This window comes from Danio aesculapii, chromosome 10 (assembly GCF_903798145.1).
Source record: "Danio aesculapii chromosome 10, fDanAes4.1, whole genome shotgun sequence".
In the NCBI taxonomy this organism is placed as follows: Eukaryota; Metazoa; Chordata; class Actinopteri; order Cypriniformes; family Danionidae; genus Danio; species Danio aesculapii.
In genome coordinates, this window is record NC_079444.1 from 6848612 (window position 1) to 6992790 (window position 144179).

The window sequence follows — 144179 nt, forward strand, 5'->3', positions numbered from 1 at the left end:
ATATGAGAAATTGGGAGTGAGAATGAGTTGATATTTTAGCTAGTTGTAATTTTTGGACAGACCGTTGTAAAGTTATGTGAGTTCCTTTGTATTGTACAGCAGGTGAATAAGTGAAGGATATAGTAAAGTGTCTGGTGAATCTGCACTAGAAAGAAAAAAAGAGTGCATGTGAGGGACCACTGGGAAATATTTTTGGTGATTTATGCAAAGTACTTGATTTTATTTTAAATCTTTTCTTTTAATTTTTTTTGCACTGCAGGTTCATCCCTATGATACCAAATATAATACCCTGAAAACATGTCTCTCAGCCAGTTACATAATTTAGGTGTCCAAAGGGCTTAGAATGTAGAAAAATGCTTGAATTTAAATTTCACACAACAAGTATCCTAAAGTATTTATGTGAAGCTGGGTAAACATATACCTCAGTAACTTGAAACAGCGTAATTTTTTCAATTCAACATTTTCATAACTAACACACACAAAGCATTTCTATCATTCCCAAAATAGCTGTGCCTTAACATTTTTGATAAAGTTAATAAAAGTTAATAATAAGTTCTAACAACTTAATGAAATATATTATGTTTTAACATATTCTGTACATTCTTATGAAATTAGATTAATAGTACAGAAATCTGACTGATTTATTGAAGTTATTCAACATACCTTGAGTCAAGGCAACAATCCAAATTAAATGTTGCCATGTTTTTTTTTTTTTTTTTTTTTTTTTAATTTCTTACGGTTCAATATAAATTATCGAAGCGCCTTTACTTCATAAACCAATGTATGTTTGTATATAATATATGTATATATTCATCTGTTAGTCAAAAAGGGATTGTTTATTCTTTAAAGTTAAACCATTTGAACTATGGTATAGCTATTTGTATTAGATTGTTTGTGTTTGTATGTTTAAACAAATTTATGGTGATCGAGAGAGTTTAACTTGCTACAATTTAAGAAAATACGTGCAATTGCAAAAAATACTAGCAAATTAAGAAAAGATCTTCATCCATTTGACCTCACACGTGTTGTAAATTGTCACAGCGCAAACGCATATTTTAAAAATGCACTGCATTTTCTCACAACGCATACAAATTAATAAAATGTGCTGCATTTTCTCACAACACAAATTATTTCAAAAAATTTTTTGAGGATTTGCAGCACATCTGCTGTCAAATGGATGTAGCAAATTGCAGCATGTTAATCTCGTTTGGCCACTGTACAACTTTTTTTGAAACCTAATTCAGTCACACATCATTTTTGAATAAACCCATAAGGACCAATGTTTTAGTAAATGAAGTGCTACATAAAACTGATGCCATGTTTCCACTATTGGATATAAACAAAAGAGAGAAAAGGTTAATTGCAACTTATTTTTCTTTCTAATAAATTTGGAATTTCAAGATTCTAAAACAAAGAGAATTTGTAAATACAAACAGTCAATTTCTGACTTTATTTCTTCACATTTTTCAGTTAAAATAACTTAAAAATTCTAAACAAATGAAAATATGCGGACCTTTAAACTGCATTTAACGATAAGTATTAGACTATTAGACATTATGTATGTAAAGTAATTATATATTAGATTTTACGTCCCTGTGACTTGTGTCCAAAAACATGTTGGTGCCACTGTAGAGTGTAATGTTTAACATAAACTAATGCTAACATCTGTGAAATGAACAGTTTTATATGATGTATTGTTCAAAAGAGGGAAGGCTTCTCAGGAAATAACCTCTGCTTTTAAAAAAAACTGATGTAAAATAAGTATTATAACAAAAGGATTTCCCTTTTGGACCCTAAAAATTTTTTTACCTGACAGTATTGCCTTGCTAATAGGGCTGAAATTGGAAGATTTGCACTCTTAGACAAATGGAGGATTTTTGGCTGAGATGCTACTTTAAACAAAAACAAACAAACAAAAAAAAACATATCAGTATTACCAGTTTTCATACCAAATGTACTAACATTCTCATAAGTTTTACATATGCGTTGATCCATTGTTGATATTTGAGTTTCTTGAGTGTTTTTCATGTTATTTGTCTCATCAAGAAAGTCTATAAAACCTTTAAAAAATTCAAATAAAAAAAAGTGTTAATCAAGCAGCAAATGTTCAAGGATTATTGCAAGACTTACTCTGTTGCGAAAGCACATTCGAAGCAGCTCAGTGCTCCAAATATGGTCCATCCAGAAAAGACAGCTGTGCTTCACGGGTCATGGGCCATAGGTTCACTCCAGGCTGAGAAACGACAGTGTGTTTCCTGTTCATTTCAGCAAATGTGACCATATTCAGCTTCCCTTAATGAATCATGTATGGTAACATTCACTTAACAGTGTCATTCAATTAGTGAACCTTATTAAAATAAATCTGTATATGGATCAAATCTTCTTCGCTTGCGTCATTTATATAGACAATTTGAATTATTTAATTTTTTTATTTCCAAGAGCATTATTTTGTATCTTTTGTAAGCACATTTACCTTGTTAAATATATCTGTGTTGATTTTTTTTTTAAACCAATTACTTCAATATATTAAAATACTAAACTGTTTATAATATGTTTATAATATGCACAATAAACTAACCCAGGCTCATACTGATTACTTACCCCATATACATTTCTGGAGAGTGCCAAATACGCCCCTGGAGAAACTTTTTTTTTTTGCAGTTTTTGTTTTCGTGAATCCGCCAGAGGCTGCTGTGTACGCTTTTTGAGATCTCAAATTTCTCTTGCGAGTGCCTCTTGCACCTGCACCCATCCCCTTTCACAAACCTAACCGATAGTGTTTTAAAAAGCACCAATTGAGCAGTGTCCACCCACTTCCCTAAACCCAACCAAAAGTATTTTGAAAAGCAATCCAGAAAAAGAAAATCTCTCACCTGATTTTTATCACGTCTTCGGTTTTACCACGTTCTCACCGTGTTATTTATTTGTTTATTTTATTTTTTGGCTTTGTTTTTGTCTTACCCACTTTCTGGAACCATTCTTCGTCAGATTCGAACTCAGTCATCACGGTCAACTCTGCCCTGCGTCTAAAATCCTTCGATGTATGCAGGACAAATTGGTAACAGCGGAAGAGCCGTCCACACGGAGGTAATCAGTCAACTGGTCAGCACGAAAAGGAATGGCATCATATCGCCCCCTAGTGTTGTTTTAAAGACAACAAGCAGCCTTACGAACCTCTGGCTACATAATTAGCGATCTCCAGAAATGTATACAGGGCTACGTTTTCAAAATTAGCCCATGTTGCAACCAACTGTAAAATTGTCTACACTGACAATTTTGACAAATTTATGATTATTGTTCTTGAAATTAAAGTACCGATTTCATGAAATGATGCTGATTAATAGACTACACATAATAGATATTAGAATAGATATTTTGGGGGCAAATAGCTGGTTATATACTTTAAAAAATGCTGGGTTCTACTCAGTTCATTCATGTTGGCCCAACACAAAACAAATATGTTAACGTAACAAATATAAGATCGAACGTAAACAAGTTGTCCCAAAAAATCAAAATACTTAGGTTGTTTCTGCTCATTTTATAGAATTAATTTGAACAAGCAGCAAAAATCATGTTTTGAGTGTAATTACTACTGTAGTGATGCAGAATAATAATTGTTTAAATGTCTAATTGGTCGATTCGATGCTGATTTTCGGTCTTATTTATTTATTCAGTGCATTCATAAATCCCAACAGAAATGTTTGTGATTTGTTATAATGCTCAGCACAAAAAAAAAAAAAAAAATCAGATGAATGTGTGCAGATCTAAATTCAATGCTGCAAAATGAAGCTGTTCTTTCCTTTTGTGACAGATTAAATGCACAGCTGCTTTTTTATGTTTTTTTTTTACCCACCGATGTTGAATTTGAAAGAATTGTTTTGTTATAGCATTTTTGTTACACGTCCCAAATTCATTTGCAATGATGTCTGAATGTAAATCTTAAACATTATATAGCATTAATTAACTCACTGATATATGCTCTGTTTACATAACAGATCTAGCGCTGCTAAATAAATGTGTTATTCACTGTTTGGTCATATTATCTAATTCATGAAAAAATGCGCTAGTGTAAATAAACATTTACTAATAGGCTGTTATTGTAAAAAGATACAACAGAATACGAGTCAAAAAACATTAACAAAGATTATGTAATGCTGAATAATAGTCATTGTTCAAAATTAGTTTTAATTTTTATTATAATTAGTTATAATAGTAATAGTTTATGATAAACTAATGTACTATATGTTCGGTTAACATTAACAAATATTATATAATGCTTAACATATGTGTAGTTCACTGTTAATTTATGATAACTAATGCATTAATGAATACAACCTTAATATAAATTGTTAACACAAATAAATAAATGAATTCAATGGAAGTCAATGGTTATAGGTTTGCACCTTTCTTCCAAATATCTTAACTTTTGTTTAACAGAAGTAGAAAACTCAAGGTTTTGAACTAGTGAAGGGTGACATAATTAAAATTTTTGGGGGGATCTATCCCTTGAATGTATTCACTTTTTTAAGCAAAGTCATCTAATCACTTTTTACACTTTACACACAGTAAAACCCAAAATGTTAAGGCAACTCAAAGGAAACCGATTGCAACAAACCATTTAAGTTCAAAAACTAATCCAAATGAGTACTGTGAACTTAATCCATTTGAGTAAATGAAGCAATATGAGCACAGTAAAACCCAGTAAATGAAGAGAACTCAAACCAACTGAGTTCTGTAAAACCCAGTAAGTTAAGGCAACTCAAACCATCTGAGCAAACCGATTGCTACAAACCATTTGAGTTAAAAAAAACTAATCTATATGTGTACTGTAAACTCACTCCATTTAAGTTGAAGTAATGACGTATTTAATTAACTCATTACCTTTAACCATACCTGTCATCCCTCCTGTTTTTCCTGGGATTCTCCCATATTTTACAGTTCTATCCGGCTGTCATCCCGCAAAGGTATCTTCCCGTATTTCTCCCGTATGTTTTATCTTTCTGTGAGGAGCCGATCCTCCCTATACGCAACCCAACCGCTGAACCACCAGGGGCCGCCCCTTGCTCTTAAATGTGAATCTGTACTGTGCTTTCATTTTATTTAGGCATGAAAACATTTTGAAATAAACATAAAAATGGTGCGATTCATTTCCTTTTTATTACAGGCGCCATTGCCCCTATGCAATCCTCAAAAGATTCAGTTTATGTAATGACTGATGTGCTCCATAGTAATAAATAAATCACTATCACTATTCCCCAAGTGGATTCTGTACGTATGCGATTTGATGCGGAGCTCAAGTGGACACTGGGTTTTGGGTGCGTGTTTGAACAGACATTTACACGTCATCATGATAATAATAATGATAATAATAATGGGGGTTCATTCCGCTTTGGTGACCCCAGATTAACAAAGCGACTAAGCTGAAAAGAAAATGAATGAACGGATAATAATAATAATAATAACAACAACAACAACATCTAGACATATCGATCTTGTTGGGTTTTCTCTTAAACACAACAAATTTTGTCTTAAATGAGCATAAACAGTTAGGAAAGCAATCAAATGCTTTCATTATAGATCTGTGCATTTTTAAAGTGACACCTGTTTTTTTAATGTATACAGAATGTTTAAATTATACAGTGAAGAAAAGATGAATGAGATTTGAAAACTTGATTCAATTTCTTTATAATAGCTAATAATTTTAATGAGCTGTACTGTTTGCTAATTTATTTGCAGCTTTTTCTAACGTATACTAATTATTATATCCTTTGTAAATAATAATAAAAATTACTGACAGTTTCAGCAGTTTATTTACAATAAAACAGCTCCAGATAAACATATTATGTTTTTTTTTTTTTTTTTTTTTTGGGGGGGGGGGGGGGGGGGGGGGGTCCGTTATTTTCACATCCCAATGTTGACAGGTATGCCTTTAACAATAAGTTCAAAACTATTTTCAAATGAGTATAATTAACTTTCAGTCAATTTTGAGTTAACTACACTCATTTCATTTGATAAAGTTGACTCTTAGCAGTAGACTGAACATTTCATTTTGACAGTGCAGAAAAGTCACCACTTGCATGTATTTTCCATGCGCTTGTACTAATTTTATATTGTTCACTACTTTGCATTTAAATGAAGAACTTGCTTGAGCATACAGCTGACATTTTATTGTTGATTTTGTTCTTTTGCAAAGGAAAAAATATGTCAATTATCCCCATAATGTCAGGGTTCATAGTTGAGAGATATTTTCCAGAATTACAACAAAATGGAGCTTTTCACGTTTCCTGCAAACTGGTAGGAAATCCTTGAGTTCAGAGCAGGCTGATGATAGATTGGGATATTACTTCGTCAATGCTGATGTCACTAATCTACAAGAACTGTTAAAAAAACAGCCTCACAGGCCTCATTTATTGGAAAATGTTAGGAAGGTGTCTTATATCTGTAAGACAATCACAAATATGCCTGGTATGTGAAATATACGGCCGGAGAGATTCCACGGGACAATCAGACTACAGTTTGTGCTTTTAGTTTGCCAAGTCTATAAACCAGAGCAGCTGGGGTCGAAATTCCTCTCTATTTGCGTTAAGCTTTAGTCATGTGTGACAGTAGACATGCAGTGTTTCAAACAGCTATGAAGAAACAGTGAAGGAAAACAGTGTTCCTGAGCAGCAGATGTAGTGCAGGAGAGTTTGTCAGATGTGAAGACAAGTAAAAAAAAAATAAAAAATAAATAATTTAATTTTTTTGTTGATGTCAATTTAAACTGTGCATTTTTATTGGATTATGATTAGCATTAAATTCAGCATCTGAAATATTTTTTATTAGTAGCAGTATCCCAGTAGACACACAACATCATAGGACATTAATATTAGGTTAGATTTAGGTTGCCAGCATCTAAGGACAATGTTATTTTGATGTCCAATAACAATGTCAAATGATGTTGATATTTGGTTGATTTTGGGTTATGCTGGAAAGTGACCAAAATCCAATGTCAAGACAAATTTTTAAGCCAACGTCATATTGACGTCAAATACTGACATTTATTCTTCAGGTATGGCAACCAAAATTCAACGTCTGATAGACGTCAAATTGGTAACGTCCACACATCATCAAGCTGCTTTCCTTGCTTTTAGGTTGCGTTGGAAATTAACCAAAGTGCAACATCTGTCCTAGAGCTTAATATCTTTGCCCGAACCCAAAGGAACCTGACGGGTTTGGGCTTAATTTCTAGCATTTTAGATGGCGTCGGGTCAGGATCGGGTTTGCGCCCTGGCTTGCACAGTAAATGAACGGATGTGATGCATTTCGGTTAGCATGAGAAAATAATCAAATCGTTTGTTGTAACATCAAAACCTTTGCAAAGGTGAAGCAAATAATGTAGTCAAAAAGAACGAATTTTGCGGAGTGTGAAAATTACGAGGTCACTCGCTACATTGAAACCGCTGTCATGGCAAATGAAATGGATGTCCTTGGCTGGTGGAAGATAAACAAAAAATCCTACCCAAAACTTGCCAGATCAGTAGTGCATCCTGGCCAGTATAGCAGCAGTGAAAGGGTGTTCAGTGCTGCTGGACACATTATAAGTGAGCGCAGGACCGCACTAAAGCCATCTACAGGGGATTCTATAATGTTCCTCCACAAAAACACGTAGCCTAATTTTAGTGGGTAAAGGATTTTCAATTTATAACTAAATATTAATTAAATCATAATTGCATAATGTACACAGAGTATATGTTGGCATTATTATTTTAATATTCAGCTTCAGTGTCGCCTTAAAGCCAGATTGTGAATAGAAGTGGCGAAACAAATCTCGCAGAGCCTCTATCTTAATTTCGTTATTGCCGAATACTGTACCCATCTTAATTTAGAATTAATTTTAATTTAATTTGTTAAGAAATACATATTTTACAGAGGACTTTTACAGAAGACAAGTTACAGAGGACTTATTTTATTTCTTTGTTCCATCTTCCAAGTGGCCTATAGCCTACGTTTGTTATTACTAAATTGTATTAAAACACGTATAAATGACTCATTCTTGAAAAAACGCAAAAGAGCAATATGCATTTGCACATTTGAAAAAGGTCTGGCTGTAAACGGGTTCTTTTAAAAGATGTCAATCAAAATGTACTTGTCGGGTTCGATTACAGCTCTAGTATGTCCGACATTGGACATTGATGTCAACCTGACGGTGGTTTCTGACACCAACCCGATTTTCATTTCCAAACTAAATGCAGTGTCCCATGATGTTGGGGTACAGCGTCAATCTGACATCATGTTGATGTCCTGTGTCTGCTGGGATGTTTAAGTGCACTTTTTTCCCCAAAAGGCTACATTTTATGTTCTGATATGATAAAAAAAAAAGCAATTACAAGGCCTTGGTTTTTTTCTGAAGCCACTACAATCCAAACGTGGTTTGAAATTGTATACAACATGTATGCTAACAAATTTCATGTTCCCTTCACCTCCAAATGAATGTACTCCAAATTATCTGGACCAAATGGACTGAATATGTAAGGTTACTCTATCAAGATTTTGTAGAAGCATAAAATAATTGCTACTTGGTTTTAATCAAGGTATGCCGTTTATAATAAGCTTGTCTCTTCAAACTAGGAACAACGATTAAGTATTATTCAATACAGAGTTTGACTATTAGGTGTATATTTGACCTTCCCTAAATTATGTAAATTTTGTTATTAATATTGTTTACATTATTATTTTATCGTTACTGGTATAATTTTCTTTGTTTATTTGTGTGTGTGTGTGTGTTTTGTTACATTCTATATTGTATAAAAAAGTGAAATGATTGGAAGTAAAAAATGTATCCCCAAAAAATGAGAAATGTTGTATTGGTTATGCTGCTACACTACATAACATTTGAAAAAAAAAAAAATAAAATAGTAAAATTAGTTAAAACCATTGACCTCACTTTCAGCTAAACCATTATAATCACAAATTAACTATGGGGTTGCTACAGTACATTAAAATTGTTTAACCATTCTATTTAAAGTATAAACCAGGGCTTCTCAAAGTCCAGACTCTGGTCCGTAAAGGGTTCAAATTGTGGATTTCCCTCGATGATATGCATAAACCATGTAAATCAACTGTTTCGTTGTTTGTATTTTTGTGAAAAGAAATATCGAAGGCAAATGAAAGCTCTGATGAAGTGAATCGACAGTTCAAAGTTCATGAAACAAAAGAAAATTTAAGCGGCAGTATCCACAAAATACAGTTATAAGAGACGCTTTTTAATGCTCTCACATAACCCCACCCCTAACAGTGACGTCACTAGCTCCATTGAGGTCATTGTGTCTGACATTACATCTCTGACATATGCAGTCTCAGCTTGCATAATCATGACTGCATCCAAGTACTATTGGGCCTACTTTTTTGTGTTTTGTACAAAAATGCACTTATATTAGTGGTTTCGCACACACATTTGAATGCAAATGCCACTTTATTTAAAGAAAAATAAATAGTGTTGACTTGTGATACATGTTATGGATGTTTATTAAAAACAAGTTATGTAAAATCATTTGTTACAGATCTTTGACCTTAATAAAAAAAAGATTTGGACCTTTTAATGTAGACATTAAGAACTTCTGGTATAAATAGTGTAATCAAATAAATGAATGAATGAATTTATATGTATGTATATATATTTATGTATTTATTGTATATGAATGTTTTACAGTTTTATTTACATTTTTAAATGTTTTTTTTTTCGTCTGTGTGAATCCATAATTATTATCTAGAGATTATTATACAATAGTGTATACATACCTAATTTTAACTCCATCCCAAGTTATTCAATAACCTTTTAATACTAGGTATCTAAGAACTACTATTCCAACAATTATAGGAGACCTCGACTACATTAAAATGTGAACTCAAGTCCAAAACAAACAAACCAATATGGAACAGTCAACCTACTGTCCACTTTCCAGGTTCATAATCCTCCACCCTCTCTCTCAAAGACCCTGTGTCAGACCCAGGGAAACACCAAATCTGGCTTTCGATGGTTTAGACAGAATCCACAAGATAAGGAACACAGCTTTAGTGATAGAAAAGAAACATCTCATCAGTACCTCTGTTATTATTTCAAGACAGCAGTGAGATTACATGGAGACTTGTAGGTCAGTGGAGTTTACTGGAGTCTCCTGAGAAAATGACTTTTTTGAATTTTTTTGTGAGCATTTAAAATAATTACAAAATATGAACTCAAAGACAGCTGTTCCAAGACCAACACTGCTCTTGAACTGCAGTGATTACATTTTATTTGAGATTGAATATCTACCTGGTATTCTTTCATATTCATCTGTCTTGATCACTTGTGTTTGGACTTCACCTTGGCCATTTTCTTACCACAAGAGGGATGCATAAGTCCTATTGAGCCCTTAACTACACAGGTCTTAACTACAAAGTCGCACAGGTATGTTTATGATGTTAAAGGAAAACACATTGCGAGTGAGCTTTAATGAAAATTATGTCGATGAAATTTGCAGCAAATACACTTTCCACAGTTCTAAAAGTTGTTAAAAGTGGTCAATCTCAGAATGTTTTAGACCCCGTTGGAATGTAGCACCATCCAAAAATCATAAAAACGCTCCGGTTACTAAAGTAACCCTTGTTCCCCGAGGGGAGGAACGGAAATGCTATGTGGAAACTTCCACTATGGGGATTTCATCTGAATCCTATCATCTGAAAGAGTATATAAACAGGCCAATGAAATGCCAATAAGTTGGCAGCTTCAGCATGCACAGCTAGCGCTACTAACAATCAATCTGGAATATAAGCGCAGCGCGTGCCAAGCTGAGGTATCCTTTTCTAGCTGAAGAGCCTTTCACGCCCAACAGCTAAGGGGCAATCATTGTGGCGAAGGAACATAGCATTTTCTTCGGTAGGGGAACTTCAATGGTATGTGTAAACTTCCAATATGGGGAAATCTATGGAAAACGCCACAAGATTGAACCTTACCTTTCCCCTAATGAGAGGTTATGCCAAGCCAAGAGCGTGAGCGCACCTGCATCACCAGGCCCTTACTTATCTCACTTCTACAGACGTTTTACAGATTTAGATGTATTGTTTGGGAGTCGTAATGCATCTAGTTAATGTCTAGTTAATTTCTAGGAATTTTGATACGGCAGTACGTTGGGAAAGCGTGCAGTGCTGCGGAGGCCACCTGCTGCCCAAGTGGGGAGACCTGGTGGCAAGAAGACATATGGACTAGCCCTGAGAAGGAGGAGTATTCATATGAAAAAGAGTGTGGAGGAAAGACATGAGCCCGCCTAGGAGGGGGGACTGCATCGTGGCTGAGTGAGCATATGGGATCGCCAGTGGGGATCGCACATAGCAGGCATCTATACCCAGAACACGGGCTGACTGGCGGGCATACCAACAACGTAAGGGGCCAACACCTGACTCTTCCGCTGAGTGAGATGCTCGGGGCCTCGGAGGAACTCAACTCAACTGACAAAGCAAGAAAGCACACCTCTGTGTTAGAGAGAAAGGCGCAGCAAGCGTTTTACAACACCTAACCGAATTTCCTCATTCACCAGGGTGTTTCCCAGCACATGTGAGGAAATCGGCTCCCCTCAAGATTAAAAAATCTTGCAATATATTAGGTGTCGTCCAGCCCGCAGCTTTATAATGTCGGTTAGAGAGGCACTGTGTTCTAACGCCCAAAAGGATGCGTGCTCCGAGTGGAGTGCACTCTCACTCCTGGGGGACACGGCTCGCCCTGGCTCTGACAAGCGAGGGAGAATGGCATCCACTGTTCAGTGGATTTGTTCCAACCTCTGTTTAGATATGGCACTTTCCTTCTGCCAATCACTGTAACAGATAAAAGGCTCTTAGGATGATCCATATAATATGCAAAGCGCAAACAGGACACAGCAATAAAGGGGCTGGGTCTGCCTCCTCCATGGGCAATGCTTACAGGTTCACTACGTAGTCTAAAAAGAACACTGTAGGAACCTAGACACCTAGGTGGGTTCCAAAACACTGGCACATTTCGCTGACCGAAAATGGCTCCAGATACACACCAATTTAACCAATGCCAACGCGACCAGCAGAGGTGTCTACCTTAACATAAATCTTAGGTTACTGAGTCGAGTGACCGAGCAGACCTCTCCTAAAAGAGATCTCTAAGTGGGTATGAGAGGAGGGTGAAGGTGGGTGGGGGTGGAGTCTCCATTTTCCCAGGCAAAACTGTCGTGAGTGCGCATTGGCTGCACAGTTGAGCTTGGAGGGGAAGAATGGGATGCAGCGATTCTGCCGCGTATAACTCCGGGGGAGCAGACGGTGAGCAAGCTGAGACATGCGGTGAAAGCAGATACCTCCTGTGTAGTTCATATATGCCAACGTCGCCGTGTACCTCCTGTGTAGTTGATAAAAGCCAACATTTACCGGTGCCAGAGGGGAAACACATGCTAGTCAGGATGGATCCTGACCAGCACGTGTTTCCCCTCTGGCACCGGTAAAAAAATGGCGCAGTGCGAGATACACTGCCAACAACTCCAGGCGGTTAAAATGTGAATGCAACCAGGTTCCTACCACAGACCCACAGCTGCATGCACAAACCACTCGGTGCCAAGCACAACTGGAAGCATCTGGCGAAACAATGACATGCCTGGACACTTGTTCTAGAGGCACACAGGCCTGTCCGTCCTGAGGCTGATTTGATTTGATTTGATTTGACAGTGGAGTGACAGTCACCCGGTGCGCGCTCGTATGCCATGCACGTCTTGGGACCCGACCGTGAAGCTAATGCTGAAGCGGTCTCATATAGAGCACCCGAGTGGTGAGACAACAGCTGCGGATTCCATATGCTCCAGGAGCCTCTGAAATAATATCAGTAGGACCACGGTTTCTCTGTCGAACTCTCTCAAACAGGTCAGCATCAGCTTGGTACACTCTCGGGGGAGGCACGCCGTCATGGTGATTGAGTCCAACTCCAACCCGAGAAGAGATGCTCTGAACGGCAGCTTGTGAAGACAGTGGTTCAAAATGCACAGATCTTGGATTGGCTGTAGCCCACTGCTCTTTTTTGAGTACGATGAAGTACAGGTTGTAAAACTGGCTCTTTTTTTGAGAGAAAGACTCACTCTCACCTCGCACCCAGGCTCCGGAGGAGGGGCTGGAAGTGTGAGAGAAGGTAGACCGTCCTTGGTCTGGCCGCGGGCTTGGGGGATGACCCATCTCCAGGCCCACGGCCAAAGCAGCCTGGGAAAGCACGGTTATCATGTCTGCTTCTTGATCCGACGCCGCGCTCGCTACCCCAGGGGTTTGAATGCTTCATCAGACAATGACAGCATGTCCTCCGATAGAGCAATGGACATCTGAGCCTCGGTATCATCAAGTAAGAGGGCGACCATCCTAGGATAGAACGCTTCTCTCTCTTGAAACTTGGATGGAGCGCGTAGAGGAGCTAGAGGTCTGCAAACCTGAGGGCAGCGGATTTACTGATACTTTAACACTCAGATCTGCCCGAGTGCCCACCGTGTTGCGGAACAAACCCAAAGAACGCCAGGCAAGGGAGAAACCCAGCTTGACCGTCTGCCGCCACGTATCACACACTCTGGACCGGGAGAAGCAGCCCACTTTCTCGTTCTCTCTCTCTCTCTCTCTCTCTCTCTAGTAACAATCTGAGAAACTCTCATCGACTCTCTCAGAAGCTTCTTGAAAGAATCTGAAGCGAAAAGGATACCTCAGCTTGGCACGCGCTGCGCTTATATTCCAAATTGATTGTAAGTAGCTGTGCATGCTGACGCTGCCAACTCATTGGCATTTATCTGGCCCGTTTACATACTCTTTCAGATGATTGGATTCTGACCAAATTCCCATAGTGGAAGTTTTCACATAGGATTGAAGTTCCCCTCCCGAAGGGGAACACTTGATCTTTGCATTCACATTTATCTTTCTTTCGCGATCTTCTTTGGAGTACATCTCAAGCTCTATCCAGTTGGATGTGGAGCATTGATGCACAGCCATTTTCAGATCTCTCAAAAGATGTTCAATTGGGTTCAGGTCTGAGCTCTGTCTTGGCCACACTCATGACATACAGAGAGTTGTCTTGTAGCTTTGTTGTGTGCTTATGGTTGTTGTTCTGTTGAAAGATGAGCAGTCTATTTTATTTCTCTATACACTGCTGCACTCATCTTCCAATGATCTTGACTAATATTAGTATAAAAAATAAATAAAAACATTCCTACAGCTGATGCAATACTTACATCATGCTGTATTGCATTTTAAGTTACTTTTACTATCTACAAAAGCAAAGCTTAAAGACAATATAAAAAGACATAAAAAAAGACTTGCATGACTACAACTCCCATAATTCTATACCAAATCACAGTGTCATTGAACCACACCTTTGTTTTTAACATGCACCCTCTAGCAGCAGAAACATAATATTCTGCCTTCAATAGCTTGTGGTCTTGTTGTATTTTTTTCTTTGAACAATTACATTTAGACAAAACATTGTGTTGTAATGCACACGCAGTGCACTAGGGACTCCTTCCAATACTGTGTTACAGAAAAAATAATTAGTTACTGTAATGCATTACTTTCTAATGTGTTACTCCCAACACTGTTCATGAGACCAGGGAGTTCTATTTCTTGTGGTCTCAGAGCCCTTCAGGTGCCCTTTGGAAACTTACGAAAACACCTGATCTTTGCATGCACATGCAACTTTCTTTCACAATCGTCTTTGCAGTACCTCTCAAGCTCCATCAGGTGGGATGTGGAGCATTGATGCACAGCCATTTTCAGATCTCTCAAAAGATGCTCAATTGGGTTCAGATCTGGGCTCCGGCTGGACCACTCAATGACATTCGCAAAGTTGTCTCGTAGCCACTTCTTTGTTGTGTGCTAACAGTTGTTTTTCTGTTTTCCAAAGATCTTGACTAGTATCAGTATAAAAATAAATAAATAAAAACATACCTATAGCTCATGCAATTTTACTATGCTTTACTGTTAGGATGATGTTTACCTGGTGATAAGAGACGCCAGTCTAAGGTTCAGAACACACTGGCGCAAGTTTCCATCAAGGATGTCTCTGTGCATTCCTCCACTCATCTTTCCCTAGATCAAAACATACCTACAGCTGATGCTATTCCAACATGCTTCAATTGTATCACATAACAGATACATATTACTGGTATTTAAAAGTAGTCTCTTAACTTAAAATATGTGCAATAAAAATAAATAAATAAATAAATACTCCCATGACTACAACTCTGATTCTACACCCAATCAAGGTGTCATTGAACTATGCCTTTGTTTTAATATGCACCCTCTAGCAGCAGGAACATAATACTCTGCCTTTAATAGCTTGTGGTCTTGCTGTCATTTTTCCTTTGAACATTTACATTTAGACAAAAATTGTGTTGTAATGCTTGTTACTAAAGATGTAAAGAGTAAATATTTCTCAAAATGTATCAGTAATTCATTACATTACTGCATTACAGCATAATTAGTTACTATAATGCATTACTTTTCTAATGTGTTATTCCCAACACTGTTCATCAGACCAGAGAGTTTTATTTCTTGTGGTCTCAGAGTCCTTCAGGTGACTTTTGGAAAACATTAAGCAGACTGTTTGGCCACTCTACCATACAGGCTTGTTTGACGAAGCACTTCAGAGATGGTTGTTCTTTTGGAAAGTTCTTCTCTCCTCATTCTGTGCGGCCGACCATAGAAAAAGTCCTGCTGGTTTCGAACTGCTTTTTATTTCGGATTATAGAGGCCACTGTGTTCATTTGGGACTTTAAACAGTTCATATAATTGTCTGTTACCTCCCCCATGTCACCTTGATATAATCCTGTCTCCAGTGGTGGACAGAGTACTGAAAAATCATACTCAAATAAAAGTACCATTACTTGCCCAAAAATGTAGTGCAAGTAGAGTAAAAGTATCTGTTGTAAATATTACTCAAAGTATCAGTAAAACGTAACCCTTTTAAAAGTACTCAAGAGTAGTGAGTATTACTCTGTGAAAAGCTGATGCATTTACATGCAACATCTCTGGGTCAATGTGTATAAAGTATCTTCTTGAACACTTTTAATGCTAGTTCAGTATGATGCGATTTACTTTCTATGTGCATTTTGATTGGACCGGAATCGCAGGATTGACTTTTCTAGTCCCCATAGACAGGAAATAATAAAGTATTGACCTCAGGTTGAAGGAAAGTAGTGGAGTAAAAGTACAGATACAGTACTAAAAATGTACTCAAGGGTGAGTAAATATACATATTTTTAAAACTGCTCAGTAAAGTACAACTTCTGAGAAAAAACTACTCAATTACAGTAATTTGATTATTTGTAATTTGTTACTTTGCACCACTGCATGTCTCTAAGGTCTACAAATAATTCATTGGACTTGGTTTGTGCTCCAACATGCACTATTAACTGTGGGACCTTATATAGACAGGGTTGTGTCATGCTTAGTCAACTGAATTTACCACAAGTGCACTCCAGTCAAGTTGTAGAAACATTTCAAAGATGACAAGGAAACAGTATCCATACATCTGAGCCCAATTTTGAGTTTCAGTAAAAAGTCTTTAACTACTTATGGACTTGTAATTTATTATTTTTTTTCTTAAATTTACAAACATATTTCAATGTAAATTCAGGAATAACCAGGAATGACCAAAATTACTACAACTCTGGACACTATTTGATATACAAAGGGTAAAATATCTGACCTATGTTACCAACACATTTATTTTATACCTCCATATTTGTGTATGCTATAGCATTTATATAATCATGTTGGGAATAAATATATTTGTGTATGCTATAGTTTTTATATATTCATGTTGGGAATAAAACCATTCCTAAAACCTAAAACATTCCTCAATTGTAATTCCTGAGAAGATTTTATTAACTTTATATTTATTATCAAAATAGGTTCTGTTTCCCCTTATGAAGTTCAATATTCAATATTCTTTTTTGTACTACAGTGAGAACAAGGTTGATTTTTAAGTTTCTATAGGAGTAATCAGGAATTTTATTTCATTTTATTTTTATTTTTTACTGAGTTACATCACAAGGTTCAGAGAGAGTGTACAGTTTGAACAGAAATCACTGAGGCCCAAATGCATTTTTTTCTCCGTCATCCAAATGTGCTGGCAGGAGCCATGGCTCGTGAATCCATTCGTCACTTGTTTTTCCTGGCCTGCTACTTGGACGTCTGTGGTTTTGCCTTTCTTTGCTCCTTGAGGTTTCTATAACAGTGAAAACTTATGGCAAAGACAATGTATTTCTAGGATTATCAGATAGGATCGGACATTCCTAGATGATAAATGAAAAGCTGGAATAAAAAAGAACAGTCCCACACACGTTGAAAGTAAATCCTTCATCTTTGTTCTTCATTAAATGCCAACGTGATTTAATACTGTCTCAGTAAGTTCCTGTTTTGAATGCTTTGAGCTAAGAACTGGCTCTAAGGCAGAGAAAAGGTATTGCTATATATCACAAGGTCGTTTTAGTACTTGTGGTGTAACACTGCCCTCTGTCTGTTACATGATATAAAACAAACAAAAAAGTCCCCTACACTCTCAGAAATAAAGGTACACGAGCTGTCACTGGGGTGGTAGCTTTTCAAAAGGTACACATTTGTACTTAAAGGGTCCATATTGGTACCTCGGAAGTATTTATTAGTATCTAAAAAATTTAAGAGGAACACTTTTGTACTTTTAAGGTGTTAATATGTACCCTTAAGGTATTAATATGGACCTTTTAGGTACAAATGTGTACCTTTTGAAAAGGTACCACCCCAGTGACGTACCTTAATTTCTGACAGTGTAGATCAGGGGTTCCCAAACTTTTCAGCCCCCAACCCCCAAAAAAACAATGCCAGTGACTCACCACCCCCATTTCTCTCGAAGGTGGTTATAAATATACAAACGTTGCACACAACAATAGACATATATAAACATGAGCATATTAACAACACAAAACTGCAACAGTCTAATAACTATATATTTTTATACTCATTTATTAATTTAATTTAATATTAATAATAAAAAAATGTAAAGGCTGATGGGTTTTAATTTGTAAGTTTTTGTTGCTTCTTTAACGTAACTATTAACTATCTTCAGTGGGTTATGAATAAAATATGGTAATTCTAAATTCTCTTTAATAAATCACATAGTTAAATTATCTCTTTAATAAAATTTATTTGAAATTTGGAAATTACCAAGCGACCCCTCGTCATTGTTCCGTGACCCCTCCCCCCGCCCCAAAGGGTCCTGAACCCCACTTTGGGAACCACTGCCGTAGACTATCAATTGCTTATAAATCTTATTAATATTATGACAGTTAACTGGATTATACAGTGACTGTATAGCACCGTGTTGCTTTTTAAATGGTAGATCTGTGTATTTATTCATGAAAATGTCTTCAAGACAGGAGAAATTGTTTTATTTTAAACAAACTTCATATGCAACATCTATTTATACATCTAATGTAACCACAACATTAAAATAGATTGTTTACATTATGAAATAATATATTATTATAACAATAAAAGTCATGCTATGCATGTGCATGTTTCCTAAGTATTTTTGTTTCTGAAATGCTGTAACAATATCTGCCGAAATATTGAAGATGCTGAACTGAAGTAAAATTATGTTGTTATCGAGTTTGTTATAATGTGTACGGTTATAGACCCATTTTAATATATTGAACTTTTGGTCAGTACATGATTTCATACTTCCATTCGATTTATCTCAGAGACATTGTTCATATTTGCTACAGAACCTGAAAACTAGTAAAAAACTATTTAAATTATACTCCAAACCTTTATATAGGATATTGTCAAAATAAAACTGATTGAACCATTATAGTCAGTGTTTGTTTTCATTTATTTGATAATAATGGTCTTTTTTATTTAGATTAATTCATGTAATCATTTTACAAATAAAGTATACTTCATATTTTGATATACTGTTTCACTTACTACTAACAAATAAAACAGAACAAAGATCTTATCTTGGAATATCAATTTTAAATAAAAAAACAAAACATAAAATAAAGTGATGATGTGCCACTTTGGAATACACTATTCTAATTAAATGTTTTAAATGAAATGCTAAGAACATATGTTATGTCTATATGTTAAAGCACTGAAACATGTTCTTGAATGGATATCTTTTTAAAAATGTTATTAAACTATATCTAGATGCATAGTACTTTCACTACTTAAAATATATCCAAAAGGAAGACAAAAGCAAAAAATACTAAACTATATGTCTCTGCATGCAGAGATTTCTGCCTCAAGCCTTCAGTACTGTATCTCTCATTTGAGCTCCACCATACATCTGTGCTATAAAAAAACTATTGAGCTTCAAAGAGTTTGAGGGATCAAGGTGTGTGAGCCTTTTCAATCATTTTAGGCTTTTTTTCCCATTCCCCAATGTTCTCTGGGTTCTTGGGTATTTGTGGGACCCTAAAGGGTCATCCGTCTTGTCCTCTTGAGGATACATTAAAGTGTTTTATCCTTCTTCAAGATCCCTTTGGGCTCCTTTGGATTGTAGTGAGTTCCTTAATGATTGGTGCTGTATTTTAGAGATCCTCAAGAAAGCCCAGATTTGAGCATCTGGTCATGCATTCTTTCCAGGATGCGGTGAATGCTGGCAAAGCTAGGCCGGTCAGTGGGGTGACCGCTCCAACACAAACGCATGAGGTTATACAGCTCCTGTGGACAGTTTTCTGGACAGGCAAGAACATTTCCATCCCTTACGTAGTAGATGACCTCTTCATGGGCCATGCCGTAGTAAGGCTGCATGCCATATGAGAAGATTTCCCATAATACCACACCATAAGCCCAAACATCTGACTCGCTGGTGTAACGATTGTAAAAGATAGATTCAGGTGGCATCCAGCGAATCGGGATGGCATCATTTTCACTGGCTTTGTAGTAATCGGCTGCATAGATATTGCGTGAAAGACCAAAATCTGCAATTTTCACAACCAAGTTTTCTGCTACCAAACAGTTTCGTGTAGCAAGGTCACGGTGAACAAATTTGCGCTCTGATAAGTATGCCATTCCTGCTGCCACCTGTTTGGAAATGGAGAGCTGCTCTTGGCAGCTGAGGGGTGGGTAACGCTCAGGTTCTGACACGAGACTGCTGGAAGTCAAGGTATCTCGACTTAGACTGGGCTGCTGGGTTGCACAGCGCCGTCGCAAGAATTCGTTCAGGTCTCCATAGGCCATGTATTCAAACATGAGACACATGGGCTTCCCCACTGCACAGACACCTACATGACAGATACACAAATGACAGGCTTAGTCACACTGTCAATACCAAACCAAAAATACACTTCTGATATTCTAACACTGGGTTGAGGCACTGAATCTGGTTCCGGAATACCAGAGAGGAGACTGATGCAGGGTTACACATTGGGTCAACACTGAAATGGATGACTCAAGCTATTTTAAGGCTTTTTCTTTTCGATTGCAGTACCCTTGAGGAAAGGACATACATGTAATAGGAAGCAGATGTGGTTCATTTTAGGAAAGTCCTCACGCAGATATATTCTTTGAAAGCAAACAGTTGTGATACATTACCCAGAAGACGGACAATGTTGGGGTGATCAAACTCAGACATGAGTGCAGCTTCTCGTTGAAAATCATTCTGCATATCAGTTGAAGCTTCCTCCTTCAACATCTTTACTGCCACCATGGTAAAAGGCTCTGTTGGCAAAAGACCTGGGGCTCTAAAGGAAAGCAAGCATATTGAAAACTAGTAGCAACAGATTACTTACTGCAGAACTGGGTAATCAGTATACACAATATTCACTTTAATGGTAAACACTTTGCTCTGTGCAGTGGTAGGCCACCTTCAATGATCTCAAACCAGATATCCCTAAACACATTGTAACAAATTGTCTTAAAGCCTTTTAAAATATTTTAAATAGTGATGCCAAGCTGTGGAAACAGAACCACAATGGCAGCAATTCAAGAACCAACTTAGAATTCCATTAAGATTGCACTTCCTGTACTAAAGGCTCCTGTGTGTTCCTGAAGAAGTAAACACTTTTCTGATGGGTGTCTATAAATAACCTCCACAGCAGTGCTCACATGATAGAGTCTACAGGGAAGTTTCATTTTGAAACACATCACATGTTTACTAAACCTCTCCAAGATCCTATTTCAGTTTGAAGCCATATGGAGTATAGCTTTTACCCACTGATGAATTTCTCTGGGGTCTCGATGTACCTGATATCATAATTACAGCATTTAGCTGTCTGGTCTATATATGTCAGACCTTTGCATGCTGATTCACCAAAGGATCAAGTTGTCTCAAATCTAACTGGTGAGTTAGTCAAAAGTTTCTAAGAGTCCAATCATTACTCACAAAACTGGACAGACTTTAATCATATTCTTTAAAAGTTCACATTGACAAAACTGTGCTAAAGAAGACATGCAATGAAGTGTTTGTATAAATATTGACAGTGCCAAACCAGGACAGACATTAGCACCATTTGCTTGTAATATTTGTAGCTCTCACCTTGCCTGAAACACCCTCCCGAAGGCCCCCTCTCCAATATCACGGACATATTCAATGTTGTTGCGTGGATATTCGAGACTGAGGAGCTTGGAGTTGAGCAGGAGAGGCAGTCGCTGGTACATGGGGTTGGGATGAAGTCTGTCCAACAAGAGCTCTGAGGGGAGGGTAGTCAATGTGGGTGTCTCCAGGACCCTACTGAATATGGAATAACAACTTTTTAGTTTTGAGGTACTCGGTTAAAAATGTAATGTAACTTCCAAAGCAACCTCAAGAACAAGTTTTGTTCCCAAGAGTAGGGGTGTTCTACTCTTGAGGGGGGCTTCTAGAGGGACCCTTTCCTGCAGAAAGGAGACAACCAAGATCTCCAGAATTACTTAGGAATTACAAGCAGGTGTGTTGGAGCAGAACTGAAGATGTATCTCCAAACCATGGCCAACCCTGCTCCTGCAGGGCTATTTTTTTCTGATTAGTTAATTTCCAACCCTGCTTAAACACACTATCCTCTCAGGTGATTCTGAACACCCTGATTAGCTGGTTCATGAATGTTTACTAAGGTTGGAACTGACTTCTTTAAAGCCCTGCTCACACTGTGCAACTGCAGCCATTAATTGTTTTCTGAGATAAATTTGGGGAATCCTAATGCTGCATTTACCCCAGACACAGATGAAGCAAGCACGGGTGATTTACATGTTAAGTCAATGCAAAGACGCGAATAAACATCCTGCAGTGCGATTTTGGCATGGCTCGAGTTGGAAAATCTGAACTTTATCGGACATTCAGCCACATTAACCAATCACGAGCTTGCTCCTTTAGGGGTGTGATTATGACTGTTGTGCCTGTTGTTGGTGTCCCGAGGGGAAATCTTCTTGCAGACACCAACAACAGCTTATCAAACTGGGCTTGGTTTAGTCAGAAGCACCAATAAAAGCCTCCATCATCCAGGTACAGTTTCTGGAGGAGTTGACTAACTCAGAGTTGGGTGCACCTCTGAAAGGATCTAGTGGACTCAGACATGGCGCCGAACCAATATATGCTGTTTTTCAGCATTCCTAAAGCACATAAACACAGCTATTCTCTCAATAAAATCCATGTTAGCCATTTAGCAATGAAGCTAGAGTCACCGGGCAGACAGAAACCTTGCCAATGACATGAATCTGTGTCTTCTCTGAAGTGAATTTGACAGGTGAATGAAGCTAGTAAACTCAAAATGTTTATGCGTCTATTTACGTGTGAATAGCGAAACATATTTGTTTGTGCCATGTCGGGTGTGAGCACAGCATAAGACTCCTGTTATCCTACGCTAAACTGTATGGTCTTTGATTGTTGGTTTATGATGTTCGCTGAAAATAATTTTATGGCCGTTTCAATAATTGAATGGCCAAAGTCAGACATGTTTCTGCAGTTTGACTTTAGCTTCAACAAGCATCAAAACAAGAACCAATAGGAGTGTCGAATCTGATGACATGGCATCAGAAGCATTATAACTTCAAACAAACTTTGGGGAGCTGGTTACTTTTTTTATTTTTTATTAAGGCATGTTGTGAGCAATTAACACTACAAATTGTTTATGTTTGCTGTGAGGTATTATTCCAGAACCTAGGTTATTAAATGTGTCATGGATGGATCTCGTCAAACTCTGCATAGGTTGTCTTGAGTGTCTATGTCTATGACACTATGACAACTGAGATCTTATAGTGTGACATGAGAATAATGTTTGTGCATTCTGACAAGCTGCAGTCATAAAGGATTATTGAAAATTGCACAGTTTGAGCAGAGTTTAAAAGCGTACTCTAACTAGGCACGGTTGCCCAAAACCATGCTGAAGCGCACCATGCCCCCTCCCATCTCCATCGTAGGCCTGCACTCACATTGCATCTGAGCCGGAGCACGCTTATGTCATCGATGATGCGACTATTAGGTTTAACAGGAAGAGAAGCGCACTCACTTCGTACAATGGAGATGTATTGTACTCCGTACAATTTAATTATTTTGATTTGTATTATTTTTAGTCGTTTGGGATGCAGTGACACATATTTAAATATTTTGCTGAACAGATCCACAACTTTTGATGCTCATAAATTATCATAAAAGTCCTTGTGCTCCACGTATTAAAAGGTTTACTAAAGGTGCAGCTGTCGTGCAGCGAGGGGTTTGTGTTTTAATAAACTATGACAGTTTGCTTTCATTGAAAAGTAAGAGTAATTATTAAATCCATATGAAACAGTCCCTTAAAATTGTCGTCGCATCTTCAGTTTCAGGCTCAGGTGCACTGTGCACTCACACTACAAGCGTACTGCACCTGAGTCCAACCGAACTGCACTCTGGCACACCTCTTCCAACCGGGCCAGGAGCAGCCAACTGAACCACACCTGAGCCTGATTCGGAGCACTCACACTTGTCAAACAAACTGGGAAACATGCCCGGGCACGGTTCAGATAACATAGTGTGAGACCTAAACCCAGAGAACTCGAAACACACCTATTTTTTTCTTTCTTATCCCTACTAACAAGCTGATGAGTTTAAATGGGTGTGTTTGGTTATGGAAACACAAAATATGCAAAGTTGGCAGCTCTTCAGCACCTGGATTGCAAACGCTATGCCCTAGGAGAATAGTTGGCTACCACTGGAGTGAGCAATACTTTTCAAACCTACTCATAGAGAGCTACTTACTTGCAGATTTCAGTTCCAACGCTGCTCCAGCACACCTTACTGTTAGTTCCTAAATCATCTCTTAACAACATGATTAGCAGGTTTTAATTTGGGTTTGTGTTGAAACTTTAAAAATGATATACAATGGTAGCCCAGAATGGTTGCTCCCCAGAAGTGGGCCTGGAAATCAATTGTCTAGACTAGAGTAAACGTAGATGGTCTGGTTGGATTTAGGGTTAGGATTTTGACTGAGAATGTCGGTTTAATGATAATGTTATTTCAACACCAACTAAAACCAGCAAAATATACAAACATCGTACAATATACACTTTTACAATTTACACAATTACACTGACCCTCTTGAATCTCCCCTCCTGGAATTTGAGCCTTAAAACTTTTACCATTTCAGGTCATTTTAGTGAGACTACAGTCCATTATTTACCTTTTTCTCTTTTTCCACATTTTCTTTCGTCTGTGACACATAAGGATGAGTATGGTGAAGAAGGCTGCCCCAGCAAAACCAGCAATAACAAAGATGATAACACTCATTGAGTAGGCCGTAGACACAGAAGGAGGAGGGTAGAAGTGGGCAGGTTTTGTAATTGAGGGTGCAGTCCTGATACTGATGACTAAAGAAAGGAACAATAATATTGACTCAGATTATTTGGAACAAGTTCTATATTGACATTTATCTGAATCTAGGATTACCATACATTGTTAACCGTTACTGTAGATTATGCAGTAAATAACTGTAAAATAGCCAGTGTTTTGCTGTAATAAAAGGAAACAGTATTTTACTGTAAAAGGAGTAGGATTTGTATGAAATTGTGTTGTGCAAAGAATAAATTACAGCAATTTACTTTATATACTTATTACAGGTAGTAACCATGACAATAAATGGTAAATTACTGTTCAACTATTACTTTCCCATCTACTCGGATGCTTTTGTTGCTATTTAAAGAGAAGTGCATTTATATTAAGGCAGTGAATAATGATTTAGGCATTAACACACTTATTTTATGTCTTATTTTAAACACAAAATTGTGAAAAATGTTGCCTTTTGAGGCAACCAGGTGTTTGATGTGTTTACTTTTGAGTGTGCTCCATTCTGTCTATCAATTAGGATGCAGGGTCTGATATGTTTTTAAGCCTTAAGTAAGAATCTACAATAAGTAAGTAAAATGTGTTCAAATGTCTTTGAGGGTTTCTAAAATAAGTCTGTGTATTTAGTTATATAGTTGTTATCTTGAAGTGTGTACTTGAAAGCTACATAGTTAGCTAGTTATCCTCTCCTCATATAACATCTTACATTACTTTCAATTAAATATTTTTATTAATAAGATATTGCATATTGCCATAATGTACAGATGCTAACAGTGTAATGTGTCTTTCCAACACAATCTCACAGCACTTCGTAACTTTTTGATTTAGTGGCTAATTCGTATGAATTCGTACAATCTAATTCGTACGATTTAGTACGATCTGCTCATCCCCCAGTGACAGTTGGGTTTAGGGGTGGAGTTAGGTGCCATGCCTCCTTTTAAAAATTGTACCATTTCGTACGACTGAACTCGTTCGAATTAGCCACTAAACTGACAAAACATAAAATACTTATGTTTACTCGTGAGATCAGGCTGGTCTTTCTGGCAACTAAGCGTATTTTACACATAAAAACCATTAAATGCCAATCTCCTCAGTTAAGTAACTTGTGCACAGGAATCATCACAGGGAATCACAAAAATATGATTCCAACAGTGAATTAATAGGGACAATAGAAACGTTTGTTTTCTTGAGTTTTTAAAGTAAATAACAATAAAAAAAAAGATCCTTGGATGCTTTGGATTCTCTGTTGCCGACTTTATTTTTGGTTTTTGTTTTTATATTTATTTTAAACTTTTTTTATTGAGAATTGATGTGTATGCCTGTTTTTTTTTTTTTTGTTTTGTTTTTTGACAAACATGTTTCTAACCATATCTAGAGTAAGTATGTGTGTATGTGTGTGTTCTTGTAATATGCTTTTTTAAAATAATTATTTGAAACTTGAAAAAACTTAAGTGTTTTTTTCTTTTGGTTTCTTTTATGTTTTTAACCTTATATTATTTTAACCTGGTATATCAGGAGTCAAGTAATGCTACATTAGAGCTTTTTCAAAGGTAAGTATTATATATAAACAACATACATTTAAAGGTGAAATTAAAAAAAAACTCTCCCTTAAACAGCTCTTCCATACATTTTTGCAGAGGCTCAATGAAGTTGACTGGAAAACTTCAAATGAAGTGGTATTTATAGTATAAAGGCTTTCTTAAATACATGCACAAATTATTAGTTTTATTTTGTATTATTACTTCAGGTTTGGAACAATATAAGGACTAGTGCTGAGCAATTTATTTATCTTTTTTGCTTTAGATGGAATTTATTTACAGTATTTATATTGTTTTTTTTATTGAATATGTGATTGTGATAAATATTGGCAGTTGCTTTGACAATATGCTGTATACCATGGGGGTCAAACTCAGTTCCTGGAGGGTTTTGTTCCCACTCTGCTTGAACATTACCTGTAGATTTCTAACAAGCCTCAATTACTTTTTTTGCCAAGGTGTGTTTAATTTGGGTTAACACAGTTGCCAGTTAGTCACTGTAATGGTTTGGTTACAGTGAGTATCTGGCAAGTGTTGCCAGTATTCTACTTTAAAAAAAACCCGGTAAGGTCTAACAGTGTAGATAATACATAAGACATAAATTATATACCTTCTCCACATTTGGGCACAAGACAATATTCCCAGCGTACATTAGGGTTTGTAGTGTAGCACCAGGGTCTGTCACTCTCGCCGCCTGGGTTACGACAGTAGTTTTCTGCATTTCGCAACTCAGGAATCACATCTACAGAGAGTCTATGTTGATGGGGATCCTGAATGGGATTAAATGAGAGTGGTCAACCAAGAAAACGAAACCAGTGGTCAAGCCACATATCCTCTGTGGCTTAATTCAGTATTCCCTTCATCCCTGATATTTCCAGCATTTTCAAGTTGAAACCAATTGCATTAAAACATTCCCGTCCAAATATTCTCTTTTCAAAACTTCATTTCTAAGGAAACCTCTGGATTTATGTATTTTGATCCTCTATTGTTTTTGCTGCAAAAACATTTGTTTCCTGTGTACATATCATTTGAAGGTCACTGAGCATATGCCAATCTGTAGCATTTGGATTGTTTGGGGTTGGGTTATTGTTTAAGGAAGAAAAGGAAAATAAACAGGCTGATATATTTGATTACAAGTGCAGGGGAAAATGATAACATGTTGAAATGTATGAAAAGAGAAAAAGGTCAAATTCTCCCAGAGAGCATCTCAACATATGCAAATAGCATTTCTTAGTCAAATCTATTTTCATTGGCTATTTTTGTTGTTTTAACCTTTACTTCATGGCTGATTTGAATGAAATATTAACAAAGCATTGTTAAAAATCCTGCATGTTTAAATAGCTGTTTGGCTAGCTGATAGCTACAATTACTTTACCTGCCCATGGAGCATAGGTGACATTAGTTTTAGCAAACAGGAGGCAGAACACAATGATTTACAATAGAACACTTTTATTGACATCCTTCTTTTAAATGACATGCACTAAATAAACATTTATGATAACATAATGGATAATTATTAGCAACATAAACTCTGACATAATTGTGTGATTGCATGCTGACTTCAATACAAACATACCTGCTGGTTCCATCGCTGACACGGAATGGAAGATGCTGTGACATTGTGAGTTCCTTGGTAAAATCTTCCTTTGTCATTGTAACAGGTTGCTGCAGACATATCAATTGTAAGTGATTAAATGTGTTGGGATGCTTGGACATTCAATATTACAGTCTGACCAAGAAGACAATTGAGTTATTTAATTAACATGCATTTTTGTTTTAGCAGTTGCACTAAGCAAATGTTGTTGATATGTGAAAGCAACATAACCATAACACTCCCTTTTAATATGTCCTTAGACACACCCCTTTCTGCTGATTGGCTGTTAGCGTATACCTTTAATTAATAATACACATTATTTTATCTGAACTCAGAGTATCTTTGCAAGAAGTAACATGCAAGTACAGACGAAAGCTGGAGAGTATATGATCATACTATGGCAGCATGAATTAGCATATTTATAGCATGGTTTATAGCAAGCTAAAAAAAATAGCATTCTGCTAGCATATTTCTAGTATGGTTTACTCACTGCTAACATAAATTAGCATGTTTCATGCTTTACAACTGGCTAACATATTCTAGAATGCTTCTAACATATTTCTATAATGTTTAACAATTTGCATGTACAAAATATAATGTTACTAGCATGTTTTTAAATTAGTTAACATGTTGTTACCATGCTCCTAACAAGATTTTGACAGTTTTTAGCACACAGTTAACAATTTAACTCATTGATAGAATTAATTAGGATATTACTGACACATTTCCAACATGTTTTGGAACTTGATAACATGTTTTAACTTGTTGCTAGCATTATTTATGATGTTGATGGAACATTTCGTTTTTGAACATGCTTACATATACTAATATCTTGCTTATTAAATTTTTTTCTAACATTTTACCGCTGTGCTAATATAAGTCTGAATGTTGATATCATCTCAGCATGTTCTTAACAAGTCTTCAGGATGGTTAATGTGTTGCTAACATGAATTAGCATATTTTTATTCATGTTTCTACCATGTTGGCCTAAGAATAAGTATAAAAAATCAATATTGAAGATTATATACAGTAGTAGATCAGTTTCTGAAGACAATAATAAATCTCAGATTGTATGTATTTTAGCTGGTTAGTAGACCCCACCCCATAGGCACCCCCCCCCCTAGACCCCACTATACTGTATGTGAAGCTATATAGTAATACTTACATGTCACTTTGTCTTTTTTGATATCTGAAACACACACAAATATATATTTTATTTGATTTATTAACTTTATCAATATCTCACAGGTTTCCAAAACTGCACACAACACAGTTAAACACTTTAACATTGTACTTAACTTCTGTTTTCTACAGATTTTTACAGCTCCACGAGTATAGCAGCTTGCAAACACGCCATGGAAACTTTTGGTTGGGAACATTTACTCAGCTGTCCTACTGATCCTTCCTCACACGCATGGCCATAAACCACCCTAATCTAGTCCATCTACAGGTCCGCTGTCATCACATTCCTCACAGAGCATTTCACATAAACAAAAAAATCCTACAGCATTGTCCTGGCAAGAAACATGCGTGGTGTTTTTCCGCTGACACCCATTGCTTTCAGGGGACGGATGCTTTATGAACATCAGCCCTAAAATATCACAACTAAACAAAGATGGAGCCAAACAGCAGCCCACAGGAAGATGCGTGTCACTCTTACCAACATAAGGAACCGCTGTACATGAGGATGGGTCTGCTTGTTGGCTGGGTAGAGAAGTGCATTCTGGGAGAGTGATGCTGTGTTGAAAGCCACGCTGAGATCTTTCTTCAGCTGAACGCCACTCTTTATAACAGTACAACTCTTTGACTGTGAGACAGTGCTCTCTGTGACACAACAGCACAATGGAGATATAAATACATATGTATATATAGCATGGTAGTGGTTACTGGTTAGACTTAAGGCAAAGGCTTGAAAAGCTGTCGGTTTCTAGGTTGACCACCATTGTTCTTGTAAGCACGATTTTTAGTCTCCATTACTATTAAGTTGCCTTGGATAAATGACAGCATCTTCAGAATGATAACTTAGGATAGGTCTTTTCTGTATGTGGTTGGTAAGTTATGTTTATTTAAATTAAGGCATGAATATCACTTTGATGTATATATACACCCTTCTTTTCCCAGCTAACAATTTTTTGTTTAATAGATATCTTATACACATCTAAATGTAGACAGCTTGGTTAAAACAAGGCTGTCAATGAAAATCTAATAAACATCTAAGAATAGCCCAAAATTAAACTAGACTATTCATCAAATAGACAGATTTTATATGTGTAGTCATTCTGTTTATTTGATGACCAGTCTAGTTTTGGCCTATTCCTAGACGTCTATTAGATTTTTATTGACAGCCCAAATTTAGCCTTGTTTTAGCCAAGACAACTATGTTTAGACGTCTATTAGACATCTTTTAAAAACAAAAAATACTTGCTGGGTTATCTTTGGATCCCAAATTAAGATACTTTGTATGAAATCCGAGAGCTCTCTGGCCTATTAAGGATGACAAAGCTTTCAAAATGAAATCCTTTCATCTTCGGAACACAAATTAAGACTTGTTAATTCATTATCTGAGGATGAACTGAGGGACTACTTAGGGAACAACCTACAATTTCCTAAATGTGGAGGCCACTAGTCCTAATTTAAGTTAACCAAACAGGAGTAAAAGAGCATTTTTAAGCATATTTCAGGTGCTGTATGCACTGTAGCACAAGATTAAAGTGTACACTACCGGTCAAAAGTTTGGGGTCAGTACAATTTTAAAATGTTTTAAAATAAGCTTATCCTGCTCCCCAAGGCTGCATTTGTTTCATCCAAAATACAGAACAAATTGTAAAATTGTGAAATGTTATTTTAGAATAAAATAACTGATAAAAAGTAGTTTATAATTTAATTTAATAATTTATTCCAGATGCATTTTCAGCTTTATTACCTCAGTCTTCAATTACATGATCCTTCAGAAATCACTCTAATATTAATTATTATTATTATTATTAATATTATTATTATTATTATTTTTTTTTTTTATTATTAATGGTAATAGTAATAAGAGCACAGTAATGACTGGTATAATAACTTCATTTGAAACTACATACAATAAGCAGTTATTTCAAATTTTAATACATATTTAACAATTTAACTTTTTGTTTTTTGATGAACCGAATAATTTTCTTTAAAAAGCTTTCAAAACCCAAACTTTTGACCAGTATATATATATATATATATATATATATATATATATATATATATATATATATATATATATATATATATATTTGAAAAAGAATACTGATCAAAATGAGACCATTTGTTTTTTTAGGCATCGGATCTCTTATCCAGGCTGAACGCCACTCTTTATAACAGTACAGCTCTTTGACTGTGAGACAGTGCTCTCTGTGACACAACAGCACAATGGAGATATAAATACATATGTATATATAGCATGGTAGTGGTTACTGGTTAAACTTAAGGCAAAGGCTTGAAAAGCTGTCGGTTTCTAGATTGACCTCCATTGTTCTTGTAAGCACGATTTTTAGTCTCCATTACTATTAAGTTGCCTTGGATAAATGACAGCATCTTCAGAATGATAACTTAGGATAGGTCTTTTCTGTATGTGGTTGGTAAGTTATGTTTATTTAAATTAAGGCATGAAACAATAAGCAGTTATTTCAAATTTTAATACATATTTAACAATTTAACTTTTTTTTTTTGATGAACCAAATAATTTTCTTTAAAAAACTTTCAAAACCCAAATATATATATATATTTGAAAAAGAATACTGATCAAAATGAGACCATTTGTTTTTTTAGGCATCGGATCTCTTATCCAGGCGACACGGTGGCGCTGTGGGTAGCTTGTTCACCTCACAGCAAGAAGGTCGCTGGTTCGAGCCTCGGCTGGGTCAGTTGGCTTTTCTGTGTGGAGTTTGCATGTTCTCCCCATGTTCGTGTGGGTTTCCTCCGGGTGCATGAATCTCTTATCCACATACATTTTAGAGTGAATGCAGATGTTTATTATTAGAAGCTCCTTCAGCAGGCCCGACCCCTTAATATTTTCACTGGTAAGTTTCATTGGTAAATCTGCCTAAATTGATTTCTTTTTTTAAGAAACTTTTTGACTGATACAATTGCCAATACTTATTTTAAATACTGGTATAATTGAGCAATTCAATTTTTTTTTAAGCGAAATACTTTCTGAATTTTTTTGTGTAAGCTTGTATTTTACAATACTGCAAAAATACTCAAAAATATTTGTCAATGTATTTAAAACATTTAAAACATATAAAACATTATACTAAAGTCATGCAAGTGCCAATTTCAACATAGCTCACATTCACAATGAAGCTTTTTCCTCATAAATGCAAAAATGTCAAATCAAATACTGTAAAATATAAATTTAATTCTACATTATAGAGAGCCAACTCTAATTCTGTTGATTAGTATTTATTTTAGGTTGTGCAGTTTGACTCACAAAAATATATAATAATGTTGCATACTGTAATCTCATGGACACGTTTAGTTCCTTCATTTAAAATATAAAACTGGTTTACAGATTATAATTCTTTAACTCTGTAGTTAGTTGTTTTGCAAAAAGAAAATAAGCAGATGTTTTAATATACTGTTTATATAACATTTTGAGGGATGTAAACAAAAACAATGGTCCCAATGTTTTAACTGTTTTACTTTTTTTTCTATATCTTACGAGAATCTAAAAGATGAATAATAATAAAGATAAATAATAAAGATAAATAATGTTATGACAGATGTTATAACATTAAGTTATGATCAAATTGCCTCTTTTTACAGTTATGAAATAATTTGATAACAAGCAGGAGATGTTCATGGGCCAATGACATGACCACATTGAAAATAAAAATATGTAAATATACATAGACCATCTCTGTGAATTTATGTTTCAAGTTTTTACTGCCATTTTACATCCATATTACTCGAATTGCCAAATTAGTGTAAAAGACTGTTCCAGAGCATAATTTAACCACAACTAAAACCATTTTTAAACATTTTGCATGATTACTAAATTTAAAATTACTGAAAAAATCTATGTTTTTCTCACTGTACATTCTGCATAGAATAGAGTATATAAATGCACTCCAAAAACAGAATCTAAGATGTCCATTACCTGCAGACAGGTTTAGGCGCTGGTCCGAGTCCTGAAGGATTGCAGTCTTGGAAGGTGCTGTGACAGAGCAGGGATCTGGCAGCGGGTCTGCAGAATGAACTGACCCCGTCCAGCTCGGGCCATGCACTCTGAGCCAGATACTCCTGCGCATCCTCAGGGTTCGGCAGAGAGTAGTTGAAGAAAACCAGAGCATCTCGCCGGAGCACATTATGACACACTTCACCTCTGTATGTGCTGCAGTAGCCAGCATGGCCTTTGTACAGTCTGAATAACACATCACAATGAAACTTTATTTGACGATAATTAATAGTATTCATGAAATTAAATATTACAGTGACAGTTTACACAGAAATGTATATTTGCTGTTAATTTATTCATCCTTGAGCTATTTAAGATACATTTGAATTTTTTGACTCTTTTTTACATTAAAGATTAAATTAAGGTCCTTGCTGATTAATACAGTATAATGCATGTCAACAACAGTTTGAGATTCTTATGATGTCTTTTGATGTCTTATGAATGTACTTAAGACTATTTCCAGAAGCTATGGATTAAAGGTAATAATGTTACAGTATTGCCATTATATTTTTCTTTTCTGTTTTTTTGTCTGTCAATGAAGCATTAAAAGCTTCCTTTTAATGAATCAACAAGAAACAGTTTCCACTAAAAATCTGCTTTAATGTTATACTGAAAAATGTTCTACATGTAGATGTTGGATGGCCTGAGGGACAGTAAAAGAATAGCAAGTTTTCATTTTTGAACTATCCCTTTAATCATGTTTGTTTCTGAACACACTTTGGAAAAAGTGCACTTTATTTTAGGTTTTAAGTATGATAAGTGCATGCTTTATAGACATAAACTTATTATACACATATTTTAATTTTATTGTGAGTGTTTACTACCATAATAAAAGCACATGGAAGTAATTTTAATAAACAATATTAAAATATTTCATTTTAATTATAATGTTTTCTTCAACATTATCAAAGGAGGAGGGGGTGGACATATAAAGATCCACTTTATATGTTTTGGGTCCCTCCTAATGCACTTTTTTTGCGATTTTATTTTATGCCAGACACACTGTAAAAAGTGATCAATTAATGTAATGTAAATGTATTTGTAATTTAATGTAATGTAAATTAACTAATAGTAACTTTTTTACACTGTCTGAATGCTTTAATACACATCTCACCTCTACTATTATTATTATTATTATTATTATTCATTAATTCATTAATTTTCTTTTCGGCTTAGTCCCTTTATTAATCTGGGGTCGCCACAGCGGCTTATCCAGCACATGTTTTTGCACAGCGGATGCCCTTCCAGCTGCAGCCCATCTCTGGGAAACATCCATACACTTTCGCTCACACTCATACACTACGGACAATTTAGCCTACCCAATTCATCAATACCACATGTCTTTGGACTGTGGGGGAAACTGGAGCACCCTGAGAAATCCGCACGAAAGCAGGGAGAACATGCAAACTCCACACAGAAACGCCAACTGACCTAGCTAAGGCTCGAACCAGTGACCTTCTTGCTGTGAGGCGACAGCACTACCTATTGCGCCACTGCGTAGCCATTATTATCATTATTATTATTGCACCGGTTCTGTTATCAAAATACCATCAAAAATGAGCAATTTGGGAATTTTTCCACTCCATTATTCTCTTAAAACAAAAAAATTGTTGGTGCAAATTAATTTAATTATGACACACATTTCCACACATTTGAATTACATTATTTCAACATATTTGAATAACTTTAACTCATTTTAAAAAAATAAAGCAATGAACAAAATTTATTTGAACAATTTATGTGTAATTAGTGTAAACATAGCTTACTCTTGTGAAGCCGATTAATTTAAATAGCTTAATTTGAACAACCACATTGTAATGTTTCTAGTACAAATATCTAAAAAGTCTTAAATGAAGAAGAATTTTCTAGGCAAGCAAAACATGTTGTCTTGTTTTCAGAAATAATACGCCAAAATGAAGTGAGTTTTTCCTTAAAACCAGCAAAATAATCTTCCAATGGGGTAAGAAAAATAATCTTATGTCAAAGGGAAAAGCAAGAATATTTTTCTTACCACTCTTGGCAGATTTTTTTGCTTGTTTTAAGGACAAACACACTTAATAAAAATAATATCTTAAATATTATTTCTGGAAACAAGACATCATGTTTTGCTTGCCTGGAAATGCTTCTTGATATACGAATTTCAAGATATTCGGACTGGAAACAAAACAAAAAATAAAATAATTTTTTTGCAGTATTGCAGTTTAAACTTCAACTTCAAGCAAGTCTTTCTCTTAACTTATAACACTTTATAGTACTTTTATTGTCAACATTTCCCTCTCTTAAAGCATATCTAGGAACTACATATCCTCTAGATAGACCAACTTAATTGTGTTGTCCCAACACAAAACTTAATGTTTTACAAATTTAGGTGTGATTAAACATAAAACAAATAAATTGTCAACTGCTGTAAGAAATTAAAACAATTGCTTGTTTCAGCTCATTTTAAACAAGTAGTTTGAACAAGAAGCAACAATATATATTTTGGTGTTTACTTCTACTAAACAAAATGGCTATTCTGGAAGTCATATAAAGATGTCCCTTCAAGTTTTCCAAGCATCTCCTGACTCATGTACACCTCCACGACAGACAGAAATAAAGCACATTTCTCACAATTAGTTCATTCTGCTTCATTCGGCTCTAACTACATCCAGATGCTAAATCTGAAGTGCAGGATAATGGCCCGGTTTATTTAAGTTCATGTGTAACTATGGCCATATGGTACGTCTGGCGTCAGCGGCAGGACTGTAGTGTGCTATTCAGCGCATGTGTGTATGTTTACATTTATCATTTCAATCAGCAGAAACATGTGGATTCAATCTGAGCGCCTCTTTCTAGTGAGAGAGATTTTTGAAAAACTTCCGACTGATTCTGTGAGTTGCTGACTTGAGTCGTGCGATACACTGTCAAGATCTGGCTTTCGTTTGTTTTATTGCACACAGGTTTCTTATCAGTTGTAGTTTGGCAGTTCTCAGTCCAAATACAATGTCTTATTAGATGTCAGCACTACGCTAGGTATGTTTCCATCCACCTATTTTGATGTGCATTTTGGATGCACATAAAACAAGATAATTATTTATCTGATAAGAAAGAATTTTCATAAATTTTTCCTTTGGCTTAGTCTCTTATTTATCAGAAATAGCCATACTGGAATAAACCACCAACTATTCCGGCATATGTTTTACGCAGTGGATGCCCTTCCAGCTGCAACGCAATACTGTGAAACACTCTTTAATTTACACAAACACTCATACACCATGTGCCAATTTAGTTCATCCAGTTCACCTATAGCGCATGTCTTTGGACTGTGGGGGAATTAGGAACACCCAGAGGAAACCCACGCAAACACGGGGAGAACATGCAAACTCCACAGAGAAATGCCAGTTGACCCAGCCTGGACTCGAACCAGCGATCTTCTTGCTGCGAGGTGACAATGCTAACCACTGAGCCACTGTGGCATCAAGAAAGAATCGGCATAAGCTATAATGGAAACAAATTTACCATGTGATTTGATTTACCACTTTCAGACACTGCAACCTTTCATTGGACATCAAATGTCAGGTTATGCTTCTTATTTATTTATTTTTTGTTCCGGGGCATTTCACCAAATCTAAAACCTGTTGTCCTGTCATCCAATCAAGCAGCAGTAAAGCTTTGGGTAACACTTTATTTTGATGGTCCATTTGAGTATTAGTAGACTGTCTGCTTAATATCTGCTGATATGCTCCATCAACAGACATTTAATTGACTATAAGAAACTTTGCAAGTACATGTCAACTTACACTAACCCTAACCCCAACCACAACCCTAACCCCAACCTAACAGTCTACTTATAATCTAATGATAATTAGTTGCAACGTACATTAACTCAACAGAGAGACATCAAAATAAAGTGTGACCAAGCTTTGTCTGTTGTAATGCCCACTATGGCAAAAATATGCATTGGCAGCACTTTAAAAACTGACACCTGTGTTTTTTACTAGTTACCATGTTACCATTCAAATTAATTATGCATAATTAAGACTGTAGTTTAAGTAAACTTTACTAGCATCATTCCTCATAGTTAGTGTTGCACGATAACAAAATTTTGACGTCGATACATTACCTATATTAAATATCACAATACCAATACTAAATCGATACCACACCACAATTTTTTTCTTTCAAAATATTATTTATTAATAAACACTCAGTGTTTCCTGTCAGCTGAAACAGATTAGAACCAGTTTTAAAAAGTAAAACAAGTATAGAATTAAAATCCGAGCTGTTTTAACATAAATAAAATAGTTGCAGTTTTGTAAAAAAAAAAAAAAAAAAAACTATACACAAAAGTCCACATAACTTTTTCGATCTGGTTCTCAAACAACCTGGAGATGTTGCTTGGTTCTCATTGTTCATGACATATACTGATCCTGTCATACTCATATATAATTACATATTTATATATCAATATTGGGATTAATGATGTGACATGCATTTTTAGTTGTCCATGAAGTCATCTACTAATAAAAATGGGTATCTGTAAAAAATATATACATTTATGTTGTTTCTTAATTTGACCTTGTGAACCAGCTCTGTCCACAAGCTGTGGGGGTTCACATACTGCTTTGTTTTGTCAATATGGAGAGAGTGTGTGAGCAGCCTGATCTCATGAGAAAACTTAAGTATTTTACATTTTGTAAGTTTAGTGGCTAATTTGTATGAAATTGTATGATTTTAAAAAGGAGACGTGGCACCTAACCCCACCCCTAAACCCAACCGTCATTGGGGGATGAGCAAATCGTACTAAATTGTACGAATTAGACTGTACAAATTCATACGAATTAGCCACTAAATCAAAAAGTTACAAATTGCCGTGAGATTGTTTTGGTGTGAGAGGACAACCCTCAGTTCAACAGCTTAACACATTCAATTTGCCGTAGGAGAAAGAAGTGCGCGGCCCACACACTGCCCCCTATTGATGAGCACTCACAACTATAGCTGCCACGCAAAAGTAGCGGTACTAAAAAAATGCATAATTGTATCATTTTGAGAGCCAGGGGATCGCAATCCTTTTTTTAAGTATCGGTATATTGTGCAACACTACTCAGAGTACAGTTTCAGGTGAGTTAACATAACTTTACTGAAGTGTGAATCAATATAAGCAAGAATTACTTTAGCTACGTTAGTGAATAATTTAAATTACATTAGTAAATTTATTTATCAGGGGTTGCTACAGCGGGATGAAACCCATGAGAACGCTGGGAGAACATGCAAACTCCACACAGAAATGCCAACTGACCCAGCCGAGGCTCGAACTTTCTTGCTGTGAGGCGATCGTGCTACCCACTGGGCCACTGTGATGCCCGCATTAGTAAATAATACTTGATATACAGTTAATGTGACTCAGTATGAGTTAGAATGACTTTTTCTACATTAGTAAATAGTACTTAATGTGACAAGTATGATTACCTAATTGAATTAAGGCAACAAGTTTGCATAATTCAACTAAGTAAACCTAACAAATTAATTTTTACAGTGCATGACTAAGCAACTTTTCTAATGATTTCATTCACATTTATTGATTTTTTGCCAATATTTATATAGAAAAAAGAAGGATCGCATTTACTAATAAAAGGTAAAAATCAATTGTAGAACTGGAAGCTTTAAATCAGCTTTTTTTTTTCTCTTTTTTAAATATATGTTTAAAATATGTGGGCTTAGACACTAAATGTGTCGGTTCATTATAATGTAAATGGGATAAGTCACCACCCTTTCAGACCATGCATCCATTCAATAAACATTAGATGTTAAGTCATGTTAAATAAAACAGTGGTTAGCACCATCACTTCGTGGCAAGAAGGTCACTTTTTCGAGTCCCAGGCCAGGAGGCATTTCTGTCTGGAGTTTGTATCCTCTCCCCATGTTCACATGAATTTTCTCTGGATGCTTAATATGATATTATTTTGCTTGTTTTAATAAAAAAAAAAACTCGTTTAATTTTGAAGTATTATTTCTGAAAACAAGACTATATTTTATGCTTGTCTAGAAAATGCTTCTTGATTTAAGAATTGTTAAATATTTGGACAAGAAATAAGGCAAATTGAGGCAAAAATAAGGCAAACCTTTTTTTTGCAGTGATTTTGTTCTTCTTTGACTTGTTGGATAGAACCTATGCTTTATTTACAATTTTTTTCATGCATTATTTCAGTTTTGCACGTAAGCCTAATTTTTCATTTTTTGGATGGAAACATGGCTACTGACTCTTCTCGATGTTAATCTCATAAAATATTTTATTGGAAAATTAGAAATGGCAGTAAGTGCACCCCACTCAATTTACACTACCGGTCAATAGTCTGAGATCAGTAAGATGTTTTAATGGTTTTAAATGATTTTATTCCACAGCATTTGCTGTATTACATCAATAATTACTGGGATTATTGCAATATAAATGAACTGTGTTTTTATTGGATGCAGATAAAAAAAATTATTCTGTGATGTATCACTTAATTTTCAACATGATTACTCCAGTCTTAAGTGTGATTTAAACAATTAATCAGTTTAAAATGATAGATAGATAGATAGATAGATAGATAGATAGATAGATAGATAGATAGATAGATAGATTAGATAGATAGATAGAATTATAATTTAGATACTAAGCTATAATGAGAACGTAAGAACTTACCTCCATTCTACAGGAAATGTACAGGATCCAGAAACAGTCACCAGGAGCAGAACCAAGAACAGAGAAGAGCAGAGAGAGGATCTGCTTAATGTCAGAGAGCCTGCAGGCCTGATCATGGTTGTGTGAAGTAAAGATCGGTGCAATGTGTGTGTCTGTGTGCATGTGACAGGCGCAGTATTTGGGGGGTCTGTCTGGAGATCCAGCAGGTGTGATATTTAACAGGACTCTTGATGCTTAAAGAATCTACTTCACAGAATAGACCAGTTTAAGGGAGTGTTCCAAAAGTTCAGATAGAAGTACAAAGTCCTCATTTTCAATTGACCCTTTTCACAAGCCTGTTATGATGCGTTTAATGCTCATCAGCATCTTAAATCCTTGAAAGTTTTTAATATTTAGATTTTTTTTTAAAGTATGTAGACTTATATGTACTAATATATGTCCTTTATCATCTTTGCTTCAAATGGCAAAAAACGAATTACCGCTTGTGTCGAGGTGTTTCTAATGCAGCATCTATGGAGCAGGACAGTAAATTTGACGTTATTCTCTCCTCTGGCTCCTCAGTCTCACACAATTATTTTCTTTTTTATGAAAGTCTTTATAACATCATCTTGGAGTTTTTCTTTTAATATTTGAGCAAATAAGATTGTAAAAAATATATTTGATGGTCTCTCCCATTCACTGTGTTCTAAGTTTTCTCAACTATGATGACTTCCGCTACTGAGAAACCCGGAAATATGAAAAGGGTCTATACTACTTGAGGGAAAGTATAAAAACGAATTTATTTTTGTTTTACTTAAGTAATAAATGTTAACGCACTCACTGATGACTCTTTTTCGCAAGATAATTGAATTGCCAAACTTTTCATACTTTGATATCTATACTGATAATTTATGATGATCCAAGTAAAAACATGTAAAACCACATTCACAAGCCAAACCCCATTCAGATCAGTTTGTAAAATTAGTAAATAGTTTACTGGAGACTCACTGACTCACACTGAATGGACCATTTGAATCATTGACTTGGTCACTTGTGAACAGTCATCAGTCCAATTCACAAATGAACAGTTCACTGCAATTTGTGATCCACATTCACAAGCCAAACCTCATTTAGATCAGTTTGTAAAATCAGAAAATTGCTCTGAACATATCTTTTGAATCGATAAATGATTTGCTGGAGACTCACTCTGAATGGATCACTTGAATCAGTGAAGCTTTTACTGAAGGCTCACCCTGAACATACAGTATCAATTGAATCAGTGAATAATTTACTGGAGACTCACTATGAATAGCAATTAAATCAGTGAAGTTCACTTTGAATTGACCATTTGAATCAGACTTGGTAACTTGAGACCCATCAGTTTAATTTAAAAACTAACTAGTGCAATTTGTGATCGGTTGAAAAGTTTAACCGATGAAATTCAGCCTGTTCACAAATTAAAAACCACTCTCTTATCTCTGAACAGGTGTCAGTTTTTCCCCATTCATAATACGGTTTTCACACAGCTATACTCTAATAAAGTACAAAAACTTGGTAACAATGTGTAATTAATATACTTTTACACTGAAAAAGTAAAGTAAGGGAGTACTTTTAATTTTTAAGGAACTTAATTACAGTTACTTATATTATTCTTGCTTAAATACTGTACATACATTCAACAGTTCTGTATACGTAAACGTATTCAGAGAAGCAGTAAAGTAACAATTTTTTGTTAGACAATATATTTTGGAGAATAGTTACATTTTTAACTACAATGGATTAGGAAATTAGTTCATGGCAATATACGGAATAATTTCAGACATTCATTCATTTTCTTTTCGGCTTAGTCTCTTTATTTATCAGGGTCGCCACAGCGGAATGAATTGCCAACTTATCTAGCATTTTTTTTTTCAGTTTTACGCAGTGGATGCCCTTCCAGCACTGGGAAACACCCATACACTCTTGGATTCACACACATACACTATAGCTTACCCAATTCGCCTATGCCGCATGTTTTTGGACTGTGGGGGAAACCGGAGCACTTGTAGGAAACCCACGTGAACACGGATATAACATGCAAACTCCACACAGAAATGCTAATTGACCCAGCCGATGCTCGAACCAGCTACCTTCTTGCTGTGAGGCGATCGTGCTACCCACTGCGCCACCGTGACGCCACAATTTCAGACAACCACAGAAATTGTTTATGTTGTTATTCAGATGTTTTGCATAAACTAAAGAAGAAGAGTTTTATCTGCCACTTGTGCATCTTTAACCCTTGAACTGCTCTACCAAATGGCTGACCATATTTTGAATAATGACTGTTAAAGTAATGGTTTACACATACAGCATTGTTGGTTTATTTATTATTATTATTTTATGGCATACCTTAAAAAATAAAAATTTGGTATTAAAAAAAAATTGGTATTAAAAATGTTTTATTTTAATTATTATTTTTAATAAATTGGTCTTACACTTCATGTTTTCAGATTTTTCATAGTATATGTATTAATTCTGGTACTTTTACCATAGACCGACATATCAAACTCTACCAAATGAGTAGTTAAAGGGTTAAGAAACAATGAAATGTTTTGAAATAAGTGTCAATTTATGTATGAAATGTGTTGTCATTACTTTTAAACACTATTGATACATATGTGTTGGTTTGTTTTAACTAAATTAAAAGGTCTTGTTTCACTAAAAAAGGAAGTGAGGAAGTAAGCATTTAATTTGTAGTTGTCTATACATTGGGATTTATGTGGATTTTTAGTAATGATTCAAGTAATTACATTACTTTTGAGTAATTAAAATACAATTCTAATGATGTAATTATTAATTGTGCAGTATGTAAGTTTCACACCCAGTGGTTGAACTAGGTATTGCATTCCTGGATCAAAACAAACCCAAGCGCAGGTTGCCAGATTGAGGACAAACAGGATCGAGTGTTCTATATAAAAGTACGGCACACGATAGAAGGAATATTTTCCATGTTAAAAGGAGTTTGTGTTCTAACCAACACGTCGAAGAGAAATATTAGAAACAGCTTCTATTTCTTTCTAAACAACAGAAAACTGACAATGATAACTGGTACACCTCATGTGCTTTATTCAGTGTTAAATGCTAATAATGTGAGTTTGAATGCCATTTTACATGACATTTATTGCCATTCTACTAAAACAGCAGCAGATAGTTCACCTCAGATCTTAAAAAATAAAATAAACAGTTTGAAATGGAACTTTAGAACTGCGTCTCAAAACCAACACATACTGTATCAGTGATTCAGCATTTACATTTAATAATGTTAAATAGGTGTAATATGTATTCATTAGATTATAAACCTTACCATTTCATGAGTAAGTGCACTATTCTGTGCAACTGAACAGCTGTATTTAAATTTCTGTCATGTTTTATCTGGTGCAAACAGCCAAACTGCTTATTATTGCAAATCTCCTCACATAGCAGGTTGTTATGACTTGGTTGCAATGTAACCTGCTCACTCAATGTTTACGCTCGTAGTATGTATATTATTTGCTAATTAATAACCTCATGTGGAACTCTGAATCTGCGTCTCATTTCGGAGTCTGCTACTGTCCACCAGAGGTCGCATTTCAGTCACAGGCGCATGCTTTGAGAGTCTTTTTAACTGACTGAATAAATGAATGAAATATGTGGTTTTTAAACAAGGCAACCTGGGGTGCTGTAATGTAATTGGCTAAACTTGCATTGGGCGGGTTAAAAGGACCAAATCTAAGACAGACGTTCTGGCATGAAATTCCCTTTTTCACAAAGCAAAATAACTGATTTCAGAATTGTTTTTCAGATAAACAAGAATGTTTAAATATGGCATTTTTCCTAAATATCTGCAAACATATTGTTGTATTTTTATGCTTTAGAAGAGTCAAAAACAAACATACAGCACCTTTAAGTAGTGATGAGTAACTTTTTTGAAGAATTACAAAACTTTCTAAATTAATCGTTAGTAAAAAATACAACTTCTAAAGCCATGTAATATGAAACAAATATGAAAAAAACATCAACACAAGCCAATATTTAATTTGTTCCTAATTAATTTAATACTTGTATTATATACATTCTCTTCATGGCCAAAGCATCACAGAATGGCATTCAGGGCATGTGTTTGCATGGTTTGAGGAGGCAGAAGAACAGCTATGCAAACACAGGAGAAGCTGAAGTACTGGCACCAGAATCACAGCTGCTGAAACTCACTTCATATTTATACAACACAGACTGAGGAGCATATGGAGAAACAGTGGCTCACAGCGGGGCGGCTGGGGTGGGGGGGGGGGGGGGTGATTGGGGTGTTTACAAAGTTCTGTTTTATGGGCCTTTATTAACAGAAGCATTTAAAATTGATTTTGCTACTGCATTATGACTGGTGACTTCATGGCCTCCTGATAATAGACTGTGGCTGTAACTTGGAGGAGTGACTGTATTATCCAGTACTGCAATATGTATTTGTAGGATTTTTCCTTTTTCTTTTACTTTGTTATGCACAGAAGTCTTAAGACAATTATACAATTGTTATTGGTAAAATTTAAAATTTTAGAGCAATAAAAACCATTAAATATAAGATATTTGATTAAATGTAACCTAAGATTGACACAAATATAATTAAATTAATTTAATAATCATATTGCATACTGTACACACACATACACAGAGACACACTGTGAACATAAAGTGCCAGTACTGTTTTTTTATGTGATTTTTATGTGATTTTATGTGATTAAAACCACATTGTCCATCACTCGGCACTTCAACTTTCCACAAGTTAAATAGCTTTTTATAATCTAAACCATGAAAACAGTTTGTTTTCATTGAAAAGAATGATTAAAGGGCACCTATGGTGAAAAATCTACTTTTCAAGTTGGACAGATATGTGTGTAGGTATAATGTATAAACCAGGGGTGTCAAACGTGTGGTTTAATCCAGCCCACGAGATGATTCTGTAAAATAAAAAAATTAGCTACAATTTTTCAATAGAAGAAGCTGCTGTTCCTATTGAGTCCACTGGATGGCGCAACCGCTAATGGTTAATTTTATCCGATAAAGCAGGGATTCTCAACCTTTGAGCCGCGACTCACTAGTGAGCCTCAGCGATGCTGCAGGTGGGCCATGAGCTTAAAATTAACTCTCAATATTATACTATAATTGTTGACAACAACACTTTTGCATGCTTTGTTTTAGACTGTCCCCACCTACATGAATCACTGTCTGTAAAATGTATAAAAACTTAGTGCTTGCTGTACAGTTAAGAGTTTCTTTCGATGACGCCACAGCCATGCTAAGTTCTTCTTATTAAAGGATTCTGCTTTGAAGACAACCAAAAGTTCTCCCTGGTTTTTTGGGCTCGTCTTAGAATTTCACAACAGTTTGGTGCCATGAGCCAGACTAGAGAAATTCACAACAGAAGTAATGCACTTTCTCCTGTTCTGTGATGGATTACTTCAAACTCAGCACAAAAACTGACTCATGATTGTGTCCGTGCGATCAATAGGCAATTCGTAAGTCTGTTCATTCACAAACTATGCATGAAGTGAAAGTGAAAGTCTCTTTTTGTGGATTTTTGTGTGAACTATTTAATATATCCACATAGTTGTCCAAATTATTGTCATGTGAGTGATTTATAAAGGACGCGCACCAATACAGGAGCATCTAGCGAGGCTCGACAGTGTTTCTGCCATACACTGTAATATAAACTTGCATATGAGCTTCGGACGCGCTCTGGCAGAGCTGTTCACTGTTCCTGTCCCAATAATATCCAGCTGCAAACTCAACCGCCATCAGATCGACGCATTTCAACAGATTAAGGGTGTTTTACTGTATATTACATTTGTCTATATATTTTTGAAGTAGATATTCACTTCAGATTAAAGCAGAAGCTGTTCTTTTACAATCTTTCTGTTGACCTGTGGTTCTCTTTGAATCCGTTTATGTAAAAAAAAAAAAATAATATATATATATATATATATATATATATATATATATATATATATATATATATATATATATATATATATATATACTGTATATATATATATATATATATATATATAGGTTGAGTGAGAACCCTTGCGATAAAGAATCCTGAATCAGTATCCGTTTTACAGCCTTCTCAGAATGATCACATCTATGCCCTGCCATACCACACTGAGGTGTTCTCACAAGGAATGTAACGATTTCACTTTTTCTCAGTTTTGTGGCAAGTTTCTGTTGTTGTTGCAAGTTATATATACTGTGCCCACTTGGGAATAGATTTTCCTCCATGTGCCCCCTGAGCTAAAATGAGTTTTTTACACCCCTGGTATAGATCATATTGGGGTGATATAAACACCAGTCCTTTTTTTTTTTTTTCAGTTTAACAACATAAAAATGGTGGACTAATTGGAGCGGTAATGAGATCGATCGCAACTTGATGTAGGAGTGCGGTCCCCCCACCCACCAATATTGATTGAAATGCGCGCATTACCATATCCTCAGTTTGTTGTTTCACATCCACCATTTTCAGCGTGTGAGTCAAATCGATGTCACCAAAGGAGCACCCTTGCTCTATTTTTAGATGTAAGGCTCATTAGGCTCATCACAAGATCAACGTTCACCACATGATCGCTCTCATCGCACCATTGTTTGTAACTTTAGGTGGGTTTGCAAACGTGTACTCTTCATTGGGTCTTCCTTAAACTTCAGCCGTTTGCATTTCCCGCGCTCACAGAATCTCCTTACCATCTTAACTAGGTGCAGCTGGAAAGTGCGAGCGCGTTGTCTCACATGCGAGTCCCTCCATTGGAAATAACAAACATGCCTTAAGCAGGTCGCACACCAGAAGTGCCACTCTGCACCACGCAGCGCCATGCATTTTAGAATTCAAAACATAGGTTTCTATCAGGGTACACACACCGGTGCCAGAAGTCGGCGGCTGTCCGCAGCACCCAGTCATGACTCAGGACACAGTTCATATTTCTGCAGTGCCACAGACTGCCATCTGAATAGTTTTATTTTAAATAACATGAAAATGTGCGTATCTGATGTGCTGTCTCGTGGCTCGGAGTGTCTTATTAGTCATAGTGTACAAGCTCGGAACTTTAAACTAGCACACAGTTTGCTACAAAACTATACAAAGACACAAATGATTTTGTAACTACCACTCTGACACATTCTGGCACATTAGAAATATTGATTCCTTATTAGTAATCTCTGCTTGGTCTGTGTCCGAGTTGTACATGTACGGCTGAATGCTGGTCCTCTCATTCATGTTGCTTCTCTCTGTCTGCCTGTCTGTTGCCAAACACAAAGTGGGAGAGCTCTTGACTCCACCCTTTGTTAAGTTGGGCGGGAAGTTGAAACAAATTTTCATGTGAACCAACACACCCCTAAAACGACCTGTGTACATGCCCCCAAAATGACACTTTTTAACACATTATAATAAAAAATTTCAGAAGAACCGTAATATTAATATTAAATCTTAAAAAGGGGGTAAACTAGGTGCCCTTCAATAAATCCATATGAAACAGATCCTTAAATGTGACGTCATGTCTTCAGTTTCACTCACACTTCAAGCGTACCATGCCCAAGCTCAATCTAATCCCGGTCTGGACCACCTCTTCCAACCGGGTCAGGGTCACCCAACCAAACCACGCCTGTGTGCAATATGGAGGGAAATGGGGGTAAAACACGTCTGGGAGTGGTTCGGATATCCTAGTGTAAGTACACCCTAAAGCTGAGACTGAAACTGGTCACTAGGTGTCACAATTACAATGTTATGTATGGTAAATGGTACATTTACCATGTAAGGTGCACTATTTAGGGGGAAACTATTCAAGCCGTGTAAATTCAATATGATTATATGAAGTATGTGTGAATAAGAGTATAGGGGTAATTTTTGAACATGGCAGTTTTTTATTATGTTCACCTGTGTCTTGTTTGGTTCTCCATATCACTCATATTAGGCTAACAATTGCCAAACCATTGAAATGACTTTAAACTCACCTGAAACGGTTATTTTTGCTGTAGATTTGACAGTGTTTTCTCCTCCACTGTGCCGGTTAGTAGCCTGACAGGTATAGAGCGCTGGTTTATGCACCACCACATGCAGAACTGACAGTATAACTTCACCCACCAGTGTCTCCACCACCGATGCTCCGGATATCTGCAGGTAACAAAACAAACATCAGAAACACCCTTTATTCACAGTAAAATTAAATTTTTTTTAAAATTATTATTATCCCTTCTAGTGCGACGCAGTGGCGCAGTAGGTAGTGCTGTCGCCTCACAGCAAGAAGGTTGTTGGTTTGAGCCTCGACTGGGTCAGTTGGCATTTCTGTGTGGAGTTTGCATGTTCTCCCTGCATTCGCGTGGGTTTTCTCCGGGTGCTCCGGTTTCCCCCACAGTCCAAAGACATGCGGTACAGGTGAATTGGGTAGGCTAAATTGTCCGTAGTGTATGTGTATGTGAATAAGTGTGTATGTGTTTCTCAGTGATGGGTTGCAGCTGGAAGGGCATCCGCTGCATAAAACAAATGCTGGATAAGTTGGCGGTTCATTCCGCTGTGGCGACCCCAGATTAATAAAGGGACTAAGCCAAAAAGAAAATTAATGAATGAATGATTATTACTGCTAAAGTCTGTTGTAAGGAAAATGCAGTTTTATTTTTTTAAATGCATATTTATTAATTTACAATGAAAAAGTCCGTAGTATTATCATTTTACTTTATTTTTATTAAATAATTGCAGCGTCGGTAAGATTTAAAAAACATTAAATATATTTACAAATTGAAAATCCTGTAGTACGCATAGGCTTAACAAATAAGGCTCAACCTCTTTTATAACTTAAACTTTTATAACATTATCTTTAATAGCACAGACATTCCAGTACATTCAATGTGTAATTGAAAGCTATATTTATTTGTAATGATGTCCATATAGTCAGTAATATTCTTTATCATACAAATAGAATATAATAGAATAAAGCAGAACAAAATAGAATAGAATAGAACAGAACAGAATAGAATTGAATATTGAAGGGAACTGGCAGGTCAAATCCAAGTCGCTTGATTATTCAGACAATTATAACAAATCCTTCTATTTATCGTTTGGATGTGTTAAGGCTGCTGCTATTTTGCTAATGTGATTTGTTGAGTTTATGAGAGCCTGCAGGAATGTCAATCTCATGCTGCGATCGCGCCTCTATATTTGACAAAGTGCTCATGCAGCTGATTTTAGAAGCACTTCATCTGGCTAAAGAAAACCAATGAGCCCAAGAGTCCTGCCAAAACCACACTCAGGCGCTCAGTTTAACTAACAGCTAATAACATCTCCAGAGATCCAGAGATGCTCTAAGGGTCAGGGGTCATCTGTTAATCATCATCATCAACTCAAACTGCACGAATGGGTATGTATATTTATAATAAACAATTCTGTTTAACATTATTAGAGATAAATGCAAAAGGTGAAAAAGGTGATGTTTTTATTGATTTTTGTCTTGCAACCTACTAAAAACATGTTAAATGACAAAGTAAAGTAATACTAAGTAGTTAATTATTGGATTTCATAATTATATTTCAGTCAGCAAAAGTTGAAATGTTACTTGTTTTCATTTTTGACTAATTTGTTATTTTTCTTGGCTGCTTTATTGTTTATTTTCTTTGGTGACTGTTTAAAGACGTGTTGCAGTACTGCTACCAATCACCAGTGGGTGCTATGTATAGGTAACCGTCTATATAAAGAGCAATTCAAAGAATGAGCCTCCTCCAATCGGTCTTTACTTTCACTTTCTCTTTCTCTCTTTCGTGAATAACAAAACAGTGTTGTACGCACTTCACGGAAGACATCTATTAGCTTACATAAATAATTTTGCTTGTTAAGCGCATCGATTTGTTTCAAAACTATTTCTAAATTAATTTCTAATTTCCAGCAAAAGAATAAATGAACAATTCTAACGATGTGTGGTCAAAAAGTTATATCCAAACACACGTCCTATGCCCCATATGGTTCAAAACCTGACAGGTGGACAAATTTAAGCTTGTTTTTATTAAAACAAATATAAATATGCATGGGCGGCACGGTGGTGCAGTGTGTAGGGGTGTCGCCTCATAGCAAGACAGTCACTAGTTCAAGCCTCGGCTGGGTCAGTTGGCATTTCTGTGTGGAGTTTGCATGTTCTCCCTGTGTTTGCGTGGGTTTCCTCCAGGTGCTCTGGTTTCCCCCACAGTCCAAAGACATGCGGTGTTGGTGAATTAGGTAAGCTAAATTGTCCGTAGTGAATGAGAGTGTATGTGTGTTTCCCAGTGATGGGTTGCGGCTGGAATGGCATCCGCAACCCATCACTAAAAATTTCAAAAGTTCCCAAGATGAAGGCATGGAGGCAGTGGTTTTTTATATTTATGTAGAAAGTAATATTTTTTGAAACATTTTAATTCTTTAATTCTTTTTCATGTGTAAAGATATTTGCATATTGTTACATCCTGTGTGTATTAAGCAATGTGTGCGCGTTTAAGGTGCACAACAAACGCATTCTGCACTGGAAATTTAGACCTGCTTTCAGCTGGTCTATTGCACAATCTGTTTTAGTTTCTCAAAATATCAACGCGCTAACAAAGCCTCTTTTCTAGACTGGAACACCCATGAATCTACAAAGTGGCGCAAATGGATTTGCTATTTTAACAACATGGCGCAAAACAGGAAAATTAAGGTTGCGTTGGTCTGAAAATAATTTGCTGCACCTACAACAAACACGCAAGATACACCACCAACACCACACACACTCACCTCTTTTTCCCAGCTCTCGGAGTCTGAGGTGTCCAATCTCATGCTATCTAGCCATGCAACCACCTGTCCGCTTGATCCCATTCCCTCTCATCTCCTGCAAGCCATTTCTCCTGCAGTCATACCAACACTGACTCACATAATTACCACATCTCTTGACTCTGGTCTATTCCCTACTTCATTTAAGCAGGCTAGGGTAACCCCACTGCTAAAGAAACCCAACCTGGATCAAACGCTACTTGAAAACTACCGACCCGGTATTCCTGCTTCTATTCATGGCCAAGATTTTGGAGAAAGTAGTGTTCAATCAAGTCCTGGACTTTCTTACTCAAAACAACCTCATGGACAACAAGCAATCTGGCTTTAAGAAAGGCCAATCAACTGAGACTGCCCTGCTCTCGGTCGTGGAGGATCTCAGACTGGCTAAAGCAGACTCTCAATCATCTGTCCTCATCTTGCTGGATTTATCAGCTGCTTTTGACATTGTAAACCACCAGATCCTGCTATCTACGCTTCACTGTCACTGGGCGTCGCAGGCACTGTTATTCAATGGTTCAGATCTTACCCCTCTGCCAGTTGCTGCTCGCATCAAATTCAAAGCTCTGATGTTTGCTTACAAAGCGACCTCTGGCTTTGCTTCTTCGTATCTGCTCTCACTTCTGCAGATTTATGTGCCCTCCAGAAACTTGCATTCTGTGAATGAACGTCGCCTCGTTGTTCCATCCCTAAGAGGGAAGAAATCACTTTCCCGAACTCTCGCATTCAATCTGCCCAGTTGGTGGAATGAACTCCCTAACTGCATCAGAACGGCAGAGTCACTTGCTGTCTTCAAGAAACAACTAAAAACTCAACTGTTTAGTCTCCACTTTCCTTCCTAATCTTAACTGCCTCTCTGGCTATATCACTAACTGTACTCTCTCTCAAAAAAAAAAAAAAAAATTGATAATGCTTTGCTTCTTAGACTTTACACACCTGAAACTTGTCTATAGCACTTGTTCACTGCTGCTCTTATAGTTGTGTAAATTGTTTCCTTTTCCTCATTTGTAAGTCGCTTTGGATAAAAGCGTCTGCTAAATGACTAAATGTAAATGTAAAAATAGCAACACGAATGGCAAACAAGTCTTGCATCTCATTGAGCCGGGTGTATGATAGGGTATGATACAATTTTATCCCGCTATCATCCTGTATAGGTATTTTCCCGTATTTTTTATCTTTCTGTGAAGGGTGGCAATTAACATTAAAGAGACAATTCTCCCTATGAGCAGTCTATACGGCCAAACCACCAGGAGATGCCCCTTGCTCTTAAATATGAATCTGTTCTATGCTTTCATTTATTTAGACATAAAAACACTTTGAAATAAATATAAAAATGATGGGATTTCCTTCCTTTCCATTACAGGTGCCCTTGCCCCTCCTATGCAATCCTCAAAATAATCAGTTCATGTAGCGGTGCATGACTGTTAGACGTGCTGTTTCCCAAATGGATTCTATACACATGATTTGAAGCAGAGTGAAAGTGGACACTCTGGGTTTTGGTTGCTTGTTTGAACAGACATATACTCAATAATAATAACAATAATAATAATAATAATAATAATAATAATAATAATAATAATAATAATAATAATAATAATAATATCTAAGCATGATGATCTTGATGGGGTTTCTATTAAACACAACAAATGTTGTCTCAAATTCCCCTTGTTTTCACATCCCAATGTTGACAGGTATGTTGACTCAGAGTGATACCAATTTTAAAAAGGAGGTGTTGCACTGATTGTTGGTGGTTTACCCTGTTGGGAAGAGGTAAAATTTGTAATTTTGCTGTTGATCATCAGTTGGCACCCTTAATTCTTTAGCTAAGCCTGTGCAAAAATGTTTCTGACTTTTATATAGAGTTCTATGGAGTAAAACATTTATATTGTGTGTGCATAAATACACATGTTCTGAGTGCTAAGCTGCTTATTGTAATTTTCTCAGACATGTAAAAAAAAAGTGCAAAGGTTTCACACACTCACACACGCACAATGACAGAAATAATTGAAAACAGTAGCGTGGACACGGATTCTTTTTTAAACAAAAACATTGCCTTCAATTTTATCTTTATTGGTGTAGACATAGCCTATGTTATGACTATCCTTGTTGAGGCACATTATTGTTAACTGATTGGTTATATACTGTAAGTAATTAGATGATCCTGTCTGTGGGATTTGTACATACTTGGAAGCACAGTAAATGCCAATCTGGTGCTATCAAATACATTCTGTAGCAAAAAATAATATAGAGCAACAAGCAATATCTGATGAATCATCAAATTTAAAGTGCTACATTATGATTCTTTAAACTATTTTAATTTAGTATTATACATTTCCTACAATAGGTTTACAAATCAGGCGACGCGGTGGCGCAATAGGTAGTGATGTCGCCTCACAGCAAGAGGGTCGCTGGTTTGAGCCTCGACTGGGTCAGTTGGCATTTCTGTGTGAAGTTTGCATGTTCTCCCCATGTTTGCATGGGTTTGCTCCGGGTGCTCCGGTTTCCCCCACAAGTCCAAAGACATGCAGTACAGGTAATTGGGTGAGCTATAATTATCTGTAGTGTATGTGTGTGAATGAAAGTGTATGGGTGTTTCTCAGTGATGGTTTGCAGCTGGAAGGGCATCCGCTGTGTAAAACATATGCTGGATAAATTGGTGGTTCCCCAGATTAATAAAGGGACTAAGCCGAAAAGAAAATGAATGAATGAATGAATGGTTTACAATTGTACCGTAAAAAAAAACACTTAAAAATTATTTGCAGCATCATTTATTCATTCATTCATTTTCTTTTCAGCTCAGTCCCTTTATTAATCTGGGGCTGCCACAGTGGAATGAACTGTCAACTTATCCAGCATATTTTTTACGCAGCGGATGCCCTTTCAGCCGCAACCCATCACTGGGAAACATCCACACACACATTGACACACACTTATACACTGTGGTCAATTTTTAGCATACCCAATTCACCTGTATCACATGTCTTTGGACTGTGGGGGAAACCGGAGCACCCTGAGGAAACCCAGGCCAACACCGGGGGGAACATGCAAACTCCACACAGAAATGCCAACTGACCAAGCCGAGGCTCGAACCAGCGACCTTCTTGCTGTGAGGCGAACGTTCTACTCACTCCGCCACCGCGTCGCCAGCATCATTTATCTGAAATAATAATAATAATAATAATTAATTCATTACATTTATATAGCACTTTTCTTGACACTTAAAGGGCTTTACACATTTTTAGGGGGGGATCTCCTCATCCACCACCAGTGTGTGGCATTCATCTGAATGATGTGACTGCAGCCATACTGCGCCAGACCACACACCACAGACCAACTGATTGGTGGAGAGGAGACAGAGTGAAGAAGCCAATTATAATATGGGGATGGTTAGGAGGCCATGATGGACAGAGACCAATGAGCAAATTCGGCCAGGGTGCCGGGGTTAAACCCCTACATCAAAAAGGATTTTTAATGACCAGACAGTGGGGACCTTGGTTTTCATCTGAAAAAAAGGTGCTCACTGAGCACTATAGAGTCCCCTTCACTGTACTGGGGCATTAAGACCCACACAGACCACAGGTTGAGTGCTCAATGCTAGTCTTACTAACACTGCTTCCGGCAGCAATCTTGCTTTCCTATGTGGTCTCCCATCCAGGTACTGACCAGGCACAGCCCTGCAGAGAGCTAGCTGCTGGCTAACTATAACTACATCACTTGAGGGTCAAAGTAGACATTAATTTGGGATCCATTGAAGATTATAGACTGGAATCATCAAATGTATTGTTAACAACAATCCATTTCAGACAGTTCAGAACCACTTCTTTCTTTTTCGTTTTATTCATAGAGGCCATTCTCCAATTTCACTACTCGCTGCCCACACTGATATTACTCTACTTTTCATGCCAGAAAATAGAAGTTCCAACCACAGCTGGTTATAGCCAAACCAATATTTATCCACGCATATCTCAAAAATGATTGCATTAAAATATGATTGCCTTTATCCAAATAAAAACAAAGGCAGCTCAGTTTGTTCAGATCGACTCTTTACACCCCTTGTCAGAAGCCTGAGAAATCTGGATGGTGGATTTAAAGACTTACACGCTTGTTTTCAGACAATATCTTCACGTAAGACTGCCGATCAGTTTTCAGTTCCCTTTGTTTCTGCCTACCAAAATCCACATCAAAAAAACAATCTCTGATGATGATAACAGTTCTGAGGTGTTTTGAATTCTTTTCTTGATCCCAATATGGCTTAAACTTTATTGCTGTGGCCCTGCTGTGGCCCGGAGGAATGACTGTAGTTTGAATCCTGTTAATAGTGGCACCGAGCAAAGCATTTACAGAACGCAGGCCCCCCGTTATTGTACTGGCAGGGAGTTTGAGATTCGCCGTCTGACATTTAACATGGATGTCCTGTGCTCTGCTCTCTGTTCCAGTAAGATGAGAAGAAAGAACGATTAATTTGCTCTGCAGAGCCAAAGCAAGCAAGAGGGGAAGAGAAAAGATGGGAATGAGAGAGAATGAGAAATGAGTGAAAGTAAGTAATGAAGTAGAGTATTACCGTATTGCCGTTTTCAAGCCATGTTATCGATGGGATAGGGTTGCCGGTTGCGTTGCACTCTAATGTGACCTCTGATCCAATCTGAACCCGCTTCTCTTTGGGAACATTCAGTATCTTGGCAGGAGCTTTAGGAAAGTCAATGACAAAGTATAAAGAAATAGAAATATATACACAGTCAAGCTGAATATAGCCACACCTTTGGCAAATTTTGACTTTTTATCAGAAACTTTAATAGTAACAGGTCTAGAGAAAGTGATTCCAAAAACAAGTGTTTGTTTTCAGCCACATAAATCGAAACCAGATCTGCAAACTGTTCCTTAATTACAAACCAAGGTAGCAAAGAATTCTTACCCAGATTGGGCATAAAGCTGGTACAGCAGGCATTATCCCGGCACTGGCATAGAGCATGTGGGCGAAACATGGCCTGGGTGGGTTGGTGGCAACGTCTTTAAGGTGGCGCACAAGATTTGGGCCAGATTTAAAATGTAGCATTTGGCCCAGAAGTTAAAAATTGATAAACTGGCCTGTCACATTCAAAATACATTAAAATGATTTTTGAGTAAATAAAAAAATCTACCAATGAGGTCGCTTTGAGAAAAAGCATCCCCATATAGTGTGCCTAAAAGCACAATGCTTCATGGGTTTATCAATTTCATTGCAATCGTGACACACCAACTTATCTGGCCCAGTTATGAGTTATTAACTTGGCTGAATCTTGACCCAGATATGGTCCATGTTTGGCCCTGGTCTGAAAGCCAGACTTGGTCCAGTAATGTACCGTAATTCACTGCGGCATGTGGGCCAAGCAAACCCTGATTGTGTGGGCCAGAGCTGGGCCAGAGAAATTTTGCTATGTGGCAATGCTTACCACTGAGTCAAAGTTATTAACTGGAGTTGCAAATATCTAGGTGAACTAATAATTCCATTCAACAAAAGCTAACCAAAATGCACAATACTTATGCTTAAGAAATAATTCCACCCGACTAATAAATTAAATGCTAAACACTTTTCCCTTAAGAAAAAACATATTCACTTAGATGACTGATTAAGTACTGTAAAAGTTGACTCAAAATAAAATTGTAAGGCAACTTGCTGCAGAGCTTTTTTAAGTTGACTCAACTTAAATCGAGTCAAGTGCAGTACTTGTGTCACGATCATCACCAATGTAGCCCTTTTAGATCGCTGGAGAACATTCACATTCACACGGAATACAATCCTGTCTCCATACAAACTACAAGTCCTGTCATGCACCAAACACACACACACACACACACACACACACACACACACACACACACACACACACACACACACACACACACACACACACACACACACACACACACACCTGTTCCAAATCTCCTTTGATTAGACTCACACAACAGAAGCTGCTCATGTACTGATTACACTACACATATATTCAGCTCACTTTGACACTCCATTACAAAGTGTTTTGACCCTTGCTTTGTTTTGTCATTTACCCTGTCTGCCGCCTGTACTGATCACCTGCCTGCTACCTGATGACGCTTCTCCATGTTTGTACCTGTTTGCACTTGTTTTTCATCATTGCCTGTCTGACTACAATTCTTGATAAAACCTGCATAAGGATGCTCACTCTGTGTCACTCGACTCCCTTGAGTTTACAACTTGGGTAGAAAGCTGACTCAACTCAAAGCTCTTCAACAAGTTGCCTTACAGTTTTGGGTTAATTCAACTTTATTTTTTACAGTGTAGTTCTCTGACAAGCAGAAATTAAACACGTGCTTAGTATAAAATAACACTTATGAGATGTATACCGCCATACTTCACTGAATGCTGAGGTCTCTCCAAGTGAGTCTACCAAGTAAACCTTATGAACAGCTACAAAGAATAGCAAGTAAAACATTGAATTTAACATGTATGTATAAGTACAAAAAAAAAAAAAACAGAAATAGTATTTTCTTGAATACGACCACACCATTGAATAATAAACCTAAAAATAAATTTGTCTCAAGAGCATTTGGACATTAATACTAAGTCACACTTGTCATGTATTTGCATTAGTTAAACTTGAAAAACAGGAGAATCAGGGTTCCTAGTGGCCCTTGAAATCCTTGAAAGTTTGTGAATCTGAACAAAATACCTTTTTTTCTAGAAAAGAAAAATCCATGTTATTCTCTTCTAGTCTGCTAATGTGTTACAGTACTTCGCCAACACTCTATGACCTATAAATTCCAGCTTGTTTGATTTTTGTCACTGTAATTACAGTACATGCATTTACACATTATAATAAGTGTTTCCAGATTAGTTACAGGATTCAAGATTTCTTCAAAATATTGGATAATATTGGATATTGGATAAACCAATAAAGACAGCATATTAGTTTTTGGGGTGTACTATACCTTTAATTGAGGAGTAAAGCTACAGTATGTCATGACATACCTTGTACTTTAATAGTAACGGGCCTGGAGAAAGCAATTCCAAAACTGTTTCTGGCCACACATCGATATTGTCCAGCATCCTCTTTCTTGATGTTGGTAATTTTTAGGGAACCAGATTCCAAAATCGATATACGATTATTAACCTATATTTAAAAACACACATGAATTGATAAGTAGTAATCCATATTACTGTCTCAACAAATAAATACTGGGAAGATATGTTAAATGGTAAGACAAGACCTTACATTTACCTTGATCAAATCATCTTCTTTAATCCAGGATATTTCAGGTTTGGGATACCCTAATGATAAACATGGCAGCACTGCTTTGGACTCCAGAATCAATGTCATGTTAGTAGGATGTCTCTTGATTTGGGGCTCTAAGAAAAAAAAAAAAAACGCAATAATTATTTACATTGAAATTTATACCAAACTCAAAGCAATGCATGAAAACAATTAACAAAATCTTAATATGGATAAATTATAATATTCAAATTCAACCATTTTTTAAATTGTTGGAATGCATTTTCCAAACAACAATATAAATAGTGGCTGAACTACCATATAGAACAATGGCTAACACTTTATAATAACTACACACTATGAATCATTTACTAAGCATTAGCATCTAGTGAATTCCCTATCTGTTAAGCATTAATTGTACATTAATAAACGTTAGTAAGCAGTTTATAACTGCAGCTACAAATGATCTATTCTTGACTTACAACCACATTCATAATGTGCTTAATAATTGTACTTTCATACTTTGTTAATGATTTACTTTTCATTACTAAATTAAGTATTGCATTATTTACTAACCAGTTGTATTTAAGAGTAGTTGATGGTTTTTAAGATCATTCAGAATGAGTTATTAAATGATTAATAAACTATTGAAATCAACGTTTATATATCTTATTATTCAGGCATATACTAATAGTTAATTTGTATATTAATAAATGCTTTATTAACCTATCTTCATTCAGTTTTGTGACCTAATCCTAAGTGAGGACTATTTATGCTTTATAAATCCCGTATAAATGACAACTAAAGGCTCAGTATTAATTGAACAATCATGATTGTAAACTTATCTAAAAAGTAAAATTACTGTAAAGTTTAAACATTGCTGAATAACAGGAGTGTCAAAATACGACATACAATTGGATAAAACAACAGCAATATAGTAATTTAACAATATAATAAGACGCAATGTTTAAACAGTACAGTAATTTTATTTTAGATAAGGTTGTAGAGATTTATTTTTTATTTGATACAGTTTCATTTGTGTGTCTTCAAATGAATAGGAATGAATAATGTTGTTTATGTTTGTTTTTCCTGTTTGGAATATAACTTAGCCTTTAATTGTCATTTATAAAGGATTTATAAAACATAAATAGTCCTCACTTTAGATTAGGTCACAAAACTGGATGAAATTGAGTTAATAAAGCATTTATTAACATATAAATTAACTATTAGAATATGCCTGAATAATCAGAATTATAAATGTAAATTTTAATAGTTTATTAATCATTTACTAACTCATTCTAAATGATCTTTAAAGTACAACAACTATTCTTAAATAAATGTTTTGTAAAAATTGCAATACTTAATTTAGTAATGAAAAATAAATCATTAACAAAGTAGGAAAGTACAAGTATTAAGCACATTATAAATGTGGTTGTAAGTCAAGAACACAGCATTTGTATCTGCAGTTATACACTGCTTACTAACGTTTATTAATGTAGAGTTAATGCTTAACACATAATGAATTCACTATTTGCTAATGCTTAATAAATGGTTCATAGTGTGTAGTTATTAAAAAGTGTTACCGAACAATGCGTTGTTTGGAAAATGAAAGATTTTGTGTGACAAGTGTTTTCCAACACCATATTTGCTTTGTCACAGATGAGTCATTTCATCCTCATTAGTTAAAATGTAAAATATCTGTAATGACACTCTAAATGGGATAACTTAGTGATTTTCTTGAGAATACTTAAAGATATTCTGTTACATGCTCTCTCAGACACTTTTTGTAATATGGGTTTTGGTACAACATGCATTGGTTTTTCTTAATTGAAACACTTGAGTAAACGTATGTATATATGTATATGTATATGTATATATAAAGTATACAAACTTTAAGTCACAAGCTTGTAAATCATACCAAGTCACCTATAGCTTTCGTCACGAGCCACGGCTGTATCCAAAATGGCATAAATGATTTTAAAGTGCACTGTAAAGGGAGCAATTGTCAATCTGAAGATCATTAAAAAAAATTAAAGGGGGTGTGGGGTAACTCTGAATAAATCATAGCCAGGAAATCTGTTTTAACTACGGGTCTAGAGATGTAGTTGCAACCACAGATTGCAACGTTGTTTGCGAATGTGTGTTGGATTGATGGATTTGAACTATGTTCTTGTAACCTTAGTTGGTTAACGATAATTTGGGATTTGCACAGAAGGTCGATAGATTTTTAAGCATAGTGGCCTTCCGAGAACAGGATTGGACACCCATAGGCTAGTGGTAATATGGCTTAAAGTTGTAACACGTGGAGTGACAGAGATAACTGAGGTTAGGATCCAAGTGCAGGTTTATTCGATAGTCAGGCAAGCAAAGGTCAACACAGGTGCAAACAGATGAATAAAGGCAAATCCAGAATCCTAGTCACTATAAAAGGCGAGAGGTCGGAAGGCAGGCAGTGAACAGGGACAAACAGACAAACTTGGCAAAGGTCAAAACACAGAGAAACAAGACTAAGGAAACCGCGTTGAATTGTCACTTTACAGGTAAACAAGACTCGGCAAGGAAGTGAGTGTGAGTGCTGTTAAAGTAGTGTGTGTAATCAGTCCAAAAGCTGCATCAGCTGTGGGAGTCTAATCAGTGGAGACTTGGAGCAGGTGTGTGTGTGTGTGTGTGTGTGTGTGCGTGTGTGTGTGTGTGTGTGTGTGTGTGTGTGGCATGACTGAATATGTAGTCCATAAGATGTAGTCCATGTGAACGTGAGTGTTTACCAGCGACCTCTGGTGGTTAGAGATCGCTGGTAATCATGACAAAAGTGGACCTTAAAAGGCACCTACATTATTATGCCCTTTTTATGAGGTGCAAAGTAAGTCTTTAATTTTCTTAGAGTGTATATGTGAAATTTTAGCTTAAAATCCTCTATAAATAATGTTTTTATTTGAAAACTTTGAAACTGCCCCTTTTAGGCTTTGATCCTTATTGTGCCATTTTGGTAACTGTTGCTTTAAATTCAAATGAGATTGTGCTCCCACTCCTCTTTCCAAAAGAGAGCGGATCTACAAATGCCTCTGTGTCAGCATAGTGGCAGATTAAAAAACAAGACTAACATACAATTGCCAATGAGGGAGAGACCATCTTTAATGGGCGGGGCTTTCCCCCTCTTATGACGTACAAAAGGGGAATGTCAATCAAAGTATTTCTATTGTCTTATAAAGAGTGATTAGGAAAAATTAAATTAATAAATTATTTTAGAACCTGGTTATAGTCACAGACTGTTGCCACACAACTGTGTTTATAATTATTATAAAACAGATTTTTGAATAATAGGTTGCCTTTAAAATGTGGATCACAACAAAAAAAATCAAGCATTGTTTTTTTGTTTGTTTGTTTGTTTTGTTTTGTTTTTTGTCACTAATATTCGATGAGTAAATCAAATGTCAAATTATTGTTAGGATCTACAAAAAATTATTTGACAAGTTGCATGAGCATGTGAAATCCGATTGCGTATTCAATGGTCTAATTATAGTCTGTGTTATCTGTCAGTAAGGTATGAGAGTACATATTTGAACATACTCATCTTCAGCTGTAGAGCTCCACAGCTCTTGGCTTCTCCAACCCCATTGTTAGCAATGCAGCAGTATTCTCCACTGTCTGAATCCTTTACATTGGGAATGATCAGCATTTGACCATTTTCTTGAATAACGTATCTGGAATCGTAATACCTGCATACAAAAAGCAGATGTTGGACTTACTTCACAGAACATTGATAACCTGAGAAGCACAATGACACAAATGAGAAGTGCTACAATGAATAATTTCTGGTTCCTTGTACCTGTTATTTCTTTGAAACTCTCTGAAGGGTAAGTAGGTGAGTGGTTGACAAATTTTATTTTTATGGAAAATTATATTAGGTTGTTTTTATTACCCTTAACATGAAATAACAAAGCATAAACAAAAGAGGCTAAGAAATATTTAAACTTTAAGAGAAGATTTCAGGCAAAGTTTTTTGCATCTGAACTTTCCATTTATTATTTACGTACTTATTCATTCATGGTTGCTTAATGAAGTAAAATTTTGAATGACAATGTAAACAGACACTTGAAATACTTTTTTTTAAAACTTTAAACTCTAAACCTGATAAAAACTTAATAGTAATTTAGGATAAGTATCAAATGCATGAAGAAAGTTCTAACCTTATTGGATAATTATTTCTTGTCCATATTATATCAGCTTGAGGGTATGAATCAACCTCACAGATGAAAGTAGCATTATGATCCAGAGAGGCGTCCACCGTCTCAAGCAATGTTGTGATTCTGGGTGCTGAAATAGAAAGCAGAAGATATATTTTGATCAACAAATCAGAATATCAAACTACTGTATTCAATGTTTTTTTTTACTCTTTGGTATTCACATCATGATAAATGACAGATTACCAAAATGCTATTTAACATTCAATTATAAATCAGATATGTGCGATTCTTGTGAAACAAACTTTTCACAACAAAATATTTCACATTTTGAATAGTTTTGGGAACACCGCAGACAGCCGATCCCAAACGGGGTCACAGAGGGAGAACATGTTTTCAGTGGAAATGACTGTGTGAATGCACTGCTGCCAGTGCAGGCCTGATGTTTTGCTACAAATAACTCTAGCTGATAAGAAACACATCCCTCCACTGACTGAGGTCAGAGTGCAATAAAACAATGCAATACCATGACTTTGAATGTGTGTCATAGCAAAACCTTGTTTTTTTGGGGGGTTTTTTTGTTAATGGTACATGGTAATTTCATGTTTGTTTGTTGTTGTTATTGTTGTTTGTTTGTTTTTGTATTATTATAATTTTTTATTTGTACCATAGAATATATCATGATTTTCAAAGATGTAACATGGCAATATGGTGTTTTTGAATCTCACGAGGAAATGTGACTATGTAATATGCAATCAGAAAAATTTAAACAATTTTTAAAAGGAGGCATCCAAACCCCACCCATTAACCCAACTTTCTTTGGGGAATGCAAAAATTGTTCTAAAATGTAGTGATGCGATAGTACTAATTCATATAAATAAGCTACTAAATCAAAATGTTATGAATTGCTGTAAGATTGTGTAGTTCCCCTTCGGATGGGGAACTCCAATGCTATGTGGAAACTTCCACTATGGGGATTTCGTCAGAAACCAATCATCTGAAAGAGTATAAAAACGGGCCAATGAAATGCCAATGAGTTGGTGGCGTCAGCGTGCACAGCTGGCATCAATGACAATCAGTCATGCTATAAAGACGCAGCCAGTGCCTTGCTCGATATCCTTTTACTTTCAGAGCCTTTCACGAAGCTTCTGAGAGAGTCTTTGAGGGTATCTCCAACCTGTGTCTACATAGAGAGAGTCCAGAGCGCGTATACACAGTGGCAGATGGTCGAGCTGGGTTTTTCTCCCTTGCCTGGCGTCCTTTGGGTCCGGTCCTCCAAGAGCAGTTTGTATATAGGAAAAAAGCTTTCCTAAAAGAGCAACACGGTCGTGCAGCGCGTCTTTTTCAAGACGTCACTCCGACCATGCGTTTCTGGATGCGGTGGTTTCCTATCCCCGGATGATGGGCACGAGCACAGCGTTTCATGTCTGGGGGTCCAGCATGTTAATGCGGTGCTCGCGGGCAGTACATGCTATCACTGTGATGTCATGTCTGTTGCGCAGTAAAGATCGCGACTCGCTCTTGCAAAAGAGCCCTCGGGCTGCGGACCTCTCACTCCTCCACGCGCTCCATCCAAGCTTCAGGTGAAGAGAAGCGATCCGTCCTTGGATGGTCGCTCTCTCACATGATGACACCGGGGTCAGATGTCCATCGCTGCATCGTAGGATGGGCTGTCATTGTCTGATGAGGATGCGAACCCTTTCGCTCCCTCCCTCCGAGGTGGAGAGCGCGGCGCTGGCATATAAAAAGCAGACTAGATGGCCGTGCTTTCTCGGGCTGCTTCGGCCATGGGTCTGGTGATGGTTTATCCCCCAGCCCCACGGCCGGACCGACTAGATGGGTGTTATGCGGAGGATATAAGGAAGCAAGACCATCAAAGCCTCCCGTCCCCTTCTTCCCGGAAGTGCACAGTAGGCTCACGCAGTGCGCTGCATGCACCTTCGCCCTCACCATGCATGCTATGGCCACCTACCAGCGCTACTGTAGCAAGGTTCGTTGTTGAGGGAAGAAGAAGACAGGGTCGGCGATTCAGGTAAGCAATAAAGTTTTTTTTTTTTTTTTTTTTTTTTTTTTTTTTTTTTCTGGTAAGTGCACAACACCCGTAGTTGCGTGTGTGTGTGTGTGTGTGTGTGTTCTCTCCCTCTCTCCCGGCTGCTCCTTCTGTTCTCCTTAAGAAGGGTGTCTCTCCGGCCCAATCACTAGAATAAACAGGTGTTATTTATTATTTCTGATTGGCCTGCTGATTAGCCGCCGGGCTCCAAGGCTGCTCTCCTCCCTCATTGGGTGTTCGATCATGCTTACCTCTCCACATACCCCCACCACCCGCCTCAGGCCGGGGAGCCAGAGAATTCACGTTGGAGGTGCCGGATGTCGAGGAGCTGGCTCACTGAGAGATGATCCTCTCCGGTGACCAGAGCGCCCGGTCGTTCCCGGCCGGGGCTCTCTGGCCCCAGGTCATCCTCGTTAGTAACAAGCGTAGCCAGCGCCACTTCGTCCGCCTCCCTCCACTGCTTCAGCAGATTAATGTGATAGATCTGACGTGAATCAGCCCTGTCCAAACGAATCACCTCGTAATCGAGATCACCGACTCGTCATGGGACCACAAACGGCCCTTGCCACTTGGCGAGTAATTTAGAGCTGGAAGTGGGTAGCAGTACAAGGACTTTATCTCCCTGTGCAAATTTACGAAGTTTAGTGCCCTTGTCATATCGCCGACGTTGGTCATCCTGAGCCTTGAGCAAATTCTCCATAGAGAGCCGCCCCAGTGTGTGGAGTTTTGCTCTAAGGTCCAGAATATACTGAATTTCATTTTTACTATTAGAAGGCTTGTCCTCCCAAGCCTCTCTAATGACATCCAAAACCCCTCTGGGCTGTCTGCCATAGAGAAGCTCGAAGGGGGAAAACCCTGTGGAGGCTTGGGGTACCTCCTGCACAGCAAATAACAAGGGTTCCAACCACTTATCCCAATTTTTCACGTCCTTGTGAACGAATTTACGGATCATTGATTTAAGCCTGCGATTAAACATTTCCACCAGCCCTTCTGTTTGTGGGTGATAGACGCTGGTGCGAATGGATTTAATGCCCAATAATTCGTAAAGGTCGTGGATGGTGCGTGACATGAACGCGGTGCCTTGATTAGTGAAAATCTCCTTGGGGATTCCCACTCGGGAGATTATACGAAACAGAGCTTCCGCAAAACTTTTTGCTGAGATGTTATGGAGCGCTACTGCTTCCGGGTAATGCAAACCGGTGCCCGCGTGCGGATCGCTCTAATGGCCCGATGAGATCCATACCAATTCTCTCGAAGGGCATCTTCATAATTGGTAAAGGGCGCAATGGCGCTTTTGGGGTGGCCGGTGGATTTACCAGCTGACATTCATGGCACGCAGCGCACCATCTGCTGACATTACCGCGAATGCCCGGCCAAAAGAATCGGGTCATGAGGCGATTTAATGCGGCCGCCTGACCTAAATGTCCGGCCATAGGATTAGCATGAGCCGCCTGGAAAAGCATTTCCCGACGGCTCTTTGGTACTAATAATTGGGTAGTATCTTCTTTTGTCTGAGCGTCTTGGGTCACTCGATACACCCTGTCATTAATGATTGCAAAATATGGATAGGAGAGGGGCCGGTCAGGCTTGAGGTTTTCCCCATCTATCTCCTGCACTCTTTCGAGTGCATGTCTTAGCGTGTCGTCACGCGACTGTTCCAGGGGAAAGTCTTTACACCGGGAAATTCCCAGCCCTTCCCCTGAGACAGCGCGTGACGTCACCGCTTGGGATTCCCCCAGCTGAGCGACACACCCCCTACCCGGCGATTTCTTCTTCCAAGACACACCCGCACATAAGACCCCGAATAATCTATTAAATCCAGGCCAATTGGTTCCCAGAATTAGCGGGTGTTTGAGGTGCGGGTTAACTGCTACCTCAACGCTATGCTTTTTACCCCGGAATTGAATGTCTCGCTGTTAGCGGGTAGTGAATTACATCACCGTGCACACACCTTACCCTTACCGTGCGGCTCGTATCCAATGCCGGGTCTTGAAGCAGGCTTTGGTGGATGGAGGTTTGGTTGCACCCCGAATCCACCAAAGCTTGATATGTACCCCCTTTTATACTCACTGGTATCCGGTATAGCCCATCGCGACCGGGGGCAACGATTGTGGCAGGGACCCGAATCAGCGCACTCACCTCCTTCATGGAGCAGACTTTTGGTGTGCTATTCTTGCCCCCGCGGCGCCAATGCATCGGCCCAGCCCTTCTCACAATACCCCCAGGGCCAGCAAGACCAACCGACTGAACCGGAGAGAGACCTGGCGCTGTCTGGGGAACCGCCAGGGGTCATGGCTCCACCCTGCCGTCCGGATATGGCCCCGCCCCTCTTGGGACATTTGGCAGATCCGCCTCTGTGCACCGCCGTCTGGGTGCTGGTGTGGGCGGTCCCCGCAGTTTGGGCCTGGGAACAGGAGGAGAGAGAGGGGGAGAAGAGAGAGGTTATTATCCAACCCTCAGACACTTGCTCAGATCTGTGGAACCTCCACGTGTGGTCCATAGATGCAACGAGGAAGACTTAGGTAACCTACCGTTGGCGGTACCATCACTCAGGCTAGTGCACCCTCTACGAGGCATGCCTATGCCCTGAAGTGGAGTCTATTCACTGAGTGGTGCGCTTCTCGCCGAGAAGACCCCAGATCTTGCCAGATCAGTGATGTGCTTTCTTTCCTTTAGGACAGGTTGGAGCGAAGGCTGTCGCCCTCCACACTGAAGGTTTATGTGGCCACCATCTCCGCTCATCATGATGCGATGGATGGCGGCACCGTGGGGAGGCATAACCTCATCATCCGGTTCCTCAGAAGTGCGAGACGGATGTTTCCACCCCGCCCCCCTCTCATGCCCTCTTGGGATCTCGCGGTAGTGCTACGAGCCTACGTGGGGATCCCTTCGAACCACTCGATTCAGTATCCTTGAGATTTCTGTCCTTGAAGACAGCTCTGCTGGTCGCGTTGGCATCGATTAAGAGGGTTTGGGACCTGGAGGTATTTTTCGGTCAGTGACACAAGCCTAGAATTGGGCTATGTGCCCAAGGTTCCTACCACGCCGTTTAAGGATCAGGTAGTGAGCCCTTTCATTGTTGTCCTGTTCGCGCTTTGCAAATATATTTGGACCACACTCAGAGCTTTAGATCCTCTGACCAGTTCTTTGTCTGTTACGGTGGTCGGCAGAAGGGAAGTGCCGTATCTAAACAGAGGTTGGCCCACTGGATAGTGGATGCCTATCTCCTTCACTTATCAGAGCCAGGGTGAGCCATGTCCCCCGGGGGTGAGAGCGCACTCCACTCTGAGCGTCGCATCCTCCTGGGCGTTAGCACGCAGCGCCTCTCTGACAGACATTTGTAGAGCTGCGGGTTGGGTGACACCCTATACATTTGCAGTGTTTACATTCTGTGAGTGGAGCCAGTTTCCTCAAGGGTATTAGGTAACCCTTGGTGATTGAGGAAACGATTCAGTTGATGTGTCGAAACATGCTTGCTGCGCCATTCTCTCTAACCCGGAGATACGTGCGCTTTGTCAGCTTTGTCAGTTTAGTTCCCCATTTGGCGATCCCTGCAGAGTGCCTCCGAGGCCCTCAGCATCTGACTCCGCAGAGGAGTCAGGTGTTGGCCCGTTACGTTGTTAGCATGCCCGCTGGTCAGCCCGCGTTCTAGGTATAGGTGCCTGCTATGCGTGATCCCCGCTGGCGATCCCATACGCTCACTCAGCCGCGGTTTAGTCCCCCCTTCTAGGCGGGCTCGTGTCTTCCCTCCCCGCTAACCATCCTTATTCACGGACTCCCCATCTCTGGGCTAGTCCATAGGTTGTCACCAGGTCTCCCCCCTGAGCAGCAGGTGAGCTCCGCAGCATCCTCCCTATCGGGACTGAACGCTTTCACAACGTACTGTTGTATTAAAACCTATTTTATTGGGTTATTGCGAAAAATATAACTGTTCCTGAACAGGTAAGTAAGGGCCAGGGGACACGTTGGAAGACTGTGTCTAGGGGCATTGTAGGTGCGCTCACACTACTGCGTGGCACACTCTTCGCCAGGTTCTTTCGTTGTGGCGTTTTCCATAGATTTCCCCATAGTGGAAGTTTCCACATAGCATTGGAGTTCCCCATCCGAAGGGGAACGTTACGGTTACTAAAGTAACCCTTCGTTCCCCGAGGGGGGGGGAACGGAAATGCTTTGTTCCTTCGCCACAACGATTGTCCCTTAGCTGTTGAGCGTGAAAGTCTCTTCAGCTAGAAAATGATGTCGAGCATGGCACTGGCTGCGTCTTCATAGCATGACTGATTGTCATTGATGCCAGTTGTGCACACTGACGCCGCCAACTCATAGGAATTTCATTGGCCCGTTTTTATACTCTTTCAGATGATTGGTTTCTGACGAAATCCCCATAGTGGAAGTTTCCACATAGCATTCTCACCACCCCCCCCCACCCCCCTTCCCACGGGGAATGAAGGGTTACTTTAGTAACCGTAATGATTTTTTGGCAGGAAACATTATAATATACCTTGTTCGACTTTTTGAGACATTCACCTTGATAAATATCATGTTGTTGTTACCATGGTATACCAGAAAAAAAAAAATATTTAAATGAGTGCAGTGTTTTTTTTCTGATTGATTGATTGATTGATTGGTTGGTTGATGTATTTAGCAATGTGATGTGTAGTATAGTTGTGATCACCAGCAGTGTGTTCTCTGCTGGAGATTACTTCCTGTAGTTTGTTGTAATCACCAGCGGTGTTTTCTTCATTTAAAAAATCACTTCCTACTTAACTACATATCTTTGCACCAATCACTCCTGCCACAGCGGACAGTCATTTGGACACACACACACACACACACACACACACACTAGAGATGCACGGATCAGCTGAAATGACACCCGAATCCGCGGCTTCATACTAATCATCCACCCGCCCGCACATATTTTTTTCTGATATATGTGTCCGCACCCGACCCGCACCCGACCGTCACTTTAATAATTTAATTCTTTGTTTCATGCATGATAGGTCACCGTCAGGGCCGGAGTAAACTGAACTGGAGCTCTAGGCAAAAGGTGAACATGCCGCCCTCATACCGAAAGCGAAAACGAGAGACAGGGGTGTGATTGCAGGTTCAGTGAGCTTTAATCTGCGCATCTCTGGTAGTAAAATAATATGTTGATCGTAAACGTTTTTAAATGAACATTTTTTTATAAAAACAAAAGTTTTTTTATTTTTAAATAGATACAGAAAGTAAAAATAAGACATTTTAGCATTTACAGATACAGGAACAAGATAACAAAAAGGGTGCTACTTCAGCCTAAACGAAAGCTATGTTATGTTTACTTGCCCTTTTTCTTCGCACTGTGCAAAAACAGAATAGCATCTACTGTACCTGGATTTGGGTGATCCACCTCGCCTCCAAAACGCGTCCAGCTGCACTGAATTGAGCGTTCACTCGCACGCTTGTAGGAATGATCAAGATTCTCCTCGCAAGGCACTGCAGTTGTGGAAACATGCGATCTTGTTTCTCCCAGAATGATAGCAGATTTTCCACTGATGACTCCTCTAACTGAAACTTTGAACAGTGGGCTACTCTTGCACCTCATCCTTTATTTTGGGGGCGTCTCATCTTCCCATTCTGCAAAGCCCACTCTCTGCTTTTTCGCTGTTCCACTGCCATGTCACGCAACATCCACCCGCAACTGACCCGCAACTAATCATAATGTATTTTTTTATTACCCGACCCACGGATTATCCGCAGCGGCCACGAATATAACTGCCATCCGCGCATCACTAACACACACACGCACGCGCACACACACACACACACACACACACACACACACAGCTGATACTCATGGTCAGTGATTACTGGGACTATTTAAACCCGTTTGTTTCACATACAAGTTGTTGAGTCTTGTTTTACAGTTTTGTGACATTACAAGGCGTTTCCCTTGCCTTGCATCGCCATGTTTTGACCATTGCTTTGTTTGTTTGTTTGTTCCTATCTGCTGCCTGCCTTTTGACCATCCTCCTGTTTTCTGACCACAGCTCTGGATTTCCTGTATACTTCTGTTTGTTCCTGTATTGACCATTGCTTGCTTGACCATTCTCATAATAAATCCTGTATTTGGATCCGCAATTCAATGTCAGCGTCATATCACATTACAATAGTAATCAACGTGTTTCTGGTGAATTGCAGGTTTTTGAGATCTTTAAAAGAGCTTTTTTTAATAAATTTTTTATTTGTCTTGTTTTCTTATCAATATATCTAATTCAATGGATATTTAACTAGAATAAATGAAGAGTTCAGATGCAAAAACCTGGAATTGACATCTGAAATTTTGAAATCTGTTAAAGGCCATGAAAATAGCTTATTCTTTTCCATATAAAAGTTTTTAAATAGAACATTTCAGATGATTTAGAGGTTTTTACATCTGAACTCTTCAAATGTTACATAAGATATTGCGTGTTTTTCTCTTCTCTGGCACATTTAAAAAAAAAAGAGAGAGGCGGGGGGCTGTAAATGGCGAAATAACATGTGTGTGCATGTGTGTGTGCTAGGGTAAAGAGGTAATTCAATCCTAAGTGTACTAATAGTAAATGTACTTAAATATTCATAAACAATTAAATGTTATCACACACGCTACGAATGTTATCACTCGACTGAATGGGCGTTATTAGTGGTTATCAGCTGATAGATATGGGGCAGTAGGTGCCTTCTGTTATCATTCATCCACATGGTTAATCGGCTATATTAATAGAGAAGACTCCAGATGCAGATCTGTTTTAACATTACTGTGATGGTTGGGTTTAGGGTTTAGGGTAGGGGTAGACGTCAATAAAATACAATTAATAGGAAATGAAGAAATAATATGAAGACTAGAAGGCTGATAACCAATCGGATGGTTATCAAAAACATGCCAAGTTTTTTTTGAGAGTGTTTTGTTTTTAGCTTAGCAATATGCTAACAACAAACTCTTATAATCAACCATGCCTTTGGATATTAACCATGGATTTTTTAAAAACGTAAAAATGTCATAATGTTTTGATGTATTTATTACCATTGTATAGCTACAGTTTTATTACAAAATAACCATGGATAAACTGTGGTTAAGTAATAAGTACAGCACTATTTATTTACTACATTGAGTTGTGCTCCCAGTTCAGGTTTTAAAACAGTTGCCTACAAGAATTACATTCATAATTACATTCATTTTAGTTGCACAAGTTAATATTTAGTCTATGTTTAACTGCAGCAAGAACAGTCCTTTATTAATCTAAGACATTTACTCTGTTAAAGCCATTTAGAGTAAACTTATATGGATATCACGGTTTCAGTTCTGAAATGTTTGCTCTTGATTTTACATGATGTTTGTTTTAAGATTCATTAAAACAGCATTAAACATCCCCTATAAAAATGTGAGGTCAATTTGTTGTACTTTTCTATCTGTCTTTCTGTAATACATGTTTTAACTGGAGTCGTGTTGTTTAGTCTGGCATTGTAACGTCAAGACACGTCACAAGTTCTGAAAGCTCTCTTTTGCAATCACACTTTATTATTTTTTAGATATTTAGTTTTTTAGATATTTTTTTAAAGATTAATTTCTTCATAAGGAAACAGTACAGAATAAATAGCACTTGCTGTACCCCCAAGAACATAAAAAAGCTGTATTCAATTTCCATAACACCTCTGTCAAGATCAGAAGCCTGACCATGTTCAGATTAATCTGGACCAAATTTGGATGCTCTATATTGTGCTCACTAATGTAATTACGGTATGTCACATGTCGCACATATGATGCATGTGCTATTTTCAGTTTTGTCTTATTATTAGCAAGACAACAAGAACAAAAATCTTGTTGTAGACCAGTGTTTTAGTAATTTGTCTTTTTTGCAGTTATATTATTATTAGTAGTAGTAGTAGTAGTAGTAATAGTAGTAGTAGTATGTATTCTTATTTAGTTTTAAGTTATCTTCAGCTTAGTTTAACCATTTTAGTAGCCTACTTTAGTTTCAGTTAGTTGCTAAGGCAGCACATGTGAACATAACACATAAAGACAACAATACACGTATATATACACTCATGAAAAAGATGGAATATGATTAGTGATTAAGACATTAGCATCACATAATTAAATTAACGTTTCATTGTTCCTAAAGGCATTACATTGTGTAAATAGCATTTAAAAAAGTAGAAAGCATTTCTTTTCATCTCAATTTTCACAAGACAACACTTTTTTTTTACCTAGATAAAACTTCTTAACCCTTATGTATTGTTGGGGATGTTTTCATCATCTCTTGGGCAATTTTGAGCGTTAATTTGGCCATAACTTTTACTGTGTTTCATCAAATGGAATGATTTTTGGTGACAAATCTTATTTTGATACACATTTTAAGTAAGTGCTTTTTTTTTTTTTTTAAAAGCTCAACAATTTACTAGCCTTTGTTATATTAGAAATGAAAACATCCTTTTTTTTTATAAATCTGTTAATCAATCTGTATCCTGATCAAAATGACTCAATTGTTTAGAAAATTACAGTATTTTAACTCTTAAATGCCAAATTCATAAATTATGTCACTGATTTAGTGAAAAAAACAAACAAAATGACCTATCACAAATATAAAAAGTACAATATAAAAAGTAATTGTGGACTGGACTTTTTTTTTTTTTTTTACCTTTTATCAAAGTCTTACTACCAATACTACCAATTAGAGCTGCACTTGTAATTGTAAAAATATTCCAATCTTGATTCAAACACCCATGTATATTTTGATTTTAAATTAACATGATTTCCATGTCAATATTTGTTTTGCGAATGAATGGCTTTGTATGAACATTTGTACTAACATATTTTTTTATCAAAAGAAGCTCCACCACTGACTCCACCCCTAATCCTAGTTGTGACTTGAACATATCTAGAGGACCACGGCATTGCAAAGTTTAGCTCCAACTCACACCTGCTTAATAGTGTCTAATAGTCTTGAACACCTTAATTATTTGGATCAGTTGTGTTTGACAGGGTTGGAGCAAAACTGTGAAGAGCTGCGGCTCTCCAGGAATCAAGTTTGAGACCTATGGTCTAAGTTCAGTCATACAAAATTGTATGAATTTTAAAAGGAGGAATGGCACCAAACCCTAACTGTCATTGGGGTATGAGCAAATCATACTAAATTCAACCCAGGCTCATTCTGAAAACGTAGTCTCAATGATGTTTCCAGGAGGTACGTATTTTTGCTGTTTTTGTTTTCGCGAATCCACCAGAGGCTGCTGTGTGCGCTTTTTTATATCTCAAATTTCTCTCGCAAGTGCCGTTCGTGCCCACTGTTCTCGCCTAAACCCACGAGAGGCCGCTGTCGACTGACCGTCTGTCTGACTGACTGGATAACTGACTGGCCGGCCACCCTCCTCCTTCCCTAACTCAACAAATTTTATCGATTGACCCGCCCACCCACTTACTTCCCTAAACCCAACCAACGATTTACAAAAGCTGTCCAGAAAAAGAAAAGCCCTTGTTTGATTTTTACCACGTTTTCGGATTTTACCACATTCCCACCCTGTTATTCACTTGTTCATTTTAGTTTTTGGATTCTGTTTTTGTCTTACCTGATTTCTGGAACTGCTCCTCCTCGGACTCAAACCCTGTCATTGTGGTCACCTCTCCTCTGCGTCTTAAGTCTGCCGACGCACATGACGAGCTAACTGGACAAACTGGTTGCAGCGGGAAAGCCCTCCACATGGAGGTAAGCGGTCAGCTGGTAAGCGCGAAAAGGAACTGCGTCATACCACCCTGTAGCGTTTATATAAATAAAAATTTTATGCAGCCATACATACCCATAATTTGTGGTCTCCAGAAATGTCCATGGGACTACATTTTCAGAATGAGCCTGTGTTGACTAAATTGTATGAATTCATAAGAATCATACCACTAAATCATACCACAGACTCTGCTTGCCTCTTTTGACCTCAAAAAAGCACCTACTTCTGCTACTCACAAATCAGGTAATCAGCTAGACCTTATTTACACTCGACATTGCTTCGCTGATCAAACACTAGTAACTCCACTACAAACATCGGATCATTTCCTTCTGTCTCTCAGCATCCACATTACTCCTGAGCCGCCACACACTCCAACTCTAGTTACCTTTCGCAGAAACCTACGCTCTCTCTCACCCAATAGACTATCCACCATTGTTACAGACTCTCTTCCTCCATCTTGCAAACTCGCTGCACTTGATACGAACAGTTCCACTGATACACTTTGCTCCACACTAGCATCATGTCTAGACAGACTATGTCCTCTTACATTCAAGCCAGCCCGTGCCAGTCCTCCTGCACCCTGGCTCTCTGATGTTCTCCGTGAGCATCACTCTAAACTTCGGGCTGCAGAGAGAATTTGGCGAAAAACGAAAAATCCCAAACAGCTCATAACATACCAAACTCTTCTGTCCTCTTTCTCGGCTGAGGTTACTTCTGCAAAGCAGACGTACTTTCGTCAGAAAGTCAACAGTGCCACCAGTCCTCGCTTGCTTTTTAAAACATTTTCCTCCCTCCTCTATCCTCCTCCTCCACCCGCATCCTCCACACTCACTACTGATGACTTTGCTACATTCTTTTGCACCAAAACTGCAAAAATCAGTGCTCAGTTTGCGGCACCTACAACAAACACTCACTCACCTCTTTTTCCCAGCTCTCTGAGTCTGAGGTGTCCAATCTCGTGCTATCTAGCCATGCAACCACCTGTCCGCTTGATCCCATTCCCTCTCATCTCTTGCAAGCCATTTCTCCTGCAGTCATACCAACACTGACTCACATAATTACCACATCTCTTGACTCTGGTTTATTCCCTACTTCATTTAAGCAGGCTAGGGTAACCCCACTGCTAAAGAAACCCAACCTGGATCAAACGCTACTTGAAAACCACCGACCGGTATCCCTGCTTCCATTCATGGCCAAAATTTTGGAGAAAATAGTGTTCAATCAAGTCCTGGACTTTCTTACTCAAAACAACCTCATGGACAACAAGCAATCCGGCTTTAAGAAAGGCCACTCAACTGAGACTGCCTTGCTCTCGGTCGTGGAGGATCTCAGACTGGCTAAAGCAGACTCTAAATCATCTGTCCTCTTCTTGCTGGATTTATCAGCCGCTTTTGACACTGTAAACCACCAGATCCTGATATCTACGCTTGAGTCACTGGGCGTTGCAGGCACTGTTATTCAATGGTTCAGATCTTACCTCTCTGACAGGTCATTCAGGGTGTCTTGGAGGGGAGAGGTGTCCAACCTACAGCATCTAAACACTGGGGTACCTCAAGGCTCTTTTCTTGGGCCACTTCTCTTCTCCATCTACATGACATCCTTAGGACCAGTCATCCAGAAACATGGATTTTCCTATCACTGCTATGCTGATGATACCCAGCTATACCTCTCTTTTCACCCTGATGATCCCTCGGTTCCAGCTCGCATCTCAGCCTGCCTGTCAGACATTTCACACTGGATGAAAGATCATCATCTTCAGCTTAACCTCGCGAAAACGGAAATGCTTGAAGTTTCTGCCAACCCGACTCTACACCATAACTTTTCAATCCAGATGGATGGGGCAACCATTACTGCATCCAAAATGGTAAAAAGCCTTGGAGTAACGATTGATGACCAACTAAAATTCTCTGACCACATTTCTAGAACTGCTCGATCTTGCAGATTCGCACTCTATAACATCAGAAAGGTCCGACCCTTCATATCTGAACATGCAGCTCAATTTATTGTTCAAGCTCTTGTTCTCTCCAAACTGGATTATTACAACTCTCTACTAGCCGGGCTTCCAGCTAATTCTATCAAACCTCTTCAGCTGCTTCAGAACGCAGCAGCACGAGTGGTCTTTGATGAACCCAAAAGAGCACATGTCACTCCGCTACTCACCCGTTTGCACTGGCTGCCAGTTGCTGCTCGCATCAAATTCATGATATTCATGATATAGCTCTGATATTTGCTTACAAAGCGACCTCTGGCTTTGCTCCTTCTTATCTGCTCTCACTTCTGCAGATTTATGTGCCCTCCAGAAACTTGCTTTCTGTAAATGAACGTTGCCTCGTGGTTCCATCCCCAAGAGGGAAGAAATCACTTTCCCGAACTCTCGCATTCAATCTGCCCAGTTGGTGGAATGAACTCCCTAACTACATCAGAACAGCTGAGTCACTTGCTGTCTTCAAGAAACGACTAAAAACTCAACTATTTAGTCTCCACTTTCCCTACTAATCTGTAACTGCCTCTCTGGCTATACCACTAACTGTACTCTCTCTCTCTCTCTCTCAAAAAAAAAAAAATTCTAATGCTTTGCTTCTTAGACTTTACACACCTGAAACTTGTCTATAGCACTTGTTCACTGCTGCTCTTATAGTTGTGTAAATTGCTTCCTTGTCCTCATTTGTAAGTCGCTTTGGATAAAAGCGTCTGCTAAATGACTAAATGTAAATGTAAATCAAAAAGTTACGAATTGCCATGAGATAGCATTGTAGATCATCAACAAGATGTACATTTTGACAAATATTTGTGTCTTTAACAGTTCAAGCTCAAGAAGAACAGATCGCACACTGTTTAAGGAAACTATCATGCCCAATCTCATGAGGAAATGTAGCTATTGTCATAAAAGTGTCTAATTCATTCAGGAATACATACTACTTAATTCGTGTGAAAAACGGGGCATGTCCCCACAAACCTTACCCTTAACCCTACCCCTCATTGGGAATTTCAAACGAAATTGAAAGAAAACTGAAAACTGAAGTGACCTAATTTTGAACCAAATCTGGCAACTTTTCTCTGGGTGTGTTTATACCAACAGCACGATTAGCAAACTATTAGTAAATCTGGCAAATAATCTGTTCTTATTGGCCTGCTAGTGTCCCAGTTTGTCCTTCTGATAACTGCAAAAGCCTTCTAAAATCATTCTCTTGTGACCAGTTGTTCACTTCAGTTTGGTACTAGATTTCATTTAGTTTTTTCATTTGTTTGTTGTTGTTTTTTTTTCAGAAGGCAATGCAACCTTCTTGCCTTTTTAAGGTGTTTTCTTCTGTCTTGTATGCAGATGTGTGATATCGGTGAAGCCAGAGCCTAGTTAATTTACAGCATGACTCTGCAAACAACGCTTGCTGTCGGCTGTGTTTTCTCACGGGGATGCATTAACACTCCGCACCGACACAACCTGCCAATTTCCAACGTGTGAATCAGCGGATATATCACCTGTTCCCCACAAGGACATCACTGTCAGCCCTGACCCGTTAACAACAGCTCATGTTAAGACTGCTGAGGGTTTTATGTCACAGACTCACTCTTTGCTCTTATGAAGTATGATGTAAACAAAGGACTTGGTTTATAATATATATCATCCACATGTATGCTTTCTTTCATAACTCATAAATCATTTTTGATTTGTTTAAAGTAATGGTCCATTAGTTTATGTTGGTTAATGTATTTACTAACATGAACAAACAGTAATACATTTATTTTATTTTATTTTGTTTTTGTTAATGTTAGTTAATGTTATTTATGTTAAATAAGGTTAGTTCACGTAAATTCACAGTGCATTAAATAAAGTTAAACATGACAAACAAGCACAACTTTGAGTTTTAATGACGCATTAGTTAATGTTGAACTATGATAAATAAATGCTAAACAAGATTATTCATACTTAGTTAATGTTAGTAAATACATTAACTAATGAACCATTATTCTATAGTGTTACTGGTTAATCTGGTGAATTTATCAAAAATGCTCACTCTAGCAATTTTTATTTTTCTTTATTAGTATTTATGCACCGATTTATTAGTTTTATTTATTTATTTTATTCATTAATATCTATGTTTCTTTCTAGTTTTTTTTAATTTTTTAGTTTTAGTCAAGTCTTTGTGTGAAGCTGACATTTTAGTTTTTATTAGTTTTAGTTATGTTCACACTCTTTTTACTCTAGTCAGGTTGATCTCGACCATGTCTGAGCATTTTATTCTTATTTTGGTAAGAATCATATAATAGATTTAGACTAATAGATTTAGTTAATTAAAACTGATGCCATTTTAGTCTAGTTTTAGTCAGTAAAATTTGTTTCATCTTGATTTTGTCATGTAATAAAGGTTCGATCACAAAGATATTGATTCGACATCATAGTTTTCATTGACGAAAGCAACACTATTTCTATCCACCTAATTGTATGTGCATTTTGGACTTTCAAATACAAAAGCTTAATAGAAATGCCAAGATGCATAAATATTTTGAAAATGCAAATAAATTTTTTGCATCTTTGTGATGTATCCTTATACATATCATGAAACAACATGCTACCACACTCAACAATGAAAGCAACAATAAACAGTGTAAATGGGAAAACAGTAAAAAAAAGGAACATCAGTATCAGAAAGTCAAGTCGGTTTTACACATTTGTATTACTTTTATTTCTTCAAAGAGTCTTTGTAAACATAACAATCTCAATAAATAACCTACATATGCGCTCTCAGAAATAAAGGTACACTATAAAAAACCCTGGTTACCTGAAATGTTTAAGTTAAATCAAATTAACCTTATGAGTCCATTGAACTAATATTATGTTAAACTTACTAAAACAGCTTGTGTAACTTATAAAATTAATTTAGAACATGATTAACATAATTTAATAAGTTACAATGACCTAAAAACATATGCTGTCAGGACTAATTGATCATAGATTTTATTTTTTACATTGTTCAAGAGGTCATTGGGGCAGTCTCCTTCAAATCAAAAAAGATTCAGGTTTGTACCAAAAATGGACCATATTAATATCTTAAAGATATCAGATACAGTGCAGTCTTTTAAAGTTATCCCTGTGAGAGCACTTGTTCCTTTATATTTGATCTAATATGTGACCACAAAACTACGCTTTAAAAAAATATATGACAAAATGTTATGACAACAAATGTATTATTATTATTATTATTATTATTATTATTATTATTATTATTATTATGTTTTAATTATTATTAGCATTTACTTCATACTTTTTTCTACAAAATTCAATATTTGCTGTATATATCAATAAACTGTATATATTTGTTTAAATATATGTTTTACTACAATACAGTGCAATCCTGATCCTTTTGGCTGCATTTTTGTCATTTAATTCTGTCTCTCAGGCTCTCTTTGTCCGCTCTCATTGGTTCTTTCCCATGTGAATGACATTGAGTGTAATACCAAGAAGGATGTTCTGTAATTGCAAAGGGTGAGAAGGAACATTCATTTTCATTCCGCAGCTCATTGACAGCCAGATGAAGTGTAGAACAGTTACTGATGCTATTAATTTGATTGAGGTAGTGTGTGTGTGTGTGCGTCAATATCAAATTTATACCTGACCATCTGATTGCAAACCATTTTGTTATCATCTACAGAGAGAGCAATTTATAGCATCAGTTCTCGAATGTATTTGTTCTGGTATTTGTTAAGTGGCGATTCTCCAAAATGCATTCTAGGCTTTATTTCCATTCTGTCTTTTAATAGTTACATTTTTCTTTTTTTTTCAAAATTCCACTTAGTTGGCTGACTTCCATTCAAATAGATGAATTAGTGCTAAATTGGATTTTCTACCAGATTCTTCCAGCTGCAACCCATCACTGGGGAAACATCCATACACACGTACACTACGGACAAATTAGCCTATCCAATTCACCTATACCACATGTTTTTGGACTTGTGGGGGAAATCGGAGCACCTGGAGGAAAACCATGCAAACACGGGGAGAACATGCAAACTCCACACAGAAACGCCAACTGACCCAGCCAAGGCTCGAACCAGCGACCTTCTTGCTGTAAGGCGATCGTGCTACTCACTGAGCCACTGTGCAGCCCCCATATATGAACTTGCATGTCATATATGTGATCTGCATGTATATCCATATCAGATATCAATATGGCCAACAACAAAATGATAAAGTATAACACCTAATCATTTTTTTCTAATCTTTTTCTAATCTACACTCAAAACAATGATCGCTGTTTGTTTAAACTACTTATATAAAATGAGCTGAAACAACACAATACATGCACTGTAAAACCGCAGAAGTTAAGGTAACTCAAACCATTTGAGGAAACCGATTGCAACAACCCATTTAAGTTTAAAAACTAATCCTAATAATGAGTACTGTGAACTTAATCCATTTGAGTAAACAAAGCAATTTGAGCACAGTAAAACCTAATAAATGAAGAGAACTCAAACCAACAGAGTACTGTAAAACCCAATAAGTTAAGGCAACTTAAACTGTTTGATGAAACCGAATGCTACAAACCATTTGAGTTAAAAGATGATAAATGAATGAGAATGAAAGAAATGAATGAATGAATATATATATATATATATATATATATATATATATATATATATATATATATATATATATATATATATATATATATATATATATATATATTATTATTATTATTATTTATTTATTTTTAAAAAAATTCGAATATTGCAAATTTTATTACACTAATAGTAAATTTGTGATCTTGGATTGGTCAAAAAGACTCATTCACAGCTATTTCTGAATTACTTACCGAGTTGTTGTTATAGGTCATCTCATGGATGTTTAGATGTTTAGAGTCCCGTTTAGAAATGTAAGTAAACATAATGACCTGACTCATAAACAACTGATTCACGGGTGTCTTCCACTTAACTAGTCAAGAAGTGTTTTCTACTGAACTTAGAATCAATCAAACCTATCTTACTCAATGTTCTATGAGTAATTTATTATCTCTTATTATATTGAGAAGGGAATCGGATTTCTTACCTTAAACTAATGGTAAGAGGGACGTGGTTGAGAGAATTGGGGATAAAACTGTCAAATTGACATCAACAGAGAAGGATGAGCACTGCAATTTCAAAGTATATTTTTACATATTAAAATGTGGGCAATTTAGTCCCAAGTCATACATCAGCATTTACTACACGTACTATACTTAAATATATACTTTAACATTACTTGAGTATCCTTCATATAATTAACCTAAGGTATGCTTTTTTTCACAAGGGATATAATATTTTTTGTATTAAAAATTACTTTAAAATGAATTTGTTTACTGTATTTGTTTTATTTGTAACTACACTGTTAACAATTTTTGTAAATTAAACAGTATTTAACTGTAATATGAACTGAATTTTACTGAGGGACAGTTATGCAGTATGTTACTGTATTTTAAAGTTGACACTCTGTATACATCAAAGTAAATGGTGCTGTAAATGTAAATAAAGTATTTTTGCTGTAATTGATTTACAGTAAGTTACTGGTGAACTGAACTGTAATATGAACTGTATTTTACTGTAGGACGGTTATGCAGCTTATTACTGTAATTTAAAGTTGCACTTTGAAAATGACTGTATTTTATAGGAAAGATATATTGTACTATAAATACAGATACAGCTAGATTAAATGTTGCTGTAAATGTAAATACTGTATTTTTGCTGTAATTGATTAAAAGTAAGTTACTGTAAATTTCACAGGAAACTGTTAACAGTGAATCAATGTTTCTTCATGGATCAAAATAAAATACAAATGCTAAAAAAACTAAATAATGATAATAAAACATAATATGATTTCTTTTTCCTTTACGCATCATGGTCTATTTGTTGACAACACCACTACAAAGTCTCAATAAAATGTATTTATTTGTCAATTTAAAGCAATGCTATATACTGTACAAATTATAAAATGTCCACTGTGGATAACACACATATTTCTTATCTGGAATTTGACTATGTTACACTTTAACAGACAACCTAAATCAACATTTTCAACCTTAACCTCTTGCAAATTCAATAAATAAGCATGCATGTTTAAGATCAATTGATTTGATTAAGCTGTCCAACACCAACATACCTTACTAATAGCCTCATAAGTTATTTTAAGATATCATTTAGTAACCGCAAAAGTGCAACTAAGGGAAAAAAAAACCTTTGGCATACAGTATATCTTCCCCATCTGGAGCTCTTTTAAAGCTCATGCAAGGCTCCCAAAATCATCACACACATTTCCAACATAGAAGATGTTGAGGTTCAAAAGCTCTGAGGTCACACAACTTCTCCAAAAAAGTCATGTGTCAGAGATTACAGACGTGACCTCAGCATTTAAATCATAAATACACACAAATCAAATTCCCATCTGTCATTGATTCATACTGTAAAACACTGTACATTCTGATCTGGGTGTAATTGTTTTTTTTTTTACAAATGGTTGGGAAAGCCAGACTATAATAAATGTTTGTTCACTGTGGGTGCAAAGAAAAGTGTGAGATTTTTTTTCATTGCCTTGAAATGTGAAGGTTAGCTTGTGAACATGGTGTGTGCATATTGTAGAAGAACATGCTGGAAGCTTCTGTCCTCTGCTTTAATCTACGATGACATGAAGTATTTGCTGTGTATGACTATTAATGCTATTATTAAAACAGCAGCATGTGTTGAATCAAAGCACAACATCTGCTGGCCAAAAACAACTCTTTCATAACTTTTGGCACATCCTTTATTTTCATCCAATCATATAATGTACATTGTTAAGTTTTCATAACAATTTAATTCTAATGTGTGCGTTTTATTGAAGTGTGAACAGTGTTTCCACTGTTATTGCTCAATAGAATTGTTCCACTGGAAAAAAAATTGGCTAATTTAGTTTACAACAAACATCAAAATATTTTTTATCCAAGTAGGTTTTGCTCATTTATTTATTTATTTTCTCTATAACTTTTGTTTTACACAACCCAGGCTCATTCCCAAAACATACCCCTATATACATTTCTGGAGGGCACAAAAGACATCCCAGGAGGTACGTTTTTTGCAGTTTTTTTTTATTTCGCAAATCAACTAGAGACCGCTGTGTGTCATTGGCGTGCATCTGCTCTTCTTGTGTAAATTCACCAGAGGCCACTGTTGACTGACTGACTGACTGACTGACCAATCAACTGACTTACCCTCCTCCTTCTCTAAACCCAACCGACAGTGTTTTCAAAAGCAATCCAGAAAAAGAAAAGCCCTCGCGGCAGCCTGATTTTTACCACGTTTTCAGATTTTACCACATTCTCACCCTGTTTTCTCACCCTGTCTCACCTTGTTTATTTTATTTTTGTTTTTGTCTTACCTGCTTTCTGAAACCATTCTTAACCAGAGTCAAACCCCGTCATCACAGTCAACTCAGCGTCACAAGTCTGCCAACGTACACGGCGAGCCACTGGACAAATTGAGAACAGCAGAAAAGCCGTCCAGACAGAGATAAGCAGTCAGCTGGTATGCGTGAAAAGGATGGTGTCATACCACCCCATAGAATTCATTTTAAAGACGAAATGCAGTCATACGCACCTCTGGCTACATAATTTGCGATCTCCTAAAATGTACAGTATATAGGACTTCGTTTTCAGAATGAGTTGGTTTTATACCTTTTTGTTATGTTTTTTGTTTTCTTTAAATATTTAGTTTGCTTTTCAGTTGAGTCATTTTGTGTCATTAAACACATGCATTTCATTTATATCATTTATATTTTTCATTTATATCTTACATTTCAGACAAACTAAATGAAATTAAGAAACAATTTCATGGCAGCCAGCTTAAGTAAACTTCTAAATTATACGTAAATTATGTACATATTTTTATGTTAATATTTTATTTAATATTTATGTCTTATATTATTTATGAGTATGCATAAACAAAACAAAATACAAACTATTATTTTTAATAATAATTTAACAGTGCAAAAGTAGTTGACCATATGAAAGAAATGTTTTGTTTTTTCGATTGGCTTTCATTTGATTAAAACAAATACAAATTGTTGAGAATTTTACAAATCACTAGAAAAATAAATTATTGAATTCAATATTATATACAAATATTAAATAAATAACTACATCATTAAAAACAAAAATCATAAAACAATTTTTCATAAACTAAATCTCTATAAAATAATAATAATAATAATAATAATAAAACCCATATTTTCAATGCTTTCACACTAAGAAAGATGCAAAGCAGCAGATCCTAAATCATAATTTCTCAACAATAAACAAGCAGCCTGAGTTCACCATGTGTTTAATGCTTGCACAACACAAGTTAGCTGTTCATGTTTCAGAAGCCGTGACTCACCTCTCTGGAGCCCTTCAGTCAGGCTGAAAAATGTCAGAAAAACTACCAGAGGAGTGTTTTTCGGGACCTTCATGTTCACCTTAAAGCCTTCTGCATCAAATCAGCTTTAAAATCCATTGGTCAGCCTCGTATCAGAGCTCTGAAATGAAGTCCAGCAGACGCTACAGTGTGTATGTCTGTGTGTGTGGGTGTGTGTGTGTGCATGAGTAGAAAGGCCTTCGCAGTGTTCGTGCGGTCAGCTGAAGATAGACAGGACCAGCTGCTGGATACACTTACAGGAATATGAGGGGGATGAGATACAAAAAGTGCCTAGAAAATACCAATAATGTCATTTTTTATACAAGGGAACATGTTGTACTTTTGAAGTTTGATTTTATGTGCAGCTTATGATTTGGCTTGAAAAAACATAGAAGTGAAATCACAGTCTGTGTTAACCCTGTAAGAGCTGAGATATCAAAAAATAGGCAGAAAGTTAAAATTTTGTCGCACTGAAATGTTTATTAATCCATCTAGTAAAATTAAAAAGTAGCCATATACATTTGTTCATATTTATTTTGTAAGACATTTGATACATCAGGCATTTGTGCAAGTTTTTGTTCACAACGTTAATTTTAATTACAAAAAAAATTATTTTGCCCTTAACATTTTGACCGGCTGTTTTTCTCTTTGTTTTTACCTGTTTCCTGATATACCTGTTGTATATCAAATCATATACAACAGGATTTCAAAAAAACGATTGATCATGTTGATATTATGTAGTTCTTAGAAACTTGTGTATATACCTAGATGTTCTTCTTCAGTCTGAATCTATCAGAAATGTAATAGTTTGGTATGTAACTTGGTTTCAAACTCACAATATTACTGTATATTCAGTATGGCAAGGGGAAAAACATACAAAGTTTCAGTTTTAGTTTATGAATGATGAACTATTGATGTTCATAATTTGTCACAGTCTAAGCTAGAAATCCTAATGTACGTTTCTGCTTTCTGAGTTTTGTCTCAGAAATGCAACTTGTTTTTTCATGAAATTGGGAATCCTTCATGCAATTCTGACTTTTTTATTTTTATTTTGAGTATATTGCTCCTAATATTTCACTGTAAAAAATATATTTTTTAGTTTAATCAAATTAAATTTTCAAGTCGTCTCAACTTACATGAATAAAAATGACAAAAATATTAAGTTAAACTTTGCATAACTTTAGTTGAAAAACTCTAAATTAGCTGAAACTTAATTAACGTATTTCTGATTTGGTAAGCAATGAACATGTATATGTCAATGTTGATGTATTTGGTTTTGGAGGTATTGAGCTTATTCTAAAATGTAGAAGTGCGTACATTTTTTTTGCGATTGTTTTAGAACTTCCAATTCAGTTGCCTATGGGAGAAATGACTAGGAATAATTAACGGCAGAAAACGGTCAAACTACTTGCTCTACAAACAAGTCCATGACTATACATAAATAATAATATAATAAGAAACAGTTTGAAGCATCAAGCATCATAACAAGCTGTTTTTAACATTTAAAAAATGAATAGAGGTGAATGAGATTAGATGTCTCAAGCCAAAAAGATTCAAATGACTGCGCCAGCTTGTACGCGAAGAATAAGGTGAATAGATCTGCTATGCTGTTGATGCTGCTTTGATTATGGTTAAAATGGTTTAAAAAACATTTTAAGGTCAAAATTATTGGCCCCTTTTAGTAATTTTTTTCATTAGTCTACAGAACAAACCATTGTTATACATTAACTTGCCTAATTACCCGAACCTGCCTAGTTAACCTAATTAACCTAATTAAGTCTTTAAATGTCACTTTAAGCTGTATAGAAGTATCATGAAAATATCTAGTCAAATATTGTTTATTGGCATCATGGCAAAGATAAAATAAATAAGTTATTAGAAATGAGTTATTAAAACTATTATGTGTAGAAATGTGTTGAAAAAAATCTCTCAGTTAAACAGAAATTGAGGAAAAAAATAAACAGGGGTGCAAATAATTGAGAGAGGCTCATAATTATGACTTTAAATGTGTGTAATAATAATATATATATATATATATATATATATATATATATATATATATATATATATATATATATATATATATATATATATATATATATATATATATATATATATATATATATTATTAGCCCCCCTTTGAATTTTTTTCTTTTTTAAATATTTTCCAAATAATATTTAACAGAGCAAGGAAATTTTCACAGTATGTCTGATAATATTTTTTCTTCTGGTGAAAGTCTTATTTTTTTATTTCAGCTAGAATAAAAGCAATTTTTAATTTCTAAAAAAATACACTCTTTAAGGTCAAAATAATTAGTCACTTTAAGCTATGTATTTTTTCGATAGTCTACAGAACAAGCCATCATTATACAAAAACTTGCCTAATTACATCCTAATTAACCTAGTTAAGCCTTTAAATGTCATTTTAAACTTTTTCTTGCAACCAACAATTGGCAGTAAGCATGCATTCTCTCGCTCTCGCTCTCTCGCGCGTGCGCAAGCACAGATTCAATGTATTGTGACAAATATTTAATACAATGGTAATAGGCCTAAATAATGGTCTATATTTTAAAATATATTGCTACATGTGTAGCCTATTGAGACTATTTGCAATTTCCTGTTAGCCTTCTCTCTTGCTTTGTTGCAAGCCGTGCTGTAGTTTTTGATTTTTATGTTTAAATTATTATGTGTTTGAACTCTAAAAACAAATGCGGCTCACTCGCTGTGAACATAGCTGTCTCATTTCAGAGATCTTTCAGTTCTCGTAGCTGCTATAGCACACAACATAATCGATACATCTATGCTCCATCTTCAGGGTTTCACAACAGTAACATGCATGAGCAGTTATCTAGATTGTTTAAACTGAACTCAGATTAGTTAGATCAAATGATCTTCAGCTTGCTGATCTTCAGCGTGGATGTTTAGTTTGGCTCATTGAAGTAAAATCCCTGCTTTTCTAGACTACTTTTATGAAACAGCCCCCTGATCAGTTTTTGATGAGGCTAATTCATCATTGACAATCACTCTATTATCCAGTCAGCTTAAGACCAAACCCCTATGAAAAGTCAAACAAGCCATATATCTGTTTTCTCTTGACTTCAGCATCCCTCCACCACCCCAACTCCACACTATTAAACCTGATAAATACTTAAATCTGGGGAGGGGGAGTGTTTTGGAGCCGTGCTCGAACCCCTATCTTTTTCTCTATCCTGATAAGGGGAATAACACAAGTTAGGGTGTCTTTCCGAGCCCAGAGCCTTCTCCCTGGATAGCATGCCAAATATGCATATTCTATTCAGTCAAATATCTGTGAGTGTGAACTCGTAAAAATTATAAAGTCACAATTTCAAAGGAAAGGGTGACAACTGCAAAATCTTTATCCTTAATTAAAGTTTATTACTCAATATACTGGAATATAAACTCACAAATCTGAAGTAAAAGTCTAAATTGTGGGGTTTATTCTGGATACAAGCTTCCATGGTAAACTTTATAGCAAGTTAATATATCTAAATATAATATATACTTCTCTCAAGAGGTTGATTTATTAGGCACATTTTAGTGATAATTTCATATTTCATACAATTTCTTTTGAATGTGAATCGTCGTTAACTGCTGAACCATCCTGGAATTGTTGTCTTAAGCATGACAGAAGTGATGTGTTTCTCTGTGTGTGTTGGACGGCACTCAGAAACGCTCCAGCCCTCCCTCATTCATTGCAATAGCATGACAGTCACGGCCTTTGCATTCAAGTGGTCTTTGTATGGAAGCACCCACCTGTTGCTCTGGTCTGTATGCACTCATTTATTTTAAGCAGTAGAGTGACATTTCCAAAAATGACTGTTTATGCCACATCCGCTGCACTTTTGCCTATTATGGTTAATTATATTTCATTCTGACCAAACACAATGCAGAATAGCACAGAAACCTGCCAATTATCACATCTCAAAGGTATGCTTGTTTTGAAAGTTTTTAGCCCTCCTGTAACTATTTAATTTTTTTTTTTTTTTTGAGTATTCAGAAGTGATAACAGACAGTGATAACAAGGACATTTTCACAGTATTTAATATTTCTTTCTTTCTTTTTTTTTTGGACAAAGTTTTACTTCTTTTAGTTTGGCTGAAGTATTATAATTAAATATTCATTTACTTATTTTAAAGGTAAATGTTGTTATAATTCTTGTTCTTTTTATTATTTTAATTATATAATATTACACTTATTATTATTATTTTGAATTTCCTGTAAAATTTACAGTAACACTGGCAGCAGTTTGCCAATGATTTACTGTGATTTAATGTAAATCAAACTCACAGCTAAAATACTGTTTTAATATTTACAGTACTGTTTATCTTGCTTTATATGTATTTACAGCATTGTATATCTTAAATGTAAAATATACAGTAGTTTTACAGTGGTCTTTGCACATTTAATATATTTTCATATAATAAAATAATAAGAAACTTTGCAATTCATTGTTCATTTGTGTATTTATTGTGAAACTGTCCTTACAAGCACATGAGTCATTGAGCATTTGTTTTATTTGGGGAAAAAAAACATGTTGGTTTTTAAACTCCCTTCAGAAATTAATCTCATCATTGCATTTTATAATAAAGTGTGTTCCAAATAGAATATATCACTCCCCAAAAGCCACTTTAGAGTAAAAATAATCATTCATTCTTTCATTTTCTTTTTGGATCAGTGCCTTTATTAATCAGTGGTCGCCACAGCGGAATGAACTGCCAACTTATCCAGCACATGTTCTATACAACGAATGCGCTTCCAGTTGCAACCCATCACTGGGAAACAAGTATACACCCTCATTCACACACATACACTATGGACAATTTAGTTTACCCAATTCACCTATAGCGCATGTCTTTGAACTGTGGGGTGGTGGAAACCCACACAAACACAGGGAGAACGTACAAACTCCACACAGACATGCCAACTGACCCAGCCGAGGCTCGAACCAGCGACCATCTTGCTGTAAGGCGACAGTGCTACCCATTGTACCACTGCACTGCCCGTAAAAACAATCATGGCCACCATATTGAAGTGTCATTGCAAATCAAAGTGTTAAAAACTGGCCAATTCAAAGACCCCTTTAGAATTAAAGATTTCGAAGGGTACAACTGATGGACACTTCTGACCCCTATTGTCCTTTGCACAGACAAGTTGATTGGTGTCGCACACTGTGTTCTGTTTAGAAGTGATCATCCCTACGCCATATAAGTAGGCCCAGACCAAATCTGGACATTTTTTTGGACATTGTGGAGAATTTTGTTAAAAATCTGCAGGTTTATAAAGAATGATTTTAGGATTATCATAACTAATAATTTAATATATGTAATAAAAATGTATTCCTTTTTTTATTTTACTAAATGTTTACAATGCAAATTCAATTAGATCCAGTAAACAAAGCAAGTCTCTCATATAATATCTCTACTAAAAGACAGAAAATATTACTTTGTAAACTGTTTTGTAAACAAATCATATGAACATGTTAATGTTAGTATTATTATATCACAATATTATTAGTGAAATTAATTTAAAAAACTGAATAAATATAAATTTACACACACGTACTCAAGTAAATACATAGACTCAATGATGGGCTAAAAATCTGTGAAGATCTGTGGATTGTGGTGCGCGCAGATTCCGTGTGGGCCTACCTATAAGCTTTCTTTGAAGCCATTGAGACATTGAGCTCTTGGAACATAGTGTTTTTTTTCACAGCAATACATTAATGCATTCATAAAATGCAAGTTGTAATGATAAAATTCCAAATTGCCACCACTCAAAATAAAAAATTTCTTCTTGTTCCAACTACTTATTAAAAATAATAATAATAATCTTTAGGGGACAACTTAATTGTTTTATGTTCAATCCACTTACATTTGTAAAAAAACTATTAATTTAACTTAATCAGTTTGTCGTGGTACAACATTGAAGTAATTGTGTGGAAAACTAAATTTTTTTACAGTATGGTAAAACTGGATTTGCCAAAATTCAGCATATGGACTCAGTTCATGCTTGAGATGACACAAAACAAGACTTGTCTCTCAATATGCTAAAACACTGCAAAAATAAATCAAATGCTAAAATACATTTACATTTTTGTTATATTTGTTTGCACAAATTTGGTCAATGGTTGGGTTTTTCCAAATACCTTTTTATAACTTATGGCCATAACAATTTGAAAATGGTTTGAGACAATTTAGCAGAAACATGGACAGACTGTTTAAGAAGTAGGTTTTCTTATACTTTTTAAATGGTGGAAATGTAATGGTAAAAAATCAACAAATTATGCTTCCAGTGATTATACTATGATTATACTATGATACAACAATTAATTAGTTTCAAGCACCCACAAATAAAATGTTTTAACAGTTAATGGTGCCAGAGAGAAGAAGAAAATGAAGAAAATCAAGATAATGATTATAATTTTAGCCAGTATGGCAAAATGCATACTATTTTCTCTATTAACATGAAAATCATAACTTTTTGTTCCTAGCTGCCTGCACTCACAGAAGTTGCACTTTTTATTTATTTATTTAATTTATTTAGTTTTTTTTACCTTAGCCTCACTCTTTTTATTCATTATTTTACCGCAGCTCCACTCTTTTTATTTATTTTCTCTCAGACCCATGAGCAGCCTGCAGGTTAATGATGACGTCATTATCATTCGACACCCATTCAGACAGCGGCACCTTGCTCAACAGCAAAATCAGTTATTTAAGAGATCCGTGAGTGGCAAAAGATGAAAAATGTATAATAAACAGCGCAAAGGTGGTGCTAAAAAGGCCAGAATTAAAAAAAATATCTCTAGAAAGTGAGTACATTTTTCATTACAACCAGCAGCAGCAAGAGTACAACAACACATGAAGACCCTGAAACGGCCGGTAAGTTAATGTTAAGCTAGTTTGGAGCAGTGCAAAACAACTATGTCTGCAAACCACCGTTCATGTTTATGTATTGAATACATTGTTAAACAATACATTGTGTTAACTCTTCAGATAAATCGTCACTGTGAAGCAACACTTAGGCTACTGTATTTGCACCAAATTAAAAACAACGTTATTTTAATATAGTCAGTCAGGAACTAAAGTGGGCCGGTCTAAGGCCTGAAACTCCAGGGGTGAAAAGGAGACCCACTCCGGCCCTGATCAGACTGCTCTCTACACTGTGAAAATTGAGTAACAAAAAGGCAAGACAACCTTTTTTTTTTTTTTGCTCAAAATGTTAATCAGGTTTAAACTTTTTATGCTATGCAAAGTTTAACATAATAGTTAAGTTAACTTAAAAGTTAAGTTGACTGAACTAAAAAAAAAATAAGGCAGCAAGAATTTCTTACAGTGGATCTGTGAGCCAAATTTCCGAACTTTATTAGACATACAAATATTCAATGTTAGTTGATATTTCATCAGGTTTATTAAACAATACAATAACACAATACAATACAGGACAAGTAGTTAATGATAGGTAACATATTTACTAACACGAAAAGCAAAAAAATTAGCAATGCTTGTGCAGAATTAATTCATCATAGTCCAATATTTACTGATGCATTATTAAAATCCAACACTGGGCTTGTTAAAATTAGTTAATCCACTGAGCTAACATGATCAAACAATTAACAACTGTCTATTCATTAATGTTAACAAAGATAAATAAATACTGTAATAAAAGCATTATTTTTACGTTATATAAATATATTAACTTACATTAACTACAGTAAGTGCTATGTATTGTAAAATGTTATCAATAACACTACCAGACATAAGTTTTGAATAGTAGAATGTACTGTACTGTTAAGGGTTGAAATGTAGTCTATTGTAAAATGGCAGTGTTAACATTATAGGGAGGCTGAAGACAGCTGCGATTCCTCAGATGTTCAGTTCGTAACCCTAACAGCGTCACCCAGACTTTTGGCAGACTTTGAGATATTGCAGACAGTGATCACCCAACACGCATCAGCATTACAACGTGAGTGAACCACACAATATTTATAGTGCAGTCTGACTACAAACCTGCTGCCAAAAGGAAAAATCCATAGGCCCATCAACTGTATAGCTGTAAATCACTGAAAGACTGAATACGTATGGAAAACACTCCTAAACTATGCTTGACTTTTTATCTGTTAGCTTACACTGCCATCTCATGTAGAGTTAGAGAAAAGCATCAACGCCGTGAGCCAGGAATTTCAATAATGGCAGTTACTGTTTAGCAAGCTTGGAGATTTCAAAAGGAATCTCACTCTGAAATGTGAACTGACATGAACTGGTCTTGATTGCACAACTGTTCTGACTTTGTACACTTTCAGCAGCTGTATGTGCGCTAATCAAAACATATACATACTAACTTACAGTAGCTTCCATTTAAAAGCAAAAGAAAATCATTGTGTGTTGTTGAAAAGAAGATTTTAAAACATGTGAGTTGCAAATTTGTGTGCTGTGATGTTTTTGAAATGGTGTGAATTCATTGATGGACTAAGGTTGAGGGTCAAAGTACATTTCTATTGTGTCACCCTTTGTGAATATTGCGTGGATATGGGTGTGTCTCTTTGTATTATATCTCAGATCTCAGAGTTCTATAGTTGTATTATATCTCAGAGTTCTGCTGCATACACACTTGCAAAGAGAGTTTACATTAAAGCTTGTACAAATAGGCAAATTGAAACCTGATGAAAACTGGAATCTGGAATGCAATATGTCAGGCTGTATAATGCTTGAAATATGAAAGGTTACTTTAGACTGCATATCAAACAGAGAGTGGAGTTTAGTATTCAACCCAGGCTCATTCTGATTATTTACCCCTATATAAATTTTTGGAAAGCGCAAATATGTCCAAGGAGGTACATTTTTTGCAGTTTTTATTTACGCAAATCCACCAGAGGCCGCTGTGTATGCTTTTTGAGATCTCAAATTTCTCTCGCTAGTGCCATTCATGCCTGCTCTTCTTGCATAAGTCCACCAGAGGCCGCTGTCAACTGACTGACTGACTGACCAATCGACTGACACACCCTCTTGCTTCTCTAAACCCAACCGATAGTGTTTTCAAAAGCACAGATTGACCCGATCACCCACTTCCCTAAACCCAACCAACTGTTTTGAAAAGCAATCCAGAAAAAGAAAAGCCCTCGTGGCAGCCAGACTTTTACAATGTTTTCAAACTCTACCACATTCTCACCCCGTTATACCCCGTTATACTTGTTCATTTAATTTTTTTGACTTTTGCTTTTGTCTCACCTGCTTTCTGGTCTTTGCCAGACTAGAACCCTGCCGTCGCAGTCAACTCCCCTCTGCATCTCTAGTCCACCAATGTATGCTGCTAGAATAGACTGTAAAAGATATGGACGTAGCATCCATGACGTCACCCATAGGTTTCTGATGAATGCAAAAGAAGCTACCAGTAGCCATGGCCAACCATCGCCATTTTGTCCGCGCGTCATCGCACCAACCTGGGGATACCAAACAATGGCAAAGAATTTGAATTTCAGTTTCAGTTTCAGTTACTTCCGTATTTGCTTTACGAGGGAGAGCAGGAGGTTGCTGCTTGGCTGTTAGCCACTGGACAGACTTGGAACAGTGGGAAAGCCGTCCATAATGAGGTAAGTGGTCAGCTGCTAGTGCAAAAAGGAACAGCATCATACCGACTCGTAGCGTTCGTTTTAAAGACAAATTGCAGTCATACCTACTTCTGCCTACAAAATTCACGATCTCCAGAAATGTATTAAGGGCTACGTTTTCAGAATGAGTCTATGTTGACAAATAAAGGGAAAATTAAACAGAAGGTTGTGGTCTCTTTAAAAATCTGATGAAAAAATCTGGAATGCAATGTGTCTGACTGTATTCAACTCAATTCAATTCACCTTTATTTGTATAGCGCTTATACAATGTAGATTGTGTCAAAGCAGCTTCACATAAAATGTCATAGTAAATTGGAACAGTGTAGTTCAGTTTGTAGTGTTTAAGTTCAGTTCAGTTTAGCTCAGTTCAGTGTGGTTTAATAATCACTACTGAGAGTCCAAACACTGAAGAGCAAATCCAACGATGCGCAGCTCTATAGATCCCGAACCATGCAAGCCAGTGGCGACAGCAGAGAGGGAAAAAAAAACTTCACTAAATGGCGAAAGTGAAGAAAAAAAACCTTGAGGGAAACCAGGCTCAGTTGGGCACGACCATTTTAATTTCTCCGCTGGCCAAACGTCTTGTGCAGAGCTGCAGTCTCAGTGGCGGAGGCTGGAAGCTGGCCTAAGCGAAGACTCGTCTGTCTCTGGAGCATCACAGGAATCAGTCTCATGTTCTCCACTCTTCCATGACCACCACAGTAGCTGCTCAGGATACGGCCTGGACCAGGATATGGAAACCTTGGGATCATCTCGTCGTTGGTCTTGGATCGAATCAGTGACTCTGCATAGTCTGAGGGCCTTGGGAAGAGTATCCCCAGGTGGAAATGGAGAATAAAGAAAATAATTAGTGTAGCTGCTGTTCATAGTGTATATAAACTAGATGCAGATCCTGTGTGGAAGCCCCCTAAGTGGTGCACTAAGTGTATGCTTTACTGAACAGATAGGTCTTTAATCTAGTTTTGAATTGGGAGAGTGTGTCTGAGCCTCGGACGTTATCAGGAAGGCTATTCCAGAGTTTAGGAGCTATAAATGAGAAGGCTCGACCTCATTTACTCGACTTTGCTATTCTAGGTACTACCAGAAGCCCTAAGTTTTGAGACCTTAAAGAGCGAGTTGGATTGTAGCGAGACAGAAGATTGGTTAGATATACAGGAGCTAGATTATTTAAAGCTTTATATGTAAGAAGCAATATTTTAAATTCAATACGAAACTTAACAGGCAGCCAGTGTAAGGAGGATAAAATTGGGGTGATGTGATCAAATTTTCTAGACCTGGTAAGAACTCTGGCAGCTGCATTTTGTACTTATTGAAGTTTGTTAATAGAGAATGCTGGGCAGCCAGCAAACAGTGCATTACAGTAGTCCAGCCTAGAAGTCATAAAAGCATGGACTAGCTTTTCTGCATCTGAGATGGATAGCATACTTCGTAACTTAGCGATCTTTCTCAGATGAAAGAAAGCAGTTTTTGTGACATGAGATATATGATTTTTAAAAGTTAAATTACTGTCTAATATGACACCCAGATCTTTTATAGTAGAGCTAACGCTAACTTCGTATCCCTCTAATTGTAGGTCGAGTTGTGAGATCTGCTGTGTACAGGAGTTTAAGAGAAGATAATTGTTGGTCATCCAGTCTTTAACATCTTTGATACACTCAGTTAGCTTGGACAGTTTAGACGTCTCGTCAGGTTTCGTTGAAATATATAATTGAGTATCATCTGCATAGCAGTGTAAGCTGATCCCATGTCTTCTAATAATGTCTCCCAGGGGTAGCATGTATATTGTAAACAGCAAAGGGCCTAAAACTGATCCTTGAGGCACCCCGTATTTTACTGGGCTGATTTGTGAAGGCTGTCCATTAATATTCACAAACTAGTAACGGTCAGCTAAGTATGACTTAAACCATTGTAGGGCCTGTCCCTGGACACCTGTAGACTTTAAGCGATTAATGAGGATACCATGGTCAATGGTGTCAAATGCCGCACTAAGATAGTGTAAAACTAATAGCGAGATGCACCCTTGGTCAGCAGCTAAGAGTAAATCGTTGGTTATTTTCACTAATGCAGTTCTGTACTGTGATGAGCTCTGAAACCTGACTGAAACACTTCAAAAACATTGTTCGTCTGCAGAAATGAGCATAATTGAGCAGAAACAACTTTTTCTAGTATTTTTACATAAATGGAAGATTTGAAATAGGCCTAAATTAGCTAAGTTGCTGGGGTCCAGTTGTGGTTTAATAATAGGTTTAATAACAGCTAACTTGTTAGGATTTGGAACATGGCCTAAAAATAAAGAAGAGTTGATAACGTTAAGAAGAGGTTCTCCTATAACAGGTAGCAATTCTTTCAGTAACTTTGTTGGAATTGGGTCCAATATACACGTAGCTGATTTAGAGCTATTTATAATTTTGTCTAGATCTTCCTGTTCTATGATTTTAAAGCACTGTAGGTTATTTAGATTCAGTGGCGTGTTTACTGGATCTGAAGTATAAGGCAGTGCAGAAAGTTTAATATCTCCTATTTTCTGTCTAAGGCCTTCTATTTTATCACTGAAAAAATTCATGAAGTCATCACTACTAATTTGCGGTGGAACATTTTGTTCCAAAGATGACCGATTATTTGTTAATTTAGCGATGGTGTTAAATAAGAATCTAGGATTGTTATGATTATTTTCTATCAGTTTGCGGAGGTGCTCAGCCCTAGCAGATTTTAAAGCCCTCCTATAGCTGGACATACTGTCTTTGTACGCAATTCTAAAGACTTCTAAATTATTTTTTTTTTCATTTACGTTCCAGGGCACGGGTTGCTGTTTTGAGAGCGCGGGTATGACTATTATACCATGGTGTAGTTTTATTCTCTCTAGCCTTTTTTAGTTTGATGGGTGCCACAGTATTTAGAGTGCTAGTAAAGATGGCATCCATACTGCTGGTTACTACATCAAGGTCATTTCCGTTTGCGGGTGCATTTCGAAGTAGAGAAAGATCAGGTAGGTTATTTATAAATTCATCTTTGGTGGATGGAACAATAGTTCTACTAGGGCGATATATCGGAGCGGATCTGCTAATTTCAGGCAAACACAGCTTATATAGTAAGAGGTAGTGGTCTGTAATATCATCACTTTGTGGTATAATGTCTACATCAATGACCTCAATTCTATAAGACAGAATTAGATCTAGTGTATGCTTTAGGCGATGGGTTGGACCAATAACATTTTGCTTTATCCCTAGTGAAAGTAGTAAGTCCATAAACGCGAGCCCTAATGTGTCATTAGCGTCATCTATGTGGATGTTAAAGTCTCCTACAATTAGTATTTCATCATTTTTCATCAAAATTGACATAGGGTCCTGGGGGTCTATATATGGTGATTAGAGCGAGAGATAACATAAGTTTATGCATAGTGTTTGGAAGGCCAACATTAAGCGCTAATACTTCAAAGGAGCTAAACATAAGTCCGTTTCTCTGACTAACATTAAGAATATCACTAAAGATTGACGCAACTCCACCACCACGACCAGTTTGACGAGCCTTATGTTTATATAAGTATCCTGGAGGAGTTGCTTCACTTAAACTAATATAGTCATTTTGTTTCAGCCAGGTTTCAGTGAGACAGAGTGCATTAAGATTGTTATCTGTTATTATTTCATTTATGATAAGTGCTTTAGGTGCTAGTGACCTGATGTTTAGGAGACTGTGATGTAGTGAACCCAGAGTGGGCCCACTAGGAGGCGTGGGAGGCCTTAATATCACAATAAACCCAAAACAAAACAAAAAAAAAACCCAATGGCAAAAATCCAAAAACACAATGGCCTGACCCGGAAGTGTAAAAAGGTGGTATTTATTTACAACGATGTGGAGGATATGTCCAGTGCAAAATATATACAGTGTCCATAAAAAGTCCAAAAATATATATATACAAAAATACAAAGTACCAAATCAACAAATTAAATATAAAGACGAATATATATATATAACACAAAAACAAACCAAAGAAGAAAAAAAAAAAACAATCAAACGTAACCACTGTATACCAGTATCTACTCACTCAGAGAATTTGCTCACGGCTCTGCCACAGCACGCTCGCTAGCCAGGTAAACTGACCCCGAGCTGGAGTCTGGCGTCCTTCTTTATACCCCAGACTCCGCCCATCGATTGGCGTAAGCCATTCAGGTATGTACCTAAATTATATCTCTTTTATCTTTGCCTTAAATGGCATTTCTTTAAACATAAAACATTGTCTGCTTAACAGACCAATAACACATACAACATTAACCACATACAACCCTTTACAGCTCTCCTCCTGTAAAACAGGACAAACAACAACGCTGGTTGTACCCACATAAACACAAATGGTACGGTCGGACTTTCAGCGCGCAAACTCCCAAGGCGCGGCTTCTGATGTCATAAGCGCGCGCCCTTCCTTCACTCAGGTTTGCCGGTCTCGCGCTGAAGTCCGAACCCCCCTAACAAACAGACAACAAACAGACAAACAAAAACACGCAGACAATGGGTGTGTGTAAGTATGCTCCATGTGAGATTATAGGGGGGAGATGAAACTGTGGAGGAATGACAGAATGCCGGTGACATGACGCGTGCACTCATCAAAAATCCCCGCTGACGGAGGAGGAAGAAATGAAGGTAAGTGCAGAGTGTGTGTGTGTGTGTGTGTGTGTGTGTGTGTGTGTGTGTGTGTGTGTGTGTGTGTGTGTGTGTATATATTGGTGCGGCCGTCAGAGACGGAGGGGAGAAGTCTCACTTCTCCACATTATCCTCCCCCTCTCCAAGCTGCGTACTGTCTGGTAACCTGGACAGGAAGTCGGCTACTATGTTTTTCTTCCCGGGGCAGTGACGTATTTTAAATCTGAAGGGTTGTAATGCCAAGTACCATCGGGTCACTCTAGCGTTGTTATCCTTCATGGTATGAATCCATGTGAGCGCCCGATGGTCAGTCTCTAGGTCAAACTCCCTCCCCAGGAGATAGTAGCGGAGGGATTCAAGGGACCACTTGATGGCCAGACACTCTTTCTCTACCGTGGAGTACCGAGTTTCCCTGGGCAACAGCTTCCTACTCAGAAACACCACAGGTCTCTCCTCTCCAGATGGTCCCTGGGCCAGTACCGCGCCAATCCCTCGGTCTGATGCGTCCACCTGCACCAAGAAACGTCGAGTAAAGTCTGGACTCTTTAGCACTGGATGTGCACAGAGTCTCTCTTGCAAAGTCTTCCATGCCTGCTCACAGGCCTCAGTCCAAATGACTGGATTCTTTGTCCCCTTAATTAACAAGTCCGTTAAGGGTGCTGCTGTTGAGGCAAAGTCAGGGATGAAGCGCCGGTACCAGCCCACCAATCCTATAAAGGAGCGCACTTCCTTCTTGGTCCTGGGTCTTGGGCTTCGCCGAATTGCTTCCACCTTGTCTACCTGTGGTCTGAGACTGCCATTACCAAGTCGGTACCCCAGGTAGTTGGTTTCTTGTTTGCCCCATTCACACTTTGCCACGTTTAAGGACAGACCCGCCGCTTGGATCTTCTCCAGGGTCTGTCTTACGTGCCGCAAATGATCCACCCACGTGTGACTATGAATCACAACGTCGTCTAGGTACGCAGCCGCAAACTCTTCACAGCCCTGGAGAACTTGGTCCATAAGTCGCTGGAAGGTCGCAGGTGCCCCATGTAATCCAAACGGAAGAACTGTAAACTGGTATAGACCAAGAGGTGTTCTGAAGGCAGTCAGTGGTCTTGATAACGGATGGAGGGGCACCTGCCAATATCCCTTACACAAGTCCAGTGTAGTGATGTAGCGGGCCTGTCCAATCCTCTCCAGCAGGTCATCAATCCTAGGCATAGGGTAGGCATCAAACTTCGATTGAGCATTCAGCTTACGGAAGTCAACACAGACCCTCAAGGATCCATCCTTCTTCGGAACGATGACGAGTGGGCTACTCCATTCAGAGGTTGAAGCCTCGATGACCCCCAACTCCTTCATGGTCTCGATCTCTTCTTTCAAAGGCTTGAGCAGTTTTTCCGGGATTCGATAAGGTCTCTGTCTTGATGGAATGTTATTGGTAAGATGAATGGTGTGTTGGGTTACCTCGGTTCTGCCTGGTCTCTGCTGGAACAATGAAGGGTAATGGTTCCGTAGATCTTGTAACTGTTGTTGTTTCTCTTCTTCTAGGTGTTCCAGTTTCAGCTCTGCAGATTTCCTTGGTGTCACCATCTCTTCAGCTGGTTCCCTTTCATCTTCTTCCACTTCTCTTACCATCAAGGACTGTTTAAGTTGTTGCGGTGTCTTGGCCTCTTTCCATTCTTTCAGGAGGTTAATGTGGTAGGTTTGCCGACTCTTCTTCTTCTCAGGGTGATGTATCTCATATGTGACCGGACCCATCTTTCTGGTAATCTCATAGGGCCCCTGCCACTTTGCAAGAAGTTTGTTAGTTGACGTGGGTAATAGTAATAATACCTTCTGCCCCGGTTGAAATTGGCGTAGACGGGTCTTTTGGTCATACCATTTCTTTTGCTTGTCTTGTGCCTCTTTCAGGTTTTCCTCCGCTTGCTCCCTGTAGGTCTCCAGCCTCTCCCTCATTTCCAGGATGAAATTGATGATGCTGCTGCCCTCTTCTGCTGCTTGAGGCTTTGTCCATGCCTTCTTTATTAAGTCTAACGGCCCCTGGACTGGCCAGCCATACATCAACTCAAAAGGGGCAAAACCTGTGGATGCTTGAGGTACCTCCCTATAGGCGAACAGCAGGAACGGTAGCCACTTGTCCCAGTCCTTTCCAGTGTCATTCACAAACTTCCGTAGCATGTTCTTTAGTGTCGCATTAAATCTCTCCACCAGCCCATCCGTCTGCGGGTGATAAGGGGTCGTCCTTAGTGCAGTGATGCCCAACTGCTGGTGAAACTGCTTCATCACCCGTGACATAAAATTGGTTCCCTGGTCTGTGATGATTTCGTCGGGGATGCCTACCCTGGAAAACAGTTGTATAAGAGCATGTAATACCTTTGTGGTGGTGACTGTGCGAAGTGGGAATGCTTCGGGGTAACGTGTGGCGTAGTCACAGATGACAAGTATGTAGCGGTGTCCAGCACTACTCCTTTCTAGTGGTCCCACATTATCCATGGCAATGCGGCGGAAAGGGGTTGAGATAATGGGTAAGGGATGTAACGGAGCCTTGTCTCTTTGACGTACCGCACTGGTTGTCTGACATGTGGTGCAAGTGTTGCAGTATGTCTGAACATCAGTGTACATGGTAGGCCAATAGAAACGTGAGCTTATGTGCGTGTATGTCTTGTGAAATGCTAAATGTCCTGCCCATGGAAGTGTGTGTGATAGCTGTAATACAATTGGACGACAAGACAAGGGTACAACCAAACGTTTCACATTCCCCACTTGTACATATAACAAATTATCACTGATAATAAACTTTTCATCATTCAAGTTAGTGTTATTTTGTTTTTCTGCCCTTGTAAACAACGTTTTCAAAGTTTGATCATTCCTTTGCAGTTCAGCAATGTTTTCTGGGATCTGCCAGTCCCTCACCTCCAGACCACTTGTATCAGGTTTGGGTACTGGAGAACCCAGATGCTTTAACAGCCGTTTCTGCTGACAAGTTTTCTTTGGGGCCTTAGTCCCACCCTGTAGCAAACTACTGTCCAAGTCTGGTAGTGGTTGCAAACCAGCTTTTGAACGTGTCATAACAGTACATGTAATTTAATCTACATTCCCACCTTCAAAGATCTTTTTGGTAGATTCAACACACAGTTCATTTAGTACTGGGAGGTCTCTTCCTAAAATCATGTCTGTAGGTAAGTTAGTGACAACTGCAACATTCATTAAATACATTTGATCTTGAATGCCCACAAGTACCTCTGCTTTCGGATACCTCTTTATATCCCCATGAATACATTGTACTTCCGTGGTGTTAGTATAGTCAACATTAAAGACATGACATGATTTGATCAGGGAAATCGAACTTCCTGTATCAAGCAGTGCTTTCAATTCAAAACCATTCACAGTAATTTCCAACAAATCAACATTTTGTCCCACATCAAAGTCACTGTTAGCATCCCCCTCTCTGGGTGCATAGCAAAACCCTGTCAGCTTCGATTTCCGGGCTGGGCACACAGATGCTTTGTGTCCCTTTTGCTGACATACATAACAGATCAGTGTATGTGAATGTTCAGTCTCAAGTTCATGCGAGTGCTGATTGTCAGTGTTGTGAAATGTGTGTCGTGCTCTACCTTTCGAAGGTTGCGTGCGCAGGCCGGGGCGATGAGCGTTCATGTACTGTTGGGCCAACTTTGCTGCTGTCAGTCCCGAGTTCGGCTCATGTTCTTTAACCCACGTTCTGGCGTCTGGTTGCATGACCCTCAGCAGTTGCTCCATGATGATCTGCTCACCGATCTCCTCCTTTGTATTTTGATTTGGTCTCACCCAGCGCTGATACAGATGTCTCAGGCGATGATACGTCTCTGTTGGCGACTCCCCTTCAGGTAGTGTAGCAGCCCTGAAGCGTTGCCGGTAGGTCTCTGCAGAGATGTCATACTTCTGCAGAAGAGAGTCTTTTAGTTGAACGTAATCATCTGCACTGACCTCATCCATCGCTAGGTATGCCTCCAGCGCTCGACCAGTCAACAATGGCACCAGCCGACAGCTCCACTCCTCCCGAGGCCACTGCCACGTTCGGGCCAGACGTTCAAATCGTCGCAGGTAGCTTTCGATGTCATCTCCCGGCTGTAAGGGTGGCATCGGTGTCTCCGGGCGACGTGTCTGTGCGGCTCGTCGGTCGGTTGACTGTACGGGTGGTGGTGGGGTAGGTGGGGGTGATGTCTCCACTGTGGATACTCTACTGGGCGATGGCGTTGTCAGCTCCGTCGGCCGTATCGACTCACGGAGTCCCCGCAGCTCACGAAGAAACAGCTCCTCTCTTGTTTGCTGCGCCTTGAGGAAATCCCTCATCATACTCGCCATGCCCTCCCTGGACTGCGTAGAAGTCTCACTGGTGCTGGGATGCTCCGTAGCTGCCTCTTCTCCACCAGACGACAGTCTACGCCAAGCTGCGTCCTTCACAGCAGATCGTAGACACAGCTTCCTCCTCCTCATTCTCTTCCGGGTGGCCGCCGCTTCTGACACCAACTGTGGTGTAGTGAACCCAGGGTGGGCCCACTAGGAGGCGTGGGAGGCCTTAATATCACAATAAACCCAAAACAAAACAAAAAAAAAACCCAATGGCAAAAATCCAAAAACACAATGGCCTGACCCGGAAGTGTAAAAAGGTGGTATTTATTTACAACGATGTGGAGGATTTGTCCAGTGCAAAATATATACAGTGTCCATAAAAAGTCCAAAAATATATATATACAAAAATACAAAGTACCAAATCAACAAATTAAATATAAAGACGAATATATATATATAACACAAAAACAAACCAAAGAAGAAAAAAAAAAACAATCAAACGTAACCACTGTATACCAGTATCTACTCACTCAGAGAATTTGCTCACGGCTCTGCCACAGCATGCTCGCTAGCCAGGTAAACTGACCCCGAGCTGGAGTCTGGCGTCCTTCTTTATACCCCAGTCTCCGCCCATCGATTGGCGTAAGCCATTCAGGTATGTACCTAAATTATATCTCTTTTATTTTTGCCTTAAATGGCATTTCTTTAAACATAAAACATTGTCTGCTTAACAGACCAATAACACATACAACATTAACCACATACAACCCTTTACAGCTCTCCTCCTGTAAAACAGGACAAACAACAACGCTGGTTGTACCCACATAAACACAAATGGTACGGTCGGACTTTCAGCGCGCAAACTCCCAAGGCGCGGCTTCTGATGTCATAAGCGCGCGCCCTTCCTTCACTCAGGTTTGCCGGTCTCGCGCTGAAGTCCGAACCCCCCTAACAAACAGACAACAAACAGACAAACAAAAACACGCAGACAATGGGTGTGTGTAAGTATGCTCCATGTGAGATTATAGGGGGGAGATGAAACTGTGGAGGAATGACAGAATGCCGGTGACATGACGCGTGCACTCATCAAAAATCACCGCTGACGGAGGAGGAAGAAATGAAGGTAAGTGCAGAGTGTGTGTGTGTGTGTGTGTGTGTGTGTGTGTGTGTGTGTGTATATATTGGTGCTGCCGTCAGAGACGGAGGGGAGAAGTCTCAGATTTTAAAGCCCTCCTATAGCTGGACATACTGTCTTTGTACGCAATTCTAAAGACTTCTAAATTATTTTTTTTTTCATTTACGTTCCAGGGCACGGGTTGCTGTTTTGAGAGCGCGGGTATGACTATTATACCATGGTGTAGTTTTATTCTCTCTAGCCTTTTTTAGTTTGATGGGTGCCACAGTATTTAGAGTGCTAGTAAAGATGGCATCCATACTGCTGGTTACTACATCAAGGTCATTTGCGTTTGCGGGTGCATTTCGAAGTAGAGAAAGATCAGGTAGGTTATTTATAAATTCATCTTTGGTGGATGGAACAATAGTTCTACTAGGGCGATATATCGGAGCGGATCTGCTAATTTCAGGTAAACACAGCTTATATAGTAAGAGGTAGTGGTCTGTAATATCATCACTTTGTGGTATAATGTCTACATCAATGACCTCAATTCCATAAGACAGAATTAGATCTAGTGTATGCTTTAGGCGATGGGTTGGACCAATAACATTTTGCTTTATCCCTAGTGAAAGTAGTAAGTCCATAAACGCGAGCCCTAATGTGTCATTAGCGTCATCTATGTGGATGTTAAAGTCTCCTACAATTAGTATTTCATCATTTTTCATCAAAATTGACATAGGGTCCTGGGGGTCTATATATGGTGATTAGAGCGAGAGATAACATAAGTTTATGCATAGTGTTTGGAAGGCCAACATTCACTTAAACTAATGTAGTCATTTTGTTTCAGCCAGGTTTCAGTGAGACAGAGTGCATTAAGATTGTTATCTGTTATTATTTCATTTATGATAAGTGCTTTAGGTGCTAGTGACCTGATGTTTAGGAGACCAAGCTTCATGAAATTTGTATTTTCACTTTTTAGTGTTTTTTTTTTGTTTAATTCTTAATAGATTATTTCTGGAGCACACAGTACGTTTGTTTCTTGATCTAATAATGCGAGGAACAGACACAGTCTCTATGGGGTTAGCCAGATATGTATTACTGTTATTTATGTGGGACGAATAGGAGTCTGTATGGCTAAATTGTGAATTTTGTGAATTTTTACTTACTAGTCAGATAGAGCGAAGTATTCTGGAGATGTTGTCTGACAGGAGTTCAGCTCCAGCTCGACTGGGGTGCAGCCCGTCAGCGCGGAAAAGCGTAGGACGCTCCCAGAAAAGATTCCACTTATTGGCAAAGAGCAATTTCTGTTCTTCACACCATGTTAATAGCCATTCATTCAGAGCAAAAAGTCTACTGAAGCTTTCATTTCCTCGGCGGTAAGTAGGAAGCGGTCCAGAAACGATGATCTGCGTGGCGGGCGAGGTGCGTCGAACCGTCTCGATCAGGCTCCTGAAGTCCTTCTTCAGGATCTCCGTCTGCCGGAGCCCGGTGTCGTTTGTCCCCACGTGGAGGACGACGGCACCGAGGCTCTCGGCAGCGCTCAGGATAGTAGGTATCTGTGCAGAAATATTCTTAACTCGGGCACCAGGGAAGCAGAAAGTGCGTACTTTGTTACCTTTGGAGGAAGGTATAATATCTTGCTTTGAAATATGAAAGATCATTTTAGAGAGCATATCAAACATAGAGAATGGAGATCAGAATTTCATTTACTTTTTTTTAATATAATGTAATCTTTACTGTTAAAAAACGATTTTTGGCTTTAACTGAAGCTATTCCAGTTGCACTGTTGAACCGACTGACCATAGAGATTCTCCACAAATATTCTGTAACTGTAGAACTGTAAAAAGTTTGGCTGTCAGTAAAATAGTGTTTGTCAGATAATTAAAGAATACCATCTGTCACAGATGATGAACACCAATAACTGGGAAGATCTGAAAATGATCTCTAATTTTAATCAGTGTTCGTTTTTAAGTTTGTCATTTTAAGTTATGCAATATGTACATTTGAAGTCAGAACTATTAGCCCCCTTGAATTATTAGCCTCCCTGTTTATTTATTTTCCACAATTTCTGTTTAACAGAGAGAAGATTTTTTTAAACACATTTCTAATCATAATAGTTTTAATAACTCATTTCTAATAACTGATTTATTTGATCTTTGCCATGATGACAGTAAATAACATTTGACTAGATATTTTACAAGACACTTCTAAACAGCTTAAAGTGACATTTAAAGGCTTAACTAGGTTAATTAGGTTAACTAGGGGGGTTAGGGTAAGTTATTGTATAAGGATGGTTTGTTCTGTAGACAGTCGAAAACAATTTGCTAAAAAGAGCTAATAATTTTGACCTTAAAATGGTTCATAAACAATGTAAAAATGCTTTTATTCTAGCCGAAATTAAACAAATAAAACTTTCTCCAGAAGAAAAAATATTATCAGACATACTGTGAAAATGTCCTTGCTCTGTTAAACATGATTTTGGAAGTATTTAAAAAAGTAATAAAAATTCAAAGTGGGGCTAATAATTCTGACTTCAGCTGTATGCCACAATTGCCATCTGAGACATTTTTCTCTGGCTCCACTGCATATAATCAGTAAACGTGTGTGTATTATAATGAGTACCTTTTATTCATTGCATTTGAAGTTAAATAACTGAACATAAACATAAGAGGCTGAAAAATATGTATCTAGAATAAAAGCACTTTGAGTTTTTTGCATCTGAACTCTTCATATGTCGCTCATGAAACATGCTTAACAGCTACTCTTTTACTTTTTTGAAGATTATCACGAACAGGAATAGCTTTGACCTTTTTGATAATTTTCAAATTTTGATCCCTGTGGGTTGATATGTTTCTATATGTTGTTATCAACCCAGGCTCATTCTGAAAACGTACCACTATAAACATTTCTGGAGAGTGCCAAATACATCCCAGGAGATATGTTTTTTTTTTCAATTCAATTCAATTCAATTCAATTCAATTCAATTCAATTCAATTAATCTTTATTTCTATAGTGCTTTACAATGTAGATTGTGTCAAAGCAGCTTTACGTAGAAGATTATAGTAAATTGAAACTGTGTCAGTTCAATTTTCAGTGTTGAAATTCAGTTTAGTTCAGTTTAGTGTGGTTTAATATTCACAGCTGAGAGTTCATACATTGAAGAGCAAATTCATCAATGTGCAGCTCTATAAGTCCCGAACCATGCAAGCCAGTGGAGATAGCGGTGAGGAAAAAACTCTAACAATTGGCGAAAGTGAAGGATTAAGAAAAAGCAGGCTTAGTTGGGCACAGACATTTTCCTATGGCCAAAATCTGGTGCAGAGCTGCAGTCTAGGCGCCGGAGGGTGGAGAACGCTGGGAATGGTCACCGGCTGGTGTACAGGCTGTCCCTTTAGGATCAATGCAAGGACTCGTCTGTCACTGGGGTCTTACAGGGATCAGTCTCATGCTCTCCACTCCTTCATAACCACCACAGCAGTTGCTCAGGATGAGCCCTGGTCCAGGATTATGGAAACCTCGGGAATAATAAAAAAAGACTAACATAAGGGCAGATACCGTTCAAATTATACTGTCTTTCTGGGAATTGTTCCCAGCTCCAGTTGCCCTAAATAATGCAGACTAACAATCCTTTAAAGGATTTGGATTTCTGCAGCATTTGTGTTTTTTGTGTATGCTAATGCAAAGAAATCTTTAATCTAGTTTTAAACTGACACAGAGTGTGTCTGCTTTCCGAACTGTGCTAGGAAGGCTGTTCCAGAGTTTAGGTGCCAGATATGAGAAAGATCTACCACCTACAGTTTATTTTGATATTCTGGAAATAATCACTTGTCCAGAATTAATTGAGCGTAGATGACGTGAGGGGCTATAATACACCAGGAGATCCCTTAAACCAATAGTGTTTTCAAAAGCACAGATTGAGCCGCCCACCCACATCCCTAAACCCAACCAACAGTTTTCAAAAGAAATCTAGAAAAAGAAAAGCCCTCGCCTTATTTTTACCTCGTTTTCTTATTTTACCACATTCTTACCCTGTTATTTACTTGTTGATTTAATTTTTTGGCTTTTGTAGTTGTTTTATACCCGCTTTCTGGAACCGTTCTTCGCCGGACTCAAACCTTGTCATCATATTCAACTTCTCTCTGTGTCTAAAGTACGCTGACGTACATGGCAGGCTACTGGACAAACTGATAACAGCAGGAAAGCCATCCATACAGAGATAAGTGGTCAGCTGGTAAGCATGAAAAGGAACAACGTCATACCACCCCACAGCGTTTGTTTTAAAGACGTACTTTTAAAGAAGACATGTGTATTTCTAGCTACATAATTTGCAATCTCCAGAAATGTATATAGGGCTACGTTTTCAGAATGAACCTATCTTGGTTGTTATTTAAGTACCTAATATAGAACAGCTTGACAAAGTAGTCAAAGAGCATGCATTTCATTTGCAAAGAGCATATACATTTTAATAGATACCAAATCCAGCAACATTTACATTTTAAATCAAATACTGAAACGTTCTGGAAATATACTATTAATATCTAATACAGCCTAATGTGTCACATATAAAGCCAAACTTCCTGTTCCGCCAACAAATTCAAACTCACAAACCCCTACCCATGGGTGTGTTCATGCATTCATGACATTGCTAGGCTTTCCCAGAAGGCACTCAGCAGAGGTGAGTTGGCTCAGGTTACGGCAAACATTGTCACAATCACAAGAAAAACTCCTGACAAGAACTACAGCTCTTCATTCTGTCCCGAACTCCTCTTATCTGTCCCGACCCTGCTATAACCGTGGCTGGAGATAGAGATATGTGACCCCTTCCTCTTAAAGTCCACTGACATTGGATCTAAGCAGACAGCAGGTGAGTGAAGTGTTTATGTGTTACTACGGTATTATGTTTAAAGCGTTACATAAAGTTTGTTTATGAGACGCATGCTTTTAGATTCATGTTGCTTGCTGTTGACTTCATTTATTGACGCACATGTACATGTGCTGTATTATGAGATTAGCAGGTAACTAAGGAAGTATGAGAGTCAAACGTGAAGAAGTTTTGCATAAGTTCTCCAAAATAAGGTCTGAAATTGGTTGTACACATACTAGGGGCTTTATATTTTAGCATGATTTCATTTGAGACATTAAAAAAAACTTGATGGATTTTAGATATATTTTTTGAGGTCAATGTTAGATGTCAATTTGACGTTGTTTTGATGTCAAAGTAGTTTACATGCATTGTAGAAATACAAAATTCAGTTTAAACTTAAATTTGATACATATTTTCATATATTAAAAATGTTTTGTGTCATTATTTTGGTGGTCAAAAGGGCATCAATGTTTGCATGTCAAATAGATGTCAAGTTTTTAAAATAAAATTGATTTGCATAATTTTTGATGTGTTTTTTGATGTCGTTTTAACATCAAAGCACCCACTAGGTCAGTCACACCATTGTTTGTTTGATTCCATTAGTCCAGTATTTGTTGACAGCCATATTTGCATACAGATGCAGATCTTTTGACAGTCAAAATCCTTTCAAATCTGTGTTTGCCGCGGATCTGGATTTGTATCTGTGGCTTTTTTTTTTTTTTTTGAGAGCAAGCACTGACTTGAACAACCACACCACTCCCTCTAATACTCAAATTCACTAAACGCTTCAGGATTGACTGAGCAAAGTGAAAGTACAACTCAAACAATCCTAAACACACAAGACCAGCAGGCTTTCTTTTTTCGAGTGGCCTCAGGCTTTAGTGTTTAAAAAAGAAGGGACTTTTGAAAGGACCTGTTTGCTAATGACACATTAGCATGGAGCATTTTCAGCTGTTTTCACTCAAATACCACAGTCATTAATGCTGAAAGAAACATGTTTGGGCACAGTTGAAACTCTTCTGTGTGTAATATTAGGCAGTCTTGAATGTCTTGATGACTGCAGAAACATGAATTTTATTCAGCTGATATGGTCAACATAGGCTCATTCTGAAAATGTAGCCCTATACATTTCTGGAGATCACAAATTATGTAGCTACGTATGGCTGCATTTTGTCTTTAAAACAAACGTTACGGGGCGGCATGATGCCGTTCCTTTACTTGCTTACCAGCTGAGTGCTTACCTCCGTATGGACGGTTTTTCCACTGTTACCAGTTTGTCAAGTAGCTCGCGCTTATGCTGGCGGACTTGAGACGCAGAGCAGAGTTGACCACGACAACGGTGCTTTTAAAAACACTTTGGGTTGGGTTTAGGGAAGGGGGGGTGGGGGGATCGGTTAGTTGGTCAGTGAAGGAAATCAGTCAGTCGACAGCGGCCTCTGGTGGATTTACATGAGAGCAGTATGCGTGAATGGCACTCGCGAGAGAAATTTGAGATCTCAAAAAGCATACTCAGCAGCCTCCGGTGGATTTGTGAAAACAAAAACTGCAAAAAAACGTAGCTCCTGGGACATTTTTTGCTCTCTACACAAATGTATATAGGGGTATGTAGTCAGAATGAGCCTGGGTTGGATTTGGCAGTAAAACTAAATGTTTGTTGTTGCTTTAACAGATATGAAATGCAGACGATCAATAAAAAGCATTGTTCTTTATGTCATATCAAAACCAGTTTTATCAAAGTGCATGATTGCTAAACAAATACATTTTAATGTTGCCATCACATAACCTCTGTTAAACTGTAAACAGTCAGTGAAGTGTTTCAAGAAACACAATACTGGAGCTGGAGTTATTATTCACATAAAATGAACGGTCACACTTTATTTTGATGATCTGCTTCTTGAATTAAGTTACATTGCATCTACATGCCAACTAATTCTCATTAGATTACAAGTACACTGTTAGGTTGAGGTTAGTGTTAGTGTAAGTTGACATGGCACTTGCAACGTTTCTTAAGTCAGTTAAATGTCTGTTGAATGTCTGTATTAACAGATATTAAGCAGACAGTCTACTAATACTCAACTGGACTATCAAAATAAAGTGTTACCAAATGAACAATAATAACTGCACACTATAAATCATTTATTAAACATTAGCAAGTAGTTTAGCATTTCTTTAGCATTAACTCTACATTAACAGTCATTGTAAGCATAACTACAGCTACAAATGCTGACTAATAAATAATTATATACGTTTAATATTAATTCTTGTATTTTCATACTTTGTTAATAATAATTCTTTTTGCTTAATTTGACTCCCTTTTTTACATTGCAATCTTTGCAATCCTATCTAGAAACCCTCTGTTGAAATCACACTCTTTCAATTTTTTTCCTTTTTAGCAGAGCATTTAATTGTCATTTATAAGGATTCATGAAGCATAAAATGTCCTCACTAGATTTTGGTAACACATTATAATAACTGTACACACTATGAATCATTTATTAACATTAGCTCTACATTAATAGACATTACTACATAGTTTTAACTACATCTACTAACGTTATATTCTTGACTTATAAACACATGTATAGTGTGCATAATGATTCTAATCCTTTGTTAGTTATTATTTTTTCTTTACTAAATTAAGTATTGCATTATTTGCAAGCCAGTTATTTAGTTGTTGGTTTTAAAGATCATTCGGAATGAATTAATAAATGATTAATAAACTATTCAAATGAACATTTACGCATTTTATTTTTCATACATATAGTACTTTGTTAATAAATGCTTTATTAATACACGTAATGCGTGTATTAGATTAGATTAGATTAGATTGTGACCTAATCTAAAGCGAGGACTGTTATGCTTTATAAATACCTTATAAATCACAATTAAAGGTTCCGTATCAAATAAAAAATAAATAAATAAATAAATAAAGTAAAATTACTATACAGTTTAAACATTGAACACTGAAATTTCATTTTATTTCATTTTTCTTGGACTTAGTTACTTTATTCATTAGGGGTCGCCACAGCTGAACGAGCCGTCAGTGTATCCAGCATATGTTTTACACAGCGGATGCCCTTCCAGCTGAAACCCAGTACTGGGAAACACCCATACACATTCATTCACACACACATACACTATGGCCACTTTAGTTTATTCAATTCATCTACAGTTTACCGCATGTCTCTGGACTGTGGGGGAAACCGGAGCCCCAGAGGAAATACACATGAACATGGGGAGAACATGCAAATTCCACACAGAAATGCCAACTGGCCCAACCGGGACTCGAACAGGCGACCTTCTTGTCGTGAGGTGACATTTCAAACCATTGAGCCACCGTGTCGCCATACAAATGAAATGCTTTATCATATTGTTATATTTTTAATGTACTGTATTATATTGTTGTTTTTACACAGTTTTTCAGTCATTTTTACCACATGACATCAATCCTCGCTGACCAGGTAGCATTTTGCCCTCTGCAATTATTTAATTCAAATGTGAAGTTTGCATTCTTAATAAGTTGCAATCAAAAATTATTATTTAAGCTGGACCATTAATTCATGGCCTTGATGTTAAGGGAAAATGTATAAATTTTCGCTGCAACAAATTACAGTATTTTTTAGGCTGGTCCAAAGCAAAACTATACTTAATGTAAGGGTAAAAACATTGTTTTTTGAAAATAAAAATGTTTTGCACCAAAGTAAAAAACAAAAACAACAACAAATAATAGTGGTCTCTATAGTAAGAAATATTTTTACTTTTTTTGAATGCATTTTTTTTCTTGACCACAATATATATTTTTGACTTAGATTAGGATCAATTTCAAATTTTGAACCAGTTAAATTATACTTTAAATAATAATAATAATAATAATAATTAATTATAATAATTAATTGATGTAACGAATTACGGTATTTTTTTACGGTAAATTTTTCCATTGTTTGTATAATTTGAAAAGTGAAATGTACCAGGGCAATATTGAATAGCCACATATTTCCAGTGATCCTGAATTAATATTTTCATGTATTAAATGCTGTGCATGTAAAATGTATAAAGAATATACTTTCTTCTTCGCAGATCGAGTTGGTTTGTTGAAATGAATGCAGTCCAGTCAAACTCTGTCGTTCAAGTTGGTGCTGGAAAAGTTTGCTCCAGGTCAGTAATAGTTGATATTGTATTGCATTATATTTTATTTATACATATATATATACACAAATTATATTTTAATGGAGTCAAAGGAATACTCTATATGTTATCAATGACATGGCAGACTATTTTACGGTAAACATTAGCCTGACATCTGAGATGACCATTGAAAATCTGACAATCAAAATATAATTGTAACTTAAACAATTTTATTTATCTAATTTCCTAATATGTCTGTCCATTCTTGCTTAACTCACTTTTCTCGCTGAATTCAAAGGGCTGAGTTTTCTCTTTACTGAACACCTACAACTGCTTTCTTGAAAGACAATACACACCTGCAGCTCACTGTTCATGAGGTAAAATATTGCTTTTATGTCTTTATGGATAATTATATCATAATGGATTATTATGCAGTCATTGCTTTAATAAATGTGGCATAAACAATTGACAATTGTGGCAGTGTGTGATTTTGCATGCATATGTGTGGACTTGGACCCTCCAGTACTTTTGCCTAACAACAAAAAAGTATTATTCTGCCCTCTGCTGGAAATGAATGGTATTTAAGATCATTAGAACTAATGTTAATGTTTTTAGTATGCAGGAAAGGTGACATTGGAAGGCATCCTGGTCATTTATTGGGGTGTAAAGAGACCCATTCGGTTACAAATACAAGATGAGAAACAGATATTTGCAAATGAGTCTTCAATCAAATCATCAGACCCTATCAGTCCACTTGGAAGCAAAAGGTTGGTAGTGTTATTTATTTTGTTATCTCAGATTCTGTGTCTAAGATAGGTAGATAGATAGATAGATAGATAGATAGATAGATAGATAGATAGATAGATAGATAGATAGATAGATAGATAGATAGATAGATAGATAGATAGATAGATAGATAGATAGATAGATAGATAGATAGATAGATAGATAGATAGATAGATAGATAGATAGATAGATGGATGTGTGGCTTTGTTGAAGATTCTGTCTTATGGTTTCTAATATGATTATGTGTTTTGGCATTTGATCAATCGTACCATTAGGGGTATGACACGATGGGGAGAATTTGACAACCTTCACAATATTGCTGAACTGGAGGAAGCTGGATCACCTGAAAATCCTACTGAAGGTTCAGTTTCTTTAACATTATTTGATGTTCTAGTAGAATTTGGACTGTGGTACATGATTTGGACTATGGTAACACAACTGATAGAATCAATATGGTATCTCAGAAATAAATAAATAAGTAAATAAGTAAATAAATAAATAAATAATAAATAATGACATACATACATACATACATACATACATACATAGCATACATACATACATACATACATACATACATAAATAATTTTCGGTAAATTTACTCGAGCACCTGTTTCTAGTAGAAAATAAAGAAGATCTTTAGGTAAAACTGTGATTCTTGGTGAATAATAAAAAACATATAGATAAAATTAATACCCGTGATGATGTTTCCTTGAGAAGCTATAAAGGGGAATCGATCAGTCTGTGTAACAAACTGGACATTATTATTATTGTTTATTATTATTGTTATTATTATTACATTTAATCCACAGGCATTAGTGCATATATAATGGTGGAGTTAATGGGTATTAGGGATAGACTTTAAAAATTTTTACAATATTTCTGGCATTTATAATGATAACATATAATGGCAATAATAAGTCATAAGTATCCACTGACAGACCTTTTTATAAACAGTGGAGAGTTATTCAACCCTGCTCCTGAATGCCTACTTTGGAGTGGAGCTCAACAATAATCAAACACACTAAAGCCGCTTAGTGCAAGATTTCAGGATCATGTAAAACACAACCTGTGAATATAAAATAGATGTTCCAAAGCAGGTAAGAAAATTGCAGGAAATTTTGTAGGACAGTGGCACTTCAAAGTTGAAGTCCTCTGAAATATATTGTAATATTTTTTATGTTTCATTCCAACTGGATGCCGGAGGGCAGCCATGTGCATAATCTACGCATATAGATTATGAATATTCAATATACTACTGAGCACTTAGGATAAACATGATAGCAACACAGATAATGGATCAAACATTGACATAACCAAAATCATTGTGGCAATATATGAATTATTTATGTTCTTTAAGCCATGCTGGATATTGTTTAAGGATAAATTATATTTATAATGCAATCAAATTGACCTATAGTATTTATCATTGTATTGAATACTATTAAATAGTTTAATTTCTTCCTCATTCTGTGATGTAAACCATGTCTGGGTCACAAAAGTAGTTATTTCAATACCGACTGATGTCATGAAGTTAATTTAATACAGGTAATGTGAATTAAGTATTGCATGTCAGTAAATCTGTTAAACAGGCACATAAAGGCAAAAACATGTATTTCACACATGCTACTAAAGAAATCACATGCACATCTGATGGTAGAATTTAATTTATAACATTCTTACTATTAAAAGTCTATTGTTTCTGTTGTGGGGCAATGTATATAAAATACCTTCATCCTGATTGGATATTAATTCTTTTGTACCCTCATGTCTTTTAACTCATCAAGGTGCCAGCAGGCCACTGACTTGTGTTTTATGAATCACCAGTTTCACAGTTTCTTTAAAAGTCTTTTTTAATATTCTACCTAAGTATTATAAACTAACATTCTGGATGGCCTGAGGATGAACAAACTAACATATTTTCATTTTGGGTGAACTATACCCAAAATACATTTAATAAATAACTAGTTTTTCTGCATTAAAAAATTAGTTCCACATTTCATTTAACACAACCTACACTCTCTTCTAGACTACATCGTATACGAGACCACGACTTTAAGGCCATCGCGGACCACGCAAATCAATGAAGATAGTTCATATCTGATCCGCACCATGAGCGATGCCTCGCTGGTGAAAATGAGGGTGAAAAGTAAGAAGATGATTGAAAGTCAGAAGAACAGAAACCATCGCTTCTCTATCAATGGACACTTCTACAACTATAAGGTCTGTAGTTTAAGTGCAACGATCCAAACATCAAGCTTGGAGCTGTATGCATTCGATGTTGTTTATCATAACCCGTAGTGTAAAGTAACTAATTACAAATACTCAAACCATTGTAATGGAGTAGTTTTCTCAGGAATTGTAATTTACCAAGTAGTTTTAAAAATGTGTACTTTTACTTTTCCTTGAGTACTTTTTTAGTGCAGTATCTGTACTTTTACTCCACTACTTTCTTTCATCCTGCAGTCACTACTTTGATTTTTCTAATCCCCATAGACAAGGAAAAATAGTCCTGTGATTCCTGTCTAATCAAATCACACATAGAAGGCAAATTGCATCATAATGAACCACCTCAAGACATGGGCAATTTACAATTGCAGAAAATTGTTAAGAAGCATTGAAAGTGTTCAAGAAGATGTCCAAAGTCTTTATGCGCATTGACCCAGAGACTGTTTAGATGCATGTCACTGATGAGAAGATGACGGATGTTTACTGGATGATGACCGAAATGGTCTTAAACACCCAGCAGGCACAAGACATCAACATGATGTCAGATTGACGTTTTACCCACATCGTCATGGGGAGGTTGCATTTTCTTTGTAAAAGAAAATGGGGTTGACGTCAGAACTCAATGTCAGGCCAACGTCAACATCCAATGTCCAACCTAAAACCAACCAAATATCAAGGCCTAATGATGTTACAGCTTGATGTTGTGTGGACTTCACCAATATGACGTCTATCAGATGTTGGATTTTGGTTGCTATACCAGATTAATAAATGTCAGTATTTGATGTCAATATGACGTGGGTTTAAAATGTTGGCTCGACATCGGATTTTGGTCACATTCTAACAACCTAAAATCAACCAAATATCAACGTCATTTGACGTCCTTACTGGACATCAAAATAATGTTGTCCTTAGACACTGGCTAGACGTTGAATTTTGGTCACCTGACATCACAACCTAAATCTAACCTAATATTATCATCTTATGAGGTGTGCTGGGCAATAACTAGATGCACTACAGAATGTTACGTTTACACACACGTGCACAAATTATATAAATACGCATCCACTTTTACCAATGTAATACTCACTACTCTTAAGTATTTTTTACTCATACTTTAAGTCATATTTACAACAGATACTTTTACTCTACTTGCACTACATTTTTAGGCAAGTAATGGTACTTGAGTATGATTTTTCAGTACTCTTTCCACCACTGATAATAACGCATAAATAATACATGAATTCATTAATATCAAAAAAGGAATTGTGTTGGCTACAGATTTGTGCTTTAAGGATTATATGCTAAATTCAGAAACAACTAAGTGAACTGCAGCAAGTAACTTACAGTTTGTTTTGAATGTCTCTTAATGATGCATAACAAATAATTTACAAGCATAATTGTAAGCATCTCAGCTGATGGTTGAATATGTCTGTTATGTATAGTGCGGACAATGAAAGTTCCAAATGGAGCTTTATTTGAATAAGTGATGATCATGCAGGCAAGGATCAAAGAGGAGCAGACAGTACCAAAATGGGTAATCCAAAAAAGTTATCCAAGAAAACAGGTCATGGCTAGAGATGGCTGATGAAAAAAATTACGTTTTTACCGGGTGTGCAGAAGTTTCAAAACACTACTCCTACGTGTTTCGAAACAACCATGTCACTTGACTAAAGCAATTCAAATAATTAAGACCATTTCACAAGCACTTCCACCCGGGACCTGGCAAATCTCACATAAAATTGCACATAAAAAAAAATCACTCGCACTCGTACTAGTGGACAATGTGCAGGCATATTCCGTAAGTCAATATTGCGTAAGTCAGGTACACTACCCACACCACTTGTTCATTTAACGTGAATTTTAATTACTGACTGTGCTTAATACTTTCTTTGCTGAAGTGGTCTCAGAGTAATACCTCAAGATGACTTCCAGGTGTAACAGTAGAGATGGGTTTCTAAATGCTTCAAAGCCTCGACACATTTTTCTTGATTGTTTCAGTATTTCACAAAGCCTCAAGCTATGGTCCACACTGGGCTTTGTGTGTACGAAATTTTGTCATATGGCACTGCGAAAAGGGGCGGGATTAAACAAGATGATTAGACATTAAAAAAAGCGAGCTCCATGTTTTAAATTTCTGTCCAGAGAGGTCATGTTTTGATCCTCGATGTGTCTCACACAGTCAAGTGATGCAATTTCGCAGGTCAGAGTTCACAAAGCTTGAACTTTGCACCGCAGCAACCTGCGAAACTTGACGCATGACTTTGCGTTTCTGGTCTGACGCATTCGCGTGCATATGAATGGAAGTCTATGGGAAGAAAAGTCAAGTGTGACCGCAGCTTTACTCTGCCCACCGTCAGTCGTGGCAGGCAACAAGCAATTTATAATCCAGTCTAAATTGGTGTCAGCTGTAGTGTGTAATCAATGTCCATGTTGATGCAAAACATGATGGAGGTTGTAGTCTGGGTGAATAGCAAACTTGATAGTCCCACAAGTCCCACTGATAGTCATGACAATGTATATCACAATGTACAATTGTTTAACATATGCAAATAAAGTTTAAAATCTATCAATTTAATTGGCTTTGAAACAAACAAAGTGTTTATAGTGGCGATACTATTAAATTTCATATACAGTACTTTTATTAGACATAAATAAAGACTTTTTGCCCCAAATGCCTAACATGGGTTAGTCCAACATGGCAAAATGAATGATAGTTAATGAAAAAAATAAACATATTTTATTTAAATTATCTTATGGTAATATGATCAATTCTGGTGACTCTTAAAAAAGTAATATGCAGATCTTTTTTTTTCTTTATTGAAATTATTGAAATACTGAATTCACCTATAATACAAATATCTATATTTATAAAATATAAAATATAACTGAACAAACTGTATTAAAGTAAAAAAAAAATAAAAACATTTGGGAGTAAATAAAACACAAATAAATAAATTCCCCCAAATGCCTACTATTACTTGCTTTCTTCTGTATAATAAAAAAAAGGAAAAATGTTTTTTTTTTAAATGTCTGGAACACACTATTTTTCAACATTTTTTTCATGACTTTGTTATTGTTTAATTTATATATATATATATATATATATATATATATATATATATATATATATATATATATATCTATATATATATATATATATATATATATATATATTATATAGATATATATATATATAATTCTCTGAGTCATTTTGTTATTGCAGACATCTGTTTTCACACCATCATTTGGAGCAACCACAAATGTGCACATTAACAGCAGGATGACGACACAAGAGGTCATTACACAACTGCTACACAAATTTAAAGTAGGTACAGTTATTATTACTGAAGGTTTGATACATAAGAACCACAGGGTTTACAGTTACATTTTTTTTAATGCAGGTAGAAAACAGTCCAAATGAATTTTCCCTCTACTGCATTCATCAAACTGGAGGTATGTAGAACCATCCTTTTATTCCAAATCATACAGAAGTTGAAAAAATCTTAATCATTGACACCACCCATTTTAAGACCAAACCAGAAAATATACAAAGCAATATACATATTTGCTTTTATATTTTGTGCTGTGTATAATGCTGTGTTCTTGGCTAAATCCTCTACTTTTATGTGAGTACATGTGATGGTATTTGTATCAGTTGATATACAGATATAAAATATTTAAATTCCTCCATCAAACTGAAACAAAAATGTACTACAAAGAGACACATTCAAGATTCCTGAATTAAATTATAATGTGTAAAAAAAATATTTAGGCTTGATCATTTCTATGTTTGTATTTTGTGATATTATATCATGTATTTAGTTTGTTTAGATGTTTCTGGTCTGTGTTACATCCATGTTTCAGTTGCAATGGAAGTCATAGGGAAGCATATAGACTCATCTTTTTCAATGGTCTCAGTCCAGTTGTGTGGTGCACACCAAGATTCAGATGATAGTGTTCACAGTGTTATTTAAATGAACCACACTGACATTGTTGACATTTAAAGTGATCAAGAATTGGGAAACCAAAATTCTTATCTTATTAATATCTTTTGATTTATTAGAGGTATCAAAATAGTTATATAGGTACTATCAGGGGCGTCGCTAGACCCAATTCACTGGGGCACGTGCCCAGTAAAAATCTCCAGTGCCCCAGTAAATGCTTTGAGATAAGATTTACTTCATATGCAAGTGTATTTATTAAGAGTGGTAATTCCGAAATAAAGACGTTACTCTCTAAGTGCAACCGAACCAACGCTGGTGAAAGCAATGTGTTTAACCAAAAAGCAATCTGACGCATCTCCGCGTGTGCGCAAAGAACAGGCGCGCCTCTTGCAGGCGCTGCTCTGAGAGTCCCGAGTAGTCCCGGTAGTAAACATGCGCGCCAAAAAAGACGGCTACCTGCTTGTTACGCGCCGCTCATGCATTGTAAAACCAGCATAACAGCTTTATTTGTGTTGCAAGTGGACAAAACTAAAGTTTAAACAATATGATGGTGATATTACTAAGCATGCCTCCTGATAGATTTTTTTGTATGAAGCAAAAAGGAGGAATGAGGAGTCAGGGAGGTAAAGACTTTATAAACCTAATTACGCTGCACTTTTCTCCTTCTCCCTCGCGCTGAGTTCAGGTGACTGAGTGTTGTGAAGTAGTTAAACTCTCCTCAGTTTAATGTACAGTGTCAAACTTTCACAGGAATATCAGTATATTAATATAGGCTTTGCTAAAAGGCTGGTCAAATGTCTTTTTTTACAGAAGCTAACAGACGCGCATGCTGCGACCACGGTGATGAGTCAACAATCGCATATTTTGACTTATTTAAAGTAGGCTATAGGCTTTAGCATACAGTAATTTTGTGTAAAGACATTTATAAAAATATGTAGCTAATATATCACAGGGGTTTTGTTGTAGCAGCGATTACGGGAGCATTAATTAAATCCTTTTTTCCCGTGGAGCGAAACAAACACTGCACAGTGTAGCGGATGGAGACGCACAAAAATATATATTAATTCTATATATTTTCGTCGGAAGAAAAATATTCTTTGAACGAATTTTGTTTTGTACAATTTGTATCTTAGTTTTTGTGGGTCAGTTATTTACAAAATAAACAAGAATAACTAATAAACTGAAGTGAAGCGATGTGCCTCAGGGTCCGCTATATGCCGCGGCCAAAACACAAACTGGTCTGTTAAATACAATCGTAATATAAATAAAATAAAAGTGAAATATTCAGTTTGGAATATTGAATCTTTGTTAACTGCATGATCTGAAATAAAATAGCAGCCTATATTATCACTCTTTATGACAAACATCCATTGATGAATAAGTTTCGCTTTAGTTTAATCAAAGCGTTTAAACTATTTGATATTTTAGGCAAAGTGGTCTGCATAACCAATGATTGAACTTATCCACCTGCGACCCACCCATAATTAAACATCATGTAGGCGAGCTGGCTTTTTGATTACCTGAACCGTGTATTAACTGCTGCACCAGCATAACCCGAGATCTGCGTATTAATAGCAGCACCAGCAGATATAAGAGAGTTTGTTTCATAACAGCATTTTATGCTTCTTCAATACCCAATATTAAGAGAGTGACTCCATAAGGTACATAACCTGCGCACACTTGATTATTACTTTAATGTGTAAAGTCATGGACGCATCTCACAGCGCAAAGCATAACTTGTCCTTTAAATGTCCATGCTTAATATGTCATTGATGAGGTCTATCTATTGAAAGGGTTACAATATAGGCTATATATGCGCTACATAGCAGGGACGTTATATATATTGGCTACATTTTTTATACACTTCTTTACAAAATTATTATATGCTATAGCCTATATCCTACTTTAAATAAGTCAAAATATATGCGATTGTTGACTCATCACCGTGGTCACAGCTTGTGCGTCTGTTAGCTTCTGTAAAAAAAGACATTTGACCAGCCTTTTAGCAAAGCCTATATTAATATACTGATATTCCTGTGCGATTTTATATATATATATATATATATATATATATATATATATATATATATAATATATATTAATATATAATATATATATATTTATTTATTATTTATTTATTTATTTTTTTTTTTTTTTTTTGAGGGGGTGGGGGGGGGGCACGTGCCCCAGTAGAGCTTTATGTCTAGCAACGCCCCTGGGTACTATTAAAAAAACTGTAAAAACTGTAATATTTAAAGCTGCCATAGAGTGCATTGATTCAATATGTTAAAATATCTAAAGAAAGTATATGTCATGTGGCGTAGGAATGTTCCAGAAACATTTGCTCATTTATAATCACAAATATTTCCCCTAATATTAAAATATCAGTTTTGACCATATCCAGGACCTCAAATGGTTCATATCTTACTTGAAGGGAGAGTTACTATGTTACCCATGACATGTGGAGTCCCACAAGGTTCAATTCTGGCACCCTTCTGGCAAGTAATGAGAAAGAACCAAATCTCCTACCACAGCTTTACTGATGACGCTCAGATCTACTTCACCTTATAGCCTAATAATTACAACCCCATTGACACTCTCTGCTAATTCATTGATAAAAAAGACAGTTGGATGTGCTAAAACTTTCTTCAGTTAAACAAAGACAAAACTGAAGTCATTGCATTGAACGTCCGAGTCAGTGTTTTGTTCTGATTGGCCTGTTTTGTACTGGGATTTTACACTCACAGGATTAACATGAGAATGAGGAAACAATGGTGTTTAAGGTTCATGGTATAGCATTTATGTATTGAACTCTAATTATTCAGCCATTCAGGTTTCTGTTCTGTAACACCTTTAAGGCCAATCTGAAAGAAAATGCCTTGCCTCTGCCTAAGATTGATGCTGGTTTTCTACTCCATAGCCTATTTAGCCTGGCCAAAGTGATAGTTCACCCAATTATGGTCATTTCCTCAACATTTTCGCAGACTCAAGTGGTTCTAAAGTTTAATTAATTACTTTTACTGTTAAACACGAGATGTTCTTAAGAGTTTTGGAAACCAGCAGCAGGCATTGACATGCATAGTAGGTACAAGTAATATTATAAAATACTCAATCAATTAATGTCAATCAGGGGTGGAGTGGGACTCATTTTCAGCCCTGGAGTTTTATGCCTTAGACCGGCCCCACTTCAGTTCATGACTGACTGTATTAAAATAATGTCATTTCCAATTCAGTACTTCACAGGTGAAGATTTATCTGAACAGTAACATGATGTAATGTTCAACAGTATCAGAATCTATTTTCTTTAAGAATTAGTGCTCATAAATATACACCCCCTCCCCCCAAAAAAAATCGAATAATATAAAATAATAAAAACAAAAAAAAACAAAAAAAAAACAAACAAAAAAAAAATAATACTATATATATATATATATATATATATATATATATATATATATATATATATATATATATATATATATACATACATACATAAAATAAATATTAAAATGAAATGTATTGAATTTTCTAATGACACCATCACAAGGGAAACAGCTGCTGTATAACTTCAAATATTTTTCAGAAATATGAGAACATTAAATGGTAGCTAAATCTTCAACACTATTCTTTTAAACATCACAATGTCCTTTTCTGCAATATCTGAATATATATTCTATTCTCAGAAATCCAGTCCAGTCAATAAAGAATAAAACAAGTACTGCACTGTTAGCTGCAGACTTTTTAACCACAGTATTGCTTTCTAACGATGGATTAATATTTTTCTCCCTTTTCAGTTTTCTGATCAAGTTAAGTCAGATTTATCAATGTAGTGAATAATCTAATGTCATTAATTGTCTCACATTTTTTGTTGAGCAGGTGTAATATTCATTCATAATAATATTAATATGAATTATTCGAATTAATATATTCACTCAATGACAATTCTACCTGCCCATTCTAGTGTGTTGGGCTCATGACTAGTGCTTAGTAACATTATGGGGCTTGGCTCTTCACTGTTAGAAGAAAACTGGACTAGAGGCTGCTGCTGAAGAGCTACAGTATAAGAAAAAGTTCGATACATAAACAGTGGTTTTCAGACATTGTTGTTTGCACTGCTCCTAACTAGTTTAATGTTAACTGACCGTCTGTATGTGTTACTGCCACTGGTTTTAGCAAAAAATGTAATCAGCTTTTTTATTTCTGGCCTTTTCAGTGCCACCTTTGCGCTTTTTATTATCAACCGGCGCTCGCGGCCAAAAAAACGAACCAACCCACCGGGAATACTCCCAGTCCTCCTGATTAGCCAATCTGGGCCTGATGTCAATTGATTTTTTTCAACTTTCTTCAGTATATTTTCATTTGTGTTCAAAAAGAAGCAACAAACTCAAATGGATTTGGAACAAGTGGGCAATCGTTTACGGTCACAATAACAACAGTTTACAATCAGCCTATTTAAACATGAGCAGGGTCAAAAACTGACAGGAGATTACTCTAGTCAATTACTTCTAAATTAAGATGTTTGTTGTTGATGCAAAAATCTTGATGAGCATAAGATTCCTGCAAAGACCGAAGAGTCTTTGCATTGATTTTGTCGGTTAGACTGAACATCATTCGGATCACCTACTTAGACCTACACCTTCTCTACACCAGATACTCATTGTGTCTCATTGACACTCAAGATGTTTAGCCAGAAAACTGGTCACCCTGGCTGAGTTTGGTTCATTCCGCTGTGGCGATTTCCTGATAAATAAGGGACTAAGCCTAAAGAAAACAAATAAATGAATTTATGAAAGTTTATGACCCCTTTAATGGAACCACAAGCTGTGAACACCAAGTGTATCAGGACTAAATGTACAAGTCAGGTGAAGCAAACTACAAATGTGAACACACCCAAAGACACATTTCTGATCATTATATCAATCTTTCCTAGAGAAGCGAAGGTTGAGCAGTTCAGACCTGCCCTTGTGGGAGCGTGTTCTCCAAGGACCATCAAACATCATTATGAGGATGTTCCTTATGGATGCAGACGAAGAGGAAATTAGTCTTGATGTAAGTCTAGCTCTTCGGGTATTACAGAAAGTGATTTCTATTCAAATAAGTGAAACTAACAGGCCATTTGCATTGATTTAACAGGTAGCTCAGTACCTCAATTTAGAAATGCCCATTTTGAAGGTTATCCTGCAGAAACTAGAAGAGCAAGAGAATCTAGAGATACAAAGGATAATAGCAAAGTAAGTCAAGGGCTGTGTGTGTGTTATACTTGTTGTCTTCTTACAACTTTCACTGTTATTTACTTTTAAACAAGAATAAGCATCTTGAAAGTGTGGTGAAGCCTATTAGTATGAAGTTAGAGTGAGCCAATAAATCAAGTTATTACAACAAAAATATTCCTGCAAGACATGACATACCAGTAATATTACACAAGCAAATCCAACATTGATTTCTGTTCACTTGCTTTTAACTAAACGATTCTTCTGTTGTTTTGAACAAATCATTTGAATTAATGATTCAGTGATTCACTCCCAAAAATGAAAATATCTTCACTATTTTCTCACACTCAAGTGGTTTTAGGCTTTTATTAGTTTATTTTTTTCTCTTGAACACAAACCAATATTTTCTGATGAATGTTGAAAACCAGAAACAATTGACATCCAATGTAGGAACAAAAAATACTATGCAAGTCAATGTCTTCTGCGTTCCAACATTCTTCGGTATATGTTCCTTGTGTGTACAACAGAATCCAGAAACTCAAATGGGTTTGGAAGAAGTTGAGGATGAGTTAACAATGAAATATTTTTCATTTAATTGTGTGAATTATCCCTTTAAGACTTGTCTCTACATAAGATGGATGCGTGTCTTCATGATCCAAACCAATTCGATTATGATTCTGGGAGTCATGATCCGATTCCAAAATTATTCTAACACACGTTTTTCCCTTTTTTTTAACTCAGCTGTGCAAAGACATTGTTAAAAAGTTACATTCAACCAGAATTAGAGTTTCTATGAGTTTGTTTATGATTAGATTATATGTATGAAAGTTCTGCATTTTAAATGTTTTAAAATGTTTTGAGATTTAAAAATTTTATTGGGTGATTTATTTATGTATTCATGATGAATATCAATATTTATTTATATATGATCCGATCACTCAACTTAGATGGCCGGCCAGCCCTAGGAAGAGTCCTGGTGGTTCTAAACATCTTCCACTTATGAATGAAGGAGGCCACTGTGCTCATTGAAACTTTCAGGGCAGCAGAAGTTTTTCTGTAACCTTCCACAGCCTTGTGCCTCGAGACATTCTGTCTCGGAGGTCTTCAGACAATTCCTTTGTCTTCATGCTTGTTTTGTGCTTTGACATGCACTATCAACCCTGGGACCTTATATAGACAGGTGTATGCCTTTTCAAATCATGTCCAATCAGCTGAATTTACCACAAGTGAACTCCAATAAGCTGCTGAAACATCCCAAGAATGATCAGTGGAAACAGAATGTACCTGAGCTTAATTTAAAACTTCACGGCAAAGGATGTGAATACTTATGTACATGTGATTTTTCAGTTTTTTTTTTTTTTTTAATAATTTTTTTTTTTTTTCACATTGTCATAATGGGGTTTTGTGTGTAGAATTTTCAGGAGATAAATTAATTTAATCAATTTTGGAATAAGGCTGTAACAAAAAATGTGGAAAAAGTAAAGCGCTATGAATACTTTACGGATGTACTGTAGCCTGAAAACAGCAGCACAGAATGCTTCATGCATTTGCAGCACTTTTACTTTTATTTACAGTCTGCGTTTGCAGGACACAAGCTGTGAGTGACTCCATTATAATCAGTGTCCTTGCATCACATTAAGGCCGCACTGGCCACACTTCCTTTAGTTATTCTATACATAGTTAAGAATTGATTCTGAATCACTAGAGAAATAATTGCTGTCACGGTCACCAAGTTGAGTGCCCACCAGTCACACTTGAGTGCACTCTGTACATCACATCTGCTGCTGAACCAGACTACACATCCCATAATTCTCAGCATCTCACACCTGAAGTTCATGAACATTATGTGATGGGTAGTCTGGTTCAGAGGAAAGATGTGATGTGTAAGTGCACTCTAGCGGCCTTGAAATGGCTCACCTTTATTAGGCTTGCGTTTCCACTGCCAAAAGGGTTGCCAATGGTATGACAGAAAGTTTCAGTAGACGTCATTCATGCTCGAGCAGATGACTACAGTAAAGCTGTATGGGTCATTCACATATCATATGAGAAGCACTTCTCACAAAACAGATGCTTTATACACATAAATACTTTTATATAAATGTTCAGTACTAACCTTTCAATGAACATGATTGATTATAACAGCAGATTAATGATTAATGTGCGAAATAGCCTACTGCAACATCTGCAAATATCTAAAATAAATAAATGCAACATATATGAACACATACAGCCCTTACAGTCTCCGATTTGTTACCAATTACAGAAAAACTACACACAACATACATTTAGTCCTTATTTGGGTTCAAAAAACAACATGCAACATACTGTAGTACACAGTCAGTATCTTTAATTTTCACCAGCACATATAACCTCTTGTTAGCAAGTAATTCCATCATTCGAGTTCACAATAGTCCAAAAGGCGATGATAATAATTAAACATGGCAGTTTGTTCATGTTTTTGGTTGCCGAAACAATAATTTGCTCCTTTGTTTGTCAGGCTTCTACTTTGTTTTTTTGCATGTCACTGTCGCGTTTGTCCATTTCTGAGATGATCGTGTGTCAGAAGCACTTCAATAACCACGTGCACGTTATTATCATCAGCTCAAGAAGTTTGTTTTTTCAAATATAGACGCATGATGAGCGCAAGTGAGAAATCGAAATGGCTCTCAATTTAGACGGCCTTGCAAACAACTATGGGGCACAGGGTAGATTCTGCTCTTCTTCTTGGCTTTGTCAAGCTCATTCAAGATGATGACAAGGTTTGTTTAAGCTCGGGTCGACCATGGCTCATTTTTATATGTAAATATTATTATGGTGTGATGTCTCGGCTGTGTAATTAAAAATGGCGGTTCCTTTGTTTTTATTCTTGTGCTTGTCCACGAGCTAGTGACGTATCTCTGTAAACCAATAGCGTTCAGCTGCGCGTTTTCCTCCACCTTTTGGTACCCTTTTGTTGTGCTAGGTACCCTTCTGAAAAGGTACGCAAAACGTGGTAAGGTACGGTTCGCCTTTAGGTACCTTTTGACAGTGGAAATGGCCATAAAAACATACCGAAGCGTACCGTAGCACTCAGAAACAGACATAGTGTGTCTGGTAGGCACTCAACATGGTGACCATGACAATTGTGATGCATCAATGATTTTTTTTCTCCTCCACCCCTACCACCTACTGGTGGTTTTAGTGTCATGACAGGTCTAAACCAGCCACAGTTCCAACACAAAAACACTCTCAGCAAAATACTGTTTTCTAAAAATAATATTGTAATATTGTAATGTGTTAATGACATTTAGCCTCAATTATTAGCTTGTTTTAGTCAATAAACTTGAACATTCCCCAATAAGTGCCCCCAATAATTTTAGCTATATATAATTGCAAACCAGCAGTAATTAACATAAAGCTAGTTGTTCAGTTAACTTACACGACAAATCAAAGAAATAATACATGGTTTATCAAACTGTAAATAATGGTTAACATGACTTACTATGTGTTCAGTTAATCATGAATTATGTGTTTGCTCATGCTTAACTGATGCATAATTTTGAACAAGTTAATCAGGATTTGCAAGTTTAACTGAGCTTAGCTAATGCATAATTTGGGACCCTTAAATGTTTAGTTTAAACATTAATTACTAGTGCTTTGTTTTTTAACTAATGCTCAATTGTGAGCAAATTAACCATTACTTAATGATTAACTAATGCATTATTTTGAATACTAAGTGTTAAATTTTTTGTTAATCCCACACATCTCTAGTCCACAGCACTTGAAAATTGCTTTGTAGCAATTACTGCATTTTTGTCTTTTTTTCCATAAAGACTTTATAACGCATTTTATCACACAGATACCAGAAGGAACGGGGTCTCTTGTTGCAGTGCTTGAGGAAAAGATGACGGTTTAAAAACTGAGACGACTGTATAAAGAAAGTTTTGGCAGTGGGAAATAATTTTTCCATGTGAGGTCAACCAACAAACGAGAAACAGGGTAAAAAAGAATACTGTCTTCAAACTTGAAATGAGGATTGTGAAATGTTTAAAAGTGCATGCAGGACATAGATTTACACAATTATGTTTGTGGTGTGAGTGTAAATAATGTAAAATAGATTTCGCATAATGGAAACTGTAATTACACTATTTATCATGTGAGAGACCAATAAAATGCTGGTATTTGATTTGCAGTTTATTTGTGAAATAACTACTGTAGTGTTCTGTTGCTGTATTTGATCTGTGGTTTGAGGAAAAAAAATCCATTAGGCTTACTGTAGCTTTCTGGAAAAATGTCTGTCAGTTTATCTTGGCAAAATGCAGCACATAAAATCACTTATCATTAGGTCATTATGTAACTTGTTTTTAATAGTCTAGAATACTGATGTCACTTTATGAATCTGAAGATATTTTATTAAAAAAAAAAGATAAAAGTTGGATCTTAACAAAATATAAAATTGCTTTTAAAGGGAGATTAATTTAATCCATGTTGTATGATTTTACAAAAAATATACAGAAGCTACTGAATAGATCACAAAAATTCTAACAAAACAATGGGCCATCAATATCCAAAAGTGCAAAACCGTAGCAATGTGTTGTCCAAGTGAAATTCAAGAGGATCTTTTGCAGATAATTTGTGCACGACATAATCATCATTCATTGGGTCAGGCTGACCTCAAAACCTGCATGTCAGTTGCTAGAAAAAAAAAATGAAGAAATAAATATTCTGTTAAATTACAATGATCATTTAAAAATGCAATACATACATAGAAAAACAACCAAATTAAATGCTATTGTGAAAATAATACCATTTTGACATGATTGCTCCATCATCATTTCCTGTAAAAGTCATATATAAAGATGATCTACTTAATAATTTTTTTCCGGCTATATATTTAAGTTGTTTTAAAAACTTTGTAAAACACTTATTCCTGTCCTAGAACAGTTTTGAAAACATTTTGATCCTCTTTGCTAGTGTTGACTGCTAATTATATATATAATATATAAATAATATAACCTAATATATATTACCCCCTGTTTATTTTTCCCCTAATTTCTGTTTAGCGGAGAGATTTTTTCAACACATTTCCTAAACATAATAGTTTTATAACTTATTTATTGTATCTTTGCCATGATGACAGTAAACAATATTTTAATAGATATTTTTCAAGACACTTCTATACAGCTTAAAGTGACATTTAAAGGCTTATCTAGGTTAATAGGATAACTAGGTTAGGTTAGAGTATTAGGCAAGTCTATAATGGTGGTTTGTTTGGTAGACTTTGGGAAAAAATAAAGCGTAATGGGGCTAATAATTTTGACCTTACATGGCAAAAATCAATATTCATACATAAAAAATATGTATAATAATAATAAGTAAAAACAATAAATAATAAAATTATAACTTTTATATTTTAAATTAGGAAGAAATGTTAAACAGTTACAAATAAACCACGTTTTCATCTTTGACACATAAGCAGATTTGTACGGATACAAAGAAACACAAACAAACAGTTGATAAATCTGTATTAAATCATATGAATTCCATTTTTTTTTTTACATTTAAATCTCATAAATTAACTAGAAAAGTAAAGTTGTTAGGTGGTTGCTAAGGGGTTGCCAGGCAATACTAGGGGTTCTGAGTGGTCACTAAGGCATTGCTAAGGCGTAGCTAGGTGGTTGCTAGGGTGTTGCTTGGCGGTTTCTAAGGTGTTTTGAGTGGTTGCTAAGCAGTTGCTAACATAAGTTAGTATGTTTCTATTTTGAATAGCATTATGCTAGCATGTTTCTAGCATAAATTAGCATGTTGTTGGCATGGTTCTAGAATAAATTAGAATGTTGCTTGCATGTTTTTAGCATAAACTAGCATTTTGTTAACATGAATTTAGCATTAATTAGCATATTGCTAGTATGTTTAGTATGTCATTAGTATGTTTCTAGTATGGATTAGTATGTTAGTATGCTTGTTAGTATGTTCCTAGTATGGATTGGAATGTCATTAGTATGTTTTTTAGTATAAATTAGTATATTGTTTGTATGAATTGGTATCTTGTTAGTATGTTCAATGTAAAGTCAATGGGAGTTTTTAACAATGGAAGTATACGGGACAGTTGATAGGGTGCCGTAAATGGTTGCCAGGGTGTGGCTAGTAGTTGAAAGGTGGTCAGTAATTGGCAGATTGGTAGTCTGAGTTAAATGAGCCCAACTTTAAGTTTGTATGACATTCTGGCACAAAGTTATGAGGTCACGAAGTTTGACTCAATGTTAAGTCAATGGGACTTGTCAATGAACAGTCTAGTAGGAGATGCATATAGAAATTAGTCTTAGAAGAAGAAGAATATTAAGTTTATGTAGTATTCTATTACTTTATCAAGCCACCATAATAATTTTAAATAATAATAATAATAATAATAACAGATAAATATACCTTTTTTGCCATGAGACAAGACTCAATGTTTACACCTTCCAATTTGTGGCATTTCGTCTTTCCAATAATGGCCTCTATTTTGAAGTTTACCCTGTTTGTCACCTGTACAGAAAGATTCATGATTAGTTAATGTGATCAAGATACATTTAAATTACACATGAATTGCAAGAACCTGTGAAAGCTGTACCTGAGTGCGAGCTGATGTGACATTAATGAGTTTGAAGTATTTCTTTGCTTTGGACTCGCTGTTGAATTGCTCTACAGCTTCTTTTGCAGCTTTTTGAACTTCTTCTCTGTCCGGATTGGCATCAATCCATCCCCAAGCAGCTCCACCTTTCCTGAGAGACACCAACACAGAATGTTAATCACAGGATATAAATACACTCATGTGTAACAAATTCATGACATGAATCAGCAATGGGTTCATAAAAAAAAAGTGTTCTTCAAATTATGTACATGTTTAATGAGTTAGCTTTTTTTTCAATAATTGCCATGTTTAAGCACAGTTTACTCTACTACACTACATAAAGATGCACACATATTTCAAGAATGAAGATGACAAAAACAACATAATAATTAACAAAAAGTTAATGAAAAAATAATTATATGGTAAAAAAACATGTTAAAATCATTATTTAAATATTTACCTAGTTGTCAAGAAAATAATTATAATTTTCATTTAAATTAACGTGATGTACTAACATGACTTTAATTAAAATCAATAAAATAAACATTATAAACATAACTCGTTGCAATGTTTAATTCTAGTTACTAACATAACTAGAATTACAATCAATAAAATAATGAAAACTAGTTATAGAGCCGTATAAAAACAACAAAACGATTAAAAAAGCAAACATATATCTCAAAGCAAAATCAACTAAACCATATTGTTAAACATAAGAAATGGTTAAACAAATGTTTTTAAATAAAATAAACGTTAACCCTACAAAAATTACTTCAACGTGATGTACAGTAAGATAACTTATTATAAGTACTAAATTATACTAAAGTAAACTAAATAATAACATATCCTATTAATAACGCAGCCTATAAATTAAAATAAATAAATAAAAATGAAAAGAAATAGTATGAAAAAATCTGACACGAGCTAAATTTTTTTAATAAATATTAATACTAAACTATATATAAATTTAAAATATAAAAGTAACTTATGGTAATATCAATTGATATATTGTACAATAGCTGGCGCAAACATCGACGCAACTCTTCATATCCTACTGAAAACAAATTCAGAATAAGACATTTTATAAATAGCCTAATAAAACATATGACCCATAATGTTAGCACTTACTTGCTACAATTACCGCCCTTCCAGCCTAGAGGCTGGTCAGCTCCGCTCAAGTGAAACATAGACAGAAAAGACACCAAGACAAGCAGGCAGATGTCCATGTCTCCAACTGTGTGCGTCCGGCAGAATGAGGCTCACTGTAAATGTGGAGCCGCTTTTAGAAACACAGTCCCGGAGATCCTGACGCATCCCGCGGCCTCCAATACTCCCCTCCCCCGGGCGGAGCTCCGTCAACGCCCAAACAGTGTGAATCCACACAGACGGTGAGTCAGGGGGAAAAACATACAGCCCACAGTAGAGTCAAGTGTGTGAAAGTATGTGACCTGTGACGGAGAACTATAAAGAAGGGGTAATCTGCTTTAATAATGTAAGCCGCCGGCCTTCTGTCAGACTGACTTTCTATAGAATACTTCCTGTTACTTACAAGTGAAGATTAATTTAACAACGCTTGACGGAGAACTAACGTCACTGCTTATTTATCACTACTGCATAATGTATTTAAATTACGTTATTTATAAGTTGTTAAACTAAGTCGATTGTGTTTCTGACTTAATTTGTTTATGTTATACAAACTGTTTGAAGTCAGTTTGCAATGCAATTTAAGCTAAAATGACTAATGAGGTTAATTTGATGCAACATAAAAAATAATTATATCCTGTTATTTTTTGTGTATCATGTTATGTTTATTTTTAAAATACATTCAAAATTACATTATTTTAGTTTATTGAGTCTGTTGATGAATAACATTACAAAGTAGAAGTTTTTTCAAGTGTGCTAATAGAGTATACTTTTAAACTATATTTAAGTTTTATATTTGCACTGTAAAGAGGTAAGGTTCCACACAAATTATGAATGCTGTCTCGATTAAGTTAACTTAACAAATTGAAGTGGATTGAACATAAAACAATTGTTGTCCCCAAAAAAAGGAGTCTCAAGGCATTGTGTTATTTCAGATCATTTTAACCAAATAGTTTGAACAAGCAGCAAAAGTATTTTTTGAGTGTAATAGTAAGTATATGTATTCAAATGTAATCATCCGTAAAATGGAGAACATATTTAGTATAAATAAAATGTGGGTAAACGTGAACGTTTTGGTATATTTTGAGTATAATAAATTCTACTATTTAAGCACTATTTAAAGTTGATGTGGATTTAGCTGGTTTTGACACCAAAGAAAATCTACTTTGTTAAAAACTTAATGTCTAAAGTGACATTTATAAAAAAAAAAAAAGGTATTTTATTCATTAGCTTATAACTTTATCATTCCATATAAAATGAAACTTCTGAACTTAATTATAGGAGCCTGATAATAAATGTTTATTTACAAGAAAGAGGTCTTATATATATAGTAAACTTGCCAACTGCCAACTCACCCAGCCGTGACTCAAACCAGCGACCTTCTTGCTGTGAGGCGACAGTGCTAACCACTGAGCCACCGTGTTGCCCTCCTGATTTTACACAACTATATGTATAGTTTTAGGACTTAAAGGGTTCCATTTCAGCTGATGATGATTCCATTATTGTCATCATCAGAGCAAACTTCCCCAAGTAGTCCCATTCTCTTAATACATCAGTCATCTCAATTTAATTATATTCAAATGACATAATAACTGAAAAATATATATTAGACACAAATATAAAATTATAAATGTTTTATTATATTATGTTTTATTAATAATTAAATACATAATAATGTTGCTTACAAACCAAATGCTTTAATGACTATTTTAACACTTAAAATTTTTTTGTTTTGTCCTAGAACACACTTTAAAGCTTGTTTTGGTGGTGCCTCAGTCATTTGTTCTAGTGACGTCTAAATACCTCTCACCAAGGCCACGTTTAAAGACAATCTAGAACGTGTGCGACAAAAATCACACCCTCACTGCATAACAAAAGCACAGGACAAACAAACAGGCCATAGTCACATAAAGACTCTGCTGACAGAGCACAGCAAATGAGAGCTGAACAGAAAAGGAAAAATACTCATTACATTCCAGTCTGTATGTTAATAAATGAAGAGTTCCGTCTGAAATTTCCATAGAAAATGAGCATTATTTTCAGCCTCCTTTGTTTATGTTGAGTTATTTCACTTTGAAAACCATCAAAAACACTTATTCTTTGCCATAAAAGTGGAATTACTAAACCTAAATACTGGAGCCTGATAAAAGTCCTCATTTTAGATGAAAATTTCAGATGGCATTTAGAGGGCTTTGCATCTGAACTCTTCATATACATTTTGTGTTCAGATAAGCTGCACTGTTTTTGTGACAGTTTGGTCATTTCATCTACCATTAGGTCATGTCTGTGTGTGGTTTCATTTTAGACCACTAATGCCATCTTAGCTTTTGTAATTACATTGCGTGTTGAACTAAAGTATAATATACAGTATAAATTTACTCAGAATGGTTTGCATTGCTTGATAAGTATACAATGATTACTTAAAAAAAGAAGAAGGTGGTTGTTTGTCAAGTGTTTACATTGTTATGGAAATCAGTGTTAATCATCCTCTAAGATCACTTTTATTGTCATGATGATTACAGTCATTTTTGAAGCCCTGTAACCTTAATTATTTCCAGTTCTGGGTTGCAGCTGGAAGGGCATTTGCTGTGTAAAACATGATGGATAAGTTGGTGGTTCATTCCGCTGTAGCGATAAAGGGTTAGGGTTAAGCCAAGGAAAATGAATAAATAACATTAATTAACCCTGTCATATACAGTGCATCCGGAAAGTATTCATAGCGCTTCTCTTTTTCCACATTTTTTTATGTTACAGACGTATTCCAAAATGCATTAAATTAATTTATTTCCTCAAATTGTACACACAAAACCCCATAATGACAATGTGAATTTTTTTTTGAAATTGTTGCAAACTTTTTAAATTAAAAATAAAAAAAAAAAAACAGAAAAATCACATGTACATAAGCATTCATAGCATTTGCTCAATACTTTGGTGATGCACCTTTGGCAGCAATTACAGCCTCAAATCTTATTTGAATATGAAGCCATAAGCTTGGCACACCTGTCACAGCAACGGTGTACAGCCATTTTCAGATCTCTCTAGATGTTCAATAAGATGTTGGTCTGGGCTCTGACTGGGCCACTCAAGGAAATTTACTGTGTTGTGTGAAGCCACTCTATTGATATTTTTGGCAGTGTGCTTTGGGTCATTGTCCTACTGGAAGATGAACAGTCACCCCACCCCTTAGACGGTCAAGATCACTCTGAAGCAGGTTTTCATTCAGGACGTCTCTGTACATTGCTACATTCATCTTTCCCTCTCTACCTTGACTACTCTTCCAGTTCCTGCTGCTGAAAAACATCACCACAGCATGATGATGCCACCACCATGTTTCACTGTAGGGATAGAATTAGCATGGTGATGAGCGGTGCCTGGTTTTCTCCAAGCGTAACGCCTGGCATTCACTCCAGAGTTCAATTTTAGTCTCATCAGACCAGAGAATTTTGTTTCTTATGGTTGGAGAGTCCTTCAGATGCCTTTTGACAAATTCCAGGTGGGGAGTGGCTTCTGTCTGGCTACTCTATTATACAGGCCTGATTGGTGGATTGCTGCATAGATAGTTGTGCTTCTTTAAGGTTCTCCTCTCTCCACAGAAGAATGCTGGAGCTCAGACAGAGTGACCATCGAGTTATTGATCACCTCCCTGACTAAGGCCCTTCTCATCCGATCACTCAACATAGATGGCCGGCCAGCCCTAGGAAGAGTCCTGGTGGTTCCAAACATCTTCCATTTACGGATGATGGCGGCCACTGGAAACTTTCAGGGCAGCAGAAATTTTTCTGTAACCTTCCTCAGCCTTGTGCCTCGAGACAATCCTGTCTCGGAGGTCTTCAGACAATTCTTTGTCTTCATGTTTGGTTTGTGCTTTGACATGCACTTTCAACCCTGGGACCTTATATAGACAGGTGTATGCCTTTTCAAATTATGTCCAATCAACTGAACCGCAGGTGAACCCCAATTAAGCTGCTGAAACATCTCAAGAATGATCAGTGGAAACAGAATGTACCTGAGCTTAACTTAGAGCTTCACGGCAAAGGCTGTGAATACTTATGTACATGTGATTTTTCAGTTTTTTATGTTTAATAATTTGCAACAATTTCAAAAATCTTTTTTCATATTGTCATTATGGGGTTTTGTGTGTAGAATTTTGAGGAAATAAATGAATTTATTTCATTTGGAATAAGGCTGTAACAAAAAAAATGTGGAAAAAGTGAAGCGCTATGAATACTTTCCGGATGCACTGTATTTGTCTAAATAGAAGCAGTGCAAAGCCTAAGCCTACAAGCGCTCAATGCTATTGAAAGGCTCTTTTCCTTAAGGACTTGAACTGACGATGAACTCTTAAACCTCGTCTGACACATGTAGACTGGTCTGCAATGACTATTTAGGTTAATTGTGAACAAGAATTTAAGACACTGACATACTGACAGTGAAATATTATTGCCTTACAAAGAACTTTATTATGTCCTGTATGTACAGAATGCATAAGTATACAATTGATAGATAAGACTTTATTGCTCCACCCACAGACATTCTAGTAACTATTAGTAACTTACTAAGTACATGCCAACTAATTGTACTAACCCTAACCTCTAGCAGTCTACTAATAACTTTGAGAGTTAGTTAACTCCAGTTAAGTGTTATGCTCAACAAGATGTCTTAAGGTGATAATAATTTAGTTTATTTAAACTAGAAAATCTTTTATTTGTTTACGCTAATCTATTTTAACGCTAACCAATACATTGCATTGATTAAAAAAAGGTTAAACTTTTTTTTTTGTCTCGGACTTATGTTTCTTAACTACTTAAGAGACTTACCATTTATGTCACTCACTCTTACAAACAAACAAACAAACAAACAAACAAACAAACAAACACACACACACTATAGATGCACACTTACACAAACAAAGCAACAACTTCTTAGAGATGAACAGTACTTAATAGACAGGAGCAATTTAAAGACAAAAAAATAAAATATGTTTAAAATACACTACAATTGTTGTAAATTACACAATATTTAACTAATATGAACTATGTTTTACTGTAGGACAGTTATGCAGCATGTTACTGTATTTTAAAATTTGTGATGATTTTTTTTCTTTGACTGATTGGATGGAAACGGTTTTGCAAACGTTTTACGCAATTTTCAGCTTTGCACATAAGTCTAATTTTCATGCTTGGAAGGAAACTACTGACTATCTACTGACATTGTAATATTGACTTTTTGTAGTTTGGGTGAAATTGTTTTAGTATTTTTGCTTTTCATCTAGACAACGCAATGTCGGAGGGTTGTTTCAGTTTAGAACGGTCTCAAATCCTTGCAAAATCAGTGACAAATTTGGCTGCCAGTTTAGTTTGTAAGATAATCAAGAAAAGTATGAGAAGGTACCAGATTAACAACAATACAACTTTTGTTAATTGCCTTTACATATCTGTAAATGAAAGAAATAATTGATTTGGGTAAGATGAATTTGCTTAGTAAATAAAGCATCCATACATATGCATGACCACCTCGGGAGTGTATTATTTTTTTAATAGTATAACAGCTTATAATAATAATAATAATAATAATAATATCAGTAATAATATAATAATAATATACATTTTTATATCGATTTTCTGTGCACTCAAAGCACTTTTTAAGATTTGGTTGGAAATGTCCTCAACTCCCACCAGTGTCCTTGGTTTATGGCCCGTTTCCACTGAGTGGTACGGTACGGTACAGTTCGGTTTGGTACGCTTTAATGACCGTTTCCACTGTCAAAAAGCGTACTGAACCGAACTGTACCGTACCACTTTTTCGGCACCCTTTCGAAAGGGTACCAAACACGAGAAAGGGTACCAAAAGGCGGAGCCACACGCGCAGCTGAACACTATTGGTTTACAGAGATACGTCTTTCGCTTACGCAACAAGCCAGGATGAAAACAAAAAACCCGCCATGTTTGAAATACACAGCGAGAGATTAAAGCGGAATTATAAATACATATAATAACGAGCCATGGTCGATCTGGGCTCAAAAAAACCTTGTCGTCATCTTGTCGAACAGCCACAAAGCCAAGAAGAAGAGCAGATTTCTCCTGTGCCCTGTAGTTTTTTACGAGTCAGTCTGAGGTTCGAGCGGTTTCGCTTTCCCTTGCGCTCGCGCGCGTCCAACATTATATCTGAAATAACAAACTTCTTGAGCTGATGATAATAACCTGTGCTTGATTATTGACGTGCTTTTGAAACCCGATCCTGTCAGACACTGACAAACGCGAGAGTGAAGCACAAAGAAACAAAGGAGAAGCCAGAAAAAAAGGAGCACATTATTTTTCAGCAAACATGAACAAAATGCCATGTATAACTAACTTATTATCTTCACCTTTTGGACGAATATGAACTGGGAATGAGGGAATTACTCTCTAACAGAGGCTACATGTGCTGCTGAAGATTACAGACACAGATGAGAGGTTTTCACTGACTGTGGGCTATATTTTGTGTTGTTTTGAACCTAAATACCGATGAAATGTCTGCTATATGTAGTTCTTCTGTAGTTGGTAACATATGGGAGACTGTAAGGGGCTGTATGTGTTATATATGTACATTTATTTAGTTATTTAATATAATTACAGACGTTACAGTAGGCTGTTTCGTACTGTCATTGATCTGCAGTTATAATCAACTCATGTTCATTGAAAAGTTAGTAATAAACATTTCTACACAAGTATTTATGTGTATGAAGCATCTGTTTTGTGGGAAGTGCTTTTCATATGATATGGAAGCGACCCTTACAGCTTTATTGTAGACATTTCCTCGAGCGAGAATGACATCGACTGAAACTTTCTGTCATACACCACGCCCACCAAAAGGGTATCCTTGTTAGTTGAAACGCAAGCCTGATAAAGGTGACCCGTACCAAACCGTACCGTACCGTACCGTACCGTACCGTACCGTACCAGTCAGTGGAAATGAGCCATTAATGTCTCATCCAAAAAATGGTGCTCACTGACAGTTTAGAGTACCCTATACTGTGTACTGGTACACTAGGATCCATGCAGACCACTGGGTGAACACCCACCACTGGCCTCACTAGCACCTCTTCCAGCAGCAATCTAGTTTTGCCATGTGGTCTCCCATCCAGGTAGTAACCAGATACAACCCTGCTTATCTAAAGTTGGCAACCATGTTGTAAGGGCATTTTCTAGAATGCACAGTAGAGTACACATGATCCAAACCAATGATAAGATTGCTACCTGATGTGCAGCTCATCCTCCTGCTTAACAGCACTGACAAACTAGTTTTGCAGATCTGTGGAAGTTTTAAAGAGTTCAAGTACTCAGCTGACAGTGCAGCCTAGTTGGAGATTGAAGCTAAACAGGGTTAGATGGGAGACCTCCTGAGAAAACTAGGTGCTAGTGAGGCCAACAGAGAAAATACATGACTAGATGGAATGGCCCAGGACAACATACAAAATTCTTCCTCCCCTGGGGGCTCAAACAGATGGGAGAGTGTATTGGACTTGATATTTTTGGACCTTGGCCTGTAAGACAGGGTGACATTGAGGCCAAAGTTTGGGGTCAAATAAGGGAGCCCTATAAAATTTTTAGGAGCTCAGTCTATTGCCTAAATAAATCTATTCAATGGTTTTTGATCTGTCAAGCTGGATCAGGAAGGGCATCAGAAAGGGCTGAACTGTGCATTCCAATTACGGATGCCACTTCCTCAAAGGGAGCATGACTTCCAACAATTTGTGATTACCTATGTTGTAATTTCATTTGAGGGACTCAGGCAGTGGGAAAAGAAAGTGCAAGGATGCACCTTCCATTCTGGTGCAACTGCTATGATAGGACCGCACTTACATTAACATCAGAGCCATCTACCTCAGCAATAAATTGATGTTCATAATCTGGAATAGAAAAGACAATAGATAAAACTTGATGTTCATGATCTGGAATAGAAAAGACAATAAATAAAACAGAAAATGTCTTCATGCACCATCATTCCATTAGAACAATACCTTGGCTGTTAAGGGTGATGCAATCTGACAAAAGTTCCGGATGAAAAACTTAAAAATTGGAAATCCCGAGGGACTGCTGCAGAGCCTTAACAGATTCAGGGGTTGCTTTGACCTCTTCCACAGAAATAATGAACCCAAGAATGGAAATGACTGGGCATAGAAGATGCACTTCTCTGTCTTGACATAAAGAGGGTTCTCCTGCAGCCATTTTAGCATCTGCTGAGTATGTAATGTGGAGACGGTATATTAATAATATATAATATCAAGATTTAATCAAGATAGCTGTAGATAGCTGGTCTTGGCCACTGGGGCACTGGTCAGCTGGGGCACTGGTCAGACCAAACAGTAGGACACAACACTGTCCTCTAGATTTGTTGAAAGCAATCTTCCTCTCTTTTCCTCACATATGTGAATTAGATGCTAGTCAGGTGGCTTCACATAACTTGCGGGGCCCTATGCACCTTACATATTCCAAATATAGGCTGGATCGATACTGAGCACATCACAGAATTGCCCACACTGGTATGGAACTTATTTGAACTGTTCTGTTATGAGTTTTGTTCTGTTCTAAAAACAAAGGGAATGTGCTCCATGTTTGTGTAATAATTATGCATGTGAAGATATGTTTATGGGCCACAATCATTTACAATCATTCTCAAAAATCAGGAACACTGAAGCAGTTCCTGTGATTGGGGTCACTCTATGTTAAAGGGTCCCTATTATAAATGTGAAATTACCATGCATGCAGTGTGTTATACAGCTCTAGTTAAATAAAACATCATGCAAAGTTTTTAAATTGGAAAGTGCACCATGGATAAAGTTATTGTCTCTGAAAAGAAATATTTCATTTCATAGTCATTTAAACGAGTTGTTTTTAAAATAATCCCTAGCCAATTTATCTGTCAACATAAAACATTAGACCACACATTTGTTGTGCATGAAGATCAGGGATACTGAATCAAAAATATAGATGAATTTGACTTGAAGCAGATTGATTTGTGACCACAACATCATTAATTCAAAAGCATAGCTCTCTAATCACTTGCATAGTGCTGTGACATAAGGAAGTTTTTTTTTTACTCTTCTATTTAGTTGAACAATGCATCCTCGTCAAGCTCAAACTGATAAGGTAAAACTGCAGCCATGTTGTCTGTTTATGCACTGTATAATGCCTTCAAATATAGTTAATCTTTGTCAGTTTAAATTGAGGTAAAGTAAAGTAAAATTTTTATATGTGGCCAAGTCTGGTGACCCATACTCAGAATTAGTGCTCTGCATTTAACCTATCCAAGTGCACACACACACAGCAGTGAACACACACCATTGCTGTGGCACCCACTTAGCAATTGGGGGATTTGTGCCTTGCTCAAGGGACTTACCTCAGCCATACTTTAGCATTGAGAGTGGTGAGAGCACTAATTATTCACTCTCATGACCAAAAATCCTTGTCTGAGCCTTGACTCAAACCTGCCACCTTCCAATCACATGTCCAACTTTCTAACCATTAGGCCAATGCTGCCCCGAGAAAGACACATCTTTTTTCATTAGCATACAGATAAAAAAGCAAATGTATAACTTTTATATGCAAATCCTCTAAAGTATTGTTAGCCTGCATAAATTAGCTCAACTGGACCTGGAACCCTTCCCAAAAGACACTGCAATTTGAATGTCATCTATGCTCATGTTAGTCTGTCTGGTTCACCTTATTCCGAGGTTTAAACAATCATCAATCTGGCCAATATCCTGAGCAAATAGTTGCCATGGTCATTGATGCATTGAGAGCACAGGACTGCAAAGACCCCAGTGAAGACGAATCTCCTCATTGATCCCAGTGGTTAGCCTGAACATCCCCCTGGTCACTTCTTGGACCTGCAACTTCTCCATGATGAACGCTCATCATTCTCAAGCCTCCAACATCCAGACTGAAGTTCTACCCAAGACGTTTAGCTAAAGGAGAACTGGTCCCCTGATTGAGTCTGGTTCCTCTCAAGGTTATTTTTTTGTCAATTGTTGGAGTTTTGGGTTTTTTCCACTGTTGCCTCTGGCTCGGGGCGTTGCTAGACATAATGCTCTGGGACATATATATATATATATATATATATAATCCAAAAGTAACTGAAAAACAATCTAAAGACACAACTGGAGTGATGCTAAGATAATTTAAGAAATCATTTGCATGAATATAATTTCATTTAAAGAAATTCTATAGACAATTCTATCGAATAAAAATATGTTTTTTTAATATAAGTGGTGCGTGAGCAGCGCGGCTATTTTACGTATTCAAAACCAGGACTTACACCGGGAGAAGAGCAGCGCGTCAGCGTCAGCAGGAGCGGTGCGTGAGGTGCGTGATATGCCTTTTGATTAAACTACATTGCTTTCATCAGCGTTGGTTCGGTTACACATGAGAACAATGTCTTTATTCTGTGATTACCACTCTTAATAAATACACGTGCATATAAGTAAATCATATCTCAAAGCATTTACTGGGGCACTGGCGATTTTTACTGGGGCACGTGCCCCAGTAAAAGGGGTCTAGCGATGCCCCTGCTCTGGCTTGCCTGGTCAGGGTTGGTTAAGCTGCACATCAGTGAAGTTGCTTAAATTGATCTGCTTTCAATAGAGAACTCAGCTGAACTGAATCAGTATCATTTAACTATAACCAGCATTTTAAACTACTCTTGTCTGCCTGACTTGCTGGAATGCTCCATATTAAACTGCTTTGACACAATCTACATTGTAAAAGCACTATAGAAATAAAGATGATTTAATTTAATACATAATCCAGTAATTGTGATGGGTGTCTTTTCCAAACACATGCTGAATGCAGTAGACCAATCACACAGAATGTGTCATCGAACCAATCACCATGATTAGCTTTATGCAAAGGAGTGGTTGGAATAATTTACTGTATAGCAACTCTTTGGGGTCGTGAATAAATAGGTAAAACATGACACATAATTCTGTTCAAAAGATTACATTTTGCTCTTAATGAAGGCGCCGCAGAGGCGCGGTGGGTAGTGCTGTCACCTAACAGCAAGAAAAGTCGCTGGTTTGAGCTCGGCTGGGTCAGTTGGCATTGCTGTGTGGAGTTGCATGTTCTCCCAGTGTTCGCGTGGGTTTCCTTGGGGTGCAAACTGCTGTAGGTGAATTGGGTTAGCAAATTTATCTGTAATGTATAAGTGTGAATAAGATTGTATGGGTGTTTCCAGTGATGGATTGCAGCTGAAAGGGCATCCGCTGCGTTAGAACATGTGCTGGATAGTGGATTACAAAAGGGACTAAGCCAAAAAAGGAAAAGAATGATCTCAGACTCTAACTGTTGAAATGGGTCACACGAATATTTCAGTAAACAAAAGCACGGCAGGAATGGAGGGTTTTGCTGGAAGAACAGAGGGCAGTTAACTGATCAGGACAAAACCTTAAAACATTATCAAAAAACTATATTACAA

The 144179-nt window shown here is 36.9% G+C and overlaps 4 protein-coding genes and 1 long non-coding RNA gene across 5 annotated transcripts in view; 3 read left to right on the top strand and 2 right to left on the bottom strand.

The window, feature by feature from the left end:
* lpar1 (lysophosphatidic acid receptor 1) overlaps positions 1 to 2378 on the top strand; it is a 77201-nt gene extending 74823 nt beyond the window's left edge. Inside the window, exon 3 of the mRNA XM_056466722.1 lies at positions 1 to 2378. This exon is cut by the window's left edge and continues 1422 nt beyond it. The gene's annotated coding sequence lies outside the window, so the exon portion shown is untranslated.
* A 14627-nt stretch (positions 2379 to 17005) lies between these two features.
* On the bottom strand, positions 17006 to 84350 carry musk (muscle, skeletal, receptor tyrosine kinase). The gene is made up of 17 exons (XM_056466416.1): positions 84127 to 84350; positions 61974 to 62100; positions 61354 to 61502; positions 57796 to 57923; positions 57546 to 57687; positions 55125 to 55249; positions 47755 to 47914; positions 39769 to 39775; positions 33027 to 33290; positions 29556 to 29719; positions 29061 to 29084; positions 27878 to 27966; positions 26912 to 27071; positions 24606 to 24792; positions 21515 to 21709; positions 20572 to 20720; positions 17006 to 20261 (listed from the first exon to the last, which is right to left on the bottom strand). Exons 1-17 carry the CDS (start codon positions 84197 to 84199, stop codon positions 19576 to 19578), a joined length of 2829 nt encoding a protein of 942 aa, XP_056322391.1. The 5' UTR covers positions 84200 to 84350; the 3' UTR covers positions 17006 to 19575.
* Positions 84351 to 108481: 24131 nt separating this feature from the next.
* LOC130236749 (uncharacterized) lies at positions 108482 to 113133 on the top strand. The gene is made up of 3 exons (XR_008838480.1): positions 108482 to 108699; positions 112777 to 112854; positions 113123 to 113133. It is a non-coding gene; the product is annotated as an uncharacterized LOC130236749 (long non-coding RNA).
* A 4-nt stretch (positions 113134 to 113137) lies between these two features.
* On the top strand, positions 113138 to 128908 carry LOC130236688 (ras association domain-containing protein 6-like; the record flags this gene model as incomplete). The annotated part of the gene is given in 11 exon segments (XM_056467437.1): positions 113138 to 113158; positions 113160 to 113201; positions 113440 to 113591; positions 113886 to 113971; positions 115640 to 115833; positions 119063 to 119164; positions 119241 to 119292; positions 124714 to 124832; positions 124917 to 125014; positions 128832 to 128877; positions 128879 to 128908. Coding segments are annotated over 11 exon segments (942 nt in total), but the record flags the coding sequence as incomplete, so codon positions are not given.
* Positions 128909 to 129646: 738 nt separating this feature from the next.
* Positions 129647 to 132811, bottom strand: LOC130236689 (cystatin-C-like). Its single transcript, XM_056467438.1, has 4 exons — positions 132714 to 132811; positions 131586 to 131736; positions 131399 to 131500; positions 129647 to 129667 (listed from the first exon to the last, which is right to left on the bottom strand). Exons 1-4 carry the CDS (start codon positions 132809 to 132811, stop codon positions 129647 to 129649), a joined length of 372 nt encoding a protein of 123 aa, XP_056323413.1.
* Between the last annotated feature and the right edge of the window lie 11368 nt (positions 132812 to 144179).

Coding starts and splice junctions, on each gene's coding strand:
- musk (XM_056466416.1), bottom strand. CDS start 84,199: ATGAAGGTCCCGAAAAACACTCCTCTGGTAGTTTTTCTGACATTTTTC. Junction 47,915..55,124: donor GGCTTGAAAACGGCAATACG/GTAATACTCTAC, acceptor TGTTACCTGCAG/ATATCCGGAGCATCGGTGGT. Junction 24,793..26,911: donor TGTGCCCAAATGTGGAGAAG/GTATATAATTTA, acceptor TCCTTTCTTTAG/TCATCAGTATCAGGACTGCA.
- LOC130236689 (XM_056467438.1), bottom strand. CDS start 132,811: ATGGACATCTGCCTGCTTGTCTTGGTGTCTTTTCTGTCTATGTTTCAC. Junction 131,737..132,713: donor AAGGGCGGTAATTGTAGCAA/GTAAGTGCTAAC, acceptor GGTGTCTCTCAG/GAAAGGTGGAGCTGCTTGGG. Junction 129,668..131,398: donor CTTGTCTCATGGCAAAAAAG/GTATATTTATCT, acceptor TTTTTTTTCTAG/CAACTGACATGCAGGTTTTG.